We start from the raw sequence: 140,467 nt of genomic DNA, 5'->3' as shown, positions 1-140,467 counted from the left end.
TGACTATTTTTGATTTTTCCTTTTTATCTCTACTGGAAATTTGAGCTGTCCTTCAAAATATTGTGTCTCTTTTCATCCACATTAAGACAAGTTTTCTTTTCTTAATACGTTCCTTCTATACTTGTGTTTTCTTACAGTCCAAAAATAATTTACTAGGATCAACTATACTTTGTTTTCCAGATGCCTACCTTATGACCATCACTGCAGTAGGTAAGAAAGCTCAATATAAGCTGTATTCTGGTAGAGTCTAATGAGTCATTTCCTTCCAGCAAAGTCAACTAAAGAATGTTACTAGTAAATGTCAATTTTGTACCTGACCCTTTGGCAGCACTTCAGTTGGGATGTTCAATGACATATCTAGATGTAGAACATTAACATCACAAACTCAGTCATCTCCAGAATTAGGTGGTAGCATATTTATGCAATTTTTATATATTCAAGAAATATTTTACCTGGTTTTGGCTGTGGTGGAAATAATTGGCACAGTGTGACAATTTAACTAGGGATAATAGAGTCACACTCTTAAAAATGTTATTAAATACTTTATTTTTCAGTGGATACATATTTCTGTGTTTATATAAAGATTATTTACTTACCAAATCATATTTAAATAGTATGTTGTTATCCTTTTCCTATACTCATGAGTTATTTACTGTTGGATAGATTCTGAATCCTTTATTCAAGCTGACATGCTTAAACTTCAGTGAAACATCTTTTAAACCAAGACTTTATCTTAGACCTTGTTTGTACATATATAAGTGCCTATGCTTGTCAATTCTTCTGTACATACTACTGGGCATATTCAGATTATGTTCAAATGTGGCAATGTCCTACAAGTGTCTTTAACTCTGTAACTATATTTTAAACAATCAGTGTTCCTTCTTATGTATATTTAATATTCACTTATTTTATGCATAAAGGTGAAAGCTACATTACATAAGGCTCTTTTTTCCCAGTAAACTCCTATTTGACATACAAAAGATGTACTGTAAGTTGTAAATGAGTGATTGCATATTATAGTGGTTTAAGCAGTATTTTCTGTTTCATGCACCAGATGTGCATTTAATTTTGCTGATAAACACTGGTACAGGCACCTTCTTTTGAATTGGATTGGAACCTACGTGAAGGTGCCAACTTCAGCTACATTTCACTTTTTCCCACAGCAAACTTTGCATTTGCAAGTACTTTCTTACAAAAAAAACTAGACTAATCCTATTTAAATGTAAACTTGTAAACTAAGCATATATTTAAGGCTATATTGGCAATCACTTTTTTACATAGACCTATTGATTTCCTCTTTTCACAACAGTGAAACTACCATATCAATGATCAATCTTTATTATTCTTTTAATGACTTGGATTTTTAATTATGCATTTTTTAAAAAGACTTATTAACCAAATTTCTCTCCCTTCAATACCTAATCTGGATTTTTTTTATTGCTAAAAGTTTTCAGGGTATTAATCCATAAGTTGGAACAAAATTTTCAAGGTATTCATAGGGGAGTGGCAGGGGAAGAGAGAAAGGATTTATGTTTAAGTGCATAATAAATAACTTTCTGGTTTTACTGGCATGTTCTGAAGACTGGCCTTTAGAAAGATGGAAAAGATGAAAAAAAATGAAAAAATTTAGTTTAAGGTTACCTTATCAAAATTAACCTTGAAATAGCTCTACTATAAACAAATGATTTGTATATATAAAGATGTTTCAAAAGAAAATTGAGGGTTAAGACATCCAGGCATGATAAAGATAGTCTTCTATTTAAAACAGTATTAATAACCTTTCAGAAGTATCAAGCAAAATATTTATACAGCATGATTTTAAGAGAAAAGCAGAATGCAAATGCATTATTCAGATTAGCAGAGATACAATCAATCTGGCAAATCAGTAGGAGACCTAAGAAAAATTCTGTTCTATTTATAGCAAGGGCTCCAGAGCAAGCTCTTCTCTTTTATATGAAGCAGCAAAATTACAACTGCAGAACAAGCACTTTGTGGACCTACAGCACTTGGCAGGAGATAGAAACTGGTTCAAGGCCAAAGAAATAACACCAAAGGTGCTGCTGTTGGGAAAAAAGCAAAAGGCAGTAATTTACAAGTGGAAAAGCATGGGTAGCCTCTGAAAACTAATTTTACCCAAAGCATAAGAGAAGGAGCTGTGATGGAAATTAAGTTAGAATGGGCAGGCATGGGACTAGTTTGTGGAAAAAGCAACAGAAAACCAAACAGACATGCAGCATGTTTTCAGTAGCAAGTAAATAAAATTCTCATGGGCAAGTAGTCACAGTATTTTCCATCATCAGTGAATTGCTGATATTCTGTATAGAGATGAGGGATGCTAATCTATAAAATTCTGGTTTCCAGGTGCTGTTTTGCCTGAAAGAATGTGTTAATGAAATGGGAGGCTGTTGGCTGAGCTGAAAGCAGGTCTGAAACTGTAGAGGTCACAGCCTACATGCACACAGAAAAGATTGCTCCTGATTCCACTAGACCTCACAGCTTAAGAATGGGACAGAAATAGCTCAAAATAATTACATCTGCATGGTACCATTCCAGCTTCTGATAATAAATGTTTCCAGTGCAGAAGGAACCATATAAACCTGTCTTCTATCCTTCCCAAATGGGGTTAAGACATACATTAAAATTTTATTTCTTTCTGGGAATCCAGAAATGCAGCTTAGATATGAGTGCTCATATTCTTGTTGTCGCTGCCTCTTTGAGATGGGTCCCAAATATAGAGTGCATAGGCTGAAACTGCAAGGGAATAGATGTTCTGTTAGGATATCAAATTCAGCATTGTGGAATACTAGTGGTATCAATGCATTAGGTGGTATTACTCTGAATATTTAAGAGAGCTACTGTCCAACAACTGTTACTGAAGTGAGGCTCTCTGAGACAGACCAAAAATATCACTGGTGACACCTCTAGGTTAAAAAAAAATTTCACTTTTGACCAGAAAGTTTCTTTTGCAACTAGACACAATTTCTTTTTATGGATTTCTTTCTCATTTATTGAAAAACAAGTAGAATTCTTGGGAACGTGGTTTTATATTGGGACTTCCTAAGATGAAAAAATAGAATTTCTAAATTCCAGAGAACTACACCCAGAAAGAGTTATTTTTTATCTGTCAGCTCAGAAAAACACGCGGCTGATCATATGATGTCTTCTCCCAACAGCCAGCTGAAATATGCACAGAATTTTGCAAACCTAGCTATCTCAAGTTATTTCAGCAGATCTGGTTTTATTCCATCCTTGGACAGGGAATTTGTGTGGCTCTGGTGCTAGAGACAGTCAGTACTATGGCTCCACTAGGAAATTCTAATCCTGACAAATCAGTTTCCATTATCCATTTTTTCTATGAAAGCTTAATCAGACAAGTAAAAAATGTGGAGACAAATTTACTTGTACTAACATCAAAAAGGTAAATTACTTTGAAGTTTTATCATCAATATTAGTACAGAAAATAGATCTCTGACTTTTTCCTAAGAGTATCCTTGGTTCTCCAGGTCACAGTTTAAAACTCTGGATCAGATGAAAAGTTTTACTTGTTTTACCTAAACCTCAAAAGGGAGATAACACATGTTATTCCTTAGGTTTCAAGGAGGAATTGAATGTCTCCAGCATGTACATCCCTTTTAAAATAACACAGATCTTTACCTTCATTGCAGAAAATTGAATATTTTTCTCTTCTTTTCCCCTTCCTTTTTTTTTTTTTTTTTTTTCCTGAAGTAATGAATGTTTTTATTTCTTGTGTATTTCCTGCAGTTGAACAGAAAGGAAGTAAGCTTTCTGACCTAAGAAACTGACTGCTCTTTTGTTTACACAAACATTTCTAGTGTATAACTGACGTGTGCATGCTAGGCAATTCTGCCAGCTGAGTGTGCACTATGCAGCTTAGACATATATTAGTCTGGTCCAGTTTGAAACACAATGGAACAAAGTCTGCATGCAAGACATGGATTCGTGACAGGATTTGTATCTCTGGTTCAAAAATACCCCTTAGGATATGAGCTTCATTTGAAGATCTCTTTGAAGTATTGATTTAATAGAGCTAAATAAATGTCTAAAAATTATGAATTTGCTTTAAAAGCTTGCTGAATTTATGCCTTTAATGAATAAAAGACTTGAACATCTGGGGAGAAGTTACAAATTTCAAGTGCATGGTGCGCAAGGAATGATCAAAAATACTGCGAAGAAGACACGAATCTGCGTGTGCGCTGGTGCAAGAAAATACTTAAGTGATCAATGAGAGGTGTAATTTTGCAAGTCATTGATAGTAAATATTGAATTTGATATGGCACTACATGAAGAACCACAAATCCAGATTCAGAGTGAGTCATGTAGTCAGATATCCTGATGATCATGTGACTTGTTTCATGCCAAGTGTGATTTGTTTCTGTGTCATCGGCTGAGACGGAACACAAAGCGGGCTCCACTGCTGTTGTCTGTCCTAGGAAAACCTTTGTCATTCTTCTACCCCAAACTCTGTGTGCCCACTTTTGTGTGTTCCTCCATGTACAGCACAGGTGTGTCCTAGAGATTCTGTTGATTTGTTTTTAAGGTACACCAAGTTATTTCTAGCCTCCAGAAAAAATTAGAGGAAAAAATACTTAGTATTTTAACGATGATGGATGCATTTTTAAATACCCCACACTAAGTGCATAGTGTGTTCTGGTCCACCATATTTTGGCGTATTTTAAGCCTTAATTGTGTTAAAACAATTTAATTGGAGTCACATTCATAGATTTCTGTTGGGTTTTTTTAAGTTGTAGATTTTGGATGATCAACTGAAACTGCTGCCTTGGCAATTCAGGCCTTTGGCTTTTATCAGAATTCACTTTACCTATGAAGAAAATGAATGGTCCAGTGATGTGCATCTTCTTGCCTTCTACCATAATGCCTGAACTGGGAACTGGTTTGCATTATGCAATTAATTATTAAATCTATTTGTGCAATTCTGGAATAAATACTCTCTGCTGCCATGTTTTCCTGTCACTCTTTAAAAGAACAAACTCATGTAATTTGTTCTTATAGATTTAATTTTAAATTTCATTTCTTCAAAGAAGAGCTTCATTTTTGAAAATCTGACCCTATAAAATCAAGCATTGAATCAAGCATTGTCTATATGATGCATGTCTCTGCTTTTTATTATACCCAAATCAAGAGCAAGACAGGCAATTGTAAGAGAACAAATTCTCACTGACATGATTTTCTGTTACTGTAGACTTGTGCAGTTTGACCTTAATCACAATGGGAAACCTTTTTAAAGCTGTTTTTTTTTGTTTTTATTTCTGTTGGTAGACTTTAAACTTCAAGATGCTCCAGAGTGAATTGTACTATGGAATGTCAAATACTCCACTGAAATCTCAAAGTTGCATATCAAAGGTATTTTAGTGGCTTCTATAAATCTATTGTTCTTTTTGACAACTATGTTAATTTTGAAAATCTGGTGAATGTGTGACCTTTCAGGCCAAAATCCTAACTTCTTACCTGCAACCAGTCACTGTCTCTTTGCTGATTAATGTGGTGCTGTGGTAAACTGATTATCACCAAAGGAAAAAAAAAAAATCTCAGTGACTTTTGGAGTGACTTTAATCACTCTTCTTAGACACTTTGTCCATAATGGCATTTTTGAGAGCTTTTATTAGTCCCATATTTCATTAAAAAGATTAAATATTTTAGTAAGTTCATCACCACAGATTTCCCACTGGCTTAGATTTACCAACAGTTTTGCTTGATATCAGTCTCTTTCTGCATGTATAATTTCTTTGTGGTGTGAAAAATATTTATGAGATGTTTAATTTCCATTACAACTTAATGGTTTCCTTGATGATAATCTACAAACTGCTCTTGGAAACATTTTTTTTTATACTCTTTCTTCTTTTCATTATCAATGTAGAGAGGGGTTTTCTTTGTTTATTCTTCCTAGAAACCATCATTTTTGTGAATCAAGTACTTAGAAATGGGAATTGATGCAGTATTTCACTATCATTATTTTCAGCATTTTCTTCAGATTTTTTTCTGCTGTTACCCATTTCATTTTTTTGCTTCCTAGGTCCATTTTTTTTCCATTTTGGAGTGTGGTATTTTGGGATATATTTCCTCTAATTCTATGTATCACCACTACACAGTATAGTTCCCTGATAATCAGCTACTCTTATTGCAGCATCTGTGATGCTATTGTGTTGAAGAGATTGTGTCAGTTTAATATTGATCTTTTATGCTGAAACCAGCTTGCATGTATTCTTCAATTGGTGTCAAAATTATTACTGTACATTTTTACACATAAGTTTTTTTGCTATCAGTTTTTCTTTTGTGGATTTTTGATAATTGATCTTCAGTTAAACAACATACAATTTATGTTAATTCATATTTCAGGTCTTCTGTACGCTATGACATCGATATGCATGTTCTTCAAGACTGAACATAAATGGTTTTTACTTCCTTTTTTTGCTGGATATTTTGAGGATTTCCAAATTATTTGAGCTATTTGTAGGAATACTGGCCTTCTGGTTGTGTCCTGATAAGAAACAGAAATTAGTGTTTCTTTCAGTGCTGTACTGTGGGAGAAAAGGTCAGAGAAATAATGATTTCTAACCATATGTCAATCAGCAGAATACTGTTATCTGGGGTTCATAAGTAATTATTATTTTGATATTAATAAAATTTTAATTTACAAGTCTACAATACTGAAAATCTTGTTTGGAGTTTTTTGTCTGCTGTTTGATTCACAGCCTGTGATTATATCTGCATTGCTGAGAGCAACATGGGCTAAGAGACTCCTGCTAGCTCTGAACAAGGCAGGTGTTGGAAATTGTCTAGCCATAATCTGGGAGATCAGCACCGGCTTCATGAACTTGCTAAAACACAGAGCAGAGCTGCCAGTGGAGAGATGTGACATTTCAGCAGCTGAAGTAGAGTGGTATTTCTATATCAGGCTACAACTGACAACAAACAACAGCATTTATCCAGTCATAGTTTTCTTCTCTCTGAGTTCTAATACTGTCTTTCAATCATTATTATATTATTTAATCATTTTAATTTTTGGTTTTGGGATTTTTAGGGATTCTTCAAATGATGATGTTATCATCAAGCCCTTTTTACAAGGGCTTCAAAGTTGCATGCATTCATTATTTTTCTTTCTATCTTTCTATCCCCACAGGAATAATCTGCACAGACATTTCTCTGCCCCTCTCCTTCCTCTTCCCTTCCTTTCCCCTAGCAGAAATTCAAGTTCAGGAAGGGTCCCCAAGGCTTACTTTCATGAAGTAATGCAAGACTGCAGAAATAGAAAGGCTAAAAAGAAAAAGAATTTTTATTATTATTTAATATTAGCCTTCTCTCCTCAAAAACCTCTTTCTAGCTTACAAACAGTGTCATCAACATAAATGACCAAGAAGTTGCCAAGGCAACAGCTAGAATAGCCAAAGTCCTGTACAGAAGAAAAGAACAAAGGAAAAAAGCTCTTAAATTAGAAAATAACTGAGTGGTTTCTGGTAATGCTATAGCAATTCAAGATGCTCACATGTTCCTCTTGAAAGGGACCAAATTGTACCAATGCTACCAAAATTGTGATTATGATCAGGTTATTGACTGAATGAAGCACAGTAGGCAATGAATTTTCACAGTGAGATGTATGAGTGTGAGGAAATAAAAGCTACATGTATTTGTTAATTAAAGAAAAAAAAATTAGCCTGTCATGACTGTTTTGCCTAACCTAAATCATCTCTGAATAATTAGGCAATTAAAAGTAAATAATTTCAGAGGGTAGTCCTCATTCCATGCGATGCTATACGTTCGGTGTTTTCAAAATATCATTTTCCTGGGAGCTTTGAAAACCATATCATTTTGAAAAAGCTGCTGGTGCATAGGAAATATTATGGTCATTTATTCAAAATACAATGCCTTTGTTGTTGCTTCTATTACTTATATTACTGTTTCATTTAGGAGCCGTTGTCATAGGCTGCAGCTTTACTGTGTTGGAAGGAGCATCACCATGGAAGCAAGAGGATCCCAAGCTCCTGCTGTCTTTCTGACTGTTTGTTTCAGCAATGGGCATTTCTATAGCACCTACTTAAATCACAGATCTAGAGCCCTATGAGATTTATTCTGAGCAGAAACGGAAGTTGGACGTTTAATGTTAAAGTGTGTTTGAATGATAATTATTTCCCCTGGGTGCCCTACCATGCACAGCTCTCACAAGGCTGCTTGCACTCATCCCTATCAAATTCACAGGTTAACAAAACATTTAAAAAATTCAGATTATGCAGTTTTGAAATTCACAGTTTTTAGGTTATATGGGATGTCAACAGCGCTACCAGCATTACCACCACACCTTTGGGTCTTTTACTGGTAGGTTAATTTTGCAAACCTGGAAAACAATGCATTGCTATGCAACATATATCCCTGCCCTGGCTGCACATCTGAATTTGAACTGATTAGGAGCCTAAAATTTTGAGATTTCACTTCTGTAGATTATCCACCAGCAGTAAAATGATGGGATTGTTTCAAAATTAAATTCTAAATAAGCCAACAAACCAAAGGAGAATAATGTTACCTGAGCTGCTATATGACAACTTCTTCCATATAAAACTAATGTGAGAATGAGTCAGTGGGACTTTTTCCTGAATTTTGGTGATGCATAAACTCTGCTGGATTAAAATATTATTTTTCTGAAGTATATCATTAAATGAGGTATATGTACAAAATGCCTGCTAATGCAGGTAATTATGAAAGGGTTATTTGTTTCCTCTTCAAGAAGGAGAAGAAAGGTAACAGCTTTTTCCCAAATGGAGCACTCAGCAAGTTAGTGACACTAATTTTTGGTGCTTATCTGTAAAAAAAAGATTGTCACCTGGACAATGAAAGTTCCACTGTTTTAAAGTTTTTCAAGCAAAATTGCCTCAAATTTTGCAAAAGTAAAATATTTTAAATAAAGGCCTGCCTATAGTTATACTTTTTGATTTAAATCTAGTCCTTAAATCTGCTTGCTTTTGGAGTAAAGAGTTACGTTTTTTACTGTCAGAATTAGTGTACCCAAACTTATAACTGAGAGTTTCTCCAAGGCAACCTTACCATATCTTGAATAAATAATATTTTGAGGTAATCCTGTTACTTAAAATTACCTAGCTCAAGCAAAACCAGTAAAATAAAGTACAAGCTATTTTAAGCATTCAGAACATACTGTATTATCACAGTTCTATAGAAAAGGTAGAGATGAAAACAGAAAGACAAATGCATTCACATAATTATCATGATTCACTACCTTTAATTGACGTTTGGTACATATATTAAAAATATCTTTTTTTCCCCTCATTCATCCTACTTTCCTTCTTCTTCCAAAAAAGAATACCCAGGGTTTGATTTATTTTCAGTACCTGTTTCCCCTTTTGGCTGGTGACTGTAACTTACAAACAATTTCCTCTTCCAACCTTTGAAGTCCAGATCCCTCACCTTTGCCTCTGGTGCTGATTTGGAGCAGAGAGGAATGTTTCACTGACCTATATTTACCAGACAACTCAATCAGACATGATGTGAGCATTCTAATTGATAACTGTCTGCTCTTGATAGACTGGACAATAGTGAAACTCTTTGGGATAATGGACTCTTAACCTCTCACCTTTAATAAACTCCAGCACCGTTTCCATCACTTGTGAAGTTAGACCGAAACTTGAACAAAACAATGGCATTTAAATAAAAACCAGTTATTCTCAACTTTTATATGGTAATACTTATATGAAAACAGCATATTAACTGTGCAGCAAATTTTAATACTACACCAGAATTGTTCCCACTTTGTGGCTACTGGGGTGTCTTAATAAAATTAATTTTCCCTGAGGGAGAAAAAGGGTTTTAGCCAAAGGAATTAATAAAATCAAACTTGTGTATGCTTAAAAGACGCCAAATTGGGCAGTTAAAATGATTAAAATTGATTAAAATGACTTTTAATGATGTTTTCTCCCTTCAAATAAATGAGCCAACTTTTTTTCCTAATCTGAGTACTCTCTGTTTATGAAGTGATTAAAACTGTTGACTCAATCTTACCTCCTAGTAGCAAGCATAGTAATTTTGACCATGAAGGTTTGGGGTGGGCTTAATACATATTTGGTATTGCTGGAGAATAGCAAACACCTCAGAATAAATGTTTGCTCATAATGAAAGCAAACAGTGCTGTCCTGCCCCCAGTCCAGCCTTTTATGGCTTTTTCTTTGCTTATCAAAGACATACATTTTTCTTCCAATTGCTGCTTGATGATGTAAATTATTTAAGTACCTGTTCAATCATTTTTATTCAGTAGAACTGACTGATTTAAGTATGTATTCAGTTAAAACATAATTAGCACAGCAGAGACCAAAAAAAAAATGCAGTAAAGGAAACTAAATCATTGACACGAAAACCTGCAAAGTTCAACAATATATGAATGACAATACAAAGGTGCAAATTCTGAAGAAGGACCCAAAGAGCTGCAAGTTACATCTTTCCCTCATTTCTGTTTAGCCCCTTGAATATGAGCATATTTTATGCATCTCACATAGACTAATAATTGGTAAGAGCCAGCAGTTACAATTGATTTAAACTGGTAAAGGAATGTTACAGCTGAGATAGTTTACTGTTGTCCATAGAAGTTATGTTCTGCCTGGATCATATCTCTGTAAGATAAGCCCACTTTTTTCTGCTGGGTGTCTCTGGTATGGTTTCAGCTTGGTGGGGAAAGTTTGCAAAAATGGGACTGAAAGCAAGAAGTTACCAACCTGACAAAGACCTTGAATTTGGTGCTTTGTGTGATAGTTACAGTAGGAAACATTTAACATATTTGTCACATTCCCACTTGTTTAAACCCTAGTAAGTGGAAAGCATAAAGGAATGTTGAAAAAGTATCTGGGTGGCTAGCTGCTCTATGATTTTTACCTGGAGAACCAGGTAAAAAACAAAAAAAAATATGTTCAATTCTCTTTCACTGAAGGAAAAAATAAGTAGTTGCAATATGTAATGTATTAAGGAATTAATTTACATTTACTTAGTTACTTTTCCCAAGCACAGTACTACATTTAAGTGCGACATATTTTTTACAAAATTTTTTCTAAGTTGAATAATAACAACCAAAAAAATATTTGGAGATACGCTGATTTTAAAATCATCAAAGTTCACCAAAATTTAGGTTATCATCATAGCTGTCAGAAGCTGAGGCTAACATGATGACAGTGTGAAATAGGAAGTGTACAGGGTAGTGTACCATCAGAAATTACTCACCAGTAACAAAGAATTGACTCAGGGCTGCCTTTGAGCATTAACCTGAAGGGTCAGCTTAAACCACACCGGTGACAACCCACCCATCACACTGCACTGGGTGCAGAGAGGACTCTCCATCACTTCTCCAGTGATATCAGACTCACTGTACATGCTGTGCAGGGTCCTCTGCGTCTTGCCAAAATTCCGCATGATGGTCCCAGGAGTTTCCAAGAGGCTGAGATGATCCTGACCTCTATTTCTACCCATACTTCCCCTTGATTTCTCATCTTTAGTGCCAGCCTTTCCATGGTGGATTAATGCTGTTACGAGTGAAGTCATTGATCAGCAGGAATTAATCAGGAAAGGTTATTAGTCCAAGCAAAGAAGGAAGATGTGCCAATATCCTCATGTGTTGAAACTCATTATTCCCTGAATCCATTAGAACTTCCAAAAAAAAACTCTTGTGACAAGGTTGCTGTGAAATTAAATTTTAATAAAAATGTAGGAAGAATCTCAGAAGTTTATATATTTGTTTCATTCTGATAATGCACTGCAATTTCTATCTAGAAAAAATCCTGGTTTAATATTTTGAGGGGGTGTAAGCTTTACTGCCAAAATTGTTGTTTCCCGACTGTGAAATGTTATAGCAATTCGTTCTGGTTTAGAAGAAAAAAAAGGTCATAAACTGCAGTCTAGCTGCAACAAATTTGTTAAATAAAACTAATAGAAAAGAAGTACAATTAGCTAAAAGCTTTAAATCAAATTCCAGAACTTGGCAGACTTCCCATTACCCAAAAACAAGTGCTGAACTGAGAAGAATTCATTACAAAATCTGACAAGGACCTCAGACTGGTAGCTAAAACATGGCCAATAATGATTTAGTATCAATCCCACAGTTCCACAAAGGAAAAAGAATTGTTCTTATTACAAATCAATAAAATACTAGACATTGCTTTTCTGTAGTTGTTATTCTTTACACTCTCATGCTGTAATGGCTCACTGAGCAATCTCACAGGAATGGAGCGACGACTGTTTTTGATATTAATCCCTAATTTCTTTTCCAGGGTCTCCATGTGTAATGGGTGGTTACACATAACTTTTTATTTACTGTATTTTTGTCTGTGTACATATATGCATTTGAAGTGGTTTTAATTTTAAAAAAATCTTATTTTTTTTCAAAGAAGTTGATTACAGTGTCCTAGTCTAACAAAACCAAAATAAACTGACATTTCTAAAGATGGAAGAGCTAAGGATAGAGAGATTCCTTCAAGTCCCCAGTGAAATAAGTTAATGTGGCAGCTGCCATGGGCTGGGCTTGGTTAGTCAAGTCGGATACTGGAGCAGCCAAGTTAAAAAACCAGAGGAGCAGCAAGAGAGTGAACTCCCAGCTGCCAGTTGCTTGGGGCATGCTGCAGGTGCCCATGGTGGCAACAGCATGCTCCCTTGGCTGGTGGTGGACAGTGAGAAGATAGCAAGTTTTGAGGGAGTGTTACCAGGATTAGAAATTGAACAGAGAGGGAAAATCACTGAGGAGCAGACATCTTATTATGGAAATTATATTTCCATAATAAGACAAATGTACTTGAGTTACGGGTAAATATGTAGCACACAGGGTATAGATGACTTTCCTCCCAGCCATATAATGAAACACAGATGAGGTGGTTGGAGTGACAAAAGACAAATCAAGGAAATGTTGGAAAGACAGCCGGAGTTTTTTTCAGGTTAAATTTCACCTTGGTCAAAGAAATACCCATTTTTCAGTTTTGAAAATATTAGTGTTTAGCATATTGTCTCATGGGTAATCAAACACACACAGTGCAAATCAGATTGGAACTCACAAAAGGGAACCAAAGCAGCAACATCTGCTTCTGCTTCAGTGCCAGCAAACTAAGGAGTAAAGTTACAGAAATAGAATGACATCTACCCCTAAATAAGACATTATTTTACTGGGTTTTTTAAAATGTTTGGTGGGCCATTGCTATGCTAAAAAAAAAAAAGGATATGCAAGAAAGGTAGAATAAATTACACAGATCATACAGAAGGCTCACATATTAAGATCTTAAATGAAGTTAATAAACCAAGCACCTCAGTGAGTTACAGAAGCCTCTGTGAATGGCTCTCAACCCTAGAACTCAGCTGCAGATGATCCAGTGTCTAGGCTGGTGCAACACAGTTTTTGTTCTCTCCTACTCAGGAAACTCTTATGAAGGTAAAAGAAAGTATGTGAGCTAAACCATGCAAAAAACTGAAAACACAAAGGGTAATAGGAAACAGAGAATCTGTAGAAGGCAATAGGACAGAGGAGAGGTGAAGCCCAAGGAGCAACCACGGATAAACCTTTCCTTCTTTCTGGCAATAGTCTGGTGAGGAAAGGCTCTACTGCTGCTTCAGTGAAATGGGAGTGAATATATAAATGCTTAGCTTAGTAGCTCGTTAGTCTTTGTTTCCCTAGTGATAGATAATAAATAATGGCTTTCTCTTAAATTACATATAGCCAGCTTCTCCCTGTACAAGGTAAAAATCCAATGAAATTGACCCAGAGAGAAGGTTATGTCTGAATTGGTCTTCCAGTCCAAACAATAAAAACAATAAAACTATTTATTACCAATGACTCACCCAGGAGAGCAACACTGACTGGGATCTGCTGAAAGAGATACAGAAGCAAGAAACACAACTGTAATGAGAGACTTTAATTACTCTCTGACAGACTAGACAAATGTCATATCCGGATGTGAAATAGAGAATTTTTAGATAACATCAGTGGCTCCAGGAAGAAATAGAGAGCTGATTAGGGAGCCTGCAGTAAGAAATGCAGCACTGGGCTGGGTTGTGAGTAAAGGTTTATACCAAAGTGTTCCAGGTATAAGGCATCTCTGTAGTGCTGCCATTGGGAAATGGCATTTGAAAATGCATAAAATAATCATAATAAAGGACAACAGTCAACTAAATTGGAATGAATACAGAAATCAGCAGGTTTCTATTGATAGGACCTGCTAGGGACTGTTTCAACTCTCACTGTCTTCTCCACCAAAACATCCTCCACTGTGTGAAGCCAGACTTGTGAGCACACAGAGAGGCTTAGCCTGTCTCCAGACCACCAAAGGTCTTACCACAGGCTTTTCTGAAGGAGGGTCAGGTCCATAACCAGAGTGTCCTGTGCTTCAGGGAGTGTATGGACTGTGTGACTCCTTGATTTTGGAAAATACTGGCCCTGATAAAGTGCAGGAGAAAGCATTTAACCCTATATGAAACTTGTCAGATAAGAGCAAAGGGAAAAAACCTGATTATCCTTTATGTTCAATGAAGGCTTGTTGTCTGTAGAAAGCAAAACAAAAAAGACAACAAAAACAAATAAACAAACAAAAAATACAACAGAACAAAAAACCAAAACCAAACAACAACAATGTCCATAAACAAACTGGAGAGAGTAATCTCTAAAAGCAAAATTTCAAAAGGTCAAGGGTGATTGTTCTCAGGCAGGTTTCCAGTATACAATTCTGTGTTACAAAAGAGAGCTCATGTTCCATTTCAGCTCTAAGGTAGGGCCTCTGGTTTCCTCTCTTTCACTCCTTCCCAGCCCCTGTTGGGCAGGCAGTGCATTGAGCAGCATCAGGCATTGCCCTGCTGAAGTCAGGCGGCTGCGCTGCTGCTGAGCTTCTCTCTGCAGCCATCCCACATCACTCTGCACTGCCTTCCCCAGGCTTCCCACTGCTGCTTCCACACAGACCTGAGCTCCCCTTAATGGGAAGCTCCTAGTGTGGCTGTCCCCTCCCAACAACCAGGGACAGCACAAGGAAGAGATAAGAAGGAAGAACAAAATAATGAAAGATGTCTGAAGATGTTTCAAAAAACACCTAAATGTCAGCTTCCTGTATTAATCTTAATATTTGTGAATGTAGTTCTAACATCTTATGAGCTTAGGCATACATTATTTGCTTTGCTGGATGGGTCTTACTGACTACAGTTTAATTTTATATAACATCTTTCAGGTCTCTAAATTGTTTCTAGTAATAAATAATAGGGGGAAAGCAAAAAAAAAAAGTCTAGAGAAGAAAGAATTTGGGTGGGTGAGTAGGCAGGAAAATAGAAGATAAATTTTTCAGCTGAAATTTGAAAATTGAGTTGATGAGGCAGAGATACAGAGAAATACTTTCTGCAGTGTATTTGCATTACAGGAAGATATATAAAAAGATACATAATAAGATGTTTTTGCAACGTGACAGCTATCATGCTTTCCAGGCAGTCAGCTGTCTGACTGTGTTCACATGGGAATCTGCACCCTTTGGAAGCTGAAAAAAAATTTATGTGAAGTTGCATAAAGTTTTGCAATGTAATCTGTTCTGCATCATCTCTGTTTGCTTTTCTTGTATTTGTGTTTCATAATGATATCCATCATCACAAACCACAGATATTTCTACTTAGATTTTAATTTTCTCTTGATTACATAATTCCTTTTTGTTGGTTGGCCACAAGTTGTTATGTCAGATAGCCAAGTAGAAATTTTATAGAGAAATCGTGTCTAAATTGATGCTAAGGATCTGTAGTAATAACCAGATATTCAGTGCCATACTTTGGCAAAGATTATATGCTAATATTATCCGTTTCCAATCACTTCATGCACAGCCACTCATTTATTCAGGAACTACTTGACAATTTTAAGCTCCTTTATACTGTGTGTTTTACATCTGGATAGCTGCGGCTGAATCTTCTATTCAGTTGTTGGAAAATGAGGCCAAGCCTTTCCACAGATTTATGCTCACTCTAATTATTTGAAGGCCTATCAAGTACTGTTAAAAACACCCTGTCTTTAAAGCTTCATTTCTGAGCATACTATATTGAACAAGTCTCTGTTTTTTTACTGTGTAAGAACCCTGACACATTTCTGAACTCTTGATACAAAATCAATAAAATGGGGGCAAGGCAGGGTGCCAGGATGGAGCTCCATGTGCTCTCTTCTTGATCACAAACTGGTAGAAAGCCCATCCCTTCACTGCAGGGCAGTGCTACAACTGCTTTTCTCTCCAACACACCATGACAACCTGGCTACCAAGCAGGTGGCAGGTAAGGGAAGCAGCAATACCTCATGTGGAGGGAGGGAAATGAAGATGGGCACTTCTGTGCTTTGAATTTAGAAGATCTTGATGTAGAACATGTATATGAACATGCCAAAGGAGCTGATGTGGATATCTCACATGCAGGAAATGAGAACAGGAAGACTTGCATTCAAATTTGTTCTGAATATTTCAGGATTCATCTGATTTTCAGGATTTCACTCCTAAGATTCTTGAAATATTTTCCGCTGTCAACTCCTCATTAATACCTTTCTATTAAGTCTTGTGTATTTAATTTTCTGATGGAAATTTTCTTCTACATTCAGACATGGAGCTGCAGCTCAACCCAGACATGCAGAAGCACCTTTAATCCTTCTTCTTGGTATTGATGCGCTGACTTCACCTTCTGTGCAAGTTTGCCAACAGAATATTTACTCAGGTCCTGGGCTGGTTGTGCAATTTAAGCTGAGCTCTGTACTGTAGCAGCATTACTTTTTCTGTACCTGGGCTTGCTAGTTTCCATCTAGCACACATATAACTACCTTCCTAATTATATATATATTTTATTTTTTAATTTTTTTTTTTTTTTTGCAATTTACAAAGAGACATCTTTCATGATCCTTCCCCTTTTTTCTTTTCTTTTCTTTCCCCTTTTTTTTCTTTTCTTTCCTAGTTTTAAAGGCAGTTTGCAAAGGATATCTGGTGTTGTCACTTCTACTTTATCTAAGGAAACTGAGGACAGGAGCAAATGCGTGTAGTCATCTGGCAAGCCACTGGCTGAACCAGAAATAGCACCCAGAAATCTTGCTTGCAGTCCCAATCCTGATCTTCTGGTCCATGTTCCCTCCCACACAGATGAAGAGCTACACTTCCACAAAAATGAAAGGCTACATAATCCACAACAGCTCTAAAGTTGTGTCCTAAATGTTCACCTACCAACAAAATAAATGAATGACATGCCCAAGCTGTGTGTAATATGTGTAATTCACAATTTTATTCTTTTATTCAAAAGGGAAGGCAACAAATGAAAAATAAGCAAATCTTTTCCTTTATTGCAGAGAGGCTTAATAAAATCTGTAGTGTGGACACAATGTTTCCTATGTAACTGATCATAAAATTCTGTAAACAGAATCTGTATTACAGAAGAAAATACAACAATTTGTCACAGAATAAAAAAGATATATACTAAAAAATGTGCATATCTCCCAAATGACATACCTGAGCTACTATTGCTATCAATATTCACTTGCAATTCAAGAAAATAAAACTGTGTATTTGAAAAAAAGAAGCAGATCTGTCTTACAGGATTTTAGCTCAAGGTTCATTGTTTTTCCTACAGATCTCACACAGTTCAAGGCATTGTAGGAAGTTGCTTTTTCAATATTATTTTTGGGACTTCTGATTTAAAAAATAAATCACAGAACTTTGACTACAGCTTCTATTTAACATAATTTGTAAAATAGTAATTATTTGTCATCAAAACACCACATTTGCATTGAAAGGAAACATTTTAAATCAGCATTATTCACTTCTTTTTCAAAAGCATTTCTGTTGACTTTTAATGATTTTATGTGAAAAATAAATATTCTGAAATTTGTAATTTTTTAAAATTCAATATGTAATACCAGCCAGGATAAGCAGCATGCTATCCAGTTTTGGAGTAACAACTTTGAAGCTATCAATTGCCAACACACCGGATCATTTCCCATGCAGGGCTTGTTTACACCTGATCTTGTAGGGCAAGAGATGAGTAAAGTATTTCCTTCCCTTGAGGGGATATATGTCTCTTGCCAAAGAACTTTCCCTGAGCAGTATACATGTAAGTGTACCGAGAAACAGTTCCCATGATGAGCTATTATGATGGTTCAAAAGAAACTGCAGAGACAGTACAATGGCAATTGAAGGTTTTTCAGTGGTGCCTCATATATTTGCACTTCATAATAGAAACTAAAAACATGAAATGACGCACAGAAGTGCAGTAAAGTGTCTAAAATATGCACTGATGTTTTAAGAATATGCCCACAGAATATTAAATAAAGGCCAAGTTCATGTTGCTGCTGAGTAGAACCAACTTCTGTTCTGCTTTAGAAGCCATGAATGTCCTGAAGGGGTTTGGGCCCTGAAGCACACACACCAGTGAAATGATGATTACTGTAGAGAGATATGGAACCTTTTAAAACATGCCAGAAGTTCAGTTTTGAGAAATAGTGTCTGATTTTTAATAGAATGGTCTAATTTTTAATAGCAGCCTTTCTTATTACTTATTAAACTGCATGCAGCAGTGCAGACAGGACTGCTGCTGGTGGGTGAGTGTTAAAACTTCAAATTCCTCCTTTGCTAAAGCTGAGATCTTGATCTATAATCCCATCTTTCTTTACTTGCCAGTTCCTTGCCAGTTTCATTGTCATTCATCTAAAATTGCAGCAGGAATTCTGTTCTGCTGTTCGATTGTCCTTGGTCCCTTCCATCTCTCCATTAGACAATCATCCCTTAGAGCACCATCAGCTGCAATTTCTCCATGGCTGGAATTGCTTCTATGATTGAAGTGAAGCTCCACTTCTCATGCTATTTATATATTTATCTGGATTCACTTATATTCTTGTAAATTCATTTCAGCCTGGAAATCATGTTTCCCACTTGATCATGACAATTTATAATGGTAACTAGAGAACTCTGGTAGGAATTTGCCAAAACCAGTTAGTGCAATCCAAAGCTATTCCTTGCCACAGCTCAACAGTGGAAATAGGGCAGGGATCACCCTCAGCTGGCCACAGGCTGTTTGCAAACCATTCACTAGCATTGACCCTGTGCTAGTATGCAGCCACTGAGTCTAATACATGTGTAGATAACAGAATAGTCCCTCAAGCAATTATTTCCTGTTATACCATCTCATTTTTTATTTTTTTTGTCATATTGCACATCTTGATATTTCTATACAGCCTGTGTCATCTAAAAGTAACTATGAATGCAGAGAAATTAGCAACTTGGTAAGTACATTCCAATCCCCATCATCTTTACTTGTATTCTTTCCCTTCTTCCACTTCTCTCATTCATTGCTGTTTCACTTCATTCTTTCTCTGCTTTCCACAGTTTTGTGTACTAGTCAATTTTTTATATCTTTTCCATCAGTCTTTTTTGTCTCTCTTGTCTCCCCTGGCAGGACCTTTCATCCCACACTGTGGCTTTTTGGCCTGGGTTCCTGTCTAGGAGTATGTTTCATGGTAAAGACTCACTCTTCTCCCTGCTCCAAGATAATTAAGATTTTGTTCACCATCTTCCACTCCTTTTAACTGCCTTCCATCAACTTGATTACAGAGTTTCCATTTCCTTCGGATTATTTCCCTTTGCTGTTTTATTAATTTCCTTTATTTGAGCTGAAGTACTACAGTAATATAATCTCCTGTCTCAGTAAGTTACATCTAATAACTATTCTTTCTTCCCTTTCTTCTCCTGTTATTCCACAGTTGCTGTGAACTGGGTCTGCAGATGCATGGATCTGGGCATTATAAGCTGGGCTCTGCATCAGCTGGAATGGTGATTTCCACTTTGGCTATTGATCCTTCTGCTGCAGCCTGTGCCAGCTGTGGCTGGTACTTCCCACTCAAAAGCTGGCTGGTAATTGAGCTACCCTGCTCAGTTTCAGTTTCAGAAAAGACTGGATGCATATTTGTAGCTTCAAATCTGTAAGGATTTTCATACAGGTAAAAACTTTAGAGAGGCCAGAAAGGACTATTTTGTTGATACATGCAAATCTGGTCTGCGCTCGAGGCTTGTAGACCTCCCAGAAATGCCACTGAAGAATGAAAATAACATATTCTGGACTCCATAGTGCAGACCAATACACTTTCCTCATTCAAGATAAGAAGTCACCTTTCCTCCAGTATACCCTAAACCTTGTGCTGTTTCACCTGCTAGATGAGACTGCTGTTATTTATTTATTTCAATTTTTTTTTTTGCTGTATACCTGTATACATGTGACAAGTCTTTCTGTCATGATATCAAAACATATGAGATCACAGTACCCAATTTGTGAAGGCTAAATTATTTCACAACAAACAACAATGAAGAGCTGGAACAGATGAAGTACAAAGAGATGGTTAGAGAGCTGGCTCTTTTCACCCTTGGCAAGAGAAAGGTAAAGGAGACCTCACTGCTGTCTTCTGTTGCTTAATGGTAGGGTGAAAAGGAGACAGAGTGTAAATCTTCTCGAAGATAGAATAGTGGTAAGATAAGAGGTAAAACATACAAATTACAACATATGAAATTCTTTGTTGATCAAATAAATGTGTTTTGAACATTTGTCATATCATGTCTGAGCCAGATGTATTCTAAACATGCAGCTACTGAGGAATCCTGTAGACTTTTTCTTCCACTACTTATAAGATACAATTCCACACAAACGGAAGATCTCCATGATTATATATTGGTATATATATATATACATATTTATATATGTATATATCAACATTTTCACAGTAGAGACAAGACTCTTCCAGAAAATTTCTGAGCTGGGACAAAAGTTGCTTGCAAGCTCTCTGTGTTCCATGCAGAGCTTGGAGTCATAGAATCACAGAATCATTAGCATTGGAAAAGAACTCTAAGATTACCAAACATTTACACAGCACTGCCAGGTCCACACTAAATCATGTCCATAAGCACCACGGTCATACACAAAGGGAAGGTTTCTTGCAAGAATCATAAATTGTCCACAATTTATCAAAAGTTATAAAATTCTATATATTGACTAAAGACATCCTTCACTAGACATCACTCAAGAAAAATGAGTGAGACATTTGTCCTTCAGTCAGAGCTGTGTCAGTTATTTTTCAGTTCCACTCGTGAAAGGGTGATGAGCAGCCATGCACTCAGCCCAAACCCAGCAGCAAGGCCAAGGTAGGGCCCCATGTTGCCCTGTGTAGTAACACATCATGGATCTCACTGCCAAGACTGAGAAAGATTTCTATCAGATTTCAGTTATGCTCTTAGCCCCTGACTGTTTTGTTTATTGGCATGATCCCTTCCAAAGCCAAGAGCCCAGGAGTTATTATAGGACAGCACTGAGAAGCCATCCAGTGGTAGACATGTCTCTCCAACAAAGTTTTGCAGCTACTTTTGTAAGAACTTCCTAAATTATGGCATTTCCCTTAATACAGGATTTGCAAAAGGCACATTGGGAAGGAAAATTGCACTGCATATCCAGCAGAATGGAAGATGGAAGTGGAGAATGGAAGCAAAAAAGTTTCTTTCTAGTCCAGCTATTTAATCTTAGAGCCATTTTTCCTGTAATATGCTTTCTGTTAAATATATAAACTGGAAAAAGATATAGCTAATAGTTGAATGCAGAGATAAACGTATCACTAGCTCAATCTGACCTAAAAGGAAATTGCATATTTTTCCTGGTTCTCCACAGAACTATAAGTAACTAAGCGGATTCATAAAGAACATACCAGTATTTGAAGCTCAAGAAATACTCAGACGCTGAAATGACTGAAAAAAAAATTTAAACATACAGACACCAAGTTCTGTTAAAATGAAACCAAGTGCAGTAAATGAAGAGCGGCTTTTTCTAGATGTTTCACCATATTTACCGTTAGAAAGAGGTCTTTTCTTTCACCTCAGTTTGGTGAGGGAGTGGTATAAACTGTCATCATGATTTCCCAAACCAGCTTCTTCAGGTCCGTAATGGGGTAAATATGCTGCATCGCTAGGGAAACAATGCTAGGATTATGCTGCTCCTCCACAAAATTACTTAGCTGTCTGGCATTATTATAGACATCTGCAAAAGAGTACAGCTGGTCTTGCTGAAGGGAATTCAGACTATTACAAGTCTCCTTTAATAGAATAAACATCACTTAAATGAAGAAGTGCACACAAATAAGTAAAAAAATGAGCTCTGTCCCTTCCATACTGTAATCCCACTCTACAGCAAGTGAAACGCTGATTATTATGACCTGATGTGGACAGAAGAGAGGTCCATAAAGCAATGTCAGCTTAGAACCAATATTCAGCATCCAGGCAGGGCTACTGTCTTGTTAATATGTGGGCAAGACCTTACTGAAGCTGATACGTTATCTGGGCAAAATCTGCTGCATTGTTACAAATTTCCCCTGTTCAAACCTAAGGGGAGTGAGAACCAGTGGATGGATGCCAGTATGTTGAAAACGTTAAACTAACACATGTGAAATTGGAAAATTGCATTGCTCTTCAGTAAAAAGCAGACTAGTAGTGGTACAGCAGTGTGTGGCAAAATCCAAAACAGTTGTATGAGGTATAGACTGCCTTGGGAAGCTAATTTAATCTTAATATGAGCCATAGACATCTGTCAAGCCAGTAACATTGGAAACAGATGTGAGTTCTAAGAAGTCCTCTGTAGGATGAACAGCTGGCCTACGTGACATTACTCCAAACACACAAAATGGAAAGAAAAAGGTAATCAGATAAATGAAACGGATTAGGAACAAGGAGAATTCTTGTTTCCTGACAGCCGAGGAAAGCATAGGCTTGAGGCAAAGAAGATAAAATGGAAATAAAATTCAATGGGAAGTAAGGCTTTCATTAACACCAAGAGTATTTCTCCTCCAGCAGAAATGTTAAAGCAAGCCTCACATAAAAGTATGGTTTTTAAGATGTTTTTTAAAATGGATACTCTGGTGAGGCTCAGAATAGGTCTATAAAACCTACATTAAAAAAAACACATACAGTATCCTGAAGCGTTTTTTGTACAGTCAAATGAAAAAACAGACAAAATATTGAATAGAATAGGGTGGCTTGAGAACCAAATCCCAAGGGTGCATTAAAAATCCCTTATTTGGAGTTCCTTGTGTCAAATTAACTAGATTTCCATCCCATGCTGATTATGTTTACTTCCATAGATTCATATAAGCTGAGATTTTCTTATTTTAAGGTCTTTTAGAGAAAACAGAATATCAGTCTTCATGTTCTGAATGGACCATGAAATTTCTTTGATTTCTTCTACATTTTACTTCTAATTAAGTTATGAACCAGACATACAAACAAGCCAAACACCAGGACGTACTATTCAATTTCTAAAATATTCAATTTTACTAATTTGTTTCAAAAGCTAGGGCTGGAATCCAAAGCCTTTGTAACACCATCAATTCAGGAGACATGAAAGTTGCACGATATATCCTCATTTATTTTTTTCCTGACCTTAATTACACTAACCCATTTTTCTTGCACACATTCTTAGTTTATTTACTTTGAAGTTGCTTGCTAGTCTTTCAGTCACTGGTTTATGTGCATAAAACCTTGCCTGTTTATTCCACTTGTTTGTGCTAATAACAGGTATGGCTTTGCCCCTTTGAAAAACATCTCTGGCATTTCGTAACTTTTAAGTGTTTTATTCTCTACTCTTAATAACCTTCTTTTAAGATAGGGTTCCACATGTAATTGTTATAGTCATCAACAGGAATTCATGTTAGCAATTTTGGGACCACCACAGTACTACTGTACAGGAATAATTCTGCTGGGTTGCAGAAGAATGTAATATTAAAGCATTAAGTCTTTGCTTCTATAGTTGACTGTTCCTGAAGGATTTTACAATTGCATATTTGCATGGACATCTGCACTGGGATGTCACCCTATAGCATTGTTACCATGAACTCCTAAAAACCAAAGGGATTTTGGCAGAAAAACTGTCAGCTGTTTTCTACAATGCAGTGTATAAATGTTAGCTAAAATAAAAGCAAATATTTTTTTTTCATAGACCTAAAACCTTTAAACTGGAGTCTTCATGTTCTTTAGGAACATTTGTTTGGTCTGTTACTTTAAATTTTTTGAAGACAAACCAAAAAAATCATATGGCGTACCAATGGGAATACTCTCTGTTGAAACTAAATTAAGATTGAAAGCGTGTTTTTGTAATTAATAGGTTAAAGAATATGACAGATATGTTGTAACTACATGAAAGGTAGCATTAGGAATCCCCAAATCTCAGAAGTAAAATTACTCTTAAGTGCACAGTTGTTACTTACTCTGACATGGATTAACATCATCGTGGAGAGAATATTTCTAGGCTCCGCTCTTTCATTAAATTAATTTAATCTATTTCATAACTATCTACAACAGACGTGAATAATTGATTGCAGATATTATATCCTGTCATTACACAGAATATTTATGGAACTCAGATGCTTTATCAAGCATTGATATGACTTCTTCCTTGCAAAAATTCTGGGTTTAGATTTAGAAATACATTTATTAAGAACTTTTAACAGAATACAGATGATGGAGAGTGGTCCCGCGCCAGCACCAGAGGCCATGGGCACAAAACAAAACATGTGAGGTTCCCTCTAAACATTGGGAAACACCTTTTACTGTGAAGTGTGACTGAGAGCTGGCATAGGCTGCCCTGAGCAGTTGTGCAGTCTCAATCCTTGGAGATATTCAAAAGCCATCTGAACATGGTCCTGGGCAACTGGTCCTAGGTGGCCCTAACTGAGCAGGGAATTGGATCAGATGCATTCCAGAGGTTTTTTCCCAACCTCAACCAGTCAGTAAATCTGTGAAATCCCACACAAAAGAGCAATTCCATGACTGCATTAAAAAAAAAAAAAAAGGCAAAAAAAAAAGCAAAAAAAAGCAAAAAAACCCAAACCAAACAAAAATGTTATGACTTTAATGATTCAGTTCAGTTCTGGTCATTGTAACTCAGAAATAATAATAATTTAAATTCTGAAAAAGGGAAAAATAACAACAGAAAGTGGTAACGTATTTATATTTTCATATAGTACAGGAACTGAGTTTTCTGGCACCTTTTTACATGATGTAGAGGACATTTCTCCCTGAAGTATAAATTCAGGCTCAGGACATTTACTGCAACTGTTGTAGCCTTAAGTAAACTAAATAACAAGACAGCAAAAAACCCAGATGAGCTGTGTGGCTGATCCTTTCCTTCAGATAACTTTGGTCTCTTGTCCCATACTGCTGTTTATGTCAGCTCTGTCTTACAAGCAATAAAAGTAATTGTAGCTAAATGTTTGATCTAAAGTGGTGTTAGTGACATTGTATTGTTCTGGTTACCTGCCCCTGCAGTGTTAATTTAGGACACAACACAGCAAGAACTAAGGATAAACACAGTATTTTAGCTCTATGAGCTGTAACATGGCATCTTTCCAAAACCTCTATGCTCTTCCTGTGGTTACACAACAGCTGGCATACCTGAGTTGCCCATATTACCTGACTGCTGATTAATTTCAATCTTTGTTATAGTCTAAAGATGCGTACCCAAATACTCTGCTGAGAGTCAAATGCCATCTTAACATTCATCCACTTGGTTGCATTTCTTTAACAAAATATGCAAAACTCGGGTTATGTATGGGATAATCCATGGACGAGTAAAACCGATAACATTTCATCTTCAGATGAGTGAAGATTGACCTGGGCTTGACTAAACCCTGGATGAAAGAATACGTGGGAATTCTCCATTAAATCATTGTAAGAATACTTAAGAATATCCTAAAGTGTGAAAATCATTGGGGTACAGTAAGTGTGGTGTACAATGAAACATTCAGCAGCTCAAGTAAATTGACAGAAAAACACCAGTGGAGAAGGTACCACTATCCACTAGAAAATTTCTTGTCCTTCAGACAATTAGAACTAGAAAAATAATGAAATTAATATTCTCAAAATCATTCCTCCATCTTTAAAAATAAGCACCCTTTAAAGAGAGATCCTGAAAAAAAAAATAAAGGTGTATAAAATAAATATCACTATAATTCTTGTATATCATCAATCATATAGGTGATATAAATTTATTATTAAATCAGAATAAATTTAATTTACAAATTCACTGTATGGTTCATTGCATATTCTCTGTCTACATCTTACTGATATAATTATTTCACTTGCAAGTTAACAAATAAAAGAGAATTTCTTGAGAATCTACAAAATGGAAAGCTCTCTTGAGATACAACCATTTGGAACAGTTGGATAAATGTATTTTTTCATTTAAAGTGTGCCTGTATGTTTGACCTTTAACTGACTGATGCTTAAATATTGAATTAAAAACATAAAGGACAAAATTTTCTCAGCTCAGTGCAGTGGACACTGACAAGAACGATTGGGGTTTTTTCACTGGCAAAATCCTCATCTGACCTCAAAGAGAAAAATGGTGCCTTTTAATTAAAAACATATATGTAGAATAAGAAAAAATATTGGTAAGTCTGACTCATTGTTTCCTTTCACAGTTTGTTTTTTACATGAGTTTTATAGTCTGCTTTATGAAACCAGCTTTAAGCTGGTTTTATGAACCCCTGCTTCCTTTTCTTCTTCTTCTGGCTCAACAAAGATTTTTTTTTTTGATTTTTTTTTTTTTTATGTGAGACTTTGCATGAGGAGGCTCAAACAACCTTATCCTGCCTGGTTCACCTGCTGGTTATGGCACTTTATCAGAAGTGGAAAATAAGAATCCAAATTCCTGAAGTTTAGAAGTTATAAAATCTAAACTTCCTTTTAGTGCATCTTAGTGCATACTGCTGCAGCCTCAAGAGCACAGTAATTATAGACAAGAAGTAAAAAGAATGAGATGAGCCTGTTTGCTGGTCCTTCCCACAAGGCTCCTATGCTACTCATATTTGCAGAACTGCAGTTTTGCTCTGACTCCTGGGCCTTATTTACTAGATTAACAGAGCCAGAGAAAAGCTGCACAAGGGCTCTGGAGATGTAAATGGGGGGCACAATGTAACAGGGGAAGGAGGGGGGATGAAAAGGGCACATAAGACCCCTACCAGGAGAAGTGCCCACCAGCAAAAACCCAGCCTCCAGCTATGTGCCCAGTGAGAGCTGTGGAGGGAAGGACAGGGAGGAAAGCAAACTCAGCACCCTCCTCCCTCCCACTCCCATTAATATCAGGATATTTTTGTGCCCACAGCTGTGTTACTATACTTGCACTTTCTTGTGTTGCGTCTAGGGAGAGGCGCATCTCCTGGGATGTGGGAAATTTGTCATGTACAATTAGCAGAATCATCAAAAGCTAAAGCGTCCTGATTTGGAAAATGACAAAAATTAATCTACCTGGTTTTGGAAAAGAAAAGTGAATCAAATGTCACACATATAATTTTTGGTCAAATTATTTTAACTAGACCTTAGCTCTGAACCTTACTCCTTTATACAAATTTATCCTTGGACTTAAAGATGAGTCTTGTGCTTCTGTTTCAACCCAGGATTGAATGACGTCTTCCAAATTCCACCTTTATCCTTCCTTATTATTTTCCACTTAATCGGAAGGTCCACAATGTGTTTTAAGTATCACACCAGTAAAGATTTGAATACCAGTATATGCAACTTTAAGTATAAAAAGAGCAATTGTGAAAAAGTGTATTAATATATCCAGATTGTTTTACAGTACGGTGAAGCGTACACCATTACAAGTTGTGGGTTCTCTGTCTCCTGTCCTAAATATGAATTACCACCATATTGGTTACAAACCACAAGCCAGTAATTCAAGAATACAGGCTTTTTGGGAGAGAAGTAAATTGATAATTATTACACATATAATTTGTTATTTAAGGGTTCAAGCACATATGAAGGTATAAGCACAGTTTATAGACTTGTTAATGTAAGGAGCACTCATGGGTGTACTTAGTACTCATAGTCGTGCTATTAAATTTCTAAATTAAGGACCTTGGTGATTGTTTTCATTAAAAAAAGTGCTTGTGTGCAGCTGTCACCAGGCTCCCTTCATAAATCTGTCTTGGATTATTTATAGGTTTCCAGCTTTTTAATTCTGCCGTACAACTAATAGTAATTTTCATACAGTTATCAAGACTCTAGGTCTCAGGAAAATAAATAACCTTGGAGGAAAGTAACCAGAAACCTTAAACATTCAACCACTGTTTAGACGCTTTGATATAGGCAGAAAAAAGGCAGAAAATGAGAATTATGCCACATACAAATGAAGGTGAATACAAGTATACAGATTATGCTCATGCATATATATTCATAGTAAGGTTCATGTACTATTCATGCAAAAATATAAATTCTAAAACCTAAAGTACTGGATTCTGTCATTCTAAAACCTAAAGTACTGGATTCAATGATATAATGAACTGTTGTTATTGCACATTCTCGCATTTAACTATACAGAACCATTTTAATGGCAAAAAGAAAAACATTTATCTGTGGAAGAGGGTGAAAACTGTTACTACAGTGAAACAACCCCGATGTGAACAGAATGGCTCATTTTCTGTGTGATAAAATCCTTTGTCTTCCGTTGAACCAATCTTCTGTTCATGGTTGACCCATTTTTGACAGAATTTCACATCACAGAATATCTGAAATGGCTACAGCCCTGAAAGGCATTTTAACTATAAAATCTGCCTCACGAGACATTTCCACAGTACTATAAAAATATGAAAGAATGTAGGCAAGCAGCATGAAGACTAATGCTTGTCATTTAGCTACAAGACATACCTTACAGAATTCCGGATCTTGAATTCGACAAATGTTGTTTAGTTTCTGTCAGAGAGAGGAATAGGTTTTCTACCACATCTAGGACCACTTTTATATTTTACATGTAAACATGATTGGAAAAAACATTCTGAAGAGCAATTCATTGCACTGAAGTGCAGCTAACAGCATAAAAATATACCATTACATTTTTTTCAAGGACAATATTCATTGTTATCTTCCAGAAAATGCTAAATTCAATAAGAATCTTGTCAAGGCTCTGTTCTTCTGAATGTGTTCCAACATTTGCTTTACACAAATGCTGTGCCAAGTAAAAGCAACCTGTCAAACAAAGAGCATCACACAGGAATAAGCAGGCCTTTCATTTTCTGCCTAGTACTGCATCTGCATTTTGCTAACCTGTCTTTAGTTCAGCCAGGTTCCCTTTTTGACTCCTTTCTAAAGCAAATTGGCTCAACTCTAGGTTTTCTGTTAAGGATGTTTTAAGATGTTATTACTTCAAGCTGGATTTTACTTTTTTTATTATTAAAATGAGAACAAGCACTGGAGCATTTAATAATCTATCCTCTATTTACAAATCTTTCAACTTGCATTATCCCTTTCTGAAATATAGAGAAAACATGGACTCTTGATACTAATAAAAATTTTACATCACTATTAGTTTGATGTTAAAAAACCTTTCTTTACTCCGTTTCCCTTTTTAACTGGATTAGTCCTGCCTGGGTAACTAATTTAAAAATATCTTTGAAGTGTGAATATAATATTGCTTCATATTAGTTAAACATTTTCAATATCTAAAAGTGACTCAAAACATTAATCCTGTAATACGTTCACTTCTGTGATCTTTTAATGTGAGAAGCTGATGTGTTTAATCCCTGTGAACCGAAATGAGCAATTATCTAAAGCTTTGCTTGTACTTTTTCCAAACCATAAAAGTAGATTTAATGTAAACATGGGGCAACTTCTGATTTTGTTACTAATTACTCATTATGTTAATAAGAAACACTTGAGAAGTAGCCCAGCTCCTCCACCCCAACCTATACTTGAAAGCAATGAAAAAAAATTGTAATAATTTTATAAATTGTTTGAAACCATGTTTGTGATTTATGCTTCTCAAACTGAAGTGTGAATTGACAATATTCTGATTTAAATGAATGACTCATCATTTCTTATAGCTGCCAATAGTTTGAAGTATGTTTTGAGTAAACAGGGTTTAATCAAACACGTTGAAGTAAAGGCTGAAACCAGAATAGTTGTGATTAAATAAGATAAAATTCTGTAAGTTTTCAGTATGGAGGGAAAAATAATGAGATCCTTTTTGGCAAATACAGTTTTTCTATAGTGACACAAAATGTATTTCAGTTTCATGAAGATATTTAGAGATCTTAGTTCAAAATATCAGCACCACCTCTCAGAAGAGCCGCTGTTTATTCATGAAGAGCTTAGCCTAGGATTGTAAACTACAACTGTCTTTAACAAATTGCTTGTGACCAGTTTTTCTAAGTTGTGTCAGTTGTCATTTTGGAAGGAATGGTGACGGCAGCTGAGCGAAGGCTTTTGGTCAGACCCGATCTATACCTGAAGGGCAGTGACTGCAATACAATTTTCTTAGCCTATCCTGGGCTGTTGCCATTAGATATACCCCCTCATTTAGTAGCCTGGCAGCAAATCTGCCTAAAATACCAAAATCCAGCAAGTCCTGGGTGAAAAAAATCACCTGTCCCTGAGCTTTGTGGTTTGAAGTCCAAGATCTCTTCATTATTGTCTGGTGATTAAAAGAGTGAAACTAATGGTATCATCTTTTCAATTTTTAGAATTTTTAAAATGCATATCAGAGGGAAATGAAGCAAAAGCTATCCAGACACTTAAAACAAATGCTGGCAGTATTTTGTGTCAGTTCCGTACCATAATATAACTACTGCAGATGCAGAGTAAAATGCAAAATAAATATTGACTATAACTTAATATCATAACTTTCTGAGCAAACATTGAATTTTGGATGAAATTTGTTCCCATCTAACTTTATTGGACTTTTAAATTTCTTTATAAAATAGAATTAATCTTCCATAATGATAATAATCTGAAAATATAATTATTAAAAACCATGGTATGTCTAAGTTTTCCAGTCTCCTACATAGTAAATGGAGAGGAATAAGCACTTTTGAGGAAAATTCATCCTGTCCTAAGATATATAAGACGTTACTCCATGTCTTTCTGCTTCACTGCAACATTTTTTTTTCCTATTTTACAAACTACTGGAAAACTAATTGAAGCAATTTTGGCTTGGTGAAGCATGAGCATCCTACAACATGTTTTGAAATTCTGTTTTAATGGCCATATACCTATTATTTGTATTAAATGCAATGAAATTTGAAATCATCTTAAGAGATCCTTCAGTGATGTCTTTGAGACTATGACCCAGAAGAGTATTCTTGAAAATATTGCATTTTGCAGTATGTCACATGAAAAATGAAAGATTCACCATGCTAATGGAGATGGTCCAATGGAGAATGCATTTGGCTAATCATAATTCAGGAATCTAATTACTTATGGGCACATGAGTGAAAGTGGAAGAGTCAGTAATGCAAATAGTCTTCAGGTGCTGGGATGACTTGTCAAATGTTAAATGACTGGAAATTTACCTTCTTCACAGATCAGAAGCAAGTCTAAAAACATAGGAATCATGTCATTAGCAACTTTGAAATAATATTTCCAATGTAACTTCTGTCCCCGCAGTACTTTAAAAAATACAGCAAAAACCTTGCCAGTGGTGTGAATAGGTTTCTGTGTGCCTGTTAATGTATGGATATCCTTCATACTCATCTTTCAAGGCCAGCCATCTCTTTTTTTTGTTTTTTTTGGGGGGAGAGGAGAGCACAAGACTGCAATTCATGGATCCCATGAACTCTTATTTGGCTTCATTTGTCTACACACAAAGTAAAATTTCTCCATAACTTATGTCAAGATTAAAAAAAAAAAAAAAATAGAAATCTTCCTGCTGCAAACTTTTCTGATATTACAATAAAAATGACAGCAGTGATGGGGATTTATTTGAATTCTGTAGGATTACAAAAAAGCAGAAAATTTGACAAAAATGAAAATCACATCTAACAGCTTCTTATATAGCTGTTACTTAATTTCAATGAAGTCTAAGACCTATCAATGCTGAAATTTTTTTAACACGTCTGCAGAAATAGCTGAAGGGACTGCTCCAACATAGCTGAAGTAAATACTAATGGAAATTATGAAAGTTCTCTGATCTTTAAAGATCTGATGTAAGTTGCTTGTAAGTTCAATAGTCATTGACAATTTCAGGTAAAAATTTAGCTTTCATTAACATAGGTGAAATAGTCAGGACCTTATTACTATGTCTGGGAATATTCTCTGAAAGGATAATGGAGTTATCTAGAAGTCACAAGCAGATAAAGTCTTATCACAATTAACCAGTTCAATCTGTTCCAGCCATTCCTTCTTCATATTAACCCAACAACACTCCAGTAAGTTCTGACATAGAAGATAGAGTAATATGTAGCTACATTCCTGGTACAAACTCATTAATACTTTTTTATTTCACTTCTAAAACAATGTAGTCATCAATTTTTTCAATACAGCTATATGCAATTTTTGTATTATATATGATGTATGTACATACGTATGTAATATCTATACAATTTGACACTGCATTAAAATTTAATTATTAAATTCATATTAAACATGTTCAGTAAAATAAAGGAAATATTATTCTGAAATATGAATCCTGCATGAAAAAGAAATCATTAAATATTTGAGGTGTAAGGAAGTGATTGTTTTGGTTAGTGCCAAAATTCACAGAGGCATAACCTTCTCAACATTTCCAGGTAGACCCTGGGAAGCTTCATAGCAGAAGTGATAGGAAGTTTGAAGTTTCACAGTGCTACTGAGAAGTGGAAACCTCAAAAAACTGGTGGATAAAACTAACATTTTAGCACTTCAGCCTTGTTCCATGTAGAAGACTTCCAATTCAGGGAAATCAGTACGTTAAAGATAATTCCTTCCCAGAGACAGATACTAACAATACTCTTTTGAAATGGTCAAATTTTCTGATCTTGCTGTACTTAAATGAAAAATCCTTATGACAATTTTATTAAATTACAGATTTCTGTATAAAATTCATCCCCTTGTCTATTTTAAGTAAGATAGAAAAGTTCATTTCAGAAATCCTTTAAGTGCCTATTTTGATTTAGAATATTTTATTTGTGATTTGGAAAATATTCAGCTACAATGAGATGTGTTTAGGATCATTTATTCAATGTCTTTTTTTTGACATATGGAATAATCTTTTTGGTCACAGAAACCAAAGAAAATTATTGCTTATTTTTTTATAATACACATCAACACATAAACCAAGTAATATTCTATTATAAGGAATAACAGCAGATTTTTTGAAGTCATATATCTTTTGTTTCTATTTTTAGATGTAGTGTTTAGCAAAACAGTAAGCCTGTTAAGTAGACTATTGTAAGTATGTACAAGCTCAAATAACACCACAATTCATTGACAAATATACAGTGGTGCACACTGGTAAGTTATACTGCACATTTATTCTGAATTATGCCCCAGTGTATATACCTACTGATACGAAAAGAAACCTTGTATTAATAAAAGGTATAAAATAATCTTTTAACATGTTTTGGAGGCTAAATATATCATCATTAGTACCAGGAATTACAAATGTACATCTCTATATATACTTCTGAGTTTGCATCCTGCCTGTGATTTATATCATCACTCCTTCCTAATTTTGCAGTCACACATGCATAGGGTAAGTATGCACACATATGTGTGTGATACACATGTAAATGAAATTGTAGACCATGAGCTCTTAATACATACAGATAGCAAATACGTGCAATATCTTTTAAAGGAAATCTCAAATGAATCACAGCAGGATCTAAATGTTCATCATTTTGTAAACTTGTAAATGTCACCAATAGCATAAAGTTACCGAGGACTACAAAGCACCAACAGTGAAGCTGGTAGGAGGCTACCCTAAACTGTACATTGTGACAGCCAAGGGGCCTGCAGATAGGACAGGAAAGTTGTCTTTTGATACAATTAACTTAGACTGAAGACCAGAGAGCTCTTTGTCACACTATCTTTATCATCATCTGCTCTCCCTGATGAGAACCTCCTAATGGATTTTATGTCCCGTGAAAAGCCTGAGTCCACTGTTTTTCCCAGAATATGTATTTGCTCCATACACTAATAATTTCTGTAATTCTGGTACATAAGATGAATAGGAAAATATAGGTAATATTATAGTGAGAAACTATTTTCAGAGTCTATAAAAGACAGTTAGCTTAGTATTTTATAACTACAGTTTTGTTTTCGGTCAATTTCTATACAGGAAAAAGGCTTTTTCTTTTGAAAATCGCTTCCTAAATCTTTCTACATCTTAAGCTTTACAACATTTATGCAGAGAGATATACATTCAGCTAAAAATATGCCAAAGAGAAGCCTTTAGCTATATCTGAACTCAGTACAATTGCATATGAATTTTATTGATAGCACAGCAATGCTGGGTGAGCAGTAAAGCTGCTAAGGAAACAGTACATTTATTTACTATTTTCTGAGCTTCTGATGGGGTGTGAAGGATGAATATTTCCAGTTTGTTGACAAAACCACTATGTCTGATGCTGGAAAGTAAATAGAATGTAGGAGTTTCAGTTACAAATATGAAGTCAGGTAGACCAAGACTTACTGTCTATTATGGGGAGGAGGTAGCATCATCTATTTGCTAACAATTGTGTTTATATTATTCTACATCTCTTCCAATCCTTACCGTGCTGCCTACTCATCATATTTCAGTATGATCATATACACAGTGCATCTTGGATTAACTATAGCAACACACACAGGAAATACAGTCCTCCTTGCTTTCATCACAGCTACACACAAGCTTTTATAAATTGATGCAACCTAAATCTAAAGATTTAGTGAAGATTCACATTATGTTATTTTGACTATCCTGCTTGGGGGAAAATTATGTGCTTAGAATTATGCAGTGTAACTTTTTTTACAGTCTGAGCTGGGGACTGCACTGTTTTAAACTAATTCTATTTAAAAAACTAGCTCAATGATCTTGTGCATGGGTCACCTTAAAAAGCCAAATTCCTGTATAAGGTATCAATCTATTTCTTCATTCCAAGCACACACCAGTTTCCTGGCACATCAAAAGAAGAAAGATTGATTTGAATCTAACATGCTGTTGCTACACTTGCTTTCAAAAATGTGGTACAGGCTGTAGCTGAAAAAATATTCCCCTGTCCTCTCCATTGTAGACTAAGGACAAACCAGACTCATCACATGCCCACAAATTTTTCTTTTAATTTTCTTTACAGGATGGAGTTCATCTGAAATCATATCTGAGAGTCCCTCAGGGTTATTTTTCATTCTCTGTAGTGTGACATTTTACCTCTGTGTGATGCACTGCACCCAGTTATGTCCTTGCATGAACTGACCAATGTGACCCAGCAGAACTATCAGGGCAATGACTAGTGAGCCTGGGAAGTCTAAACACGAAACTAGTGCAGACATCACCCCAATTTCCTGAGGATGTAAACAGAACTGGTTGCAAGAAGCACTATAATTGTTTTAATAATTTAATCTATTGCTTTAATCAAAATTTCTCCTTCTAATAGCAAGAAAATAATTTCTGTTTAATTACCTACTTAATATCAGTGATAATAGGTTAAAAAATCATTGATTATCTCGCCTTAATGATGAGTTATTGCACGCATTCTAGATTTTGCAATGGGTTTTGGCAAATCTCATTCAGTCCTAATGTTATTAAAGTATATCTTTCCAAGCATAAATGAGAATTGTACTCACATTATTATGATTTACTGAATGACACAATGATTCACTGAAAAAAAGTGCCTTGTGTTATATTTGACATGCATCTCTCCATGTACACTGAATATCCATACTTCTCTGTATATCAGAAAATGTAGACAGCCATGCTGCCATGAAGCATTGCACTAAGAAAACCCAGCATGTAGTAAAAAAAAAAACAACAAAGAATTACCTCTACCCTGAATTAAACAACTCTGAAAGTTTCCTTACTCACTTCTAAATTTTTCTTTCCACATACACATAGAGAAATCCCCACGTCACAAGATGAATAGAGAGCTTTTACACAACAACCAGAAGAGCTTAGAGAGACATTTCTGAAAACACAAAAGTGAATAAGGCTTAAAGACAAAGGTTCATATTCTGCACCAGTTCTAAGGTATTGTTGACCCTTCCTTCCTGTCCTGTCAGTTTTAGGATGCTGCTCTCTCAAAGCTTCCAGCACAAGTGTTTCAAGAGAGAGCCCAGCCAGGCTCAACTTTAAATGCCAACCAGACGATTTATAAACTATATAGCTTGTGAAAAGAAAAATCCTGATTTCCCTTGGTTATATTTTGCCTTGGAAATGAGTTATTGGAAAGCAGGGTAAGTACTGAAATTATTTTAGACAGCATTGTCACTGAAAAATTGCTTGTAGAACTACATTACTCAGAAGTTGACACACACAGCTAAGGGCCTACCCTTAGGGACATCTGGGCAGCTAGAAGCAAAATTTTGCAAAGTGCCACTAGGTATGTAGTGACATTTTCAGGTTATTAAGTACCTTTACAAAAATCTGCCTTCTTGTAGTAATGGAAGTATGAGACACTTTAGCTCCCCACTTGAGAATTTTAGTCTTGGCGTAACCAAGAAGTAGTCAGACATCTGCCTGTTTCAGATGGTTTTAGATAAGGGTTGCATTACCTGGCAAAGCTTGACTTTGATGGCTAGCTTGAAGTTCTACCCTCATATTATGGAGTCAACCTTTTATGCATAGAAGCTGGCATATATTAGACTTATACTGAAAATTTGTATCACAGTTAAAAGTACAGCATACGTATTGAATATCCCCTATATTCATGTTCAGTTCACTGTTCCGTTACAGTGAAAATAAAAATTGTCAATATAAAAATATATATAAAAATAGAGATTTCTGCAACAAAGCCCTTCTTTCAAAATTGTATTTGCAATAAGCTCGAAATACACAGTTTCACTGTGTAGTCCTTCAAACGTGGATATATGTACTGATGTACAAAATTGATGAAATATTGCCATTTCCACTGAATATATTAAACATAATATCTGGAATTTAAAGAAAAGACACATCAGGTGGTCTCATAGTATCTTGATCAGTTTGAAATTAACTTAGGAAGTGTAGTATTTTTTAGTTTAGCAAGATCAACAGAAGAAAGAAAAATACAAGTTCTGCTGGGCTTTTCATATTAGACATAATGCTGTGAAACTGTTCTTGAACCTGATGAGGTGAGATTTTGGTTGTCATGCCCACTTTGCTGGATGCACTGGGGAAGAGTCTGATCATCTTGTACCTATAGTGCTCATTTTGGCCATTTCCTATGCAATGCAAAGGTTTCTGGGAAAGCAATTTTTAACCGCTCCACAGTTCTGTGTTACGTGTCCCCCATGCCCCACTGGCATTTACATGGTGTCCAGCTTGTCAAGACACTGCATCCTCCTCCATCAGCGGCTCTGTCATTACAGAGGATGTCAGCCCCTGGGTCACCAATTACAGAAGTGCACAACATCCTCATATCCCTGTGATGAGCAGGGACTGTCTCCAGATTCCGTGCCACCTCTCTGAGTCTTTGGTGCAGCACAGCGAGCATTGCTTGATGCGTGCCATGGGATGGGAGCGGAACAGGAGTGATCCATAGCCTCAAGAGCACACTGGAAGCAGTGAAGCCTCAATCTTCTGGTCTGCTCCTCATGCATAGGCATGGCTCCTGGAGCACTGGAGACCCCACCAGTCTTCCAGAAGGCATGGGACAGACAAGGCTTCCTGGGCCACAATGAGTTGCAAGGTGCTACAGGATTGAGAGAAAGGAGTCTGCCATCATCACAGCTATAAGACTTTGCCTGTCTTCTGTGGAGGAATATAAATCTGTGTGAAATAAAGCATGTTTTCAGATGACTGATGTAAGTAATTGAACTGTATTGAAAAGGCATTGTAGTGTTAGCTGGAAAAATTATTCTGGCTCCTATGTTTAGACAAGAATGTTTAATCATGAAATGTATTTCTGTGTGGTCGTCCATTACTGATGTCAAAAATGAATGCCTGAAGTTAAACAATTCCTTCTATTTGACAGTTTTGAACTACTTCGTTTCTCTGGTTAAGAAAACTAACATCAAATTCATCAACATCCATATGTAATACAAACTATGTTAATTATCTGCTAGTACTATATTGGAAATTATTTCTGTTCATAGTGTGACACTAAACAGAGTCAATCTTGTGTTATACTCTATCCTGTTCTATTAAAAATTATCTTCCTAATCCTCTAGTAGCCAAGTGATTTCTGCACTGGTGAAGTTTGAGTATGGATTTTTTTCAGAATTCTTAATCCACATATATATCTACATATTAATTTCAAATGTTGTGAGATACCAGATACAGGTCTAGAAGTCTTGAATTCTGGGCTATGAGATATTTAAGGAAAAATGGTTGATTCGACTGGCTAGAGAAATTCTGACTCAGCAGAATTTGAGAATATAATAGAATAAATGGAATAAAAAGATTATTTTTTAAATTAATATTTTTGAATACTTGAATGTACTTTGTGCTTCGAATATATGCTCTTTCCTCCAGTCCCACTGTTTGGTTTAGCATCTGATACAACTACTATACACATATATATAGTAGTTATATATGTCAATGTATAATATATGTACAAACTACTTTATATGTCCAGTTTAAAACATTCAGTCATGCATGGATACAGAAAATTTCCACGATTGCCCCAAATTCTATTACATCTTTTTTTGGCAAAAAATACAGAAAAGCTTTTCAATGACATTTTTCTGTGTCTCTCTACTTTTGTATTAAGATTGTTTATGCAACATTATTTTATATTTATCCTCGTTCCTATCTCATATAATTTTCAAACAAATTCCTTTGTGGTTAGGAATAGCATTGTAGTCATTATTTAAGAGACAGCATTGTAAGGTTCCATGTGATAACATTCTTGCTTAATGGGTTGCAGAAGCAATACAATACAATAAATTAATTATGAGAAGTTACTTTTGGGAGTAGAACCCAAAGTTTCCTAAATAACTCCATTAGCTGGAGCCAGCACTGTGTCTTTGTAGTATTCAATCAATGTAGACTTCCTCTCACCGTTTCCTCTTTTCAATCAGTATAATTGATAACACTAGCCTTTTAACTTGATAAGCTCTTCTTTATCTGTTGTGTATTTTGTAATCATGCAGTTCTTCTGAGGCCCAAAAGCAATTAAACCAGACATAACTTAAAGTATAGGTAGCAATTTGAATATCCAGAGTTTTATCAGCATTTCAGACAGGTTAGTCTGAAAATCTTTCTTATCTGTGGTGCTTTTCAGACTAACCTGTGATTTTTCTTTGTGGAGAAGAAAATTTGTATCCTTGGTCTCACCTGCACCTGCTCACCCAAGAGGGCTAATCTGGTTCAGGGTGTTTGTCACTGTATTTCTTTAGCTTTCATCTCTAGTTGGAATAGCATAGCATAGCATAGCAATAGACTAGACTAGACTAGACTAGACTAGACTAGACTAGACTAGAATAAAATAGTCCTGAGTTGGAAGGGACCCATCAGGAGCATTGAGTCCACTCCTGGCCCTGCACAGGACATCCTCAAGAGTCACACCATGTGCCCAAGAGCATTGTCCAAATGCTTTTTGAACTCTGTCAGGTTGGTGCTGTGAACACTTTCCTGAGAAGCCTGTGCCAGTGCTCAGCCACCCTTTTGGTGAAGAACCTTCCTCCACAGAGATGGATTTTTCCATGTTTCTTTATACCTAGGAAGACCTGAATTTTAAGTTATCAATCACTAAATATTACCTTACTCTTTTGTACTTTCAGCTTAATATATTTCAGCTACCTTTTTCCTTCTCATAGAAGAGAGAATTTTGCCTTTTCTGGTTTAGCCATAGCAATGTCTCTTACACTGGTAGAGGTTACTGTGGTTGTTTACAACATGTCTACAGGCAAGAGCATCTATCACATTTAAAGAAAAACCTCCGCCCACAAAAAAAAATAATCTTAGGCAAACCAAATTTATTCTTAAGATTCACCAAATCCTAAGACATATTCCTTAAAATATGATTTTGATAATTGATAATTGATGGTTATGAGGTGACGGTGCATGTTACTTGCAATAGAGAAAACATAGATATGCAACTTGGGTGGAAAACCCAACTTTTTAGAGGGCTGAAATTACATGTGGTCCTCTTTCCTTTCTGTTCAGAGATATAAATCCAAAGTGTACTGAAGCTAATGCACTTGCAGCTGTGAAAAGTACCTACACAGCAGGGGATTCGAAGGAAAAAAATCCCAGACACATTCACTTCATAAAGTTCAGCACAGGCTCAAGAATCCATTGCAATAGGAATTACTTCATCCAATGTAATTTAAGCCTGCAATACTTCAGAATTAAATGGCATTGGATCAAGTAAAATATTATATTTATAGGTTCAGTGGACTTGATTCAGACTTTTGATCTGTCAAAATACCTGAAACCAGAAAACGAGGGTTTGGATGCCTGTCTTGGACTTCAGTGTTGGTTTACTAGTACTGAAAACCATCTTAATTGTTAACCAGTTGCCATTTTAGGTAATCTCTTCCCTTTTGGAGATGGACCTTTAGAAATTAATAATAATTTTCTGCTAACTAACACACCAGCTTCATTAACTCAGCTGGAATTAATGCAATCACTCAGTTACTTAACCTGGACCTTCTCTTGCTAGCTCAAAAGTAAAAATTGTTTCACTAACTGGATTTGTTACATATGAAAACCAGAAGACAATGTTTCCTGCAGCCTGAAATTATGCAAGCAGAATAGAAGGGTTTTTTTAAGAGATTAATATTGAATATCTATCACACAAAAGTGCAATTCCACAAGTAGCAGAAAAGTGGAAAAGATTAGTTAATTTTCATGTGCCAGCAAGGCCTGCAAGAGAAAATTCATGAGGGCTGAAGGATAGATAAAAAATACCCATTGCAAATAATACAGTGATTAAATTAAGAAATTAGAGTTAGAAAATACAAATGTTTCAAATAAGAGTTATTAGTTTAGTTTACTTGGAAACCAGTACATAAGGAGATATAATGAGCATGGTTAAGACAAGTATTAGAGCAAATTATTTGATGACTGTGTGAAAGGAAGTTGACTCCCATGTCTTAGTCACTGTTCTGAGTGTTGGAGCCTTCATGGTACAGACCTATTCGCTGCTTGTCACATTTGCTGTTTGGTTGCTATGATATTAACCCAGAATCGACTTTTGCCTTTAAATTCCATTTTGGTTCAACTACTGTGTTTCTCATTGTATGTCTTGATATTTTTCAAAGGATTCTAATTATATCCACACATCTCTACATACTTTTTTTCCGGAGGTTGTTACATCTCATGCCAAAGTATTGTTTACATTGTACTCTATTTTGGTAGCTATTTCATGCAGGCAGTTCTGATTCTTTCAAATTGTTCTGAAGCTGAATCTTCTGATCCTGCTGTCAGCTAGTGTATAAGTCCATGTTTCCAGTGACTTTGATGTGTAATAGCAATTTTCAGCAGCTGACAGCAGTAACTTTTCTATACCAAAAAATACTGTTGATTTGTAAGAGAATCACAAATCCCCAGTGCTTACAGAGCTGCATTATCCCTCTGAAACTAATACACTGCTCACTAAAATAATATTTTTATCTATTCATGAACAAGTAAAGACAGAATTACTAACTATAAGGTGCAGATTTCTTCTCTTTTTAATAATGCAAAAAGCATTTTTACAGTAAGCATAAACAACCTTTTGAGTGAATTGTTCTGTTTAGCTTTTAACAACAGTATGGGGCTAGAATTATTATCCAGCCTACTTAACTGCCTGATTTTTTCCTAACCTGTTGCAATTTTAAATGATCAGCTGCACTGGTAACAGCATGTGTATGTAAAATGAAAATTAGTCATAAAAATATCAGTCCATGAATTTCTTACTCTGATGTCTTCTGTAACCCAGCATATTAAACATTACATGTCAATTCATGCTTTGAATTGGGTTGATTTACTTAAGTATAGGTGGTATTTTTTTTTTTTAAGGACAACTTCAGTACCTGTTACAAAAATAAAAATAAAATGTTTAGAAAAACATGACTGAAAAATAGCATCTAGTTTTAAAAAATGCAGAATTTAATTTGTATACCATGTCATATTTTTAAGCGTGTACTGGATTTGTGTGGCAAGGCTTTGCTAGTACAAGGGAAACAGGGGTGGCTTCTGTGAGAAGCTGCCAGAAGCCTCCCCCATGTCCCACAGAGCCAATTCCAGACAGCTCCCGGATGGACTCACTGCTGACCAAGGCTGAGCCATCAGCAATGGTGGCAGCACCTCTGGGATTACAAGGGATAAGAAGGGAAAATACTGCTGGACAACAGCTAGTAGGGAAGAGGAGTGAGAATACGTGAGAGGAACAGCCGGGCTGACACGGAGGTCAGGGCAGAAGGAGGGGCAGGAGGTGCCTGAGAAGAGATCCCCCTGCAGCCTGTGGTGCGGAGCAAGGTAAGGCAGGAATGCTCCTCCATGTGCAGTCATGGAGGCTCATGATGGAGCAGAGATCCGACTGCAGCCAATAGAGGACTGCATGCCAGATCAGGTGGATGCTCAAAGGAGGCTGTGACCCCATAGCAAGCCTGTGCTGGAGCAGGCTCCTTGCAGGACCTGTGGCCCCATAGGGAACTAAGGCCACGCTGCAGTAGGTTTGCTGTCAGGACTGGTGTGGCCCCATAGAGGACCCACACCAGAGCAGTGTGTCCCTGAAGGACTGTGCCCTGAGGGAGGGTGCTACACTGGAGCAGTTCAGTAAGAACTGCAGCCTGTGGGAAGGACTCACACTGGAGAAGTTTGTGGAGGACAGTCTCCCATGGCAGGGACCCCACACTGGAGCAGCAGGGAGAGAATGAGGAGTCCTGCCCCCAAGGAGAAAGGCATGGAAAAGACAACAGGTGATGAATTAAACACAGTCTACAGTGACAGAGGGAAAGTAAGGAAAACCAGGAGTGAAGTTGAGTCTGAGAAGAAGAGAGGGGTGGGTGGAAGGTGTTTTTAAAAATTTATTTAATTTCTCATTATCCTACTATGAATTGATCAGCAATAAATTACACAAATTTCCCCAAGCCAAGTTGGTTTTGCCTATAATAGTGGTGGGTGAGTGTTCTCACCCTGTCCTTATCTTGAACCATGCAACCCTACTCATGCTTTTTCCCACTATCCAGCTGAGGTGTAAAGTGAGTGTAAAGAGAGTAGCTTGGTGGGCACCTGGTGTCCAGCCAGGATAAATTCACCACAATTTCTGTATTTAAAGTATGCAGGTTTTTATTTCCAGTTTGGCTTTCAAAAGTTAAAATTATTTAACTGAAATATTTTTAAATTTCAAAATCTCGAATAAAAGTATATGTAAGAAATTTTAATATTTTTTGTCTTTTTGTTTCACAGAAAATTTTGTCTTTTTTTTTTTAGGCTGTAAATCCTTATTCTCACCCATCTCTATATCCAAATACTGATTACCTATCTGAACTATACTTATCTGTATAAATTGTGCTGTGTATGTGCAAATACTTGGAAGAATTGTTCTCTGAGCTACCGCCAGTAAAATAAGTTTTTATGAACAACTGAGTTGACAATTCTTGCAAGAGCATTTTGACAATAGCTGGCGTCCTCTCTTGAGTAGATCAGTACTGAACACTTTTTATAATGTTACTGCTTTACCTTTCCAGGTCTGTGAGTCAGTCAACAATAAGTAATTCTGAAGCAGATAAATCCCATTTTCCAACCAGCATTTGCTCCCTCTAATAGTACCAGTGACTTCCCAAAAGCTTCCTTGGGCGTTAGAGGTCTGTCCCCTGTAAAAGTTCATTAAATAACTTTGGCCAAAGCACTCAGTAGCAAAGAAGCCAAATTAAGGAGCTAAAATACTACAGCTGAGAAATGCTTAAGGAAGCTGCAGGTGTCTGCTTACCATTTTCCTGATTATCTTCCACTTCTTCATTATCCAGACCCATTTTTGCTCACAGGCAACTTGATGGCAAAACTCCATGGCAGAACAGAGTCCACAGGGTTTTTTGCTAAAATTAGACATAATCTATTTTTAGACGGTCCCATGAATAAGAGTCAGCATGAAGTACTTTTAGCATATATGTGAAGTTCTAGGGTATAAAATCTGAGCTGTAGTTTGCAGGCAGAGCTTCAGTGTGAAATCACAGTGATCACAGTGAAATCTTATTTAAGAACATGGCTATTTTTTGTGACTGCCTACCACCCAGAAAGACTTTTATTGAGGTTCTGATCGATTGGAAGCTAAAGATGAGCCAGCAGTGCCCTGGCAGCCAGGAGGGCCAACCCTGTCCTGGGGGGCATCAGGTACAGCATGGCCAGCTGGGCAAGGGAGGGGATTGTCCTGCTCTGCTCTGCACTGCACTGGAGCAGCCTCACCTCGAGTGCTGGGGCAGTTTTGGGCACCACAATGTAAGAAAGACATTAAACCCTTAGGAAGCACCCAAAGAAATGCCACAAGGGTGGTGAAGGGTCTGGAGGGGAAGCTGTATGAGGAGCAGCTGAGGTCACCTGGTCTTTTCAGCCTGAAGGAAATTGAGGGGAGACCTCTCTGCAGTCTTCAAGATCCTCATGAGGTGAACCAGAGGGGCAAACACTGATCTCTCTCAGTGACAAGGCTTGAGGAAATGGCATGAAGCTGAGTCAGGGGAGGTTTAGGTTGGATATCAGGAAGAGGTTTTTCAACCAAAGGGTAATGGATCACCGGAACAGGCTCCCCAGGCAGGTGTTAATAGCATCAAGCCTGACAGAGTTCAAGAAACATTTGGACAAGGCTCTCAGGCACATGGTGTGATTGTGCACCTGGTGCACAGGGTATCCTGTGCACAGCCAGGAGTTGAACTCAGTTATTCTGATGGATCCCTTCCAACCTGGCATCTTCTATGATTTTATGATTGTACTACATAGAATAACCTAAGTATGTTCATCTTTTTATTGCAGGGATAGCACTCTTAAAAGTAGATAAGCAGAGTTATAACTCCTGAAAGACAGCTATGTAAAAACTTATGCTCTTCTTCCCCTGGGAAAGCAACAGCTGCTGGTTTCTCTAGTTAAATAATCATTAAGTATTGCAGGGAGGCATGGCCTGGTTGGAATCAAAGGGATAAAGTGAGGGGAGATAAGGTGCAGGGTTCTGCAGAGTTCCTTGTTTGGCTGGCTGCCTTTGCACAGCTATCTCTTCTAGTACTGGGCTTCACACCTTCTTGTGCTCTCTCTGCCTGCTGTGGTGCCTAACCACCATTCTTGGCTGCCTTTTGCATTGCTCCTCTTACTCTCTTTTTTAATCACTGGTAGGGGTAGACTCTCAGGCCATTCTGGGCTTCCGAGTTGTTCCAAAGATGTGGGTACCTTCTCCACTGTCTGCTGGCACAAGCCCTGTTTGTGTCTGCTTATGATCTTGCTGAATATCTCAGGATTATTGGTATGCTTGTGCTTTGCCAGCTATGGATTACACCCTCCCTTGTCCTGCCAACCATTCCTCCCTTCCCTCCCTGCCATTACTTGCTGAAACAGAAATTATTTCAATCTCAGAAGATGTAGAAAAATTCTTTTTAACCTTTAAGAAGCATCCTGGTTTGAAAAACCAGGTGCAACTTTTCCTGGCAAAAGCAGTCAAGTAATCATGAGTTTGCTGGGTTTTAACCTTTTTAATTTTTCTGTGCAAGTTCATTACCAGTGAATGTAACCCAGACAGAGCAGTAGCTTCTGCTTAGCTTTCATTAATTTTCTGTTGGTTAAGCAGCTTAGTTGTTGAGCAGTAAGCTGTACAACTACACTAGTGCCTTCAGGCTGAAAAGCATGCTCATTCTTTGCCAAGTTTCCATCTTGTATATATGATGCCATGCCTTGGTGGCACAAGCGTGGCTACCATCAGGTTTGTGGTAGAATCAAACTCTCACTGAGCATGATCTAATTACTCAATTCCTAGAAGCAGTGCATGTTGAGTGGTGTCTCTACCATGTACAAGACCTGTGTAAGTTCAGCCTCCCAACAAACCATTCAGTTCTCAAGATATGGTGCTGATGCTTTCCTGTGTCTCAAACAGCAATAATATGACAGTGCCTCAAAGACAGACAGCAATCAGCTCATTCATAATTCCACTTGCTCTGCTCAGATATGGGTAAGTATGTGTTTAGAGCTCTATGGGTCCCAAATCTTCTCCACCTTTCAGTCTTCTTTCCCTGAGCACGTCCTTAATCAGCAGAATGTAAGCCAAGTTATGGCATTAATTTAAACAGAAAAAATTCAAAAGGAAGTTGAGAAACTGTTAATGTTTACAAGCAATAGTTAAAATAGCACCTATAATATATATAGCTCATATATCATCCAGAGGCAAAGGGTTATTTTAAGCAAAATCCCTAGTTAAATTAGTATTGAGCTTTATTACGACAGGTATTATATTAAGGAATTTAACAAACCTATCATGAAAGATTTGTTTAAGCCTGGGCAACTAGGATTTAATGATGAGATAAACAGGCTATGCTCTGTCTAGCTATGAAAGATTTGACAAAGTGGAAAAGTAATCTAAATGTTCCTCCTTTTATTCTGATTGGAGCACTGTAAAGCAAACTACATAAGAAAAATCCAACTTGCTGCATATTAAGAGAAAAATGTTTGTGGTTAATGAACTAAACCAAAATAAATTAAAAATATTTCACTGAATTTTTAGTATAAAAACATCTCACTATAGACATTTGGTTTTCACAGCCTATTTTAACTATGTAATTTGTTATTATTAACAAGATACAAAAGTTATATATGGCCATCAGACAAATGTTTTCCCTTTCAGCTATTAAATAAATAGGTCTGTCTTTCCTTTGTGTCTCATTAAAATGGTAGAAGGCATTTATCTGGCTTTAACGTGCATGGTTATATGCATTATTGCTAATTAATAGCATTAAGTGTCTGGGCAGCAGAGAGTGAAAAGTAAACAGAACTCTAAAAACATTAAATCAGGGAATTGAACATCCAAGCAGAATGAAAATAACAAATTGAAGCTGTTGTTCCTGAGCTGTAATTTTATTTTTTTTTTTTTTTTGGGTCCTGGGGGTATAAATTTGTAGGACTGTGTTCCAATGCAATGGTTTTAGTGGCTTACTTAGCATGCTACATTAGAAAGAAGAGAGCAATGTGACCTCTGGCTAGAAACTGGCTAGAATGAATGATCCCAGGTGGATCTGGTGATAAGGAGCTACCAAAATCAGGTTCCAAAGGCTAAATTGGATGTCAAGACATAAGGCATCAGTTGAGATCTGTGCTCTGAACTCAAAACCAGAAGGAGCCACACCTATTAGCTTACTTACTTACTTACTCAGTACTTAATGTTCATAGCAAAAGACATTTTAGAGCAATAATAAAGAGAAAAAAATAATATTAAGTGCTGTAGAAAAACAACCCCTTCAATAGAATATATACAATTATTGAGAAGCCAATTTTCATTTCAGTTTTTGCTTGAGATTAAGAATTATAAAAAACATTAATCTTCAACCTCAAACTTATGATTTTGAATATTTAATTTATACAAATGTATCTTTGCAATTTCTTCAGCTTACATATATCTAAGTGCAGAGTTAATTTTGTGTCTTCTGAGTTTAGAAAAATAAAAACCAAGGCTCTCAAGACAATTAGGTCTCTTCTTCCTTCAAGACACTTCCACATGAAGTTCTATATTAAATGTAGCTACTGTCTACAAGAGAGTGCTCAACAAAAGGCCCCAGGAATTTCTGGTTCTTTCACTATTAAACTAAAGATATTACCTCAAATAAATTGATTGTGACTGCTGTGGCAAATTATGGATATCAAGGAACCAGTGATAAAAAATCACAATGCAGCAAATATTAAAACATGTTTAATGCACTTGCTTTGTGAAGTTTCAATGAGAGCATTACTTTCAAAATTAATTGTGAATTCTGAGATGTTGCAGCTTGGAGGCAAAGACAAAAATTGCCTATTTGGAAACAACTAAAATCATCTAAGCCCTTTCTTTCCCTTTTACAACTTTCACTAAATTATTTTAGTATCTCTACTTCAAGTTCTCCAGGATGTTTTAGCAAATATTATCAGAGATGAGTACTTCAAGAGGTTCATTAGTTTCTATCTTTGTAAGTATAAGTTTTAAGAGCCATTGTGTGTACCTTAAGAACCAGATAATTCAAAAAGCATGAAAGGCTTTAAACCAAATGCCAGATGCAATCATTAGAACAGCCAGCTCCTTCTAGAGAACGTATGCTTAGCAGCAATGTAACTAAGGCTTTGTGTCTTTGACAGCATGTTGATTTTTGATTTCTGAAGTAATATATTCTCAAGTTAAGTCATCAGTACAACCTTTTATTTCTTGTTAATGATATATTTATCTGTGAGAACCAGGTTTCCACATAAACGATATAATTTGGATTGTAACTACTGCTCAGCAGGAACATTTCTGTCTCTCATAAAGCATTGTTTAGGTGCACAAATTTCTGTGGATTTCCCTGTGGACCAATGTCTATCACATAACAACATCTGCCGAGGAATATGCTGCAAAGCTGTCTTCATACTGTTCCTCTCTTCCTCAAGATATATTTGTTCACTTCTGGAAAATGAATCAAACATCTTCACAATCAGTGTTACACTCAAAATAAACAGTTGAAAATCTTATGCTGCAAACAGGCAACTGACAGGCATTTTGTACCATGCTCTGACTCATATAATAGAAATGAAGGCAGTGCTGAATATAAATTCTCTATTATTTGCAAGTACATATTTTAGCAGATTTTTTCAGCTACAGGTAAGCATGTTTCTTAGAAGTTCTAGTACTGTTAAACACTACAACATCGAATGTCCAAGTATTAACAACTTTGTGGTATGTCTTTAGTGGCTAGAAAATGTCTTTAACTTGTAAAATATGGAAAATCAGATTTAAAACCAAACCACCAAAAATATATCCCCCAACAGTGGAATCAATTTATCTACTTTATGGACTTGTTTGTTTTTTTTCATATTGAGCAGCCCTCAACACAGTTACGATAGCGGAAGTTATCCTTTTAACTTCCTTAAATATAGCTGGTGTCTCATTTCTTGAACATTCAGTATAGATTTACTCCTCAGAACTCAGTCCCTGTCTCCTGTGCATCAGTTGCTTAAATCCAGTTTCCTCAAGGGAGTTTTTTGTGGTATACACATATTTATTGGAGCAAAAGGAGTTCTGATTTCAGAGTGCTTGCTATTAAAAGACAGATTTGTTTGTAATTGTTTTTGAAATCCAATAAACACTCCTGTCCATGTGCTGAAAACTCATTGTAAACAGGAAAATCATTAGTTTGGGTTTGGCATTTACAACAACCATTTTAGAATTTTAAACCTTTCAGTTATCTACAGATATTAAAGTGGTTACATAAGCTTGCATGTGACACTGGGAGCTAATTGTTTTTCTGTGATATCTGCTGCTTGAATTATTACAGTAATGAATGTATATATAGGCTTTTAACTATCAAAACAGAATTAAGCTTAAAGTGAAGTCTTTCTACCAATGAGTCCATTTTGTCTGTGGCCACATTCAAGAGTCAGCTTAGTGCACAAGAATATGACTTTGTATTCTTGCATAAAGAAACACTTAACCCACTATTAAACAGGTTGAAATTCAGGTAGCCCATGGAAAGTATTCTGCCTCTGGCTGTTACCTGTTCAAGAATGACTGTAATCTACCCCTGCCTGTACGGCATGTACATTACATGCTCAGCATGTCCCATTATCCTGTTTGAGGAAGTTATAGAGCTAACACATATACACATGATAAAATGTGTACTAAAAGTGTACAGAGCTGTGAGCAAGTTTTAAAGCAAGAGAAACACAACAGCCCCCCTCACCCTCCCTCCCTCAAAAAAAAAAAAAAAAAAAAAAAGGTTTTCCTATTTCATCAGTCATTTATTTATTATTTTCCTGGAGTTTCATTAATTAAAAAAAAAAAAAAAAAGTTTGTGTAAAAGCTAATAATCAAGAATCAGTCACTAAAATCATAAAAATTCTTCACTGGAGAACATTAAACACTGAATTATTTTAGTAAATTGCTAACCTTTTTATTGTGAAGAACAAATATACAAATATTAAACATTTCTAATAACTGTAACACAGCCACCAGCAGCAACAGCCAAGAAAGAAAATCAAAGAAGAAGAATCCTTTTGAGAGCTAAATATTTTCAAGGAAACACTCAAAATATAAATGGAAAGAAAACAGCATGTTTTCTACCAAGGTAAATGGAATTAAAATCATATGAGATGATCATCCAGAAACTGAAAGGACTACTTCCAATGAAAAGACTGCAATGTGATCCTTCAGCTGTTAAAGAATGCTTTGATTACAACTTTATGTAGAAGCTATTACATTTCATTATACCATATGGCAGTAAGATGGAGTACAGCATATGGAAATCCAGTCAGGCAAAGAGAAACACTAAAGAAGAAGTAGTAAGTGAATTGTGAATATCTGTATGTAAGGAATCATTTTGGATCCCTTGCTGTCCATGCCAATTAGTACACAGGTATTTCAGCACTGCTCTTATATTTAATGGAATTTTTTTTGGTACATCTGTCAAGTCCCAGTTTCTTGTGGCACTCACTTCAGGCCATCAATATCACTGCTCTGGAAACACTGATGGAATGTTGTTTGATGGGGATATTTTGTCTTCCTTTTCTCCTATCCTATTTTTTCCCTTTACTCTCTCCCTTTCCACTGGTAGCAGCTACCTTTCCTGCAATACTCTTTATCTAGTCCCTACCCCCACAATCACTAAAGCACTAAATGCACTAAAGATTTTGAGCAAACACATTGAAATGAATGTATTGCATGAGGAGACTCGAGGAGACTCGAGGAGACTCGAGAGGAGAGGAGACTCGAGGAGACTCGAGGAGACTCGAGGAGACTCGAGGAGACTCGAGGAGAGGAGAGGAGACTCGAGGAGACTCGAGGAGAGGAGAGGAGACTCGAGGAGACTCGAGGAGAGGAGAGGAGAGGAGAGGAGACTCGAGGAGAGGAGACTCGAGGAGACTCGAGGAGACTCGAGGAGAGGAGAGGAGAGGAGAGGAGAGGAGAGGAGAGGAGAGGAGAGGAGAGGAGAGGAGAGGAGAGGAGAGGAGAGGAGAGGAGAGGAGAGGAGAGGAGAGGAGAGGAGAGGAGAGGAGAGGAGAGGAGAGGAGAGGAGAGGAGAGGAGAGGAGAGGAGAGGAGAGGAGAGGAGAGGAGAGGAGAGGAGAGGAGAGGAGAGGAGAGGAGAGGAGAGGAGAGGAGAGGAGAGGAGAGGAGAGGAGAGGAGAGGAGAGGAGAGGAGAGGAGAGGAGAGGAGAGGAGAGGAGAGGAGAGGAGAGGAGAGGAGATGGGCAGGAACTGACAGCAGGGGAGGATGGAAACAGCCAATTATGGATCATTTGTGTTGATAAATATTGCTTTTTGGTTTGTCTTCTTTAAAAGCAAATAATGTAGATGGGGAAATTCCTGCCCAGATTTTTAATCTTAAAACTATCCATAGGTGGCATAGTTCATATTTTTCCTGTATTAGATTTACAGGAACAAGATTTCAAAGCCTATTTCAGCAGCCCAACCTAGTCATTTTTACAGTTTGGAGATTAGCCAGTTCTTAAGATTGAGCACTATATGTAGGGATTACCTCACCCATGTTGACATGCAGCCAGCACTGTTGGTAAGAAGCCACTTCATGACTGCAAAATATTTTGAACATGGAGAAGAAGAATAAATCTAAAAGAAGCAATTTCTCTCCTGTATTGGCAGAACATAGGTACCTTAGTTTGAATTTTATCCACAACATTTGTGGCTTGAAAGAAGAAACGTAACTGCTTTTGCCAGCTCCATATTGAAGCAATGAGAGGGGGAAATACCCAGGATTTATCAATAATTTTAACACTTAAGGTTTTCCACAAGCATTCGGAGAGCTCTTTTTCAGGATGAGGGGAAAATGTGTACACACAGCAACCATCAGTATGACTGCCACACAGGTATATATAGGAAAATTTCTTTTGAATAGAGGAAGCAAGAACACTGATTGCAAGGACTTTACCATATCTCAAATCCATGATGGCTTTTTATTGTTCTGTCTTCAGACTCGTCATCTTTCATTTCTTTTACTGTACAAATTAATGAGATCAAAAGCAGTCCAGTTATGTCAACTCAGGCTACAATTAAAATTCCCATGTCTATAAAAAGATTTGAGCTTCTTACTGAAAATTATTTTTAAAAGGCAATTAGTTCATGGAGTATTAGTAATTGGGGAATGGAAAGAAGTGACACAGCTACAGCCTAAGAGAATGTTTATCTGCTCTCAGATCTCTGATGTGCAGCATTAGAGTCTGGAGGTAACCTCTAAAGAGTGATTGCTCCTGGCTTTCCAAAGCTGGTGTGTTAGCTTCGCCTGGCTGGGTTCTGGCCAACCATCTGTCAACAGAGCTTGCCTTGTTTAGCCTAGCAAAACAAAAGCTGAGAGAGATATAGTCACTCTCTATAAACACTTTGGGGATAAACAAGGGAGAGGAATAAGAACTATTTAATGTAAGGGATAATGTTGGCATAAAAACAAGTAGAAACAAACTGGCAATGAATAAATTTTGGGGTTGGAATTTAGATAGCCTTTCAGCAGAAGTACAGTTGCAAAATAGACTTCCTACAGCTGTAATTGGAGTTATACAGCTTCAGGATTTTCAAACTTGGAGTCTTCTCTGTTTATGAAGAGATTTTTATTATGTTGTCTCCAAAACCTAAGTAAAATTATGCCTGCTCTGTACCAAAATATTCAGCACTGATCATTACTCTCATTTATACTGCCACAAAACAGTTGGCTTTGCAAAGACATCTGAATATTTGTTTCATAAGACCATTAAATGGATGCCTTTCTAAATATAGAGCTTAAAACATCTCATACTCTATTTTTTTTAACACAAATTCTGGGGAACAGCTGAGGCAAACTAAAATGACTTTGGTTCCAAGTGTGGACTGTGTCAGGTAAGTGGCACTGCAGCCCTCCTTGAATAATTGGTGATGCCCTCACGAGTTAAAATACCACCTTTAATGCAGATCCTGTGGTGCTTTAGAGGAAATTCTAGGCCATATGAACAGGACATATATGCAATTTAATAAAAAAAAAATGACTATGAGGGACTGGAGGAAAGATGTACATCCCATTAATTTTTTTTGGTAAATCCAAATTCAACTCTTTGAAACCCTTATCTAACACAATAGGTAAATTCATGATTGAATACATCATCAAATAAGATAAAAAACAAAGCTTAATTTCCTGATCTGTTTTACAACATTCTTAGAATCTCAACCTTCAATTACCATGCTTATTGAGAAGATACTCTGGTTGTGCTTTCTTCGTCTCAGAGAAAATGATGAGATGCAGAGATAAATCTTGGCTAATCTTGGCTCTGGGCTAGAAGAGGGGAAAGGAAGTTTTACAATAACCATGAAAGTCTGAAATAGTTCAAATATTTGGGGTGCTCTGATATATCCAAATAAAATATATTTGTGTCGAGAGAGGCTGAACAATTCAGATGCATAAAATGAATAATTATTTGTTTTAAGTTTCTGTGACCTTTTATATAGAAATAATTTTCAGGCATATGAAAAACTCCTTCATATCTTTTTTCATTTACTCAGTGAGGCAGTATGGAAGAACAGAAGACTTGCAGGTTTCCTGAAATTAAAAAGCAAGTATTCTTCAGTTGTTTAAACATGGGTTTTCACATATCCTTTGCAATTTCTTGTTCTGATCCTGAAAAGGCATTTTCATAGAAAACTTTGCAGCTCGCTAAACTTTTCTTACTTAACTTATTGTGACGGTCATCCTGTAACATTACATCTCCTGTACACATTACACTGTTCTTGAAGGAGACAGCAAACTCCAGTTTGGTACTGATATAGACAGCCCTGAATGTAGAGAGAAAGTGATGGCCAGCACTTACCTCTGAGTGGAAATCTGTAATAGCTCTTCAGAACTTCAGTTTGAGCCAATGTTTCCCTCTAGTTATCAAATCAGATAACCTCTAGAAAAATCTCCACCTACTCTACTACTGGTTACTTTTCCAGCTGGCAGGCAAAAGTTGCATTGCTGACAGGAGTTAAAGCTCCAGTTAGAACTGCTAGAAAAAAGGTAAGAGTTAGAGTTGGACCAAGGCACCTTCAGATATGAGTAACTCAATCTTGTGTTACTGTTTCTTACCACACTTAACATTTGCTATCAGTCTTTATCATTGGGTCCAAAAAAGGGTCTAATTGAGTACCATTGACCTCATAGGAGCTTACACATTTGGAAATTGAGTTCAGTGATGACTTCATACTTTAAAAGAAATTAATTTGAACTTACCTATACATTTTGTATTTGGAAATGCAATGGAAGTCACTTTTATTTGTGCTAATTAACATGCAGCTATTTGAACTCATTATTAAAATTTAAAATATCAGATAGAAAACAGGTGTTTAATGGAGCTAAAGGTGTTCTGTGGAGTCAGTTGAAAATATCTGACATTTCAAAGTGACTGATGAAAAGGTCAAAATAATCTTTAGCACTGTTATGTGAATCCCACTTTTACCTATCTTTGGATCTCACAAAGATGCTCTCATTTTCCATGATGGTGAGATGCTGCTGACAGTCCAAGCTTTGGAGAAAATTCTCTTTGCTAATGTATACTCTTTTATTTTTTTGTTTGCACAATTATAATGAAATTTTTTAAAAAATAGACATTGCATAAAATGTAGTGAAAGGTCTTTAGTTTTTTTCCAGAAATTATGTATGATAAAATAATCTAGACACAGCACTGGGAATGTGTGACACTGACTAGAGATATTAGCCAACCCTGGGAGGCCCAGGGCTTCCCTAAGCTGCCCATGGTGAAGGGCCTCATGTCAGGCCCCAGGGCCTCATGACTCCTGGGGCTCCAGGAGTCTGACATGTCCATGGCCTGAGACCCCATATTAGCTTCCCCATGCTGCCATAGTCCCAGGACCCCACGCCAGCCTCCACAGGGCCATCATTCCATCCCGCAGTGATTCCATACCCCCTCCAGCCCGGCCCAGCCCCGTGGGCCCAGCTCCAGCCTGGCTCAGCCTGCTGTCACCCCCGTGGCCTTGCCTGTGTGGGCCTGATGCTGTGGCTGACCCTTGGACCCTTCTGCCAGGGCTCAGCCCCATGCCCATCACCACAGCTCGTGCCCACAGCCGTGCCTGGCGGAGCCCCTTGGCCTGTCCCGCTCCTTCCCGGGCGTGGGGCTGAGCCCTGGCCCTGAACCTGGCCATCCGCCACAGGGTCCCCCGGCTCCCACTCCCTGGAGCTGCTCTGGCTGCTCCCTGGGGCCTCTCTCTAACCCAAACTGCGCAGGAAAACCACGACAATTTACTGCTTGGCAGGTCTTTTTAAACGGGGGACATATTTTATAAAGTCACTAAATAGTTAAGATAGTTTTTGTTCCACATTCCATTTAATCCATATGTACAAGCTGTATACAGGCAAGAAACTGGAAGGGACAAATGCTGTTGCCCAGCAACAAGAAACTGGCAGAAACTCAAATACTCCATGTTTCCAGGAGACAATGGCTCTCTGAGCTCACAATCAATAGCGTTTGATGCAAAGGAAATGCCCAGTTTATCACACTTGCCATCTAATAACACCTCAAGTGTTTTTGTGGCTGGCATACATAAAAACATATCTGAACTCCAGCTGTTTGAATAATGTATTGAAAAATTCACACTTTTTTTGCTTGAAAGCCAGCTACAACAAATGAGTTTGTTATTTGTAGGTATTCAGTGAATAATTTATGGAAACAAATGTCACTCTATAGGTTATTCAAGATATTAAATTTAACTATTCATGAGCCACGATGTTCAAAGATGACTCAAGTCTATCATCAAATCTGAATTATACTTCTTCATTTGCTCAACAGTCTCTTCCTTTGTGGTTCTTTATATATCACCTTGGTTTTATGCATACACAAATAAGTCTCACATTTTGTTTCTTCTGCTACACCTGTCCTTTTCCTGTTTCTTTACTCCCCTTCAGCCTTTTTGTCCTTCAGGATTTCTCTTGGCCTTTCCACAATTTCTCCTCTCCTCTTCAGGGTTACAATTATCTGCTTAGAAGATGAATTTTTGCTATCCCACTGCCTCTAGTGAGTTTCTGTCTTGCCACCAGGCAGAGGCAGGTGTGGCCCCACACACCACCACAGAGGTGGAGCTGGGAGCAGCACCAGTGGACAGGGGCTATGGAGCTCAGTAAAGTACTGATTCTAATGCTGGGGTACAGAACAGAAAGAGACTGTCAAGAATCTGAATTTCATGGTGTTGAAAAACTATGGTGATGAGCACTTCATCACAAAATTAGTTTTATTGTCCTTCATTTTACTAATAGAAAATTAGGCATCATCTGCTTATTTTTTCTTATCGAGCTATGACCACACTGTCTCTCCTGCCTTAGACACCTGTCTTAAAGCAGGATGACTCCATCTCTAGCACTGCTGATTTTCTTTACAGGATATAGATGATTCCTAAACAATTAACTTAAACAAGGTGCCTAAAATTAAGAAATTCAAAGTTGAATGAGATTAATGCCCTCCAATTTTCAGAATGGCACCAAGAGTCCACAGGATCTAATTATTTATTCCTTCAGATCTCATACTACTACCAGGGGGAGAGCATATATTTTAGAAAAAACTCAACCTTGATTTCAAAATGTTAATTAGCAATTAATCAGAATCACAAGTATTGAAAAATAGATATATATAAGATGGATATACAAAAAGAGCTAAGAATTCTGTGAGAATTCCTCCTGGAAACTTACAGTGTTGGAGAAAAAGCTTTTGTAAAATGTTCCAGTGGTTAAATGTAGCTTCCTTATCATATCTGAGATGTGCTGAGATTGACAAAATATTTTTATGCATATATGTTTAATTTAATTTCATTCTAGAATAGTGGAAACAGTTATGTCAATGAAAGAAGACACACAGGAGAGTAGAGGCAGCCTAGATTTTTGGGAATTATATTTTAATGTTGTGCATAAAATTGTCCTAACAAACATGTTAGTGTTTAAAAAAACCCTTGCTCCTGTTATCTCTAAAAAATATATGATTTCCATGCCATCCAACTTTTGATCAGTATTGGCGGTATTACTATCCTGTAAAAAAGAGCTATAACTGGTCATATATCAAACACATTTTGGTTTGTGGATAAACAGATTGACCAGTATGAAAGAATATCTTTTAAAATTTGCTGCCTTCATAAATAGTCTGAGAAATGCAAGTTGCATAAAGATTATAAACTAAGTCTTAAACTTCTCAGTCTTCATTCTTCATAAGGTTAAAACGAAACCTTGTTTCTTTGCCTTCCTAATGAAAAAACCCACATTAATATGCAAGACTAGAGGATTTTTTTGTTTCCTTTCAATGAAACAAAATGATATGTCTTGGAAAATGTCATTGTTTGCTACATGTGTCTTGGAATTTTGATGCTATATAATTGAAGATATAACCTCAAGGTTATATCTAGATTACAAAAACAGCTAGAAAAAGAACCTGTGAGGTTATTTTTATTTGTTTTCTGGAATGCCCTTATGGGCTTTTGAAATCTGATCTCCTGGGTTTTATCTATTTCAATAAAGACAGAATGCTTAATAGAGAAGACAAACAGAAACCTTGCATCTGAAGCTCTTACCCATAAAAATCCAGGAGATGGTTCTGGAAAAGCAATGTGATTAAATGAGGAGACTTTAAAAGGTAAGATTTAGGGGAAGCAGATCTGGGATGCTCAGTATTTGTTTATGAAGTTTCCTGTAGCCAACAAAACACAATAATTGCTTGAAAAATCAATAAGAAAAGATAAACCAGAGTTAGGATTTAAGCTGATGCTCAGCATTTCAGGTGCAAAGTAGCTCTGATCTGGCTGCTTCCCTGATGATGTAAGATATTAACTTAATAGAAGTTGATCTAGTTGATTACTGAAGTAACATGCCCATATTAATGAACTTTGAGGGCTCAGGATTTTTCTCAGAAGCCAATAATAAATATAATGAAGACCATAAATATAAACTGGCTAGATCAATTGACCCAGAGGCTTTTACAGGACTGATCCCACAAGATAGTTCTTTTAAACAAAGTACTTGCTTGATTTTGTTCAGGTAATTGTTGTTGTAGGAGACAGTGCCTTTTTTTGTTTTGTTTTGTTTTGGGGTTTTGGTTTTTTTTTAATTTTTGTTTTTGTGGTTTATTTTAAGATTCTTGTATACACTAACCTTGTAGAAATAACAGTTGAAGAGTATCATAGTCCTAGAATACCCATCATTAACTTTTAGAAAGACATTAATTTCCAAAGGTGGAAATTCCCAAGAATGTAGAACAGTAATTCCTGATCACTTGGATCAAATTATGTTCCTACTGCTTTTACTGGTAAAGTTGGCCTAACTTTACTGGGCTTATGACTTTTTAATATTCATCCATAGGCTATTAACAAGCATTAGAATGCTGCAGCTATGCCCATAAATATTCAGATATTCTTCAGTAAAACTCCATATTGTTCCATCATTTGTTTCAAGGTATTTACAAATAATTACCTCTGTTAAGGAATGTTAACAACTCCAGGAGTTACAGAAAAATTACAGGAGGCATCATCAGCTTCTTCCATTCAATTTTTTTATAACTTTGGTTTCCATGACAACAAAGGAGACAATTCTACAAATCCAGCAGCTCATTATTTGAGACAGTTTGCTTTTTTCTCTGGAGAGGAGAGACACTTTTTTTTAAAGTCTCTTGTATGAAATTCATAATTCGGTGGATGAAATCTGAAAGAAAAAGTAATTGAAGTGAAGCCTCTCTTTGGGTACATGGTATATCTTGTGAAGAACACTTACTGAGACTTAGATTGGTTCCTTCTCCACTCCCAACTCACTGACTTGTGTTACCAGTATTTCTTCTCTTGGTTTTCTGTGAGAAACTCTGACATAATTTGAACCCTTACTAAGAAAAAAATACCTGTACGGTGAAGGAGTGATTGTTTTCCTTTTTATTTTCACCCTAAAGCACAGCATCTAGAACTCTGCAGTTCCCCAGTAAGTGGATGAAAGTACTGTTGATCTCAACCATGTACAAACTCTCATCATTAGGAAATACCTCTTGAAAATACATCTAAGCAAGATCCCAAGTTCTGCTAATAATTAAAGACTTGGTTATTTTTATGTGTTACATTTGAGAAATCCACATATAGAAAAGTAATTTTCTGAAGAAGGTACAAACCAGGCTTCTTATAAATTACAGACAGTATGAAAAGTTTTTTTACCAATGACCAGCCTCTATAACTAGAAAAATATCCTTTTAGAAAGGGTATTGGTGTAGGGAAGAATATGGTGTGCATATTTTTCACTAGTTCTCTTATGTTCCACATGCAGGCAAGGCAAGAGGAAATATAAACCAACATGAACATTAGAATCATGAAATGTAAGCAGAAAATCCTTTAAGAAGAAGCATTTCTTGCTACTTTCCCCATTTAAAATACAATACTATAATAGATGAATATCCAGTTTCAGGATTTGATTCCAAATTATTCCATGAGTTTTAAAAGGTCACATGAGCAGTGGTCCTGATGGAATCAGATCTTTTCTTCACAGTCTTATTATATCATTACTGAGCAGTTTTTTATGGCATGAAGTTAGGTTTATTATAACAACTTCTGAAATGCTGAAAGCCAGACACTGTTGTTAACAGTAAACGTGTTTCTTGCAATGTTGTCTGCATTTTCTAGTTTAGCATAAAACCAGATTAGCTGTTCAGGTCAGTTGAATCTGTATTCATCCACAACTTGTGTTTCCTGACACTATATGAGGTTCTTGGAAGCCAGAAGTTTTAACTAGACAAGAGAAAAAAGAAATCAAGAGCTTCACCACAGAGAAAGTGTCTCAAATATGATATAGTGACACAGCAAAGTCTTTCAACAACGACCAAATCACCAGAACCAAACCAAACCAACAAAACAAACAAAAAACCTCCAAAAATTTAGTAAAGAGAAGTGGTGCATGCAAATGGCAGAAGAGTGATAAGTAAAGAAGCAGAAAATGAATGCATGAGGGAACTGACCCTTACCCTTCACCAAAAAAAAAAACCAAAACCCAAAACTATGTTTACTTGCAAGCAATCCCTAATTTCCTGACTTATTTTCTGATGTGGTAAAGGACTCCAGTTCTGCTTTTATGGAATCACTACATTAAGAAAAGGCTGATTTAAAAGGGATCCATCTGGCAGAAAGGCTTCTGGTCAACTGATGTAAAAAAAATCTGATACACTTCTCTAACTTTATTTTCCCTTGTTTCTGAATGTGATTTGTAGCTGCTGTTTTTCAATGCTCAGCTGTTTCTGGCTTGACTTCAGCATCCATGCCTCAGTCATAAATAGGATTTTCCAACATTTAAGAAGGCTTTATAGCTTGTGACTCACACATTCATAAGGTTCTATGAACTACATGTAGTGAGCTAACAAAACACTTCTCAAGAAACCCGAAGGCCATATATTGTCATGCAGCAATTTGTTTGCCAGTTTGGGGGACTTTGCCATCCCTGGAAAATTTCTTGCGGTCCACAGCTAGGCACAGTGACATACACCTCATACTCCAGTACAATTCAACTGTATGCTGTAGTAAGATTATGGGCAGTAAAAACAGATTAATTACATAGTATAAATAGCCTAGACATATTATTATTTTTGACTGAACTTACACTTCATTCTACACTAGCATGAAATCCACTGGTTTTAAATCCATGAAGTAGTAAAATTAGTAACTACATGAGGTCTGAGCTTCCTTTGTAGAAGTGTGCAGTTTGTTTTTAGAACTGACTTTTGTAAATGTTTTATTGACCTAGTGGTTGTATGGAGAAACAGATATTTATTCAGACTTCACATTTGTTAACAGTGCTTTGAAATGACAGTTTGGCTTTCTCTCAAGAAAATGTTGATTGGGATACACAAAGGAAATCTGGAATTATATGATTTCTATTAAGATTGTTAATTTTCTTTTGTAAAGGATACAAGAAAGTTTCATTCATCTGCCTTTAAAGTGAAGTGAGGGCATCAAAGCTAGGAGTTATTGGAATATACATTCTTTCTGAAATGCCCTGAAATGCCCTCTCTGTGCTTCATGAAAGCTGCAGGTTCTACAGAATGTTTTCCTGAGCCACTGTCACATAACCAAACAGTTTTGCCTTTCAAAGACATGACCCTGGGTGCACATCTGAGGTGATGCATTTGTTTCTTGACACCAGAGGGAAGTTGACTTATGCTTGTTACAGGATGAAATACTCACTGTGCATTGTTACATGGCATTTTCAAGGAGAAGAAGTCTCTAGATGTAGCTATTTTAAAAGCAGGCGTGTCATGAAAAATCAGCAGTTCAACATGAAGTAACTGCATTTTACCTTGAGTTTGTAAAAATCTGTGTGCTTCCTATTACAGAGACCGACAGGTCTTGAGGCACTGTTTGTGTTACCATCTTCATACACTGGCAAAAATAAATAAAAAATGTTCATTGGAGGTCTAGCAAGCTTGCTTTTACAGCTTAAAAATTACTGACACATCAAATATAGGGCTTTGGTCCACAAGATTTGTCAAGTGTTACAATCAGATCTTTGAACTCCATCATTTCAAGAAATGAAAGACTAGAATGGAAGCAGAAAAGGTTAACAAAAGAAAGAGAGGTTGAAAATGCAAGGTGAAAATCTGATTGCCTTCAAAAGATCAAAATTGTACTTCAAGAGTCAAATAAAATGAACTTAATACAAGTTGCTTTATTTATGACTAGTCATCACACTTAAATACATGCCTCCTTTTTAAATATTAGAGTATCTGGATAATTTTACTAATACTGTTACTACTACTATGGTTTTATGGCAGAAATTTAATTTTCTTTCAGTGAAACAAACTTGAAAAATATCTGATGTTTTCTCATTAGAATAGCTCTAGTGAGTTTAAAAACAATGGAATTATTTCTTATTACTTTATTTTCTGGGAAATATACTTGCTATGGTATGTTAACATACAATGTGATAAACAAAATGCTAACTCCACAGGGCATTGCTACCCAGTATGACTTTTACTTTTTTGAGATTTACCTGTTATGAGTAATGGCCTCATCCTACATCGAAATTTGCCTTACAGGCTCTTCCTTTGATTCATGTAACAGCAAGGAGGAACTCTGGCAGAAGATGCAGCAGTGGAGATTGGATCCAGGGAGCTGGGGTATTTCTGTGTTTTGTTTTTTGATTTGTTTTTGGTTGGTGAGTTTTGGGTTTTTTTAGGGCTCAGGCTGCACAGCAGTGAATTGCGAAGCTAAAATTGTAATAGAGATCAGCTTCAAATGTGTCTGCTTCATTAATTTTTTCCACATTGAAAAAAGACAAAGGCCAAAAAAGCAAGCTTTGCTGACTTGAAGAGTAACCAGAAAGATAGCTGTTCAGTCTGGAAGAGATGCTTTGTTTTAAGGCTCTCTGGAGGAAATACTGTTGTGAAGCTCTGTGACAAAGAGCTATTAATAAGAAAAGTGGCAGAAAAATGTTCACGTTCATTCTTTTTTATTTTGGAAGTCAGTAAAACCCCAAAACAAGAAGCATAATCAAGGTATGGACTTGGAATATACACTCTATTCTCTCCAGAGAGCTACCAGAAATGTCCCATAAGATTATTAATTTTCTGTTCCCTGGGGATAGACTTCATTTGACAGTTACTTTTGCTCTGAGACAGGCTAAGTTCCTCATATGATGGTGAGTGTAAAAAAGTAGCATCTTCAGACTTGAACATCAGTTTTCCTGACTTCCAGCAGAATGGTTGCAGGCTCTGACAAATCCAAATGAAGAAATCTTACTCCAATTTTCAGGTACTGAAATAATACAACCATTGTAGAGGAAAAGTATCTAGATATTACTAGCATCTAGTACTGTAAGAAAAAATAACAACAGCCTTCAAAATAGATGGCAAGGAAGGATATAATTTACTTCAGTGGTATGGCTCCAGCTGTACCATGGTTTCTTAATATCTGTTTTAAATCTGTATTTTATGCCCTTGTGTAAAGAATGTGATTACTTCCCTGGAACTGATCACTCTTAAAACAAACTGTTTTACAGATCCAGGGTGAAAACCAGACAGTGGAAAGTATGCAGCAATGCTGAGTATGTTAAATCTTGACATTTTAATCACATACACACATCTGTATGTACGTACACATACATGAGTGTGGGGATGGACACATAAAACCAGTATTTTTATTAGTCTCACTCTGCAGGTCAAACCTGGAGAGGTGTTGAAGACTGGAACAGATAATGTTACATATAATACTAAAATATTCATATTCTTTTTATGAAGGTACAGAATGAAGAATAAAAGAATCATTACTACCTACTACTTATCAATCATTCTACTATTTAAAATGTTTTGATAGAACGATCAGAATGTAAACATATTGTATCAGATCGTATTGCGCCATAGTTGCAAGAAGATGTGAAAATGTGCAGGCTAAATTGTGTTTCCATGAAGCACTGTGTAAACAGTGGTGAATAAATTATATGAAACAGCAGAGTCACTTATCTGCCCCACTATCTCCTGATGCCCACTAGTGCACTGGTTCTGCTGGATACTGTTCAAAGAGAAAAGGATTCTCTGCACCACGTAGGAGAGAGTGGTGCCAAGCCAGCATCATTCCTGTTACATTCACACCTTAATATTAGCAGATGTTTAGCAGGGAGCTATTTACAGAAAGGAGCTGAGATGTCAACTACCTGTCCCCTGTTCTAACTGACATGACTCTTGAAGCTTCACATGACAGACACTACACTGACTGGCTGGGTGTGCCCTTCTCACCCTGGTTTGCTCCAGCTCAGCATGAATTGCTGCTTTACTTCCTCAGGTGTGGCTCTAGCCTACAGATTCCAACCACAACTATTACCCAGCACAATTATCCTGAGCAGGTATCAAAAAAATCTCCATCTGCAGAATTCAAATTCAATGGTCTATCAGGACAGTGTTTCCAAAAGCCGTCTAGAACAAAACCTAACATTTAACAAACACTTATCATTACATAAAACATTCCTTGTTGTACATACACTGTTGTTGTTAGAATACTGCTAGAGCTCCAGCAAAGTAATCCCTTCAGTTATGCTTTTCCCCAGGAATTTTTTCACTGTATGTGAATTGTACTGAGGTATTTGTCAATCATATTATGTAAACAAGCTCTTGGTGATTATTCCACTTTGAAAACATCCATTTACCCATAAAACTCCTGAGAAAAATCAAATTTGTAAGTTGCCACAACTTGTATATACTACACGTTTAGTCTCAAGAGAATAACTGAGGATAAAAGGATAAAATCTGCATAAATGCACAAGTGTACTTTCTCTTGTAGATTTTTGGATTGGCTTACTTCATCATAAATCTACAAGACAGAAGTATCCAAAGTCATAAAGAAGTTGTCTAGATATTTTTACCACCTTATATAGTAATAACATTTTATTATTTGCTAGAATGAAGAGATGCCTGCATTGAAGTGTAGGCTAGGGTCAGTAGTTTTTCCAAGTATTATTGCCCTGTATGTAATTTCCACATAACAAGGATAATTGAAATATAATCTAGACATGGTCAGTGGAACTGAGCTACAGAAGTTTAGAATTCTGTGAGATAACTCATCATCTGTCAGGGTGAACGATAAGTCCAAATATTACTGAGCTGAATGAAGTTATTTTCAAAACAATTATATAAGGCTTTTGTAATACTCTTGGTACAGCTGATAACATTGGGTTTAAAATCTTCAGTGGAAAGGCTTCTCTTTTTCCCTTTAGAAGCTATACATGCAATAGAGATTTTAGAAAACAGGATAAAATACTTGTGAAAATATTCTTGTACTACAGGATTGTTAAGCATTACAAATGTAACACCTATTGCTATTTTTATGTGGAGTATCACTGCCTCTTTTATGATGCCCATTTTTTGAATAATACTAAATGAGCTGAATTTATGCTCATAAATTAGTACTTCTACATTTTCATTTTTATTACATATATACATCACAGACTTGCACAGATTAATATAAAAAATCTGTTATTAAAATTTTTATTTTCAAGACAGCAGAAACAAAAGACAGCAAAATGAATATCAATAAATTGTAGAAAATCGATAGAGAAAATTAAAGGATAACAAGGGAACTCTATAGCTGACAGTAAGGAAAATAAAACTAATTTAAACTCTATTTAGGACAAAAGGAATCCTATCAATTCTTTTTCAATAAAAAACTGATTAAAAAATCATAAATTGCCTAAATTTTCAATCAATATTTCTACTTGCTACTTGGGGAAAAAGGACACTTAGATACACATTGTGTATTTACTGTTTTAAAAAAATACTATTTAACCGGTTACAAGATGGGTAAGAACTTACTCAATGACTGCTCTCGGAGGGTCACAGGTTGCTACTTGGAGCCAGTGACAAGTGGAATAACACAAGGGTCTGTCCTGTCTTGTCTCACATATTTATTAGTGACCTGGGCACAAAACCAGGGATACCAATGGCCATGCTCAAAGGCAGAGGCAGGACTTAGATTCAGACCTAGGCAGGCCAGAGGAACAGGAAAATAGGGGCAAGGACAAATGGAAGTCCTGGATCTGGGGTAGAAGAACCTGGCACCATGTCATATGATCCACCCCTGAACTGGATCAAGTTTTTTTTGTAATTTACAGTGCATTGTGAAAAGCAACAGAACCAGTAATACTGGAATGCGTTCAATTCTCCAGAGAAAGAAACTCCTGCTCACCTATCCTTGGGCCACGGCATAGGCTGAAACATTCCTTCTGTAACCCCACCTGAAGGCTGCCCTCACTCTGCCCAGCGGACTGGTCATCCAAGACTCGGGTCTCATGTCACACTAGTAAGACTAACCTGGGCTCCAGCTGCCATTAAAGGGCTGTGAGACAGTCTGTAAAGTGACAGAAGAAACAAAAGTCTGGGAGGGAGAGAAAATACCAGCATGCAAATGTGAGAAGGCCTGATGGGAAGACAGCAGAGAGGTTAGTTGGGATGGTCTGTTTGGTTTGGAAGGAGTTGTGAAGCACTGGGTCAAACTGGCAGTATTGTCAGTGTTGACGCTGCTGGGGACACACTGAAGCAGTGAGGATACTTGGTGGTGCCCAACCCTTCCTCCTCTTAATGATTCCAGACTGTCTGCCAAGGTTTTTCACACCAGAGGTGGGGGGGCACACTGTTGTTTAGACTAACAGCTTATTGTAGTTATCTCTTTTATGTTAAATAATAAATTTTTTGTTTTTTTTTCTTTAAAGGTGCATCTATCCTGACTTCAGGATGTCTTTATGCCTGGCTGAAGATGCCTCAGTGAACCAGCCCAACAGGGAGTATAACAGCATTGGAGCAGCACATCAGTTACATGGCTTGACCTTGGGGCACTGACTTGCCTCACAGATGGGTCAATATTTGCCAAGACTCCACTTAGTAATTGCAATTCCTCTGGGAACTCTCTACAAGCATTTCCTAGGAACAAGGAGCACAGAATAGGCATCTATAGACAAAATTACAAATCCTGACCTTGTGGTACTTGTGCCTCCACTAACTAGAACTGACTATGTGGATATCTGTCAAAACTCTAACTAGGTCTCATTTCACTTTGTTTTTACTTCCTACACAGTTCTGCAGAAAAGACTTCATACAAAGTTGCTTTGATACATCAACAGAAGAACAGTCCATGACAGATGTCACCACCATTACAGAGAGCTGACAGATAGAGGTCCTGGGCTGAAACTGTGTCCAAGGCCTGGAAAAACAGATTAGGATAAGATTATCAAATCCCAGCACCTCACATAGTTCCATTAATAATCCCTATGTAAGTATGTAATGGATGTCAATAATCTGCTTTTGGCCCTTTACTTTCAGTTGCGCCTGCAAGGTCACTGACCCTCCTGAAGCAACTCCTCCAGCAGAATCACTGCAGGAGGATGCAGGCACATCCCCTGTGGCATTTTGGATTGGCCCCCTAAAGCAGGGGTTCACATGGCTGAAAGTATTTCAGCTGACTGTGGTACTGGGGCCACCACAATGCTCAGCCACAGCTGTCAGCACCTGCAGGAGAAAGCTGAGCCCAGGGAAGCTGTGGAAATGTGATTGCTTGCTGTTATAAGTAGGGTTGTTCACTGATACTATTACCAGGCAGCAAGTGAGAAATGAGGAATTGTGGCCAAGACTCTTACTTAGCATTGGATGAGAGTATAATGTGTAGAAAACAAGGTGTTGTGTAATGCACAATTGCTTGTAGAACAGTTAGCCCTGCTCAGCTTTCGTGCCCCTATTAAGAGAAAAGTGTTGATAAACTGGCAATTAGCTCTCAGAAGAGTCAAAAAATTACTGAAGCAGATTCTATACTGCAAGACTTCAGGGTTCCTTCTAAGCAGCTCAGGAAGGATAAATACATACGCAACTGTTACAATATTGTTTATGTAACTGGCAGGGTACAGCCAAAATTTTAAGAGAACTTCATAAAATTAAAAGTAAGGGGTACATCTGAGCAATTCAGAAAAGGTTTCCATTGATTCTTTAATGCAGACATAATTCTAAATTATAATCAGGAGGTTTTAAGGAAGATGTGCACAACTTCAAATAGCTAGCAAGCCTTCATTAAACAGGGCTGTTGGGCTTTGTTCCTAATGACCCTTCCTTTTTTTACATTTATTAATCTACAGTTGCTGCCTCCTGACGAAATTTAGCTCCATGCCTCCACCCAGTGGGCTTTTCTTAACCAAGAACAAAAAGTGACCCTAAAAAGTGCATTCATGCACACAGGACCAGCAGAAGCATTGGAATTTCTTTCCATCTTTTTTGTAGAGTTGCTCAGCTGAAATGTAGACAGGTATTTGATATTACCTTCTGCAGCTAGACAACCACAAATGTGATATCTTCAAAAATGTTTTAATATTATTTCCATAATATGTTTGCCATTGCTATAAAAAATGGTAATTGGGAAGCATCCAAATCCAGCTGGCACCAGACAAAAGCTTAAATTTCAGAGTAGTTTTTTTTTAAATCTAAAAATCTGAAATTAGTTTTAATTTTTAAAATAAATGCAAAACAGATTACAACACTGGCTTGTGATTATAAATAACCCTTACTTCATAGTACTTATTTTTCATATTTAAACTAAGGAAAAGTATTTTTTACCTTTTTTTCTTTCCAATTGAGATTATTTATTGACTTGCAATGGCACTCCTGCATTAAACTGGAAGAATTATTCTGGACATATATCCTAAAGAGCTTATAACAAAATGAGTTCTGTAGATGTCAACTTCTCTCTTAAACTACATAGGGTATTTCAGATATATGCTCTGGTTTTGTAGAACAGTGGTTCATATATGCTGAATATTGTTTACATTAAGAAACACATGGTTGTTACCAGTTCTCCAACTGTCTTTGTTTTCCATTCCTTTCCTTTCTGTCAGGCCTCCATATCCACTAAACTGTGGTGTGTCACTATACATTAAAAAATATAATACATGGATGTGCACATTTAATCTATCAAAGAAGAAAACACAGTTTAGGTAAACACTTTTATGCCAAGCCAGGAAGAAGAACAAGACCCCTTCCTCTATTCCAGTCTGAGAAATAAAAAATACACTTTTCTGATCCCCCACCACTTTAGTGACATCTTTGTTACATCTAATACCAAAACCACACCAGAAGAAACCTGTATCCCATACAATAGCTCTCCTACTCTCTGCAAAGATCTGCTTACAATTTATTAATACTACCATAGAACTGAAGCTAAAAGACAATGAAATTAAAGAATAATGAAAAGCTTTTCAGCTTTCATGCAGCAACTTTCAGTTGCAGTAATTAATCTGCAACTATTTACAGATGAGAAAATCTGAAATCTTCAGTACAAATTAGATTTTGGTAGAGTAGGAATAACAGCCCAAATATATTAGATAATAATTCAAACTGCAAAGAAGTCATACACTCATCTTCTGTTCTTAACATTTCTTATACTACAGGTCAAAAAACCATTTCTGTATCAAGTTCATAATTTTCTAGGGGACTGCACTGTTTGGAGAGATACCTAATATAAACTGACAGATAGAGATGCTTGTAGCTATTCCTGCTTTTTGGAGGGGGGTGCGTTGCTTTTCTTTTTTTCATAATGTTGTGTATGTTTTTCAGTTGCTAAAGGTCTGAGATAGCTTAATTTCACATTTGCCAAATGACATTCTAGGGAAATGGAAAGAGTCTTACCTACACATTACAGTTTCAGGTTAAGCTCACTTCTGATCTGGTCTTTTCCCTTGTTTTGGTTTTCAGTTAGAAGCTTTTCCTCAAAGAGCAAATATCCAACCAAACTTCACCATAGCAGTGTTTTTGGTTTGTGAATCCAAGGAAGGTAATTACCTATTTTAAAAGAGCTTACAATACAACCCAAGAATCCTCAGAAAGTTAAAATATTTTAAAATTGTCTTAGTGTCAAAGTTATGACTATATAGTATTTCTGTAGAATACCTGTAAGGAATTTAGCAAACAATATTAATTTGCATTATATACAGAGTATTAAATGTAGGTCCATCTTCTAATCAAAATCCTTAGGTTTATTTCAGTTGTGAATGCTGAAGGTATGAACAATATTCAGAATTTACTTGGAATTTAAAACTTTTGTGAAAAATTTCTTCCGATGTAGAAATGTTTCCTAATATCCAGTCTAAACCTTACCTGGTGCAACTTGAGACATGATTTCCTCTTGTCCTGTCACTTGTTACCTGGGAGAAGAGGCAGACTCCCATCTGATTTCAGCCTCCTTTCAGGCACTCTTAGAGAGGGGTAAGGTCTCCCCTGAAAGAAGCATCACAGGCTTTGCTTTTGAAGGCTTTGCTAAAGCTGAGGTAGTTAACATCCACACTTTTTCCCTTATCCACTAAGCATATCAACTTAACACAGAGTGAGATTAGATTGTTCAAGCAGCCCCTGCTTCTCGTACTCCCATGCTGGCTGGGCCTTATCTCCCGGTTGTCCCGCACTTGATGTGTGATGGCAGGCAGGATGATCTGCTCCATGGCCTTCCCCGGCATCAAGGTCAAACTGTGAGACCTGTAGTCCCCCAGATCCTCTTCTGGCTCTTCTTGCGAAAAAACAAAAAACCAAAACACAGAAAACAAAAAACCACAACTACTCTGCCAGATATTATTAAGACTTAAGATGTAACTTAAGGGAAAAAAGCCAAATGAACAAGATAATAGGTCAGAGGAACAACAAGGTAGCTTTTTATTTTTCCTTTTTTGCTTTCTTTTCTCTTACTTTATATGATCAACATCAAGAATGTGCTTAAGCCCTTTTGATTGAAGGTGCAGCCCATTCCTAGGTGTGCTTTTTCTGACCAGATACAGGAAGTGAGGACATGGGCTGGAAGAGCTGCCTTGTCCCCACTCACGGAGCTGAAAATTGGATAACTTGCTGTAATACAAAGTATGATGCAGAAGTGGAAAGTGTTCCTGTGTATGTTGTAACTGCGTTTTGTACCCTTTCTGCGCTCCCAAAGAAAATATTTGTAAAATACAAAACATCTGTAAGTTTTGGCATGATTTATTGCTCCTAGTGCAAAGGCAATTTATCATCATACCTCCACTGCCTTCGGAGCAGAGTACTGTAAAGATCGAGGAGCAGCAGCTCCTACACTTTAATGGTCAGCAACTGAAATTACCACAAAATTATATATATGGATATATACATATATATGTAAGATTTGTTTTAAAATAACATTGACAACAGTAATCACTACCACCTGGACAAGACATTGTTTTAAAATAAAAAGTGATTATCTTAAGATATTGCCTGAAAATCAGACCAGCATTTACAGGTAAGTATGTGAAGGTATGGATGTGTAAATTATATCCTCTTTGCTTTAATCTTGAGCACAGTGCATATGAACTAGTTCTGTGTTTTCAGACCCACAGTGCAATTCAACATATTGACAGCTAGACAACAATTGCAAAAAATATACCTCAAATACATTGATATTTTAATGTCTTTTGGTTTATCGACCACTAAAAGCATTTTAATGCATATCAGATTACTTTCAAAGGAACACTGTCTACCTCATTAAGCTCAAACAGCATTTTCCACTGAAGATAACAGCTTCATTTAGATTATCTAGAAGGAACAAAATATAAAACCCCATCAAAATTAAATAAGTAGGAGAAAAAAACCCATGAATATCAGTAAAAATGTTGACACAGAAGGAATTAATGCTTTTTATATCTGTAATTTCTAAAGAATGGACCAATTTGAAAAATCAAAAAGCATTAAAAAAGCTTTACCAGCAATGTCTTTGGAGAATTAAACACATGTGATGCCATTTTTTTTCCTGAACGCTTTCACGCGGCAAAGTGGCGTGCTTTTTTATGAACTACATTCATAAAAAATAAGGTTGGCTTTGATTTATTAACAAATAGGGTTATTAAATATTTGGTGTTAGTGGATTTTTTTGTGTCCAAGAACATTGCCTGATGAAGTTTGATGTCCAAATGTTTTCACGTAACTGTTGAATATGCATTAGTGTGGATGCAGGCTGGAATGTTGTGTTGCAAACACTCAGGGATGCTGAGAAAGCTAATTCTGTGCCATGTATATAAACATGTTGTAAAATTTCTAGGAGATTCAAATGCTCAGTATCTGTGCAGATCAGCTGCAAAGCTTCCTGCCATAAAGCTGATAACTCTTGGCTGGATCAGATATACTGTGTGCACACTGAAAGAAGAGTTCATATGTGCACAGCAAATCCTACATGCTGAGACCAGATGAATTTCCTGCCAATGAGATGGCCATCTGTGAAGGGCAGCTTCTTCCATTTCTCCCTGGAAAATTCTCAACTGAAATACATCAGTCCTGTCACCAGTGAGCAACCCAAAACTGGTGTAGGTAGGAAGCATGAAATAGATCTGCCTGAAGACTGATTAATATAAACACTCATTTAGCACATGTAAGTCTTGGGGAAACAAGCGCTTACCAGCAGCAGCCTGACTATGCTGGTGGATACTTTTATAAACAATCTACAAGTGGTCCTTGAAACTGAGAACAAATTAAAAAATTGTTAAGTATGTAATTTAGGATTCTACTTTAAAAATAAGTGTATTTATTTATTCCTACATTGTATCTGATCTAACTTAACTGGACAATAAAATAAATTGAATGTAAATATTAACAACTGAATGATAAAGAACGAAGTTTTTTCCATAATCTAGCATTATCTTTCTCCCATAAGTTTCACCACCTGAGTCTTCTTAAAGCAATCTAAGCAATGCCTAACTGGTTTGTGTTCAACACTGACTGAAAACATACAGTTGTATTACAATAGTTTTACTTTTTAAAGCACTGGATAGAATTATTTCTAGTTTTACGCCAGCATTTGACTTTTAGATTCAAGTGACACGTAAGCAACTGTAGATCATGTACTTTCCATCTGCCATTGGCAGTTCAAGTCCTTGTACTGCATTCCATCACAGAAGGAAAAAAAAATAAAGAGAAAAAAGGAAAAAGCAAGAGAGAAAAAGAGCAAAAAAAGGAAAAAATGGGGAAAAAAATCTACCTTGTAGTAAATCATCACTGTTCAGTTAAAAAAAAAAACCAACATTCTGGTGAAAGAGAGAAATCATTGCCATATTTACTCACTGCTTTGTGGTCTCAGAATAGCTTTCCCTGCATGGCAATACCCCTTTGGTCAGCTTGGGTCACCTGTCCTGGCTGTCTCCTCCCAGCCTCCCTGGCACCCCCAATCTCTGTGCCAGTGTGGCAGCATGGAATAAAGGCCTTGGCTCTGTGCAAGCCCTACTCAGCAATAATGAAAACTTCCACTATCAACCCTGTGTTCAGCACAAATCAAAACACAGCCCTGTACCAGCCACTGTGAAGACAATTCTACCCCAGCCAAAACCAGCACACACAGTTTCTAGTGAGCAAATGTGGATTGAAGAAATTTCTAAAACATTGTTAGCTTAGTTGATAATTTCTTTTTTCCTTTAATCCACAAAGTGGGATCCTCAACTATAACTTCTCAACTGACAAATGTTGTGTTTCCTTAACTGGGTTGTTAGAAAGATATTAAAAAAAACCACAAATGTTAGGAAAACCTCTCTTTTTGGGAAAATACATAAATCCAGACTTGAAAATATTGGTCCAAACTGCTATTATGTAAAAGCTACATAGAAGAAAACAAATTTCATGACAAAGCTATACACAAAAGGTAGAGCAATTCACATGTTACAAGTTACAAAACAGCTTTATGAATGGGCCAACATTTATTTTACCAAGATCCTTTCCAAACACTTCTGGGCCTTTGGCAAGTTTTCTTCTTTGTGGAAAACGACAAATAGTAGCCATCCAAGTATAGTATATGTACTTTGTTTTCACGTGCCAAACCTATCCAAGAGCACACAAAACACGCTCCTAGAACTGGCAGTTGTTGAGATATCAAATACATCACATGCATCATTTTAGTCCTCCCAAGTGTGTGCAACTGTAGTAATCACAATTGCAGGAAGTATTAGATTCATGGTCAGATGGTGCTACAGCCTATTACTTTTAATTCAAGATGACATACAGCTTATAGAATTTAAGTTTAGAAATACAGACCATTTATTTTCAAGGTACCACATCCCTTTCACTCTCAGCATAGAGATATTTTTAGGATGAATATATCATTCGACTAATGAGATAAATCAAGGCAATAACAAAAGTAATGCAGAAACAAAAAGACAGTATTTATTATTAGAAATTTAATAAAATGTCCACAGCTAACTTAAATATATGCAGAGGTTATGTATTTTGCTGTATTTTCTGAAGAAGAAATTCTACTTGTAAATTTAGATTTGGCTGTCCTTTCTTTGTCTTCTTACTCAGTATTTTATAAGCTTCCATTTTCTTTTTCTTGTACAAACGTTGAGCTTCTTCTCTTTGTTGTTTTCTTTTTTCTGCTTCCTGAAATTAAGTAAAAATATAAGATTATGAAACAATTACAAACCTGTGACTGCAAAGCTATCCATAAGCAATAAAGTTCATTTTTATATAGGTACTGGCAATTAGGTATTGTACTGCCAATAGAAACATCATTTCTCTAAAGCTGAATCACGATGTTCTTTCAGCACATGCTGACAATCAAAACAAATTATACAACCCCAAGCTTCAAGAGAAGAGCCAAGTTTTCTTCAGCAGAACATCCTACAATAAGGTTTGCTGCTGCAATGCATACTACTTCCTTTCTGTGAAATGTGCTCCTTGACTACTCTCCTTAAATGACAAACTGGCAAAATTTTCCCCACTTTCTCGAGTGCAAGAAAGGAAAAAGGTGATGCAGCAGCTCCCATGTGAATGAATATCTTGCCAATCCAGATGTGCTAGGATATTGGACACCTCTGCATGGGATAGGCTGATAGGATATGAGATATATCTGCACCATAAATTGGGCAGGTTTCTGTTATTAGGACAGCATTATCTAGGGAAAATTAATCCAGACCAAACTACTAGTGACCTGTCCTCTTTGAGCAACACAGGTTGCAGTCTGTTCCTTTAAGAGAGATGGAACAAAACCATAAACCTTAATCAAATTTTCACCTGTAAAACCTTCCATGAAGCAGACACGCAACCAAACTATTAATGGAGTGTCAACTGTATATGGATGGATGATCAACACTGTAGATATCTCCACAGTGTTATGTTCAGATTCTACCCAACATCTCACACCCCCTTTTCCAGTGCTGTAATTTTTGTTTTCCACAGCCTAGATGGCTTCAGTGAGGTACCAAGACATAAGGAAAGATTTCTAAACAGAAATCTAAGAGGAAAAAATCCCAACAATCACATAAACATGCATAAGCAAAATATGCACAGATAACCTCTTTCCACTCAGAACCCTTGACTTATTTTACCATAATGACTAATACAATTTATTCCCCCCTTTTAAAAAAAACAGAGCAGCATCAACTCTAACTTACCAGTAATTCACATCCTATCTAATAATTTTTCTGCTGTTCAGCATATTCTTGTATACAATACCTAGTTAAGCTACCAACCTAATGCCTACTTCCAAGCAAGAACATTCACCGTACTTACACAGTTGCTAGTTGTATTAATTTTTTCTGATCTTTACTAAGCCTTAGCTTTCTTCAGGCCAAAAAAGGCCTTTGAGGAGGCTAAAATTGTGTCTTTAGGCTTGTTTCTCTTCCCAAGATAAACACAGCAAATCCAGTGTTTGCGAATATACACGATGGTGAAGTACGTACTTTACTTTTTCATCACGCGCCACTTAAGAACTCCACGTAAATGATTACTGTTATTGGGCACTTAGCTCCTGTTTTGCCCAATTATCTTTAGCAAAACTAAAAATGCCAACACCTGCACTCAGGCAACTCCTATGTGCTGCCCAGAGAATACTCCCTGCTGTCTTGCTGGGGTTTGGCTTGTTCTCACCTTCTCTAAATAAGCTGGTCATAACATTAATTTCTTTTGATACAATCTATAGCTAATATGCAAAAAAGCAGCCATTAGCTGCATAACCATGTAACTCACCCAGAATCACAGATCAGCTTGCATAAAACTAAACATAGCTGAACTGAAGAAATAGTATACAGTTATAGTTACACAGCTATACATTTAATACTTAATATATATATTTACATTTATTAAAGTATTTTTAATACTTTATATATATATATTTAATTTATATTTAATAGAGATATTTAATATTTATTCAGTAGCTACTGAAATTTAGTATGTGACCAGGAAGCTACACGACTTCTACAATGTTACACTGTGTGCCCTTTTACAGTGCAACAAACAATGTCCTGGGAAAGAACAGTAGTTAAATAAAGACCTCTCAAATTAATAATTCAAGTGCGCTATTTCACAATGATGATATTACAGTATGTCCCATAAAAATAATTCAAAATAAATACGAATGAAGAGAATTACTAAAATTTCTGACTGCAGATACTATTACATTTAATTGTTTCACTGTTGGTCGAAGTACATAAAAAGGTAAAATGAAGACCGCATGATGATAATGCCATGAAAGACAGGATGGGTATTTAATTTTCCATCACATGATGATGGTATTGTTATTACTTCCCCTTCTACAAAATTTAAGAGGTCTAATATAATCCACTGGGGTATGCAGATCAAGCTCTAAGCTTTTCTTGATGTACCAACTGACGTGATAAAATTCTGCTATCGGCAACTGCAGGACAAAAATAGTAAGAACAAAGAGAAGGATCCTTTGAACGCCTGTGTGCTTTGAATACCACTGTCAAGTTGAAAAAGACTGAAGGAGTTCCAATACCTCCTACAATCTTCTCTGGGTTCAGATGGAAGACTGAGAGGCAGAAATGGCATTAATCTAGACTTTGTTTAAAATCAAGAAAGAATTCTGTTTAAATGTACCTCTTTCTTTCTAGCATGCTCAGCCTTTATTTTCTCATACTCTTCTTTTGCCTTCTGATTGGACGTCTTATTTTTAAACTTCTCTTGAGTCACAACTGACCTGGAAGAAAAAGTACATGTTCTTCAGACACTGATTATCACCAAGCAGACATAACCATAGACACCACAGCCACTGCACAATCACAGCACAGTCTTCCACTGCTTTTTACAAATTCAGGGAAGTTAACTACAAATACAGGTTTCAGAAGACTCATCCTCCTACACTGAATGGATTGTTTGCACCATTCTTACCTGATACCCGACACCATTCCAGGCCATGCATAAGCAGCCAGCAAGAAAGCACAACAAACTAAACTTCTTCAATGCCAAATGCACCAAAGACCAGAGCGCACACAACTTTTAGTCATACACCTTATCTGCTGTATCTCCACATGGATGATGTTTCCTGAAGCTTAAAGACTACCTAAAAGAGTTTCCCCCATAATTTAAGCTCCTCAGAGCTAAAAACCTGGACATACTAGCTTAGAGCTGCATTCTCTCTTTCTAGTTCAAACATATGGAAGCAATTGCAGAGAGATGAGAACATTCATTTAGAAATACTGCTCTCTTATGGAAAAAACAACAAAAAAAAAAATTTGCTTTATTCTCATCTCCATCTGGTGGTAATACTGTGCAACGACGCCTCGTCGTCTCAAGTACACAAAACTAGTTACGCTGTCATTTATTTTTCTAACCACCAGGGAAAAATATTTAAGACACAATGGCATTTTTAGTAAAGCAAATCACCACACTGAAGTCCATGTGAACTGTTAAGACCTAAAATATTTATTTAGCGATGGAAAAAATTACTTTTTTAAAAGACTTTGGAATCTTACTCTGCTGCTTTATTAAGCTTTTCTTCTGATGACACTGAATTGTCTGGAGTCTTGCGCCGCTGCTTCTTAAGCTTTTCTTCCTCTGCAAGGTAAAGATGTTTCAAGTGCTCTGGATAAGTATCAGTAAACTGATCACCCTGTTGTGCAGGCACTTGTCTTCTCTTTTTCAGCAATTTCCTGTACTGTCGTTCAATCTTTTGTTTCCTCCGAAATGCAAATCCTCGTCCTGAAAGAATAAGAAAAGGGGAGTTAAATACACCTGCACTAAAATAGTACCAAACCATTCAATTGTTGCCTGAACTCTTTCATTTTGTTTTCTTTCCAAATTGAAAAAGCCACTATGTGTGGCAATTTTAATAAGGCCCAGTCGTAAGTTCAAGGTAAGAAACATTATTATTAGGTTGTTCCCCACTGCAGCATCGCTGATTTACCCAAAATTACTCCCTAAATCCCCGGGAGAGCACTGCAAACATCACTACTTATTGCCCACTCACCACTATGCACCTTTGCCAATGCTTTTTGAAGCCAAGGAAAAGATGTATTAACATTTCACTTCAGTCCTGCTTTTGACAGCTTCTAAAGCAATATCAAAATAGATTCCGGAATCAGCTCCTAAAGGCAGTCTCAAGAAAAGACAGATAATAACACTGCTGCAGCAGCAGAAGTGTGCTGTGACACAGGGAAAAATGTCACTAAAGCCTCATATCTCTCTACATTAATAATCCACTACATCTTTTCATTTAAACAGTGTTTTATTGCTACTACCTTCTTTCTACACATGTCCAGGAAGAACTTTTCTACAGCTACATCATAGAATCATTCCTGCTTAAAGGAAAGCTCAGACTTTGGCTGTTTCAGTCTCGACCATTAAAGAAAAATGAAACTTTAAGTTAAACTTGTTTTTTTTTTTCCTAATACCCTATTTTTTATTACATTACTCTTAAGATCTACTGACTTTCGTAGTATTTACTAACAAAGCAGATTCTAAAGGGAAGCCAAATCAGTTCCAACTTTTCCTTTTATTCTTTCTCCAAAGTTGCCACTTCAGCACAGTGCTGCTGAAGCCCGTGCTCTTCTTCCTATTCATCTTTACATCTGCATAACTACCTATCAACTATCTGAACCTTTTCTCAAACACGCTTCCTTTTTAAACGTTCACCTTTCTACGGAGAAAATTCAAAGCGAGTCCTGAACCCGAAACCCATCGCCACGCGGCCCAAGGGCTGCAATCCCGGACCCGGGGAGCTCCGGCTCACACAGGCCGCGCACAGCCAGCCCTGCAACCCCCAGCCCCGAGCCCACGGCCACGAACACCCGGGGGCGAGAGGGGCTGCGGGCTCCGCCAGCCCAACCCTCCGCTAGGCCTGGCAGGGCCGGCCCCAGCCGGGACTCCCGGGTCGAGCCGGCTCGCAGCTGAGCCAAGGAGTGGGGCCTCCCGCGGCGCCCCCTCAGGCTCACCGGCGGCCCCGACTCACCCTCCTGGACGCTGCCGACAACGCTGCGCAGTAGGGCGGGCCTCCACCGCCTCTTTCGGCCGGGCCCGCGGGCCGCCGCGCCCCCCTTGGCCGCCGCCGGCCCCGGCCCCCCGCGCCGCGCCGCCGCCATCGCGCTCCGTGCGCCGCGCACCGAGACGACGTCACCGAGCTGCGCCGCGCCGCCGGCGGGCCGCGCGCGGGGCCATGTCGCGGCCGCCGAGCGCGCTCCCGGCCCAGCCGCCCCCGGCGGCGGCGGCGCGGGCGCTGCGGCGCGCGGCGCGGTTCGTGCGGCGCGCGCTGCCGCTGTGCCGCGCGCACGCCGTGGAGTTCTTCACGCGCGGGCTCTGGGAGCGGCTCGTGGCGCCGCGCCCCGACGCCGTGCTCGAGGCGCTGCGCGCGGCCGGGCCGCTGGCGCGCCCCCTGGCGGCGGGCGCGGGAGCCGCGGCGGCTCCGTGCGGTGAGTGGGGCCGGGGGCGCGGGGGGCGCGGGGCGGCCCCGCTCGGCCGTGCCGCGGGAACCGGAGCCGCTCGGAGCCGTCCCGCTGCAGAGGGAGCGCAGCCGGCCTGTCGCACTGTCGGGTCTCGCGGAAGTGGCGCTTGTGGCCGTGTTCCTTTGGAAACGAAATGGAACTCCAAGCTGTCAGATTCCTTCACTCTGACCGACTCCTGAAGAGCGCAATTAAAATGGAAAAAAACCCCAAACTAAATCAAACAAAACACACACAAAACAAACAAACAAAAACAAACAAACCCCCCGCCTCCACGGGTGGAAAGATATAACAGTTGAAAGTCCTCCGGTGTTGAAACTGGAGATGCGGAGGACAGCTGGGAAAGGCCTAACACCGCTTTCCTGTGTATCTGTAATAGTCAGTGCGTCTGGCACAGGCAAGCAGCTGCTTTATTTCTGACGAGATCTATTTAAGAAGCATTTAATGTTTTTAGTAATTTTCACATAACTGGAGAGGAAGCCAGCTAGGCTGCTGTGTTGCTGAATGCAACACACTCCAAGTAGGAGAGAAACGTAGCAGTAATGAATGCTCCTTGAGGCAGGGCACAGAAATGAAGATACAGTGTCTGAAAGCTGTGGTATTTGGGGGGACTGATCCCGAGCAAAGAGATAATTTTCAAATCCAAGGTGAAATCTCTGACAAAGCACTTAGCTGAGAAAAGCCAAAGCATATGGAGTGTAGATAGCTGTCACATTGCGTTAGCTCTGAAATCTCACGTTAAATGGCACGCGAGGCAGGAAAGCGTGTGCAGTGTAAGAGAAGGCTCTGCAGAATGTAGCATGTGCTTTTTGGCATAGAAGACAAACTAAAATAATGATTTGGACTCAGAAAGAGATTGAAGAACTGTGAATTGCTACGTCACTAGCAACATGTGCTCTGTTGGATCTAAAGACCTCTCAACATATTAACTGTAAGACTCATTTTTAAAGGGTTGAGTTATTTGGGAGAAATCCCACAGAGTTTATTTGTGCATGGAAAAGACACTGGATTATGAATTACCTTCAAGAGCCAGATGGAAACGAGACAGTGGTCTGGTCAGCAAGCAAAAGTGTTGGGAAGCAGCAAGGACAGGCTTAATGTTCTTGACAGGTAATATCAGAGTCAGAACTGGTTCAGAGCAACAGGACATAAAATTGAATGTAAATAGAGGCTGAAACAAAACTAATTATTAAATGAAATCATCATAAAGAAAACAGTAAAGGAAAATTACTCTGCTCTAACCTGTTTCTATGGGAAAGTGCATGGAATGATTCAGACACCAAAGTGGTGGCCTGTAGAGTAGAATGAGAATGAGGAGTATTGTTTTGTAGATTTCAAAACTGGAAAATAATTTAATAATTTGAATTCCAAATGTGTGCTACGGATTCTGATGCAGAAATTACTGGAACAAAAAGAAAATTTATGTCTAAGCACGCCTTTTGAAGAGTATGAAACTTTCATGCTGTAGCTAAAACATGGCATTTCTTCTTTTGTTTCTGCAGGGATTGTTTCTGCTAATTAAAAGAAAAAATGGAAAAATTTCCCCTTTTTTCCTGACTTTATGATATGCTACTTAACACAATGCACTGTAGTGGAGTGGGTATATGCATGCTGATATGCTTGGAGGTTCGTGCCTTCCTCATTTGACTGCATGGTATCTGTCCATCCAGTCGTATGATGAAAATACTTCATAGTAGAGTATAAGTTTTTCAGTGAAGACACCTGCAAACATCTACTTGCATTTGCAAATTAGTGCACTGCTAGCCTGTATTAAAATTAGGAGAGAGAGAGGAATGTAGTATCATAGCTTATTTGAGTGCATTAGTGCAACTCAATAACGTTAGGGAATCAGAAACTGACCATCAGAGATCTTGAAACCCAACATAAACAGAAATTACTCTTCCCTGTTCAAAGTTATTTCATTATAATGACCATGTGAAGGATGGAACCTTTGTTTTCACTTGTATGCTGCAGAAAAATGTAAGATCCCTTTTTAGTTTCAGAAACTGGTTTGAATACATCAAAAAGCTGACACTTGCCATATTGCATTTTGTTTATCACATCATTGCAGTAAATTGGACACAGGCACAGACAAATCTGTGTTTAAGTATTTTCATATCTTACTGTAAATTACTGTTTGTACTGTGATTCCAACTTTGGGGCATATGTTTCTTTCCTCTGAAGATTTGTTTGCAAATGTAGAGACTGACTGGTTAAAAGACATGCTAGATTTCCTCTTGTGAGCATCCAGAGTAGAAACGTGTCAAAAAAAACCCTAACATTTTTAATATTCATAAATAATACAAAGTTCACCCCAACTGCCGTTCTGTACCTTGAAGTTAGGCTTCAGAAGCCTTAATGTAGTTGGTTCTTTTTTTTCAGCTGTCAAGCTGGGCCAACAATTTTAAGTTTGGTGGGAGTGTTGTCATGAGTGATGCATTAGCAATCTTGTATGAGATCCTGCTAGGTCTGTCATGTTCTTCCACTAAGTAACCAGGTTAAGGAGCGTTCTGGAACTCGGGTATTGCTGCATTGTATTTCAGTTCAGTGAGATTTGTGAGAACAGTAATTATATTTTATGTCAGCTGCTGAAAAAGTGAAAGCACATCTATTTCCTTATCTTTCTGTAATAAATCTTACAGAAGAGACATTGGAAAGCAAAGTTGCCCCTTTTCCCTAAAAGCTGCAGTCTTTATTTCTTGTCTCTAGTATCCTGTTACAGTCTTACCCTTCATGAAGACTACACTAACTAAAATTTGTTCAGACAAAGGAGTTGTTTATGGAGAAAAGTGCCTTTCTTTTAAGATTTTGTAGCAGAAGTAGAGTAAGAAGTGCTGTGCAGGCAATAAAACCATGTTAATTCTGGTCATAACTTAGACAATATTTATGCTTTCTTCGATACAAAATTTGTTTGCTGCGCTTGTCACTTTGTAGTGTCGTATCATGAAAATTAACGTGGTTTGGGACTGTTTTCAGTGGATTGCAATGTATGCATGACCCTTAATTGTGGTCATGCAGGAAATTAAGAGCATTAGAGCTGAGGTCAATCAAAACAGCTGTATCCATTGTCATGCCAGATTCAGGAAAGCTACTGTGCTAGGTACGTACTTCCTCAAAATCTACCTATGACACAAAAGACAAATTAGAAGACTTTTTCCAAATCTTTGTAACAGTTGGATTGCTGGACTGGTTGCCTTTTAAATATTGAAAAGAATTACAAATGTATAAAAATAATTAGCAAAACTATGTAGAATTCACAAATAGATGAAATAGAGAGGAATTAGACAATACCAAACAATCTTAGAAATAATAAATTATTCGTACTAATACGTTTCACTTAAAAATAAATGTACATTTTTGAAACTCAGTACCAAGTAATACCAAAATGAAGTATTGCATCATGAATCTAATGAGATACACATTGGAATTTAACTTTGGCCCACACCTGATTGTAAATAAAATTTAATTTAATTTTCCCAGTATTCATCAGTGACAAACAGTTTGGAAAGTACATGAATTGAGTGATTGTGAATCTAAACATTTCATATACTGAACAGCTGCATTCCTTAAAAAAAAAAATCCAGCAGCATGTATTGGCAGATAGGGCTGACTAGGACGTGCATAATGAGCAAGTTTGTAAACAGAAGTGATAATGTTGACTGGATTAACTTGTCAATTATACTAAAGTAGGTTTGCTGAAACAACAGATTTTGCCACATTTACACTTGCTTAGCTAAGAGCTGAATTTGACCTCAGTTCTGAAGGGGGAATACAGCTGAAGAAAAATAATGAGTTTTCCCACTTAGGGAAGCAAGATAAATGGCTGGTTGTGTTTGATACTAAGTATTTATTGCCTGTAGTTCTCTGTCAGCAGTACTAGAGAGCTGTTAAGCACTGTTTACAAAATTTTTTTCCTTTTCTTTTATGTGCAGACGATGACATCTTTTCCAGTGCATTTTGTGAAAACTCTGAGAAGCTTATCAATGTACATTTGTTTGCCCTGGCTGCTAAGTATTATTCTTTGCCCAACCTTGGAGTGTGTACCCCACTAGAAGATATGCTTGAAGCACTGAAAGGAGACAGTGAAGGAGCAACAGGTATATTTACATCTGTATTTTAATGTTTGCTTATTCACTATAGGACTGTAAGAGAGTTTTGGTTTTGGAGGGTAGTTTCTTGTTTGAGGGTTTTTTCCTACATGATCCTCACTTCTATTTTCATTTGTTCCTGGATATTTTTTTTATTGTCTTTGTTTACAAAATGGATTCTCTTGCTAAAATTTGAGCATCTGGTATCTATAGACCCGTCATGGGATTCAGTTCCAAAGGGGATGGGACAAAGAAAAATGCACATCACTATTTGAGATACCTTGTTAATTCTCTTTGTTTTGTTCCTGATTGGCAAGAATAATAGTTGCTACTCAAGCTTTTCTTAGAAGTATCACCCTAAAATATGGCAAATGTTTGATGTCTTAGAAAAAAAAGCTTTTATTAATTCTGTATTTTTGGGACTAATACCATTTATATGTGATAAAACAAGAGTAATTTCATTTTCTGTAGTTAAAGAAATTGAATTGGCAGCAAGTTGGACCCTGGCAATCTTATCCTGATTATAATTTTTAGATCAGATTGTAAACTGACATTTATCCTTATTTGGACTGCTGTCATTTTCACTTCAAATGAAATGGCTATTCATGGAGTCCTCAGCCTCTCTAGATTTACCACTGTCCGTGAGATTTCTCATTAGTTTTTAAGAGATAGACTGAGCAGCTCTCTGCCTTAGCCTTCTAGTGCCTTTTATCTCTGTGATGCATTAAAACTCCTGATGTTTCTTATCCTAAGTGATAGCACCGTTATACAGATGTTGTGCATCTCTCCCATTTTCTACAGCAATCTCTTTTCAATTTTGCCATTTTTCATAGTTGGCTCCCCAGGTTTTTTTTAGAGGTACTAGAATGCCATTGCTGAGATACTCCTAATGATTTGTAGTGCATTCCTCTTACTTTCTGGCTTCTTTCCTTATGCTCTTAGTTCATCAGAAACCCTTTTTTCTTCCTTGATAGCTGTATGCTGTTTTTCTTTCCCACTAGCTTTTTAGCTATTTTCATTTTTACTTTATCTCATTCCCCATGTTCCTCTTAATGTTCTGTAATTCTCTAGTTCTACCTTCTTCTACTTGAGTTAACTTTCTTAGCCAAAACTTTGAGGAGTCTTTCACCTTCTTGTCATGCAGAATGGAGCATCAGGAATAATGCAATTGCTGAATATTTTGTTCTGTGTAACAGGAGTGATACTTGGTTGAGTAGCTGGGGCCTGGGTTTGTTTTTTTTTGCAGTACTTCTTGGGAAAAATAAAATGCATTCCAAATGTGTACAATAGAACTATAATTCAAAACCTTTGTGCTGGATTGGCAGTAAATATCAGTTAAATTAACTTAATTGAAGTTCCTGGTAGTCATTTGGCATACTCAAAATACCAGCTTAGGCATTCATAATGTGCAAGTTGCCAAATGAAAGTTGTGATCTTGTAACTTTGAGCTATTTTAGATATTTTGGAATTATTTCTGTATTTCAGAAGATATCTTTGTTCCCTGACATGCTAAAGCGTGCTTGCAGGTTGAGAGAAATGTAAGTCTGAGAAAACTGGCAACTTTTTGATGGTGTTGCCTATATTCTGAAAAATACGCGTCAGGGTAATTCCATATATGTTTCAGATGTTTTAAATACGTTTTCTTCTTCTAAGACAAACAGAGCCTTTTCCCACAGTTTGCATACTTACATAGTTCTCTAGCTTCTTTGCAATCTTAATGTAGATATATTCCCATCCTTCGTGGGAATAATTGGGAAGCATAAACATTTTAAGGATGTTGTGGACATAGATACTCAGAATGGAGTTCTGAGTCTGAAGGGTGTTCTGCTTTGCTTCGTAACCACCCAGAAGTGATGGCTGGATTGAGAGTATTCCACCTTTGCAGTGTGTTTATGGCCAAGGTAATAATCATGCCATGCAGTGGCTCCTAATGAATCCATCTTTAAATTCCATGTGCTGGAATATCACTCTGCCTCAGAAGGGTTATTTTGAGTATATGGTTAGTCCAGCTCCTCACTCTGGATCATGGAGTTAAATCACCGTAGTAAAGTTCTGTATAGATGGTTGTATGGTGTGGACTATGGATTTATACTTTTTTTTCTGGTATATAAGTGAGTTTCCACAGGTAGCTGGGGTATAAAACCCTTGCACCCTGCCATAGGAGATCTTAAAAATGTCTGTGTTAGCCCTGTATAAAAAGTCTCTCCTCAATTTGCTTAGCTTCACAACTAAAGATGTAGCTGTAAATGGCACTTCAGTGTTAAAGCAGTTCTTCAAATGGAATACAGGTACTCATGCTAGGGATTCCCAATGGAAATGAGCAGCATTTCATTACATGGTAATATAAAGCTTTCTGTTACTCTGTCATATCTCTATTTGAAACAACACTTTATCTTTTTTTCATCACAATGGAAGATGGTTCTCTAAGTTTCTGATGTTTTTTGAAATTAGTATTTGTTCTGTCTGCATCAGTTGCACAAATAGTAAGGAAATATACATGTATAATTATCTGTTTCAAGAAAGTAATTTTGTGGTAGCAGAAAGAATTTACACAGTTTCAGTCAAACTGGTATATTTTTTTAATTCAAATTTTCAGCTGTCCAGGCAATATAAAACAGTCCCCAGATACATTTATTTGCATTAGTTTGTAATATCAGCTTTTTTTTCCAGAATAATGTAAAAACCTATCAGAATTTTGCATAAAAAGCAGGAAAAATAAAATTTATTTTAAAAACCATAATTTTCTCCAAAAAGTATCCTTTTCCATGAGCTGAAATATGAGCAGTGTATTATCCTGCAGAAAGAAGGGAAAGAAGTCAAAAAATGCTTAAGAAAGTTTCATAGCTAAGGTGATAAATAAACTATAGATGTAGATATAAACAAATTATGCTTTTTCTATATGGAACCTCAGCTTTTGTAAGTTAGGTAATTGTTCTGGATCTCTACCATGTTTGAAATACTTAATTTGGATTAAGTACTCTCTGACATAGTACTTCACCTAGCATTACTCCATTCAGTGTTTTGAGTTCATAATAAAGAGCAAAGGTGCAGTATGTGGTCATTGTCCAAAGGGACAGTGCTGCTTTGGAGAAAAAAATAACTTTTATTTGTCAAGAAGTTAAATGTCTGTTTCTTCTTGTTCCATTTCTGCTTCTTTTTCTGATGAGCCTATCCAGACACAAAAATGTTCTAACATAAACAAAAAGAGAGACCTTTTTTCTTTTAAATTTTCTTTCCTGTCTGTTTTTCTTTAACCTGATGTGCTTACAAATTAAGAGCTTTTTAGGATGCTGTATAGATCTTTGCAATTTTAAAGTTAAGGAGATTCTTCAATGAGATGACAAACAACTTGTTTCTGCTATTTGTATTGTTTAAGTCTTTCAGTCTATTTTTCCTTTTGTCATTTCATAGAGTCTATATTAGATTTTAAGTATTGTCATAACAGTTTATTATAAAAACCCCAGATGTTTAAGAAATAGACAGATCCCTTGGGGTTTGGGAAAAATAGAGAAAACTCTGGGTTTCTTATGAGCTCAGTTCAATTCCCCACTCTCTTTTAAAGAAGTAACACACTTGGCTCTGCTCCCAGCATGGTTTGATCAAGAAATGAACATGGTTTTTACCTAATGATCAGTTTCTGGACAGATGAAGACATACGGTGCATAAAGCAGAAAATGGGAAAATATATTAATCTGCCTAGTCATGTAGAAAAGTCCTCTTTTCTAGGAGCATGCTCATTAGTAATGATCCATTTTCTTCTACCATCACTCAGACTTACCATCAGTTTAACTAGATCAAGTGTACTGCAGCACTGGACCCCTAAGAGAAGTAAGTAGGTTGCTCCCAAGGGAATGAGAGACTTCTGAGCTCCTGCTTTGGCTGGGTGGCGCAGAGGTTTGCAAGTGAGTGCGCTTGATGTTCTGCACAAGCAGGTAACCCATGATGGAGGTTGACTCCATCTCATTAACACATTCTCCAGCAACACTGAAATGAGGGCTTTTCTGCCATTAAGGTGCAACAGTTTTATAACTAATCCATAGGGTAAATAAAGAAAAGTTCATCTTCCTCTGAATTTTCCCAGTACTGCTCATAACTTTTTAGTAGAAATAGTGCATCTCCCTCTTGATATTGACAGCAAATCCGCAGCATTAACAAGCTGTACAGTGTGATTGTTTATTGTCCCAGCCTTTTAATTTCATTTATGAAAAGGTGAGACTAAATAAATATTTTCCAATGTAAAGGAAGAAATAGTACAGTTTTATAGTTGTATCTATTGTCTAATATATGGTCAGGTATTAAATATGCTACATCTTAAAAAACCTGAGTTTTGTAGAGTGTTGAATGTTGCTAATCCATCCATAATCCAGAAGTTTACTCCTGTAATAATTCAGTGAGTTTTTAATTAAAAATTATTATCCTGGAAATATATGAACAGTGAAGTATATGTTAGCTTTTTTTTTTTCCTGATTGATCACAAATCCTTATTATTTCAAGTTGTGTTAATGTGTATTTATTTTCCTAATCTGATACAGGTATCAAACCAGATGAGTTTATGAATAATAAGAAATCACATGAAGTGAAGGTGATGTCAGATCTGGTAGACAGCATAGCAAATTATTGTGGGATAAAGCAGGTAAGAAAGCATTTCTTGCTGTGTGTTACCAGGTACTTTCTGAGTTATTCTCCTTGATTTGTGCGAATGCATCACTTTGATATTCTGTCACTGCTGTTCTTATTTTTCCTGTCCATAACTGAAGCTAAAGAAGAGCTCTTGGGGCCAAACTGAAGGACAATTTTGTTTACTAATGTATTGTTCCAAAGGAGCTGCCTTTCAGTGACTCATAATCACTCATGAGTAATTTTAAAAAGTTATGATCATCCTCTGTGTGTTGAGCAGCTAAAAACTGTTCTGCTTTTTGGACTGGTACTGCCTTGTTTGTCAGTATTCTATTGCTGGCAGTTTTGCACATGTCAGTAGGAGGGAGAGCTGCCTTGTGTGGACAGCTGCCTTGTGTCATGCACACAGGGGTGTCACATAGAGACCAAGGCAGAATATCATGGGAAGGTTTGAAAGATCCTCTTATTCTGACACAAGATTTAAATTACTTCCTATTGTTTAATACTGTTCACCTTTATTAAACATGGATTGAGATCTGTAAATTAGAAATTTAGTTATGATGTTTTTAGTTTGAAGAGAGAGCAAATTAGGCAGAAATTTATGTAAGAGTGTGTATGAAATACACTTGGTAGAACATGTATGAGGCCTGGACACCCAACACCATTATCACCTAGCAATTACTGCATGAGTTGGGTGTTTCATACATCAGATAACAGGTCTGTCTTTGGGTAGTGAAGAATTGCAGGGTTCCTTTCTCAAATTTGATTGCAACTTAAAACTTTTTTTTAGATACATGTAATTGTGGTTGTGCAGTGCACTACTAGATCACCGTTTCAGTAAAACCTTGTAGAGGTTTATTTATGGATCTGTTGACAAAACACAAGCAATACTTGACTTTTTCGAGTAGTGTGTTTCACATTCTATTAGACAAAATGCACCAATACCATGCCATAGCAATACCATTTCCTCAGTTTACATACATACGCTTTTTTTGTAAGCTTTTTCAGTGATAAACCTTATGTTAGATTCCATACCTTAGGCCTGTGTTGTGGTAAGGCTAAATTTCTCAGTATCTGGGTGAGCTGAGTTCATTTATTCATTTTAATCTCTCTAATGCTGGTAGCTGCTGGCCAATGTAGCTTCATCCTTGGTTTGAACTAGAGGTGACATGGGGCTCTCGATGCGCATTTGATTCCCTTCTACATCTGAGCTGCACTTGCTTTCCATGCAAGGGGCTGTAACTGTGAATGGAGACTTCCTCCAGGCTAATATTTATTCCCACAAAGATTTTGTGGAGAACAAACTATATTTGTTTAAAACCAAACGTTAATAAGGTACCTGTCCAGATTTTATGGTGAGGGTATTTTCTCTGAGTATTCTTTTTTGTAAGTAAATATGTATGAGTATAGTTTAAAATTAATGTACCTGCAGCATCCCAAGTTGCTGTTGCTCCCACCACAGGGAAAGCCCTAAAACTTGGATTCAGCTCCAAACTGCTGAAGCTGAACTTTGGTTGGGAGGTTATTTGGCTCAGACTGAGTTTAATTTAGATAAGTAAATGATGCCATACTCTTGCTAGATTTGGGTCAGGCCTTTGGCACCTTGGACACAAGAGATCAAAATCCTCAGTCCTGACCATCTGTTTTGTGAGGAACAGCTGATGAAGACAAAGTTTTAGGTAGTGTTCTTACAACTGGGATTGTCATGTAAATAGAGAGCTTTCATTAAGGCCAAACATCCCAGGGTGAGACACATTCAGTTTGTGAGCATCTGTGATCACTTACAGCAGTGGAAGGTGTGTCTCCAGCAGCCCTGTAAGAGCCAGCCACAGTGACAGAGACCTCCACAGCCCTAAAGTGGGTGCGCTCTGCAGGGAACAGAAATACACTAGCAGCACATTTGTGAAAGTCTGCTATTCTGTCATGAGCATGACTTTTTGCCTTGTTTAGCTTTTGTTTCAGGCAAATATTAGTTAAGTATTAAAGACTTTCATGTACTGAAAAAGCTGTAGAAGCGTATAGTTTGCTTACATTGCAATAGTAAGTGGTCTCTGCATTTGCTGGAAAGTGGTGTTTCATATAGCATTTTTGTTTAGATATAAATAGTTCCTGTGAGATTCAGGAATGAAAGGAAAGCAAAAACCCTGTTCAGAAAGTAAAAAAGTAATTCTATCTTGATAACTGAAGTTTCAGTGTAGCTGGTTACTAATAAAATCTCAAACCAGTCTTTATTAAGTGTCTGTCAATATGCTGCATATATACAATATATATATTCATCTCATTACAATTTCATCTAGTAATTGCACACTTTTATCAGGTAACTTGGATTATGTTTATACATGGGATTATTATCTGTTTACTTTTTAAAAAAGTTCTAACATTTAATGAAAAATATTAATGCAGTATATTATTATATATTTCAGAATATGAAATGCTGAATGCTCTATATTAACTTTTTTCCATTTTAGTCATACACTATAGCAATATTTATTTGTGCAAAGTTACAAATCCCTAATATATGAAAAGAGCTTTCCTTTTACTTTGGAAAATAAAAAAAGGAAAGCCTCCTTCTTAGTCTTTAAAAAGCAACTCCTTTTATTTTTGTTTTCTTTCAACTGAAAAAAAAAGTAGCAATTATAAATTTTAGGAGTTTTTCCCTAATTGATTTTTTTTCCATTCTTCTTGCAAAACAAAATATATGTATCATTTAATTAAAAAATCTAGAGTTATGAAAATGAAACACATGTTTTACAGCAACACATGTCCTCAGGGTGTTTGTTTCAGATATTACAGATCACTGGCAGCTTGAGAAATGCCCTCCATTTCACCTCCATACCCACGCTGTATATAATGGGTAGTAGAAGATATTGCTCTCTGTTGGTATTTTTTAATGTACAATAGTAAATAGTAAAATAAGAATAAAAAGCAAAAATTTTATTACCACTATAATCACTTTTGGCTTAATGATTTGAATTTAAGCAGTAATTCAAAATAACTAGAGGGCTTTTTTTTTTTCAGTAGTTTGCTGACCCTTTTAAGCACCGTTTCTATCATACAAGTGGAACTTGTATTTTAAAGAAGTTCTTTATTAAACTCTGAAAAGAAGCCAGTGTTGATTCCTCTTTGCTTAAGTGCACATTTGTTTTATTTAATGTATTGGTCAAAGTATTCCTTGAAAATTGCAGCATGTGCAGCAAAACTTGGAGTGTGTAATGTAAAGATGATATAATTCTGCATACAGCATCCATTACGTTTGTGACTTGATGCTGGGAAATGTTGGAATGCTTGATTGTGCCAGAAACTGTGTTTAAACATAGGACCCAACTCTCTATGGACAAGACCTTTGGAGTTTATTATATCATGGAAATTTCATTTTAAAAGTTCATGCTTGACAGATAGGCTATGGATTGCTTATTACCTTTCCCTATGCAATCAATGGAAGGTAAAGCAGGGAATAATTGAATGCAGTTTATTTGTTTCGTGCAAGAGCATTGCTTGCTATTTTTAGTCAATTTTCCTTTTGCTTTTAAACTGTTCTCCCCCTGCTAATTTAACAATGTATCACTGTTTTCTATTTACTTGAGAAACTTTCCACAAACTGCAGCTGGTCTCCATAACCACCAGGGGTCATAGGAATAATTCACTACCCCTCTCTTGTGTCCAAGTGCTGCTTTTTACTGAAAAAATTTAGAACTTGAACAAGTGGAGGAGTGCATATTCTCCATAACTGTAATGTCTGCTAAATAAAAGAATGGGTAAAATTATTCCTTCAGCACTTCTCTTGCCTTTCCAATGACAGAATCACAGAAAAGGTCGGGTTGGAAGGGATCACAGTGGGATCACGGTGGGTCCAACCTCCCTGCTCATCAGGGTCATCCCAAAACACAAGGCACAGGATTGCATCCAGATTATTCCTTAATATCTCCAGTGAGGGAGACTCCATAACCTCTCTGGGCAACCTGTTCCAGTGCACAATAAAGAAGTTCTTCCTCATACTTAGATGGAACTGCCAATGCATCAGTTTCCACCTGTTGCCTCTTGTCCTGCTGCTTGGCAGCACCAAGAGCCTGGAGAAATCCTCTTTTAACACCTTCCCTTCAGCTACTTTTACTCTCAGTTGTCTCCTATTAAGGCTGAACAGACCCAGCTCCCTCAGCCTTTCCTAATAAGAGAGGTGCTCCAGTCCCTTCATGGTCTTTGTTGCCCTGTGCTTGACCCGCTCCAGGAGCTCCATGTCACTCCTGTGCTGAGCTGCCCAGAACTAGACCTAGCATTTCACTTGTGGCCTCACTAGGGCTGAGTAGAGCAGAATATTAGTGATAAATGTGGCAAATAAATGGCATTTTAAAAAGTTTGCTTAGGTTATATAAATTTAATTTCCCTAAATTCATTCCTGTACAGATTTATTTCAAAAAAATTTATGATGGTAGATTGTCTAGATTGCAAATAGTCATCAATATCACATGATGACTACGATGATAAAGCCATATGCTACTTGAGTAAACAGTTTTTACCTAATATTATGTATTCTCCTGTGTTTTTTTTATAGTCCTTACTGACATTGGCTCAAATTTTTATTTCTAATTCCATGGCTGTCCAGATCTTTTTATTAAGATAATGAATAAATCTTTCTCATTGAGTAAGAATATTGCTGCATTGAATATTTTTACCTGGTAAAATACTGTGCAGTTGAGTTGGAGATGCATCAATGTAGTGTATGCTGCAATTTGGGTTTAGCAGTATCAGTGTAAGCTTTCTTATGAACATGTGACAGACCAAGAATAAAACATAGATGTTCTTAAATCAAACACTTCCAGGAGCTTCTGTAAAGAAGTCATTATATCTAATCAATATCATTTTTGGTCAGTACCTGGACAGAAGTGAACATAATTTTCTTTCCTTAGAGAAGTGTCACTCTGCCAATTCTCAAAACTGTTGTGTTATGTATTTATTATATATGTATTTATTACATATTAAAACATGTGTTATATAAAGCTGTGATTATGTACTGAAAGATCTCAGGTTACTCTTGTTTCTGCTAACACTTTGTATGGGGTTTTCTTTCCTGGGGTACATCAGTCACTGAACTAGCACATGGTATCAGCTGTGAGACAAACTGTCACCTATCACTCCTTCCTCCAGAACGGGCAGTGCAAAGCACATGTGGCTTATGAGCCCCTTAATTTTGTTAGAAAAGCATCCTCATGTTAAATAAAGCTGTATGAATTGTTTTCACAGAAGGGGAAAGCATTCTGACATAAAAGAGTATCAATATCAACCTTTTTTAGGTCAAATCTAAAGGGATTAAATTAGGCATTCAACCTAAGGATGCTTTTTGCTCTGCACCCATTGACAGTAGGCTCCTCAGTATGGGAATTATGTGCCTAAAGCTGAATACTGCGTGTGGTTTGTTTGCTAACTCTGACCCAGTTTAGTAAGGGCAGGTGGAATTGCTGTTGGTTTATGGTTATTTTTTTTAGCAGAAGAAAGGTCTGTGTCAAGAAAATATACTGGAAGTCTTTACAAGAAGCAGGACTTGTATTGCATAAACATTGTAGTCTCTGTTTTCTGGAGTACATCAGTTAAGACTTAATTCTGTGTTTTAAAGTCAGAAGATGGACCAACAAAGCTAAAGAGCTAAGTGCATTGAGAAGTATGGTACTAATAAGGTAGCTCTTCAATCCACGCTTAAATATTTAGGGAATAACTTTGCATTTGAAGTGTGCCTTGTTTCTCATTAATGCAGCAAACTTTATTTTCCTTTATTTTTTCTCCATTATCTAGGTGATTGATATAGGTTCTGGAAAAGGCTACCTGAGTTCATTTTTGTCCATGCAATATAACTTAAAAGTTTATGGAATTGACTCCTCAAGCTCCAACACAAATGGTGCTCATGAAAGAAATAAAAAATTGAAGAAACACTGGAGAGCATATCAGAGTCGAGGAAGGGAAAACCTCAAAAGCCAGAGTTTGGAAAAGTCAAACAACAGGCCAATGGAAAGTGGAATTAACTGTAAAACAATCAATGAAGAGCTTTTAAGTAATGCAAACAGTCTTCAAAATCAGGACCGAGTGATTATCCAAGATTTAGTTCCTTCTTTTGGTTGCACAGAAACGGCTACACCTGAAACCAACACAGAAACTGAAGCTGATTTAGTGACTGGGGCACAATTTCATGAGACCAAACTTTCTGAAGAGGTTCTTGCTGTTCTAAATATTCTTCCTGCTGATGCTGTAGAAGATTTTTCTTCATCTCGTTATAGCTTTGGGGAGCTCTGTGAAGAGGAAAAAGTACAAAGGAAAATGACATCTCTCAAGAGTAAAGCAAGAAAGTCAAGTGAATCGAACCTGTATTTTCCATTGACCTCTTGCATCACTGCAGAAACAGAACTCAGTGACATCATAACAGATCTGGAGGTTATTTTACTCTAAATATTTACTTGTTTTAGTTTGTCCATTGTCTTTAGATTGCCATTTTCATGTGTACGTTTGCTGAGTGTACACAGAGTGCTATCTCTGGTGTAAATGAATATCCTGGCCCAATAATGGTTTTTAACCAGGTAGCAGAAGTATGATATTTCAGTTGATGAAAGAGATGACTTTATTGTTGCTTTTTTTTTTCTTTTTCTTCTCAGGACTGTATGATGGTGGGTCTACATACATGTGGAGATCTTGCTGCAAATACACTACGAATTTTTACTGCCAAGCCTGAAATCAAAGCCGTTTGCAGTGTGGGCTGCTGCTACCATCTGTTGTCAGAACAGTTTGAAAACCAAGAAGGTAATTCTTCTGAGCTTAGCTTGTGGCTGCCAGTTTGCATGTTGAGAGTATTATATCTTTTATGTAATAACTTCCTTGTGTTTGTTCCTTTCCAGTGGCTTATTTAGTACTGGTTTTAATTACTTTATGAGGATCATTCACTCCCAGATGCACTGTTGCTTTTCTGTTATGCCAATAATCCTAACATTTTTACTGAGATTAGGGACGTTAGTGCATAATGTTTTATGTGGTTTATAGCTGGTTTTATTCCATTAATTCACTCATAAATGTATAGGCTCTTTTATTCCAGTATGTTTCCATCCTTTTGAAATATTTTGTACCAGATTTTGTCCTCATCTGTCTGCGTGCAACATCCTTTTTTGTTAAGTTGTACGTATACAATGATGAGCGGAATTAAGTTTTTGTAATGTCAGGTAATACTCAAAAAACCACTCATCTGGGTGCTGTGCTGGTCTTTGCCTGTTTGGCCCATCATGAAACAATACATATGTAAGAGATTTTCTTGGAGAGATAACCTGAAAATTATTTGTGGATTCAGAATATAGGCAAATTTTGCTACAAATGGAGGGGCGGTTTCATTTACCAGGTATTGCTCTTTATGAGTTAGCTGCTTAGGCAGTTAAGGCACAGCTCCACACTGACCATGACACATGCTAGCTCTTGCTTGCTTTAAGAATCTTTTCATGTTGTTTTTAATTTGCTCTGCAACTATTTTAAGACTTTTTTCAGTGTATTAGTCTTAGTAATTTCAAAATACTTCAGCTCACTCCAAAAGCAAAGGAAAACAATATATAATTGAAATTTCAGTGCTACAGAAATGCAGTTAGAGAAAAGACACACAATTACTTTTACATCAGAGTTTTAAGAAATTAAGAACTTTTCAGGTACTTGTCATTAAATCTGTGTGTCTGAAATATTTGGTTCTTTCTTGTTATTGCAGAGGACACAGCTTCCTGCCCTAGCTATATAGGATTACTTTTTGCAGACCAGTGCATGAACTCAGACACCACCGAAGGATCAGGTGTGATAACCTTTTCAAAGCTTAAACAAAGAGATATATGTGCATGGTTAGAAGAGACACTGCAGTTTCATAGCAGTATGGAAATGAAGTCAGACTACATGTTGGAATTTCTAGATGTTTGATTTTACTCTGCATGAAGGACAAAATTATTCTCAAAGGAGAGCATCTGGACAGAACAAAAGGAAATTGCAGTATTCTTTTTTTGGGAAAGAATACATATATTGTCCTATGTAATCAAAAAAATATCAAAATGATTTTTTTTTTTTTACTATTACTATGAGAGTGCATATTCTAAAATGTATAATGCTGTTGTATTCTCCTACTAAGTCATCTACCAAATGGCTTGTTCTTAAAGGTGCAGAGGAAGGATAAGGGAACAAGGACTGACTATCTAAGAGCTTAGATCTCTTCAAATGGGAAAGAATTCAGACTGTATCTTGTATTTGCATTTCCTATACATGGACTTCAAACTGACAGAGCATTCTAGAGGATTCTAGGAGACTCTGTAACTAATCAGATAGTATTGATCCAACAATTCACTTCTACAAGCAGTAAACAAACTCCTCTTGCAGCTGTTGGAAGGAAGTGGATTTTGATATTGCTTCCGGAATGGGCCAAATTATAGCATATAAGTAGCAAGTAACTTCTGGAGGTCATCTGGACCAGATCATGGCACAAGGCAGGGCCAACTTAGATAATTTCATTCAGGGCCTTGCCCATTCATGTTTTGAATTTCTCCAAGGGCAGTGATTCAGCCCATTTCAATGTTTGCTGTCACCATGAAGTTCTTTCCCTCATATCTATTCAGAATTTGCAGCTATTGTGCATTATCTATTGTCTTTTTCATTTTGCATTGCCAAGAACAGTCTAGCTTAATCTTTTTTTGTTCTCTTTCCTTTGTTGAAAATAGCAGTTAGATCCCTTCTTGACCTTCTCTGCAGCCCTTTAGTGCTCTTGCCACCAATAAATTAATTTCAGTCATTATGGTGGGCTAAAGAGCCCAAAGAAGCACTTCAGATACTCTCATAAGTGCTAAAAATGGAGAATAATCACATCCCTTAATCTGCAGGGTTCACTGTCTAACTTCAGATTGCTATCAATTTTCTGCCTATTTTAGAGTCCACCCATCTGAGTCATATCTTTCCATTTTGTCTATAAAGATGCTAAGGAAAGCTTGCTGCATTACTTCATATAATTAAGATAAACTATGACTCTGCTGTCCCTTGTTCATGGAACCAGTCACTGCATCACAGAGGGTAATAGTTTGTCAGTGCCTGATGAATTCCTGCCCGCTAGTGTCGACCTTCTTCTCATTCTTCATGGGCCTGGGCATGGTTTCCAGGAAAATGTGCTCCATAAACTTGTTGTGACTGAGCTTATTCAGGTGAAGATGAGTGTGATTTTCACCTGTTTCCTATAATCAGGATGGACATGACCTGTCAAAGATGATAGTGTATGGTCTTCATGGGACACCAGTGAGTTATGTGATCCTGAAATGCATCCCATCTGGCCACGTGCAGTTGTGTATTTCCAGTTGGCTTGTGTGGTATTTCAGCCAATATAATCTCTACTGTAGATAGTCCTTCATTTGCCCAGGCTCTGACACTGAACTCAGGAAAGCTACTGGCTACTCTAGGCATCAATCAGAGATTGCAGAGACATGTGCATGCTTTAGATGGAGAGACCAATTTGAATATTAGGAAGCAAGTTTAGAGCTACATCTCTGCAGTGATGGATAGCTCTTCCTAAGAAGCAAAGAGAATTGGGCAGAATTTGCTCCAACACAGGAAATTACTTACTCATTTGAAATCAGTCTAGTAAGCAAGGACTTGCCTGTGAGGACATGGTGGGAAGTTCTGTTCTAAAGCATTCTACAGTCATTTTATCTTGACTAAATAGCTTCGAAGTTTTTTGAAGTCTGTTTTAAAAATGTTATTTGTCCTCTATAAAAGCTTTTTTATTTTCCTGAGGTATGCATCCTTAAAGTCAAGGTTGTGGCAAGTCCACCTCAAAGCTCTTGCCCCCAAAGTAGCACATTTTCCATCTTTGGTGTTTCTTTAATGTAAACTCAGAGGGTTGTTATAATAAGCTCAGTTGAAGCAGAGGAGCCACCTCAAACAGGAGCTGCGATGGACTTCTGGTTTCAGAACTTGGTATAGCTGGAGAGCATGTTCTTTGGCACTTAAGATTTAATACCAAGTCAAGTGAAAATTACTCTTTCACTTCATATTAACTGGAATTAACTGATATTCATAGGAATAAAATTTACTAGTATCAACAGAATGTTACTATTTGGTGTTTGTTGGGCTACTGAATTACTTTGGTTATCACAAGTTTGGGCTTGGTTTTTTTTTGTTTCTGAGATGACTTCAGAAATGCATTACATTTCTCACATACTCTAAAAATAGTACAGATATTGCAAGATTGGCTGAATGAATTTGCTGTTGGACCTGCTGTGAATTCTTTGGAAGCATTTCTGATGAAAGTAGGTGCCAACAGTCAGAATCTTGAATAATAATGCAATCAGTATACAGTATCCTTCTATGTGTCTATAAATAAACAATTAATTTTGAAATTTTGGTAATGGGACCACATTTCCAATTGTGCTGGGAATAATTTTGAACTGTTAAGATCATGAAAGCCTTTGCTTTGATTTATTAGTAACTAAAACAACCAGGAGGTGCTGTGTAATATTAAATTTCAACTCAATTTTAAAAAGTTGAAGTCAATGTCTTTTAACACCTGTCTTTAAATTTCACTGCTCATAAGCAGTATGAAATTCTAAGTATCAGTTAATAAGGAATAATATGACAGCTCTTGAAAAATTCTAAGTAGTGTTGCTTTGGGTCTCCCTAAGGAGAATTGTCTGTTTATGTAGAGATTCTTGTATGGATAAAATATATGCAGCCATTAATATAATTGATTCCTTTGGGGGTTTTCTTCTCTGTTACTGCATTGGGTAGTCAATTACATCAGAGTAGAAAGGATTTTACTATTTATTAGAGACATTTTACATAAACCTATTTACATAGTGCACCATTATGTCAGTTTTTCTGGGGAAAAAATCAGTTTGCTAATGATTTTTAGGTTAAAACAGACTCTGTGCCTCTGTTCAGGAGATATTCTTAGGATTCTTGGGAGCTGTTTTATCTTACATTCAGCTAACACATTTTTGGGGCAGTGTACCAGCTGGTCTGTGGTTATCCATTAACAGAGAAGAACTGAAAACTTAACATATTTTTAAAAAATATTTTACTTTCCTTGAAAAGGAATTGGAGTTTCTGTGTTCTAATTCTCTGCTTTCCATCTTCTTTACCACCAAATATTTCAGTACCAGTCTAGAAACCAGTGAAATTCTTCAGTATTATATCCTCCATTTTGAGGAAAAAACACACAAATGTTTCTTTTGCTCTGGAGCTGCTGTTAAGACTCACCAGAGACAGGGTTACTGAGGTTCTTTTTTAATATATCCTATGGGGCAGATTAGAGTGAAAAGAATGATAGGTGCATGTGTGTATATATATATATATATATATATATATATATATATATATATATATGTATGTATAAATATGTGTTTGTGTGTGGTGGTATGTATATTTTAGAGCAATTTGGTTGCAATGGAAATGTAGCCATTTTGGTTATTATCTATAATAATATGACATTATAAAAGCATGAAAATATCACTGAAGAAAATTGATAAGGAAAAGAAAGAAATTAGAAGAGTAGCTAGTGGAGAGGAAAGGTATCACTACACATTATTTTTGCACTTCAGGAGCACTTTGCATTTCAGATGTCCCATGGTTAAAGTGATGGTCGCAGTCTTGATCCGTCAGGGGTGGGGGAAGCCGTGAAACAAACGCTTCAAGGGTTAATACATGCTCAGGATCAGGTGGGAAAGCCCAGGTACCTCCCCTGAAGGGGGGAAGTTTTAACCCTTTGGACCATGTGCAGTCCTCAGCACATGTGGTCACAGCACTAAGCCTGACAGAGTTCAAGAAGTGTTTGGGCAGTGCTCTCAGGAACATGGTGTGATCCTTGAGGATGGTGCTCTGAAGGGCTACGAGGTGATCTTGATGATCCATTGGATCCCTTCCAATTCAGCATAATCTTTGATTCTGTAATTTGAAATAAGAGATGGGTGTAGTTTTATAGATACTTTCAGTGATAGCTATCTGATAGAAGCTCTTTTTGAGGTTGGCTTTAGCAATACAAAACATAAACTCCAGGTTGTGTAAGCATTGCCAAAGTCAGGTCACTGGTGGGTAGAGGAGTTCTAGAGCTCTACAGGAAGCTGTGGAAAGTAGCTTCTCAATAAGGCACTCTGGAAGAAGTCAGCAAAGCTTTTGCAAAATGAACTTTGACTATTAAAAGCTGTTGAACATAACAAAGGGAACCAGAAGAGTTGCAAAGGGTAGTCAAAATTCACAGACAGAATTTTATCAGACTTGTGAAACTTGGCAAAGCCTTGAGTAAGGTGAATTCGGAGGACAAATACTCTGAAACTGAATTTTCTGAAGGATTACTTACACAAGCATAATGGCTTTGTATCACTCCATCCCAGTCAAATATGAAAGATTACTCACTGTTTCAGGGTATTAGAGTACAGATGATTTATGTGTAGCCTAGTTATATTTTCAAAAATATTCCACAGCCAATATCTTAAAATAGCTACCACTGATACCATGGCAACACAGGAAAACACTTCCAAGCAACAGATCAAAAAGCTTAATTTCCTTCCCAAGGCATCTTTAGATATTGCTGCATAGGGAAGCTTACTATGTATTTGTGACACAGCTAACTAGTCACTAAAGCCCAGATGTTTTTTATAAAAATTGATTCTGAAGAAAATATGAAACTTGAAAAAATACTAACAAGGTAAGCTTTACAGATGTTAAATGAAAGTATTACCTATTGAAGTTATTATGGTACTTTTCATTAATAAATGTAGCAAGAATATATTGAAACCTGAAACCATCTTACATTTGTATTTTTCTCATGTGTACAAAGTATAAGGTTAGAATTGAGAATGCCAAAGTTTTAATGCACATACTTAAAACATACTCTAGGTTTGGGTTTTGGAAATTATTTTGGTGGCAGCTGATTCTGTTTTCTGGAATTAGAAGGCATTTTTCTTCCCCAGTGCCCCTTGCTTTCCCCAGCAAAATCCTGCTTAGTCAGGGGACTTTTTTTGAAAAATACAAATTCAAGGAACAGTGAATTACATGGCCAAGGAAGATTTAGTCTACCCCATGAAGGAAAAAGGCAGTTTAGTAGTTATCTATTTCATTTTGAATAACAGAAGTAGACTAAAAATCTACAGTGTTGTGGAAGATAGAGGCTATGGAGGACCTGAAAAAACTTATTTGTGTTTTAGTACTACTTTGATGAAGTTCACAATATATACAAAGAGACAAAGTAGGGTGTATGTGAAAAAAAATGACTAGGGTAATAGATTAATTCCCACTGAAAAATCTCAGAAGGAAAAATGCCATTTCAATCCATTGAATTACATAATCAGCCAAAAGCAGCCATTAGGTTTAGGGTTGGGGTTCAGAGATTCCCACAAAGCCTGCAGCTCCAGGGACACCAGGGCTGGAAAAGGCATGCCAAGGGGAATACGACGCGACACCAGCTTTGCCGCCTCCACACCTTTCTGATCTGGCTTATCCCATGGAACTCAAGTCAGTTAATATAATAACTTAAGTCAGTTATTTTCCCAGTAATGTTAAAGGTTGTTGGTCCCATTGTTTTGTAATGACAATATTTTACTGTAAAGCTTTGTGAAGTAAAATTTGAATATTAGCACACTAAAAATTGTAGTATTCTTAAAGATGAGAATCTATGAACAGCCTAATACTAAAGGTATTGGAGAAGTTCATCCCATTCTCTTGAACTTCCTTGTCATCATTTGTGCAGAGTTAGCAACTGTGAAAAGGACTTTACCTTTATCTTACTTTTATTGCCTTATATTTTTTTTTATAAATACTATATCGATTTAAAAAATGCTGATGTTTTGTTGCGATATTTGCAGCATTTCATTTAATGTGTGATTCAGTCTTTCTTAGAAGTTAGCTTAGAGGTAAAGTCCTTGCTATTTAACTAATATCTTCTGATATTAAACACCAGCTTAGCTTCAGTTCTGCTCATTGAATGATTACCTAAAATTCCCTATTTTGTTAACTGCTCATAGAAGGAATTCTGTCTGATTGGCTACTCTACTGAATTATAACGTGATTGCTTCATGTGCTGTTGAACACTTGAGCTGTTTCCTGTGAAATGTTCCATGGAGTACTTAAAATGTACTTAAAATGTTTCTTGAATGTTTTTTGAGATTTATACAGTTTAGAACAGCTGTTGTGTTGTTATAGAGGCACAATAAGGTAGTGAGCTATATAATATTAAGTGTATCTGAAGTAGTTGGAGGCATTAAAATAATTTCTAGTTTTTTAAAATGTAGCTTGTAAATATATGAACTTTGTAGCAATATATTAATCCTAAAATTTTTAAAAGTGTACTTGAGAGCAGACTGAATGTGAAATAATAAATAGAATTTAAAGCAATATTGTAGATGTGTGGTCAACTTTTGATATATACAAAAAATTCTTTCCAACTTAAAGTATTAATTTCCCTTTTTCTCCTACTTTACAGTTTCAATAATTTAAATGAAGATGGTGCTTTGAGTGATAATCTTTTTCAAAGATTGTGAGAATTATGCATGAGTACTGTGCACTGATATTGAGATTGTAGCTGACAGGGTAGTAACTTCAACTTGAATGAATGATTAGTTTGCCTGGAGGACAGGGCATAAATTAGAAGGGATTTGCTTGAAAAGATCAAGTATTTCATCTTTCTAAATCAGTTTGCAAATTTTCATTTTGAAATATTTTAACATACGTATTAGAAAGACATATTAGTGAGAATCATACAATAGGAACCATGTCAGTTGTCGCTGTTGGACACAAAATAAGTCACACAGACACAGCTCAAGGTGTGCTGAAAGGAAAGAGAAACTTTATTTCTTCTCTCAGAATTTATAGGTTTCTGACCACGGCCAGGGATTGGATAGTCAGGATAACAGCTTCCCAAATACACTGGCCCTGAGAGATGTCCATCAGAAGATGTGTATCAGAAAGAATGTATACAAATCTATGTTTACAGTTACTGTCCTGGGAAAGTCTTTAGAAGCTATGTCAACAAGATCAAAAAGCTGAGTTTTCAGGGCGACAGTCAGTCTTTGTTTTCTTTGCAAAATAAACATATTTAATAACTTCTTACTGCCATCCCTGCAGTAGAAATATTCATGTATTCCATGTACTCCATAATTAGACTTGAAGTTAATTAATATTTTAGATCTTGTCATGAGGCACTTACAAATTCTTGGTACATTCCTAGTGCTGAAACCAATTGCAGTCTGTTTGATCAAATTTCATCTTTATTTCTAAATAATTTTCTTCCTCTTTCTGCTTGCAATCCATAATTAAAATCCTATTCTTAAATCACAGTTCTCAAACCAGTATTCAACCCCTAAGAGCCTCTGGTGTTCCTCAGGGCTAAAAGGAGAGCAAAGGGTGAGGTTGCCTGCACAGGATTCTTGCCTGCTTGCTGTAATTTTCTAGTGGTCATCTGAGACTGGGCACTTCTTCCAAAAAGGCAAAGGCTGTCACAAGTTTTGTGGTTGGTTCTTTATAGTTTTTTTCTTTTTCTTTGCTTAACTTTTATAGAATGAATTCAACTTACATGTATGTAACTCCAATTGTTGGTAAATTTTCTGCTGTCCCCTCTTTTTAACCCCATTACATGATTTATTCTGAAATATGCCCCAGTCACCTTCCTGTGCTAAAAAGCCAGGATCTCAGCCAAATTGTGTTTTTTTTTAAAGAAAGCAGTAATTCTTATTCACCATTCTAAAAAATCAGCTGACAATGTGTTAATGAGGACTCTAAACATTTAGTTTGTGTACATTTAGAACTGAGTATTAAGAACATCTATAAAGTACTTTCTGTGCTTCAGTTTTCCCATATTTGCATTAGTGTTAAACATGAATAATTTTCTTGTTATTCAAAATACAAATGATACTGAAACTGAGCACAGATTGTGATGCAAATGCTTCTTGGTGTTTTGAAGAAATAGCAAGAGCCTTTGCAGCTGCTCTTTTCTGGAAAACAGACATTCTGCCTCACAGCAGAATGGTCTTTAAAAACTAGAATAAACAAATACACATTGTTCTGTGTGATGTCTGAAAGACATTTGGGATAGAATAAGGAGACAATGAGAAGTGGTAATGAAGCTCTTCTGCATGGAATGACTGCTTGGCCTACATCTTGTGATTCGTGGAGTAGTGTAGGTTACCATGAGTATTTGCAGACTTTTCTCTTGTCCCTTTGACTGTTTTTTCAGTGGATTTATGCAAAGGACACTCACTTAAAATTGTTTCTGTAAATGTGAAATTATCAGAAATTCAGCATAAACCAAAAACATCTGTTAAAGAGAAAGCATGTTTTTTGTAGGACTACCATGAGTTTTGGTACTGGGTGAGAACAGTTAAGTGTTTCTGCTACATTACCTACTGTTCATCTTGCTCCATCCATTGAGTACTCTGTAAGTGGAAAAGCTGTGCCTTTTTTTTTTTCCCTCCTTGTTGCAGAATGCCAGGACCAAGTCTGGGGATTTCCCATGTGCCAGTACTTGAAGGACAAAGGCTGGTGCTGTGGTCGCAATGCTAGGATGTCAGCATGCTTGGTATGATTCCCCTCCCTTTCTTTTTCCTACAGAGAGCTTTGTCCAGATGTTACAGGATTCATTGTTTTTGGCTTCTGATCCTGAAGCCATGACTTTAATCCAAGAATCTACAGAATAACATCATTAATGTTGTAAGCATGATGAATTATATCTAAAAAAAACAGTATTGACCTTCCAGCTTTATATATTTTATGCTTACCGAAGGCATGAAAAAATGCGTATTGACAGAAATGTACTTTAAGAGTGGACAGAAAGGCCAAAACTTTGCTGAAACCTAAACAAGGTAGCCCCTCAGGATAATAGTTCTTGGCCTAGGACTTTGGTAGAAACAAGGTAATTGTAGAAGGATTGCAATCAGTAACTCCCCCAATGCCTTCATGATTCATAATATTGAATGTTCTAGCTGTTTAAAACCTGAACAACCCTGCCTATTCAAAAAACTAAAGGAGCTCTAAAATCCACGTGGCTTAAGAATCTGGAAGCATCTTTTTAACATTGCACTAAGAGATGAAGTACTTTTAAAGACAGCCTCATCAAGATAGGATGATGAGCTGTTGTCTAATTTGAAAAAACAGGTACTGAAAATTCTGACCACTGTTTCAGTTAGAAGACTACTATTCCTTCCCTCTATTAATTTTAAATTTATGGTATCCAAATAAATCACATCAGGTTCTGGCTATGCTCTGCTGCTAGCTCTGTACCTCCATTACAGAGAAGACAGACTAAAGATTCAGTGTGGACTAATGTATTGAGGTTATGTAAACTTGAACTACCATGATAATTAATTGCTATCAGGAGAAAATGTAAGAGGACAGTTGTTAGGATCCATAAGGCTTAAATGTGTTACCCTCGGCAAAGTAAAAGAAAAGAATTGTTCATTTTAGAGATGTAGCTGTAAACTTAGCAGAAGAAAAGTGCTTTCTAAAGGGATTTGCCTTTTCTCTTGTTCTTGTCAGTGTCATACAATACCCGTCCTTCCTCAGCTGACACATTAGCTGTTTCCTATTCCATTTCTTTTGGACAGAAAAAGGTTGGGCTGTTTTTCAGCAATGGTAGGAAGATAAATTTTGTAAGCAAATGACCCCCAAGAGAATACTGATCATGCTATATATATCTATTTTAGATGTCTCAGAAATCACAGAAATTTGGCAATTAAAAAACCTTTTGTTTGAATATTCACAAAAGGCAGAGTTCTCCTGTGTAACTAGATACTTCTCCTGTTTATAATCATCTATGTGCATTTTTCATGACTAGGATTTTCCTTGCCATGTAGGATGTACAAGGGAGCCAGCACAGAGCCACTAAGCACCCTCATTTCTTGGGCTAATGGCTGGTTAGCAGGAGGTCTGCTGAGCATGGACACTGAGTTCAAATTGGTTGAATTGCCAAGAGCCAGAGGTGTTGGACAGGAGTTACAGTTCCAGAGCCTTACAATATGTCCTGGAACCCATACCATCTCCTCAGCAGCAGCAGATAGCTGCTGTTATGAGAGCTTGTGCAGCAAAAGGCAAACCTGATAGCTGGCCAAAGCCATGAGTGGAGGAACTGCAGCTATGTGGACTGTGTTTGAAGAACAGTGTGAAATACAAGATTAGTTCTATAATAAGGAGAAAGAAGAGTGGGTGATTGTGTAACATGCAGTCTTATTTACTACAGTGAAGTTTGGGACTAAGGGTGATAATAATCTGTAAATGGCAAGGGATTTTTTGTTTGCTACCTGATTTGGTGTAGTATCAGATAATCAGATACTGAGGTTTTGTCTTCATTTCTACTACAATCTTCAAAACTCTTGAAATTTTTGTAGGCACATTATTGTTTTAACTGTGAAAGAATATTGCATGTTTCTAATTATTTGTCATACTTTGTCGCTATGCATCATAAAAATCAAGTAGTCTCATATCTACATCAGCATTTATAGTATGAAGACTCTAGTGAAAAATAACGCACAGTATTTTAAACTGCAATCTCTCTTAAGGTACTTTATTTGCCTGCAGCAGTTCTGTTTATCTGAGTACTAGTGATTAAAACTAATATTGTCCATTGAACTAGTATTTACTTTTAAATGATTAAATATGCAAAGTGAATCATTTGTATTTCAGTAGAAACAGATTCAAGAAAAATTCATTTGTTTTTAGCACTTTCACAAAAAGTAATCCTCTGAAATTCTTGTGCAATAGACAGAAAAACAAGCAAATTTTTCATGGATCTGTTTCCACACAGTTGGATGTCATTGCTTCTCCCATGAAGAAACCAAAATAACAGGAGTAGCTGCTTATGAGTGCCTAAAGGTATTAACACTTTAAAGTGTGCAAGCTCATGTTATTTCACACCATTAATCTTTTAAAATGTCATCTCCTCTGACTTTTATACCATGTGTTTATAAAATGTTATGATAAAGAATAAACATATCAGCAATTTAATTTCTTGACTCTTAAAGGCTTTGGAGCGAGTTGCAGTTGGCCAAATGGTAAGTAATACTGTTTATTTTAGCCATTCTACGATAAAATGCGTTTTCCCCCCCTTGAATGTTCTTAATCCATGGCCTTTTACTGAACTTCTGCATATCTGGAATCTGAAATACTGGTCTACACTATGTCAAATCCGGATAGATAGCATGTGTCATCATGAAATCACATATTTATTGCTGTGGTTGTACTTAGTCAATCTGTTTTCTTTGACAATTAAGAGTCTGAGAAAAAAAAGCACAACTTAAAATCTAAGTCATTAAACTACCCATCCTAACTTCCTTTGCTATCTTTCAGCTAATACATAAATTCAGTGCAAATGTCCTTCTGATATCCCTGGTTTGGATCACTCTATCGCAATGTTTTATCCAACTAGTGTAAAAATAGGCATTGTTATGACAAAAGCTTGAACCTGTTAGAAACATCGTCATTCTCCTTTTTGATCCCTGTAGATTTTTTCCCTGTGAATATTTTGAATTATTGTTATGCAAGTTATCCTTAAGGGATGGTGGGCACCAACTGTGCAAGTATTTAAAGGGCCAGGCTGAGAGACTTTCCATATTCAGTAAGCCCACTGACCCCAGCAGTCTTTTTCTGTGAATTTTTAATTGGCAGTCATTAGCTGGTTTTATGCAAACATATTTTCCATAGACAAATATGTGAAATTTTTAGTACTTTTTTTTTGAGCACAGTACTTTCTGCGTGATTCAGACTACAGTCTGACCATAGATGATTCAGCTAGGTAATTTCTCCTTTTGTCTTCAAAACAACTTAGATAATTGTTATTTATTTTGCATATTAGAATTTGGATCATGAACAGTGCTTTTTTCTCTGTTGTCTTTCTTTCCATCAAGAGAGTCTGGGTTTGTTTTTCTTTTCTTGCATTTATGGTTGTGTTAGAATCTGACTTAAAAACGTAATTTTAACTGGATGCAAGAACATTAGTAAATTGTCTTCTTAAATCTGGTATGACTGATTGTAAAGTATAGAACTCAATAAATAGTTAAGGAAGCCAGTACTGGTTTTGTTGCTCTGATCTTAATTTCAGTGCCAACTTTAAATCCTTGCTGTTGTAAAATTTTTTGCAGCTGCCTACAGAATCACTGTTTTATCGAGCTGTTCTTCAGGTTATTATAGAAGAAATTTATGGTGTCACCAAAAGGTAGGAAGCTCTGCATTCACATAATAACAACCAGAGATTGATCTGATTCTCTTCCACCTCTGTGTTGTAGAGAATGTTTTGGAAAGCAGAAGGATGTAGGAATCGGTCTCATCAGGTTGTATATACACATTGGTATTAAAATGCAAGATAGATTTGCTCATCCTAAATCCATGTCACAAATGTATTGTCCTTCCTTTACCTGTAGCTGAAACAGGCCCTCTTTGGTACTGGGTAAAGCGCATCTTCACCTGAGAATTCTCAGCAAATGCACTGAAAAGTCAGTGGCAGTCCTGGCAGTCCCTGTCATGCAGAGATCCTGGGAGCTTTGATACTGCAGAAGGAAGAAGGCTTTTCTGTTTGTCCTGAGAAAAACTTCTGACAGCTTGATGGCCGTCATGGCTCCAAAGAGCTTACTCACTGCCTGTGCCTACACTAGCAAGTGCTGCTTTCTTGTAGGAATGGGATTTGAAGAGCTGCTGTTGAGGACCTGACATCTACATTATTCTCTTCTGTGGTTGCAGTTGGATTACATTTTATCTTAGTCTGTGGGATGTATGCCTGTTAGAACTTGGAGCACATCCAGAAGCACACCTACCAGTTTAATTTAGTTTGAAAATAACCCATTTTTTGAGCTCTGATACTATTTCATGGTGTGAGCCAAGGCATGAGAGGTAGGGAAAACCAGAAAATTCACTTCAGAAGTCTACTCTGATCTAAAATAAGTACTTAATGCAAATACCCTTAAAACTTACTAGATGTAGAGTCTGACAGATTACCTACCCTTCAGAAGGTCAAATTCCTGAAAGAAGAAACGGTTCTGTATTTTAAAATTGCATAAAATATTACACAAAAAGTCATGGCTGCTAAATTGTAAAGAAAAGAAAAACTGTGAGGTAGATTTTTCATGTTTTGAAGGAAGTATAATTTGGAGGAAATAATTAAGATTATATGTCCGTAATGAGCACAATGGCTCCCTTGGCAAGACCTTTCTCACCCCCATTTTTTTTTCTGAGCATGACATTAAATGCCCATATTCCTAGGAATGACATAACAACATAATCATTAACTGATTTTCAGACTGTATCAGCCTAAATGTTTAGGCGCATCTGAATATTAAATATGAAAACAAAAATGATTCTCAATGAGTGAGGGTCCTTGACACCTAAACAGCATTAGAACTGCATTGAAATCCTTTGAACTCTGTTGACCTCAGATATTAGTTCTGGGTTTTAGATAAGGAGATACATTTTGCTAAGAATAAAGAGGGAGAAAAGTTCGAAACTAATACACTTCTATTCAATTTTTCACTGGGAGGGTAAGGGGAGAGTGTATTTCTTATTATATAATTCAGTACCTGAATATTTAACTCCTACCCTGCACATCTAGAGGAGAAATAATGTTAGACTCAGTCAAGAAAGTGAATTCAGACTAAAAAGAAAATTTGTGTGTTGTTTCTCCAAGATATTTTAAGCACAGACAAGTGGTCTGCTAGGATTCATTCTTCCTTTGTGCATTATTTTAACATATGTTTTGAAACAACAAAACACATTTTTGTCTGGCTTAAAATGCAAGCTATTGAATTTTGAACGGGACAGAATTCTGGCATCATTTAATGAAATAAAAATTGAAAGGATAAGAACACCAGGTGACAAGCAAAAGTGACATTTGCTCAGTCCAGTGGTTGGTGTTAAATAAATTACAGCAGAATTATGTTAGATTATGGAAATAATATAGAAGTATGGAAGGAAATATCTGTCTATGGAAATAATAGTTTCATCATTCATAAAAGGAAAAAAAAAAATTACTTAAGAAATTAAAAAGAAACTTCAACTATCTCTCAAAATTTTAGGTAAAGTAATAACCGTATTATAACCATAATACAGTTACACAGTTGCTGTGTCTAGAAGTTGCTTCAAGTGGTAGCTAGTTTTACGTGGAAGGGGGAAAAAAGAAAGTTCTTGCCAACTTGGCAGTAGTAGCCATCCAACTGATTTATTTCTTTTGTTAAAAACACATGAATTTCTGTTATTGGATATGTAAAAGCTACACCTGAGTACTGTATTTGCAGTGATCGACATGTTGGAAAAACCTTCTCCAAATCATCCTCCTTCGTAGATTATGTCAGACGATCTCTGAAAAAGCTGGAACTGGATGATTCAAAGGTGAGTCACTAATTAGTGACTATATGAAATTGTTATATCCATATAAGTTCTTAAGTCAGCACCACAATGCAATGTTTGAGCCATTGACTTGATTTATGTCATATATTGCTGTATGAATATTATATTTGAAGACTTCATACCTTTAAATTAGTAAATGTTAAGGAAATATATTAAGATATTAAATCACTTTGTTAGACAGAGAAAAAGAAGTAAATATAAAGTAGAGATTTAAAATCTTTTGGAGATTTTATTTATGTTCTTGAGTCTTGTCTTATTCGTAGTCCTACAACTGCTCAATTGGTCAACAGATGGCAACATAGCATTAGGCATGGAATATGACTGTGTGAAGATCACAACCTTGTTGTGAGAACAAGTTGAGCAGAGGAGACACTAGAGAGTACTAGACAGATTGTTAACAAATTAAGTACAATCAAAGGAAAAGTGGGAGTGTAAGCATGTAAAATATTTAAGCTAAATGTTGTTGCAGCCCTTGGTAAAGTAATGTTTAAAACCTGTAGTCAAAATGTCAAATGACTTAAAATTTGCCAGGCGCATCAAAGCATAAACTAGGAGAAACAGGCAAAATCAAATAAGCAAGTAAATTCAAATGACATTGGAATCATCTTGACAGCATTAGGAAAAGGACTTATGCCTGAAGTCTGCTTCATTTTAAAAGGATTGTATTTAATTCCGTAGTTAGCAGATCACATCTAGCAAATGTAGTTACCTGTTTGCTTTTCTGTATGAATAGGCACTAACAAGATGCATTCACCTCAGCTAGAAATAAAATTACATCTTTCTTCATGTGTGTACAATCACCCAAAAGTAATAGTGGATTGTTTGTGTAATAATCAATTCACAAGATGTTTTCTTTAAAACCAGTAAGAATAGAAAGTTTGTTTCAATAGGTCTGATTTTAGATATGTTGTCTTTTGCTAAGAAGGGTCTGGACAAATGCAAGTTGCCCTGAGACAAAGATGTCTGTCAACACTACTTCAAGCTGCACATTTATGTGGCTGCTGAAGACCTGATTCAAGTAAATGCTCACTTTTGCTCATGTTTCTCCTCATTTTATGTGCAGCTGGCTGCATACTGAAGACTGGATTTTATGCTGATGTAAACAATATTATTTTTTATTTCCCAGCTATATTGAAATCTGCAGCAGCACAAAACCAGTGCTATTTTCATACTACTGAGAGGAAAGTTGTTACTGCTCCCTTAACAGTGGTTCTGACCCTGCAGTTTTCATGGTGGAGTCAGCACTGTATCTACACAATATTGAAGAATGTGTTAAATGCCTTACTTCAGGAAAAAAAAAATACTTATGTAGCTAGAAATGTGATAAAGCCTAAACATTTGCTCTGAAAGATAACAAAAATCAAGGAGAAATTTATGTGGAATTTGTTTTTTTAGTTCTATTTAGAAATGAACAAAAGAGCAGCTGTACTGCATAGACCAAATGTCTGCTTTGTCTCTGGCAGTGGACAAAAACTGATGCGATGAATATAAGGTGGGAGTAAGCATATATGAAACATACTTCTAGAATAATCCAAAATGTTCTTGTCATTCACAAAAAAAAAGGGAGGCAATCATTGTCTTAATGCATAAATATATTTAGGTTATATTAAAAAGCAGCTAAAACTTAGTGACACAGTATAATACAACCAGAGAACTATGAGAAACAATTGTTTCCATATGGGTCTCTGTTTTACATGTGCAAAGATATTTTCTAAAATACAGAAGTCAAGAAATTGCGAGTCTCCAGTCTTTTACTAGGCTTATCAGAATATTAAAAAGAATTTCATCTCTGTATGATAATAAAAGTACTGGAAAGGAAAATAGAGGGGTAGAGGCGCTGTTTTTAGGAGTCCCTGCCAGAGTTTGGTAGCTTGTTCATGTATGGTAAAATCTTGAATGGTTTTTATCACTGGAGCTGAATCTGTACTGTGGGATGTAAACACTCCTCCAAACTTAATGGTTTATGATAAGCATCACAGCTGCTTCCTTTATACACACCAATACCTCTGTTTCTGATCAAAAGGTAGCTCTGGGGCAATCTGGTCATTTTCCAGTCTGGACAATTGTGGAGGCAGGATAAAGAGTGCAAGTATATAAAACACCTAACCTGCCTTGATACTCATTTTTGTAAGTGTGTGCCTTTTGCTAACTATTACCCTAATGAAGACTCATCAGGTGTAATTATCCAAATAGTAAGGTTGTTTTGGCTGTTGATTTTAATTAAAGATAAGTTCTTGAATCTTGCCAATAATTCATGTGAAGAAACCCCTCTGCTTCTTTCCTTTGTGAAATAGATGTGAAGTTTTTGCTTATGTGAAGCAAGAATTGACTCTTTATGAAAAGAGTCTCAATCAAAAATGAGTTAGAGTGAAACAGCATAGTAAAATAGTTTTTCTACGAAAAATAAAAGGCATTTATCAATAACCTAGCATCACTCATTGTTAAGAATTGCTGTTCAAGCACTGAAGTTTCCTATTAAGTGAGCCAAAATAATTTCCTCCATTCATGGTGTTTCTTTTTAGTGTGGAAGAGCCTGTCAATTAAACACTTAGATGCAAATGAAATAATTTTTTCTGCCTTTTGGTACAGGACCATTCCCTTCACACATCTTTTCATCTCAGTAGTAAAAATGAGGTATAAACCACAACTGAATTTCTGACAAAACATTCTCATTCTGTGAGGGCAGAGAAAGGTCTTTTAGTGTAAGCATGCTGCTTCACAAGTGGGGTTATATTGCTTCTAGCTTCAGAATTAATGGAATTGTTCTGTGGGCTGTGGATCATAAAATGATAGAAGGGATGTTAATGATCATCTAGTTCAAACCCCCCTGCTGTGGGCAGGGATACCTTTCACCAGGTTGCTGAAAGCCTCATCCAGTCTTGCTTTGAACATTACCAGGGATGGGGCATTCACAGCTTCTCTGAACAACCTGTGCCAGTGTCTCATACCCCCATAGTGAAGAATTTCTTCCTTATGTAATCTGAACCTGTCCTCAGTCATTTTGTCCTGTCACTATATGCCCTTGTGAAAAGTACTTCTCCAGTTCTCTTGCAGGTGCCCTTTAGGTACTGGGAGGTCCTTTAAGGTCTCCTCAGAGTCTTCGTTTCTCCAGGCTGTGCAGCCCCAGCACTCTTAGCCTGCTGGCCACAACTCTTTTAATGTGGCCATTCAGCGAATTCCTTATCCACCGAGTGGTCTCCAGTTTAGAGACGAGGATGTCACGTGGGATAATGTGAAATGTTTTGCACAAGTCCAGGTAACAATGTCAGTTGCTCTTTCCTTATCTACCAATTCTGTAACCCCTTCATAGAAGGCCACCTGATTTGAAGGCACAGTTAGCCATTAATGAAGCTGTGTTGGCTGCCAACAGTCAACTCTTTATTTTCTGTGTGCCTTAGCATAGTTTTCAGGAGGATCTGATGCATGATCTTAGGCATCAAGGAACCTGTAGTTCCCCAGGCCTTCAGTTTTTTTTCCTTTTTGAAAATGAGTTACGGATTGTGTTCCTTTTTTCCATGGGAACTTCGCTAGGCTGACATGACTTCTCAAATATGCTGGATAGTGGCTTAGCAACTTCATCTGCCAGTTCCTTCAGGACCTACAGATGCATCTCATCAGTTCCTATGAACTTGTGCATCTTCAGGCTCCTAAGATGTTCTTGAGCCTGATCTTCTCCTACAAGGAGCAGTTCTTCATTTAGTCAGTCCCTGCCTTTGCCTTCTGCACTGGTGTGGCTGAAACATTTGCTGGTGAAGACTCAGTCAAAAAAGTTGTTGAGTATCTTAGCATTCTCCGTAAGCTGTGTAACCAGTCTCTGGTTCTGGAGAGCACACACATACCTATAGAAGCTTCTTGCTCTTGATGTCAGTCAAGTTTAATTCTCTGAGAGCTTTATCTTTCCTAACCTGATTCCTGGCTGCTCGGACAATATCTCTGTATTCCTCCCAGGCTACCTTGCTTCCACTCTTGGTAGGCTTCCTTTTTATTGTTTAGTTTGGCCAGAAGATCATTGTTCATCCATACTGACCTCATGGTATTTTTTACTTCCTCTTTAAACTTGGAGAAGGTAGCCCTTGAGTATTAACCAGCTTTTACTGGCCTTTTCCCTCCAGGGCTTTATGCCATGGTACTCTGTCAAGCTAATCGCAGAAGTCTGGTCTCCTGAAGTCCAGGATAATGAGTTTGCTGTGTGCTCTCCTTGCTGCCCCAAGGACCATGAATTCCACCACTCCATGGTCACTGCAGCCCAGGATTCCCCTTGAGCTTCACATTCCCCACCAGGCACTCTTTATTGCTGAGAACTGAGAGCATTGGCTTCCCTGTCTCAAGGGAAGAAGTTCTCATTGATGCATTCCAGGAACCTCCTGGGTTGCTTATGCCCTGCTGTGTTGTCCCTCCAGCAGATACTGGTGTGGTTGAAGTGCCCCATGAGGACAAGGGCTTGTGAAAAGCTGCTCCTTTGTGCTTGTAGAAGGCCATATCTAGAGATCCCTGCACAGGGCTGCAGTAATTGCTCTGGATACATACCAAAGCAGTATTTTGTTCCTGATTGTTTTCTTTGTCGTAGTTCACTCTCTTTCTATAGATTCTGCGTTGTACAGACAGAGCGTTAAGGTTCACATAGATTTTGGAGAAATTCTTTTTATCGCAAGATTTCTTTTCCCTTTTATTCATGTTTTACCTAATTGACGTGGACAGGGGACCCTCTTTTGGGAGAATGGAGCATTCATCCCTGCCATCTCTCCTGGAGTAGCTGGCCCCTCTGATACTTGTTAGCCTTTTTTGCTTTCAAGCAGCGAGAGCAATTCCTTCCTCTTCAGCTCAGAACATGTTCCAGCTGTTTGTAGCTGCTTTGCAAATGCATTTAAAATGAAGCCTCTTTATTAACACATCTGATTGCTGCTTAAGGCAGTAAGTGCTACAAATAGCATTGCCATGGTAAAATCTCCTTATATAAGTATTTATGTATTTCTAGAGTTTTTAAGAAAGAAAACTCAAAACTCTTTTTGTTTTCTGGTGTCCTGTTCTTCCTGGGGTAGATTAGCAAAAGATCTTTCACTGGGGCTAGCTTAAGGTGATTAAATGAAGAAAGTGCTTACAAAGCTAAGGCCTGGATGTGTGTCTGACAGCCTTTGGGATCTATTGACTTGGTGCTTTTGAAAAATCCAGACTATTTAATTTTAGTGTTAAAGCTGGTAGACAATACTGAAATCAGAATTTGAGCAAAAATACTTTTTTTTTCCACTAATTGCTTATTTTTTATCAGACAAGTTCAGGGGTTTTTTACATTTGATAAAGGAGATGGGTTACTCTTAGCTTAGTATAGACTGTCCTTGACTTTTAAATCCTCCTCAGCAGTCACTAGTGGAATATCATAAAATGCAGTTTGCAAATGAAGAGAGACAACACGAAGCTTACTGTGTGTCTTAATTTTCTCTTGCTTTAAAAAGTGTTGAAAAGCCACTCACTTAAGACTGGGAAACTGTCAGTAGTGGAATTGTGTAATACATTAAGACATTAACTAACCTGAATATATGCAGCTGTACTGAGAACTAAAATGAATTTTTGCAGAAATTGGAAAAGAGGGACTTCTAGCCTGAGATTTTTCATTATCTTAATGTCTACCCCACAGCCAGCGTCAGGGATATCCTGAAATGACAGTGAATATCTGAAACTGGTTGGTCTTTGCTAAGAATATTTGTAATTTGATATGTTTTATTGTGTTCAGCCACTGGGCAAACATGGAGCCAAAGCCAAAACAATACTCTTCACTTTCCCGTGAATCCTGAAACAGCAATTAACTGAGACTAAGCAGTTAAAAAATGAAGGTAGTACATGGATTTACACACTTAATGCATTTTACGATTGTTGAAGAGTTGACTTCCTTCACTGTTTTCTTGGACAGAAGGAATTTAATCTCACAGACTTCCTGTTTCCTTTGTTAGTTAGGGAAGTACTAAATGATGGCTCGGGTAACACTTGCATAGCACTCTATAAAGTATAAGCACATAATGCTGTCTTTAAGCATAACTGTTTTTCACATAGACAAAATACTATCCCAGTTACAGTACTGTAGCATTTTACTCTGATGAAGAGTCCTAAGAGATGTGACTTGTATATCAATTAAGCATAATTATAAATAATATAGATTGCATTCATTTGAAATGCATTTTAAACAAAGTTCTAAATAAACTTAATCCACTCAGTAGTTTCATTATCTGTTTTACATTATTTTACAATATGTAACATTGCATTATTTTTAACTACCTTAGTCATGGAAAAGTTGTAAAATTTCCTCTTCAGTATGTTCTCCCCAATGTTTTGAACTGATCTAAGACTCTGCTCTGCTAGAAGGATTGCCTCACAGTTTTCTTGTAGTTTCATCAGTGTTCATGATCACGCTGGTACAAGGAGAGAGAGGAAACATGGAATTGTGCAGTCAGTGCAGGAAGAAGCAGTCCCTTTGAGATAGCAAAGAGGAATCGCATCTAACAGACTGTAGAATAGCATCCTTAGACTGTCTCTTCTGTCGAGGGCATGTGTAGCATTGGACAGTAAGAGTGACTTTCGTTCAGTGAAAGTACTCTTAGTCTAGGAAAGGATACAGCTCTGAAAAAATGCTCTCTGAAGAAACATGAAGTGTGGCATCAGGAATTGCCTCACACCTTGTGCCTGAGTGTTTGCTTTTCAGCCTGTGCTGTATCAGTGTGCCTTGGACTACAGTCCAAGCTGGTTGTGCTCAGGTGTGTGGTATCTCACGTGCTCTCAGAGCTCTCACCATGTTCAAAATGGATCAGCCAGTCCTATGGCTCACGTTTAGTGCCATCTCCATCATATTATATTTATGATATATATGGTATATTATATATGGTATTGTAACAACTAAGTCACTGGAGACTTTGCTAGCTCCTCTTGCTTGTTTCAGTTGTTTGAGTGCCCACATCCATCCTCAAAGAAATCAGTTCAAAATAAAGCTTGCACCACCATCACAGTACAAAGAGATAAGGTCCTTTTGTTGGCAACCTGATAAAGACCAGGAGACATTGTAGCTGTATCAGGAAAGAAATACTGGCCAAAATGAAATGAAGGTCACTTGAATGTCAATAACATAAGTTAGATCTTTGAGTGCGGAGTCATTATTAAGACAAATGCATGTATTTGAGTTTTTTCATGTTCATAGTCTCAATGTCAAAATGTAAGCAAAAAGTTCAGTGCATATATATGATGAATTTTTTTGCATACACAAGTGACTGACAACGCAGAGTACAGTTGCTTGGATAACTTCAGTGGCCTGAATGGGGCTTGCTTTGCATGTGGAAGTACAATTCTTCTTCAGAAATGGCAAGAGTAAACTACTCCTACTTCACCCTGGAAGGAGAGCTGAAGGTTGTGTTAGGTACTGAAGGCAGGTGGAAAGCTGTTGCAGTTTCAGACAAAGCCAATGTTATTTGGGTTTTAGATGTCTTCCAGTAAATTGAACACACAGCTAACTACCATTTTTGTGCCCTTCTCTACCAATGCTTTTCAGACAGACACTTTTGCTCTTTTCCAGCTGAGCTGTTTCACTGAATTGGTTCACTCACCAAACCTTTATCTGAGGCACAGTTTGGAACAGTACCTGATCTATCCATGACAGCAGGATGTGTTCTGTCAAAATGTGTAATAAGGCAGGGAAGGAATGGAAAAGCACATACTTGTATATGGTGGAGACATTTTTGACCTACTTTTTATTTACCAAACATTTCACAGCTTGTTTTCTTTTAATTTGAATGTTTTGTCTTGGAAAATGGAGAACATAAAGGGAGCAAAAGCAGAAAGGTTTCAAGATCACATTTTTCCAAATATAGATCTTTGTATTTTAATTCCAAATAGCCTGTAATTTCAAAAATCCATTATACTAAAACCCTATTAATACTGAGTTGAAATGAAAAGCTTACAGGGCAGAGGTTAAATAAACTCTTTTGTTTATTTCATGACTGATATATTTTAATTGGTTTGACTGTTTAGAGGGGAAGAGAAAAACAAAAAGAACTCTGAAATATTTGCACAGCTTTACAGAAAATAAAATAGCAATAAGACCAAAAAAATTCTTGTTAGTCCACTTTAGTACTGCTGGATAAATTACTCAACTTTGCCTTTGCAGTAGGGAAAATGTACTTAATAAATTAAAAAAATATGACTGAAATACCACAAAAGGTTTTTTTCTGATCTCTTGTTTTAAAGCAGAGTTAGAATTATGCATCATTCCTGAAAATAATATTTGTCAGATCTTCTAAAAGCTTCCTGTGATGGAGACTGACAGCCTTGCCAGTCCTTAATTAACCTCTAAGAGAAAATGTTCAAGTTTTGACTGACTTTTTTTTTCTTTTTTTTTTTCTTTTTTTTTTCCTGCAATTCAAGCCCATTAGTTCTTGCCCTATCACACAGTGAACAAACTGTTCCCTACTTCTTAGTGATAGCCTTGTAAAAACTGTTATTATCCCCACTCTCAATTTTGTCTCATTTAGCCTGATCAGTTCCAGTTCTCTGAGTCTTTCCTCACAGGTCATGTTTTCTAGATTTCTGATCTATTTTCCCCTCTCAGGGCTTTTTCAGACAGTTCATTTCTTTCTTTGAAATCTGATGCCCAAAAATTGATACAGTATTCCAGCTAGAGCTTTTCTTCTGCCAGAGTTGAAGGATTACTTCCTGCACTTTGCAGGCTGCTCTCCCATACATGTCACAGAATGGTGATTGCTTTTTTTTGCAGTAGCACAACTGTGGCTCTCACGCAGCTTATGATCTGCTCTGTCTTCCAGACTGTCATTTGGTGCTCCCCGTCCTGAACAGCTGATTATTTCTGCCTGAGCCTAGTCCCTTCTGCTTTCCTGTACAGCATTTCAAACTTCTTCTCTAAGAAATGCTCCAGTTTCTGAAAGTTATTTTAAGTTCTGGCAATGCCTTCCTGTTGCACATTTGCAGACTTGGCTAATGTGGTTTCTGTTCTATTGTCTGAATATTTAATGAAAATACTGCATTCCATAATGGACCTCCAGTCAGCAGGTTGTTCCAGTTGCTCAAAGACTCATTAGGAGCCACTCTCTGGTTATGGTAATTCAAACAGTTCTCACTCACTTTTTAGTACTTTAATCTGAAGCTTGTTTCCTAAATTTGCTTATAAAATTATTATGGGAAATGTTATCAAAAATCTCTTTGAAATCAAAATATGTGTGAATCAGTTGTTTTTCTCTGTCGTGGATCCTTTTATCCTTACAAGTGAAGTAAACTGACTTGTGATTTATTCTTGATGACTTTGTGTTATTACTCATTTGCTTATCTTTCAGTGGTTTTAAATTCTTTATTTGTTCCACTTTTTCAGTGCATTGAACCTGAACTTTCTGGTCTATAATAAAAGACATATCTGCTATCTGTCTGACATACTCTCTTTGAGAACTTCTCAGTGACAACGAGTAATAGTTCTGAGGTCACTTCAGTCCTTTCTTGGCTGTCCCAGGATAAAGTTTATAATACTCACTTGATTGGAAAACTTATATATTTTTTAAATATTTCCTGGTTTGTTTACCTGTTTTAGACAGATTTTACTTCTTTGCAACTGTATTAGCCGCATGCTCTCAGATGATTCTTCTAATAAAATGTGCAAACATTTATTAAGCATCTTAGCTTTCCTAGTCTTTTGTCATAGAGTCATAGAAGCATTTAGGCTGAAAAAGACTTCTAAGGGCAGCAATTCCAACCATTAACTCAGCACTGCAAGTCTACCACCAAACCGTGTCCCTCAGCACGACATCAACACATCTGGCAGAACCGTTACTTTTCTGCTGAGTTTGGACCCTTTCATTCCATAGCCATGACAGAACTGCCATACTGCAAAACTCCCAGTACTGCATAAGTGCATCAGGCTGTTTCAGCTCTGCTCTTCTCAGCAGCAATAATGCTACAAACCTACTTCCCACTTCTTTGGCGTGTTCCTTACGTGACCAGTTCAAGTGTCTTGTTCAGTGTCCAGGACTGTGGTCAGCAGAGCAGACACATCATGACCTTCAAAAGCCAGGAGATGTGGTGGTCTGGCTGCCCTATAGAGAACATGTGAAGAGCAGTCATGGTCACAGCTGCAGCAGCTGCTCTGCTGCACTGTCCAGCAAGGGCTGAAAAGGCTTGGCCAAGTTCCTGAACTGCCTGTGTATCAAATTCAGCCCCAAATTGCAGCATTTGCAGTCATGGTGGCAGTGCTGGCAGACTCACATCAGGTGACTGGGAAGAGAGGGAACATGAAGTAGTTCAAAGTCAGTAGAGAAAGTTCTGTTTTAAAGATGGGTAATTTTATGCACAGGGAGACAAAGCATTATTTCCAGAATCTGATAGTAGGTTGTGAAATACCATCCATGTTAGTCTCGCACCAGAGTTTCATTCTCAACTATTTAAATAAATCTCTTGGGCATGGAAGTGAAGAAGGGATAAGGTACATGGAAAGAAAATGAGAATGTTATCTCCACTTTACTGTCTAATTCTCATTTAAGAGTGGCTGGAGCTTTCTGTATAAGGATATTTTTCAGTATTTCCTGTCAGTGGAAAATGCTGTGTGAAGAACAGTTAGTGTAAGTAAGAACTGAGAAACTACTATTGGAAAACTATTATAAATACTAGCAAAGTGCTAATTTCAAAAACAAAATACAGATTTCATTTTGTAGTGTGACAATATATTTAATTCTGAAGTTCTCTTGAAAAAGTATCTAAAATAACTTTGATATCTTTTTTTTAATCTCTTGCAGCTCCCAGACAGCTGTATAATGGACTACTATGAAAAGTACAAGCACAGAATGAATGAGCTTGAAGCATTTAATATGGTAAAAGTTATGGGAATAATACTACTACCTTGTGTATATGTGCTAGTCTAGAACAAAGCCCTGTTAAGTTTTATGTGGAGGTGGACTGTCTTATACTGTGGTATGCAATCTCAGGAAACAAAGCAGTTCCCCCTTCCACACTTTGGAGCGTATCCTATTCCAGAACTATATTAGGTGTAAGTAAAGTAATAAAGTGAACAACACATGGAAGATTCTTTCTCAAGAGGGACTGTTGCACTGGAAAATGGAATGTCAGTCTCCCTTTAAATCTAGACTGGTCTCCACGCAGTTATTTCATAAAAACTCTTTTTATTAAAATTTATTATTTCCCTCTTTAAAATTGTTCTGCTACATTTAATATTATTTTCTTGTTGGACAATGTCTGAAAACCAACTAAACAACGTAGTTCCATGACTTTATGGCATTCCATGTATTTTGGATTTTAATATAATCTGTTTTGAAGATGTCCATCCCATAGGGAAAATTAGCAAGGTGACATTTGTACAACAGAACCCCTAAAATGTGGTTGACCTTCCTGGAATTGTTCTGAGGAAATGTAGCCATGTGGAAGTGTATTGCTTGTCTTTCCCAAAAGGATTCTAGCATCTAATCTTTATTTCAGTTGAAGGTTGTTCTGGCTCCTTGCATAGAAGTTTTGATACTTCTGGATCGTCTTTGCTACCTAAAGGAGCAGGTATTTTTGCATTCTCTTTCATGATACCTAAAGGCTACATCACTGAAATGAGGCTATTTCAGTCAATTTATTACTGTGCAGATGAAAAGTCTCTGTTGCAGAATTATTATTCTCATCATATTTGCACAAGTATAAGCATTCATTCCATTTAGTATAAACATATGCCCAGCAGATGTTTTTATTTTCAACAAAGCAGCAACAGTAAAGTTTATGCTCTTTTAATTGTATTGTAATTACTAGTCAATAGATAGTAAAATATAAATTAATCAAAGATGCAGCAAATCTCATTTTATACAACATAATGAGATATTTAATAATTAAAAAAATTTAGGAAATGCTAAACAAATATTGTGCTGTTAATACTTGAACTTCCAATTAATGTGCTTTGGAACATATAATTCAAAAATGTTTGAATTCAATCCAAAACGTTTATGACTTTCTTTTACTGTTTCTTAATTAAGATCAGTTAATAATGAGAGAGGATGCACCTTTTCTAACTGTATGGGTCAGCTGAGGTACATTTGACTAACATGCAGCCTGGATATATTTTACAAGTATAGATCTGGGACATAATAAACAAATGCTGCTACATTTACTCCATGATGACTTCTTCCATTATTGCTTTTTCTTCTAACACTGATTTTGAGCTTGGCCTGGTTAGCTTGAAAGCAGTGGCAATACTTTTTCTGTGCCAATAAACATTTTTCACACAAGTAATAATTTCCTAGGAGGAAATGGTAGCATCTTCCAGCTTCTGCTCTGGGCCATGGTCAAAATAAAATTTTAAAATAAAGTTTAAACTCATTCATATGAATAGCTGTGTTTTTCCACTATAAACCTTTCATTTTAACAGCTCCATTTTATCATAAGTGAAAACTCACTTTATTCTCTGTCATGGTGCACTTGGAACAACTGCTTTGTACTAAATGTATGCCTTTGTTCTAACTGGTATTTTTACAGAGAAGCAATTTGAAATAGTTAAACAATGATGTATTTTCCCAAGTGCCAACCAGTTAAAAATTGCATAGAAATCTGTATGATTTCCAAGATGGGAGATCAGACTTGCTGCATATAATACTAATTCACCTTTTCTAAATGTAATACATGTATGGATTTAATCTTGTACTGATTGATTCACAAAATGTATTTAGGAAGAAAAATAAAAATTATAAAAGCCAAATGCAGGGTGATGACCAGATCCAGCTGGCCTGATTAATTTGAAAAGTCAGTTAATTAGCTCAGTAGTAGAATGTGCAACATAAAACAAATATGACATGATCCTTAATTTCTTTGTTCTAGTTCAACCTAAAAACAAAGCTTTATTGATGAAGCAGGTGAGAAGCTATCACTTGATAGCACCAGAAATAATTAAATGACTTTAAAATACATCCTGTTACGGATGCCCATTTTTTCACAACAAACTTTCCCCCGATTTTCTTATTAGATAAGTAGTTTTTCTGCTTTGCATTAGGATAGTTCTATTTATTTTCAATTTTGTATTTCAAAATATCTATTACCATATTTTAGCTTGTAAGTCAAAAACATTTTTATGCACTTCAATCATATATCATTTTCAGGAAAACATTGCCTGGTCTGGACTTGTGAAGTTATTTGATCCTGTGAAGTCCCCCAGATGCTATGCAGTTATTGCTCTGAAGAACCAGTCATGTTCTTAAGTGGAAGCAAATTGCAGAGAGGTTGGAAATTCTGAATTGATAGTGCTTTTTTCTCCATTTTATTCTGTTATTTTTAACTGATTCCTCAAGTACAGTGTTTGTTTTTCGATGCAAAAGAAAAAAGTGCAATGTCTCTTTGAATCTCCAGAAATAAATATCTCTTTTACAAATATGATTGCTTCCTTATGTCTGTTATTAATGTCGAACATTGACTTTATTATAAATGTTACGACCCATACTCTGTGATTATTATTTAAAATAACAATTGTTTCTTCTTTTTAAGGTTTTATGCTTGTGTATCCTTTCTCTTGATACTTCTAATCCCATAATAAGCTAAATTTTTACCAGTGGCTGGTATCAGCAGTCTCAGACTAGGTTCACTTTTTTTCTTTTCTGGATTCAGATGGTGAGGAGTATAAACAGAAAAATAACCTGCACTGTAAACAAGAGGCTCATAGACTAAGTAGAATCTTTTTAATTCCCCTTCTTCAGGTCATCAGGACCAGTTTATTTATACAGCAGCGTAGAAAAGCCTAAGCAGCAACTACCTGCAAAGGACAGTTTTGTATCAACCTCTTCTTCCTTCAGGCATTTTCCTGGCATGCACTTGTTTTCCTGTCACTCTGAAAGAAAAATATGTGTGCTCTAATCCAGTGGGAGATTTCCCAGTGCTTAAGAATCAGCTGCCCTGCTGGGGTTCACTCTGTAATCCTTGGGTTGTATTGGAAAGCTATTATCTGGCCCAAATCTGTTTGGTGTAAATACTTCAGTACTCAAATGAATTGAAACTTCCTAGGCAGTTTCTTGTTAGCTGTGCTGCATTCATGAGTGGGAAATTTATTTGTTGATGCATTTATCTCAATGGGTTGCCTAATTAAACTTGCAGATTTTCCATTAATTAAAAAAAGAGAAAAGTTTATTTTCTAAGTCCTAGTGCTTTTATTAGAATTTTCCAGCATATGTAAAATATAATTAACTACTAGTGCACAGAAAAAAAGGACAACAAATAAATAATAAAATACAGCATTGAAGAAGAAAAAGAAGACAAAGTAAAAGGAGAATGCACATGGAAGATGAGAATAACAAAAATATTTTTTATATTAATTGTATGATGACAGTAATTAGGCTGAGACTGAGATGTGAGTAGGAGTGGGTCTTACTCTGTTGCACTTTGCAAAATATAATGAGAGCTTGTGAACATGGCCACTCAAGAGAAGTAAGGTATTTTTCTAACAAGTCACATCTTTCTTGATGTATTCACTTGAAAGAAATATTTTGGTTTTATGTCTGTCTAAACTCACTGCTGTCTCAGAACTCTGGTCCTTATTAATTCCATGACTCCAGTGTTAGTTTCTGATATTTGTTTGGTCCTTAGAGCTGCTGAAAATCTTCAGTGCCCAAGGAAATTAACAGAAGTTGCAGGTCTGGAGCAATAGAGCTAAGAGAAAAATGAGGCCTTCCATAAATACCACCTTTTGTTATACAGAGAGTACTGAGGAAACTAATAAGCCACTGAATTTTTTTCCCAGGAGAGGAATCAAAAGGAAGAAAATACTTTCCTAACCTTTAAGCATCTGGAAGGAAAAAACCATAATATCCGATATAAAAAGGCAATCTAAAGTAAATGAAGCTAGAAAAAAGGTGAGCAAAATTCCTAGAAAAATGGGTTTTATTATACTATGTTCTATTTCATTATATTATGTTCATGCTAAGACATGATGACTAATTGTCACTGAAGTGTTGAGGTGTTGTCATCCCTATCTTATGTGCTGTTGAAAAAATGTACTTGGGGAAGAAATTGCCTTTTTTTCTGTTATGAATAGGTTCTTCTACTTTTGCAGACCAAATTCTAAAAACTGGGCATATATGATGTTTAAGGAAAGAAAGCAGAGTTTCCCACTGAAAACTTAAGGGCTTAAAAGTACCTTTTTATGGTCCAAAAATACTCATTTGAGCAAGCCCTGTCTGGTTTAATCTGAACACGGTCAAAATTGCAAAGAGTATACAGACTACAGTTAATTTTATGTGATATGTCTGTAATGCTAGATAAATTCAAAGTTAAATTTTTATTACTATCTTAAGAGAACATTGGCAACAGTTTAGGAAAACAAGCACATCTCTAGGATTAGCACAAGTGCTTGTCTACTGTTTTAAAAAGGTCTGAATAAATTTGCATACCCTCCCCCAGCAACATCTCAGGCTCTTTCAGTACTTTTCATGCACTTTGTAGTCTATGCAGGCAAAAACAGAGGCAATGTGCTTCTTAGAATAATAACTATCAAGAGGTTTATATGATGAGTTTGGATTCAAGTGAAGTCAGTTGCTGTCTGCTCTCAAAGCTGTTTCAAAGCTTTGGGTGCCGGAATACCTATGTGTTATTGCTTACACAATGGAAAAATCCCTGACAGTAATCAAGATGAATAAAACCACTTTTCCTCATGGTTATTGCCAGAAGTTCTCCCATAAAGTAAACGGTATCCTAAATATGATGAAGTCTTTTGATAGGAAAGGATCTCCATTTTCTTTCAGTATGACAGACTATTATCTATCTTGCTGGTCTCCCTAAGGAACAGAGGATATACCTTCTTTCCATCAGGTGTTTGCCTGATTCTATTTGTGGCACAACTATGCATTCTCTAACAGATTCAGAGTGCTTATTTATCTTTCTTAGGGTTGAAATCCGTTCTTAGTTGGAGGAATAAGGGTATATGCAGGGTATGTGGGAAAACTTAGTATTAAAGAGATCAGTGTAGCCCTAAAATCTCCAAGCCTGCTTTTGTGACAAACTTAAATTCTGCAGATCGAGTGGGGTTCCTCAGGGGTTGGTATTGGGGCTGGTGCTGTTTAACATCCTTGTTGGAGGCATGGGCAGTGGGATCGAGTGCATCTCAGCAAGTTTGCAGGTGACACCAGGTTGTGTGGTGAGGTCAGTGTGTTGGAGGGAAGGGATCTTGCCAGGCTTGAGAGATGGGCCCGTAAGAATCTCATGAAGTTCAACAAATCCAAGTGGAAGGCCCTGTATCTGATTTGGGGCAATTCCAAGCACAAACACAGGCTGGGCAGAGAATGGATTGAGATGAGCCCTGGGGAGAAGGACAAGGGGGAATGGTCTCAAATTGAAGCAGGGTAAGTTTAGATTAGGTGTTAGGAAAAAATGGTGAAGCACTGGAACAGGTTGCCAGAAAGGTTATGAACTCCTCATGCCAGGGAGGGTTCAAGCCCAAGTTGGATAGGGCTGTAAGACCTGGTCTAGTAGAGGATGTCCCTGCCTATGGCAGGGGAGTTGGAACTAGATAATCTTCAAGATCTCTTTCAAACCATGCCATTCTACGATTCTGATTCCAGGTCTGATTCCTTACTTGTAACATCACACCAAAAAAAAAATTGTGCTGTTTTAGTTTCAAAGGTTTTTTTTCTTATTAAATATTAGGTGTATTGTATGGTAAATTATCTTCTCCATTGACATTATTCATTACTGTTAAAGTGCTTAGTATCTGCTCACAGTTAGCATGCTTTTGCTATGTCTTGATGGACTTAAAATCTTGAGAGTCTGTGTTCTGTGATGGCATAAAATCTGCACAGGGGAAGCATGCTAAATGTATTTGGCTTTGTAGCAGCAATATGTCTTTTGAATTACTGGAGTACTTACTGGCTTATATTTACTTTTTTTCCTAGAGACTATTCTAAGTTGTCATTATACTGGCAGGTATCACTGGTACTAAGGGCAAGTGGTAAAATAGGAGAAGCACCAAGAAAGTCCTCCCTGCTTATGTGTGAATTAGCCAACTTAGTGTGGCACTTCAGATTTCCCTTTCCCAGGGAAGTAACTGGATACCAACCACTGTTAGCATCTTTAAAGCTCTTTATCCCATGCCTCTTAGCATTATCACTGGTATCTGTTCTCCTTCTTCCTGATATATAGTCTAGTGCACTGAAAATAGGGAAATTCATGCTAGGCTGTGGGCCATGAAGAATTGTCAGTATTTGTAAGCAAATAAGAACTGAAGTATAGTTGTCCAGACACTTAAATCAGCCACCTAACCCTTAGAACTGTGACTTTAGCTCCCTAAGTTTCTGAAGTCCATTCAAATTTTGAGTTCCAAAATCCTGCCAGATGGGAGCATGACCTAATTCTCTGGAAATCCAGCTGCAGTTCTCTCCCCATTTGAAATAACCAACTCAGATTGGTGGGTCTATATTCTGTATCTCCAGACAACTGCTGAATAAGTTGGTTTCTTTGAATTTCCTTATCCCTTCTTGTTATCTCTGTCAATGTTGTATTTTGTTGTACTTTGAGATAGAGTAAAATCCTTCTGAGATTTAGGATGCCTCAGAGAAGCTACACCACAGTTATATTTCTTGTTGCTTTCTCCCTTAAATTAATTCCTGATGATCAGAAAGATTAGTAAGCACCAGACATCCTGAGAGGCATAGGCTATTAAAAATTACTGTGCACAATATCTTCACTTCAGAAGTCTTTCTCAGTTCAAGAGCTCTAAAGCATTTTCTTCACATGAATTCCAGAGCACATTATCATTAAACTCAGACATCTAAGGAAACCCACCAGCATAATAAAGATTGGCCACAAACTGTTAAAACATTGCTGTTGTACACCAATCTTCCCAGTATAAACCTAAATTCTCTTCAAGGCTGTCTGCAATGTCTGTATCAAACTGGAAACAAATAGACACTTGTCTTACATTCATGAAATCAGCAAGAGAATGACATTCTACTCTCTGCTTTATGCTAAAATGCAACAGAATCCTTAGAATGGGTATGCCAAACATTCAAAGATTTTTCCTGATACCATTATTGAAATCCTTTGAACAGATTTTTTCAGTCAGTCCAGTCTGTTACTTCAGTCACTACTATCATCAACAGGTCTACAGTGTCCTGTGGTTTATGTTTCACAGGTGAACCTTTCTCACAATACATTTGTCCAAACAGTAAATTACTTCAACTAGTTTCTAGCAGTGCTAGCTACTCCTAAGTTTATGTATGGATTTTATAATAAATTTGTTTTATCTTAGTGGAATCCTGATATATACCATAATTTTCTCAGAAATGTGTGTTTGAAGTACACCAGAAAATAGTTTCTAGATTACCAGTTAAAAGTAAAAGAAACTGAAATTGTACTGTGTAAATGTGTTCTTGGTAGGAAAGCACAGTACATGTCAGGTTGCATCGTGAGGTACACTCTTGGCCAGAATTTGACAAATACAAAACACATAGACAGGATTGCATGGAGAAAATATCTGAGATTTGCAGTTGCCATAAAGTGTATTGCTGTTCTTTATAAGCCATAGGAAGAAATGCAATTATGTAATTTAACTGGAATACAGGAAAACTGGAACTTTCAGTAAGTAAACAAGAGAGTGACACTTTAAACTTGCCTTACAATTTAGGAAATAGCTGCAAAAGTGACAATTTTTTGGGGGCAACCATTTGATATACTATTCCCCCCAGGAAATCAAGCTACACAACATTTATTTTGTACCTGTTCTATAATCCAAGTCCATGGTTGTTTTAATAATTGATTATTAAATTATGTCTTTTCAGTGTTTTGCAATTACAGTCACAGTGGTTATGTGCAATAAGCAAGGACTTTTTATTTCTTCTTGCAGCTAACATGATACAATGGCTACATGATACAACACATGCTAACAGGATACAATTATTCAATATCTTTGTTTAAGATTAAAAAAGACTGTCCAAAAGCAAAATATCACTTCTGAATTTAGCTACAGTTTATCTGTGGATTAAAAAACTCTGCATGTGAAACCTGCTTAAGTTTTCATTACAAAATTCTCAGATTTATACAAGTCTCTTTCTTTTTGCATCTTGACCGGTATGAACTTACTGATGTAGATAAAGATGTTGTCAGGGTAGCTGGTATTGGGTTTCACGTGGAATTTATCAGGAAAATCAAGATGCACTAAATCTACTGAGCCAACAAATCAGATTGTTAGACTGAAGCTGAGATGGCCTTAACACACTGTCAGCTCTTTCATGACTCACTGATGAAAAGAGGAAAGCTGTCTGCTTACTGAATAACTCAGTAGTGTCTGGCACTGAAGGAGAAAATTCCAAAGCAGAAAGGAGCAGTGATCACCTCTCTTGATTATACAAACCTTCAGAAACAATAATTAAAATGTACAGTTGTAAATCTATGCTGTTTATTATACCTCCTATTATTAGAGTAATGAATAAAGACTGACAGCAGAAGCAACCATGCTGTTTCTCAACTATAAATCCTAAGTTCACTTGTTAGTCTTAGAAAGGCTAAAGTCATCAAGAGGACATACAGATGTTAAAAACTGCAAAAAGAGCTCTACATTGCTTGAATAAATGTGCCATTTGCTAAGCTTTTTACACTCTGAGGCGTGGGCATCCATTCAAAGAACACAACTCACAAAATACTCAATGAGCAGCATATAAAACAAGTTCTATGAATTTTAAGCTCTCCAGTGTTTATTGACAGACTGTTATTAGCTAATACAAAAATGCTTTTATTTCACAGAAATGAAAGCATTTAATTTGAGAATAAGAATAATGGTAGCCAGTCACGTAGTAAAAATGCATATCATTAAGATTACACCTAGACAAATTTCTTGATTTAAGTAAAAGTTAAAAATAATGTAGTGAAGGCCTGTATTGTCTTTTCAGTCACTGGCTAATTTCTCTTGATTTCCATGGGAGCAGGCTTGGATACAAAAGCATCTGCTGAAGACAAACAGTGTGTATGATCAAATACCTTTTGTACAAGGACAGTTCCAAATTTACATTTCTGAAGGTGGAGAGATTGTGTGCGCTTCCTTTATTCATACATATTGAATGGTATAGAAACGATTGTGAGTGCTGGTTCATCACTGAAATCTTCCTGACATATAGTAAGAGAAGGTTGAAATAGCTTTTTGTTTTGGTTTGGTTTTTTATTTCAGATAGTATGTTTGAATGCATCAAAACTCTCAGGATTTTCCCTTCTCACTAGCCCTTAACAATGAGGGCACTGACTACAGTAACAGAGTTAAATGGCACTTTTTGTTCCTGAGAACAACTGAAGTGTCTCAGCCTGTACTTTGAATCTAATGGCTTAATTTTCATGAACACCAATGTAACTGATTCTATGAATAAGGAAAGTAAGATTTAGCTTTAATTCTTAAAAAAATCAACACTTGTCACAGTACTTTAACAGAATATTGTCATAGCAAGATTTCACTTTGTATTTACTTTTCATTTTCCCCTGTATTTCCCTTCCTGTCTTTCTTCTATGCAGAAATTTTATTAAATATTGTAAAACAAAAAACTGAATTTATCTGAGTTATCTGTTTTTATGAGTTATCTGTTATGTTTCACCAGTTAGCCACCTCTGCTAGCACTTTGTAGGCAGCGCATCCCTTATTCATGAACCGTGTGTTAAAGGAATAACTCTTTCTGCACAACCCAGGAATTCAACCTATAAATGTTGATTGTCAGACAAAAATTTTGATTTATTTTTCTAATTTCATTTAGGACATATTTTAAGAATGGATTTCTATAGAAAACATTTTTAAATGTGATTTTATAAAAATATTTTACAGCAGGACTTGAAAATTATGTAACTGGAGGTAGAATCTCAGTGGAGAATTAAAATAATATTTCAGGTTGTCTGTGAGGATAATTTAATAAAAATCCTGTTTGTTATGATTTAACAACAACAGAAATTAATTAAGTGTAAAAGGTATCACAGTTATTCATTCACTTCTGGTTTATTGAAATATTACAGTCTCATATGTTGCAAATTTACTTGTCTTTGGCAAACTGCACCTAAGATTTTGGAAGAGAAAATCTGGGAACATTCATGTTTTTAAGCATTAGTTCTGTTGAATGAAATAGAAATGTATGATATAGTAAGCAATGTCATGTTTCTCCATAAAAAAGCTGCCAAAATAAATCTGAATACGTGCAAGAAAATATTACAGTTCGCAGTAAGCATTTAGTTTCTTAATCAATTTGTCATCAGAAGTTAATGTCAGCTTAATTAGCTTCTTTTTAATCAGTTAAGGTTTGAGACCAGCCTCACATTTTGATTCTCCATCTCAGGAAAGGAAAGATGGATTCACTTTACACCAGGTAAAACTGTTGTATTATTACCTCATATATACCCCAGTGGCCACATAAACCTGTTAGTCTGAGATTCCCCCAAATTAATTCTATGACTCTGCAGCATCACCAGACTGGTGCAGTGCTGCCCTGATACAGTTCTGTATAGCCCAGGGGAGGAGCATGTGTATGCTCTGAGCATTATCTGGCTTTTTGAGACAGGATCAACAAGGAAGAAGGCAGAAGTTTTATTACTCCTCCCACCCACTGCTTGTGTAACACCTTTAAGCGCTTTGGGCCAACTTTTCTCTTGCTGTCTAAGGGTAGCAGTGAACAGCTCACACAGTTCTTGAGGGTCAAGCATTGCTCCTGCATATCTCTTTTGTGTAATTGGTGCCTGGAACCTGCTGCCACCAGAGGCTGGATAATTCCCTTTGTGAAAGTCAGCCTGATTTGTACCTGTTAACATCCAGTCCTCAGAGAGTAGCCTTATTAACGCAATGGTGTGGTCAGTTAGGGAACTGTTTTCTACAGGAAACTGGTGCAGGATTTACTTTCTCTTCGAGAAGTGACGCTGTGCTTTGCAGTATGGTGGGGTGCCCTGTTCCAGGTTGTTCTGTGCATTTCTTATTGAACTGGAGTTCGTCCCTTGAACAGTAAAATCACAGGCTTGCCATCGAACATTGCAATACATCTTATCATTCCCAGGTTGCCTAGAGGATGTTATTAAAAAGAAACAAAACAAAAATAGTTTTGTGTTCAGACAGGTGAGTATTTTTATGTGTGCTAAATCATAAATATTGCCCTTTGTTGGCAGAAGAGCACATACACTACATGCATTATCACTACATTTGCATTCCGGCAACCCTCTTAACAACAAAATGCACTTCAAAGTGCTTTTCAAAAACTGACCTCTATTGAAACATTTCCTCAGGGCAACTACCTTTTGTATTATAAATGTAGTTTTTATTTCTAATTTCCATGGACTTTTCATCGTTCTTTTTGGGTTTTTTTCTTCAAGTGAGGGATAATGGAGTGTTAGAGAGAAATACCGTTTTCCAGCTGAAGTAAAAAAAGTAACAACTATTTTGGAATAATTTAAATAAGATTTCATACAGATAAGAAATCCAAACTTTGTTTTGTAGATGCTGAAAAGGTCTATTCCCATTGTAAAGTTTTAAACTTAGAAAGTTCTAATGTCAACATACACATTCAATACATGCAGTTTGTATGGCTTTCAAAAACAGTGATGTGCTGAGCAACGTGAATTCCAGTGCTCTGCTTTCCCAAAAACCTAAGCAAATTATTATAGACAGGCAGTTTTATGTAACAAAAAATCCCTAGTATTTGTTATGAAAGCCAGCTACAGACAGATTAATATTTTAAAGTTCTTTTTAGTTTCTTTTTTTGATTCTTTTTTGTGTCTAATCAATGTATCTTCTGTTGAAAGTGACCTTAGAAGTGTTTACACTCAATTTCTGAAAAATTGTGTATTTGTTTGTTGGCTTAAAATGCCAGGTTTTTTTACCTCTGCAATTTGTTGCTAAGTTGCCCTAAAAAGCAGACAGGTAATAAACTACTCCCCATACAAAACAAGGATTCTTCAGTAAACCCTATCAGAATAATACTACAAAGAATTCTCATTTTTTTTAACTCAATGTCACCTTTCCTTGTAAAAAAGAATATTTTTCATTGAGTGTCTATTTCCTACATAGAAGAACAGGAAAACATTTCAACAGACTCATTATTTAATTTTTCACTTGGTTTATGTAAATTCTGATCCTAGTTATAAAATACATTATGTACTTATATCTAATTTAAACCCTGTTTGAAGAGATAAAAAGCAGCCTGCAAGATTCCTACCTGATTCTGTCTCCTTGTTCACAGTGATTCCTCCCTGATGTGAATTGTACAAACAGATCCTATTTATCTCTCATACTTGTTGTCTTGAAGGATACATTTCTTCAGAGAATAACTTGGCCTGCAGGTGGTTCACAAATGGTATGTGATGATTATTTTCCACTGCTTTGTTTTCTGACTGGATAATTTTTTTCAGTAAAGGAAGATCTATTTGTGCAGACACTGGTTCATCTGCTTATCCTCACTGCTTTAGTCCAGTCCAGGTCATGAGGCGTTGCATTGTAGCCCAAATAAGTGGGAGATATCATCCAGGATCATAAGCTAGCAACAATAGCACATTTAATGTGGATTAATGATGGTATATGAATTATGAACTGTATTTCCTGCTACTATAAGAGCATCTGATCAAAATTAGCAGTTGTAACTACTCACTTAATGAAGAGCATTTACAAAAGTATTTATGGAACATATACACCAAATAGGCACAAACAAAGCCAAAGACATACATTTTAAAAATAAATTAGGTAGTTAAAGAAAGTAAGCATTTCTGAAACATATTTATCCCAGACTTTTTTGCAAGATTAATATGGTATGTGTAATATACACATTTAATATTTATGTTTGTATCATGATCAAATTAAGTATGCTGTGAACCAATAGCAGAGAATCTAGGAAGGAAATTCAGACATTTGGTGCGAGAAAGAACACTGCATGATAGGCAGATTGAACATTGAAAGAAAGTGCACAAAAAACAGCCAAATATGTAGCAAATCAGACATAGCACAGGATGTTTTGGAAACACAGCAACAGCAACAATGGAAACTTTTTAGACTTTGTTTAGTTAAATCAGAAAACAAAAGAAAGACTGATTGAATTAATTAATTTAAAAAAAAATGTTGACCATTTGGAACATAGCAAATGTGAACCAAAATAATTGAACAGAATATAAATTAGAAGTGTTTTCAGTTAGTGTAACTATTTTTATACACTGTATGCTGAACAGACACAAAATTTTATAAATAATTATCTCTAATGGGAATACTCGAAGACAGCTTGGTGACCATTAAAGATGTGAGGCTACATCTTTGACTCAAATATGCTTGACTGTAAGTATTTGATTTAGAAATCATCATGTGTGTACTGTCACGGTGTGTCATACCCCTTGCAGCATCGTGCTTTGAGTTACACAGAGTGATGAATTTCTCTAATTAATTTTACTGTGTCCAGATCTGTGTTTCACAGTTTTTACAAATACGTCAGGACTTCATGAAAGTTGCAAAGCAGACAAAGCCATAATAATGTTTCCATTTAAGTTTTATCTTGTTTCTCTATTTTCATTTTAAATTTAATTTTTGGTCCAATTCAGGACAAGTCACCTTACATTTTCGTATTGTTTTAGTAAATATTCTCACTGCTATCTGTTAAATAAGAAATACGGTAATGCTGCCATGAAAAGAACATCTTTCCAATTTCAATCTGTTATGTCAATCATTAATACAAATCTAAACATTACATAGTAACCCCAGGAGCTTTTGAATTCCCATTTCCCATTCCCTTATGCAAGCCTGTTGCAATGCTGTACTGCTCAGGGAAGAAGCAGTGTTGAAAATCCTTGTTGGTTTTTCTTAGAATGTATTTTCTGCCTGCTTTTATTCCTAATCACTCCTGTGACAAATCCAGTGTCTGAGCATGCTTTTTTGTATTTATTTGTCATGAGTGAGTCTTTTTGCATTGTTCTCCTGCACTAACAGTGTGAAATATGTAAGGAGGAGCACTTTCTGCTCAGTTCTGAACAAAGACTGCTTTATGCTATCGGGCATTCAGAAGCCAGTATTATTAATGGTGAGAGCAAAAAGTGTTATTTATTTATTTGCTGGTTTGTTTACTTTAATGCATTTCCTGCTTTCTTAATGGCATGGTTCACCTCCAACACTGTTTGAGAGGGATAATACTTGTTAAGTTGAAGAGATCCTTTGTAGCCACTTGACTCCAAGCATTTCAAGGAAAGCTGCCAAATGTGATTTCTTAGGGCTGTACCTTAATGCAAGAAATACTGACAAGAGGAAGAAAGGGTTAGAGTTCACAAGCAACTTCCATGTACCAGGAAAGTCAGCTTTACCTTCTGAAGATTCTATAGGAAGTGTTACATGTTAGCAAGTTGTAGACAAAGACATTTTTGGAAATATTTTATAACTACTTTTACCAAGGATACATGAAGGATACAAGATTTAACCAGTTACAAAGATTTCTATTATTTTTGGGGGAAACAGAGATAAGTGGTTTTATTCCTCAGATCATATCCTTCCTCCAGTTATGCAGCTACTGAAAGGAGATTTTTTGAACCTTATGAAATATATTTCTATTATACGTATTCATTATATGTAGTTCTTCTATACTAGTAGTAGTTCTGTGCATGCTCTTCTTCAAGAATTTATTAGTTTTCTTGAAATGTTTTTAGATTTTCTTTTATTAATATGACAGTTAATCACCAGGCAAATAATCAGCATTTCTACCTGTATTCCTACCAGTCCAGGATTTCTTGTATATCCTATGAAAAAGGAAAAAATTAATTGATGAGGACAGTTCTCTGTGTGACATACATAATCAAAACTTCCTCTACTCAGTGAAAAATACAAGGAATTTTCCTGATCTTTGTACCATTTTTATGGCATGTGGCAAGGACACCATTGCATTTTCTATTACAAACAAGTATCAACAATCCAGATAGTTCCCATACATTTTTTCCCTAGAAGTTAAGGATATTTTTTATTAATAGAAATGATCTTCTTATTGTAGCAGTAAGCAGACAAAAAAGGAGAAAATCAACCAATTTGTACAATATAATTTTCACCATATAAACCAAATTTTGAATGCCAGTATCGAGCCTTCAAGGCATGAACTTTCAAAGCCACCACCCCACATTAACTCAGGAATGTTATAGTTATCTTAAAAATAAAATCCTTACATTTGCCAATAAAATAAGCTTAAATTTTGTCTGCTAGGTTTCCCTCCTTTCAGATTTCACTTTTGGGTTATGTACACATAAACATATGTCATATGCTTCTCTATTTCTCAAGTCCTACCTGGACTTTAAAAGTCTTACTGGAAAAGAAAACTGTGAATTCAAAGTGTTGAACTATAGGTTACTCTTGTTTGACTGGAATTGGTTTATGTATGGTTTCAGGTTCCATAAGCCCTTCTGCTAACCTTTGACTTACTTCAGTTCAAAGCATTGTCTACGCTGTAGATTCCTGAAAATGGAAGTGCTTGACAGAGGTTTATTGTACAAACGCAGTATGGATTGTTTTCTCCTCAAGAAAACTTAGGTTATGTTATACCACAGTAATTGCAGAAGGATGACGATGTCACCTTGCCAGGCTTCTGGCAGCTTTCCAGTCTTCTAAGCTTGCTGCAGACCTCAGAAATCCATTTAGCTCCCCACAGAATATAAATTTTAGTATTTGCACATGGATTTAGCTCACAACTGAATGTTTCCTGTTCAAAATTCTTTTTCTTCCAAATACAGGCAGAATACCTGTGAATGTTCAGAGGAAATCTGCAGAGCTGTCTTCTGAGAGTAAGGGAGAGAGATGCTACATTTTTTTACTGATGTGTGCTGTAAATCACTGACTGTCACAGATAATCAGTTTTTCTCTGCTACCACCCCAGGCTTCCTATGTCTGCATATATGACTGGCTCCAAAGGCACAGGTTTCCACATCTCCCATCCCATGTTTTGTAAGGTTATCTTCCAGCCCTATTCACTGCAACTCACAGCATACAACAGCTTTTCAATGCACACAGTGATGAGCGCGAAGCTGGCAGGAAGATGAGCATTAATATGGGATGAATGCTCACTTCAGCCTTTCCAGTGCAGCATTGTGTCTGTATCCTGCTTGCCACTTCACATCCACTCATCTGCATCCTCATCTCTCACTGAGTCCATTGCTTATGCATCCAAGGGCACTCAGGCTTCACTGCATTAGGATGTTTTTCTGTAAAAATGATGACACAGGAGATGTTTAGTTGTCACAGAGCCAAGTCAGCTCTGGCAAAGCTTGATACCCAATCTAATTCATAGGTGACCTCCACTCACTAGAATCAAAAGGGCTACATGATCCCTAGAGAGCCCTTCCCGAGCCATATCTTTATGTCTTTATCCCACTGCATCCTCTTCCACGTTTTACTTCCCTTATCAAAGCTGGAAATAGCAATTTACACAATGTCAGATTTCAAACCTTCCCAGTCCTCTAGTCAACCACTGAAGCCTTTTGTGAATTATGAAATGGAGTTAGTACTGGCACTCATAGCAACATAAAGAATATATTCATAGGTGCTTCTTCCAAGTTTTGACACTAAGAATTTTGAAATATATTTCCATGCCTATTTTACAAATGAGAGAATGAAGACAAATATAATAAACTGTGTTCTGCAGAAGAGACAAAATTGGAATAGATGCTCTCCTTCTGTATGCCAGCTTGCTCACTTTTAGGGACAATTACATTCACCTTTTCATGACAGGGCTTCTGAAATACTCTTTGGTTAACCCGCAACTTTCTCCCTGTCTCCCTGTCTACTTTAGCAACTTCATAGACTAAAACTACAATACAAGTTAAAGGCATATTTCACAGGAACAAAAAAAAAAAAGGTCAGTAGAATTTAAAGAGCACTTTAATACTTGAGTTTGAAAATGAATTTAAATATATACTGACATTCAACAAATGTATATTTAAATTTGCATTCAGACCCAAAGCTATTGTGATGATGCGATTCTGGATTCTGAAATATGTAGGGAGGAAAAATTACAGACTAATGGCAAACTTACTAGAAAATGAATAAAAAATAAAAAGCTCATATTAAATATCAAGAAGTCCTATATCACTGTGTATCAAGAAAAATACATTGTTACACATCTTCAGCTTTGACTGAGGTTCCTTTGTGTAAGTTGCTAAACCAGCAGGGATCTACAGATTTCGCAAACCCTTCAAAAGCTGCAGGGAATGCATTGTGCTCTGCTGAGGCTTGCTTTCTGTGTCTGCTGCCAGCTTGCAGCTCAGGCACTGAGGTCATGCTCTGACTGCACACTGGAGCCAGGTTTAGAGTCTATAGTGCAAGATCAAAAATCACACAGTGTAAAGGAAGCATTAACACCCTGTTGAGTGCTCTTAATTTTACCAAACAGTATTTGTATGACTACACCTGATCTTGATCAAGAATATATTATGGGTGATCTGGAAATGCATCTGACCCAGTGCTAATGACTGGGAGATTACAACCTAAAGCAGACATTTGTTAAGCACTTTGATACTTGCGTTTCTTAATGGATGTAGGATGCCAGAAAGGAAACTAAAAAACACAAACACCAGGAGAGACAGAAAAGGCACACTCTGAAACTCACAGAAGTGGAGGAATGCTTTACTTCATGTTACATGAAATGGGACAGAGGTACCCATTCATGATGTTCTTCATGATGAAGAACACAGAATCACAGAATGAAAAGAGAGGATACAAAATTTTTCGACTTACAGAGGGTTGAAACATCTCAAATTTTGGAGGCTAAGTTTCTATATAGCAAATCACATTGGAAATCTGAAACAGAAGATACTAATTAATAGGGGATCCAGTTTCAAATTTTTATAAATTTACTGTGAAGAAGTGAAAGCAATTTTGACCCAGACAATGCAAAAAGAAGATTAACTACTGAAATAAGGAAGAAATAAAGCATGTGGAGATGAAAATCAGCATACATGGAACAGTTCTGTGTATTGCAATAAACAACACAATTCCTGGCCTTTAGAAGAGAATGCAGACATTGTAAGTAATTACACCATGTCGTAAGAGTTTACTGGTGCCAGGAGAGAATGAAGAAACAGGAATTTTTGGACATCATTGCATCAGAAGATGAATTAGCCACCAGTGCAAAGCAAATGAAACTTTTATCCATTTTAAGTTGGACACAGGTGCACAAGCCTGTGCAGCCAGAAACCATAATATTATCACTGAAGAAAAAGCCAGCATTAGTAGAAGGTAACAGTTAGCGTCAAGGTTAAATAGGCATTTAGGATGGCACAGGCATAGGCTATTTCACCTATTAAGAAAGGAAAAAAATTATGTGGGTAAAAATTATTTGGAAACTTCTCAATTTCTGAAGGCCCCACCTTCCCCAAATAAGTGTTCATTTTTGTAAATTATCTCCTCGAGAAGAATCATTGCTGAAAGAAACAAAATACTGAGGAAGAGTTTAAGGATGCTTTCCAGTAGATAACATATTTCCCAAAGGAGTACTTGCCAGGTCTGACAGAACTGACAGTTCACACTTCCAGCAAAGTTCTGCTTACTGTTAGGGATCAACACAAGATCTCTTAGCTGGCAGAAATAAGCCTGTGAGCAAGACCAGAAGCTTTGTGTTGTGCCAGACATTACCAAAGACACAGATCTAAAACCTCACAATTCAATTTGAGCATAAGGAACAGAAGCAAGGGATGAACATGCTAAATCACACGGGCAGCCAGCCCCTTGCAAGGGAATGTCAGTCTCCTGTAATTCACAGAAGCATGTGTAGATTGGAGGAGTCCATCAGAGGATGAGTGTATGCCTGCTCAGCCACAGCCAGAGGGTTCCCCTTTGCCCCAACACCCAAGAGCTTAAAAACCTGGTGTTTGAGGTGGCTCTGCAGGAGGCTCATCTGAGAAATGAGTTATAAATACACAAAGACCCAGGCCTAAGGTGTCAGGATCCTGAGGGCAAAACCTTTTGGATTGCCCATAGATACTGAAGAGAAGGTCATTCATATGTTTGAGAGCAGAGACTTAGAACAGCTGTTGTCACAGGATGTTTCCAGGGTATCTCAAACTGTGTCTGTTTATTGCCCATTCTTGTGAAAAGGGAGAGCTCAGGCCTGGGGAGAAGGTCTGCAGAGCTTGTAGCCATATATCTGCTTACTTCTCTTCAAAAAAGACGACCTCATCCATCCTTGCCTGTTTGGAATTTTCCATGGCCCTTTCTCAGAGTCCTGACAGCACCACAGTCCTCAGGACCCTGATCCCCTTCCCAGTGCTTCCACCACCCTGCGCATGGCCA

General features: G+C 36.8%; 2 protein-coding genes across 5 annotated transcripts; one reads left to right on the top strand and one right to left on the bottom strand.

The window, feature by feature from the left end:
• Positions 1 to 73,645: 73,645 nt before the first annotated feature.
• CCDC59 (coiled-coil domain containing 59) lies at positions 73,646 to 78,820 on the bottom strand. The gene is made up of 4 exons (XM_005519398.2): positions 78,691 to 78,820; positions 77,216 to 77,441; positions 76,341 to 76,440; positions 73,646 to 73,883 (listed from the first exon to the last, which is right to left on the bottom strand). The coding sequence occupies exons 1-4, from the start codon at positions 78,818 to 78,820 to the stop codon at positions 73,722 to 73,724; spliced, it is 618 nt and encodes a 205-aa protein (XP_005519455.2). The 3' UTR covers positions 73,646 to 73,721.
• A 74-nt stretch (positions 78,821 to 78,894) lies between these two features.
• On the top strand, positions 78,895 to 123,618 carry METTL25 (methyltransferase like 25). 4 transcript variants are annotated; one of them, XM_088055330.1, is made up of 13 exons: positions 78,895 to 79,147; positions 83,110 to 83,274; positions 87,798 to 87,898; positions 93,667 to 94,299; positions 94,518 to 94,662; positions 95,603 to 95,683; positions 104,331 to 104,425; positions 106,863 to 106,892; positions 107,979 to 108,052; positions 110,121 to 110,214; positions 121,002 to 121,076; positions 121,699 to 121,770; positions 123,348 to 123,618. In XM_088055330.1, exons 1-13 carry the CDS (start codon positions 78,895 to 78,897, stop codon positions 123,444 to 123,446), a joined length of 1,917 nt encoding a protein of 638 aa, XP_087911456.1. In that variant the 3' UTR covers positions 123,447 to 123,618. The 4 variants fall into 4 exon arrangements, with proteins under 4 accessions (XP_087911456.1, XP_014104302.2, XP_087911457.1 ...); XM_088055331.1 differs by lacking the exon at positions 78,895 to 79,147 and adding an exon at positions 79,880 to 80,287; XM_088055332.1 differs by lacking the exon at positions 78,895 to 79,147 and adding an exon at positions 80,763 to 80,803.
• The last annotated feature ends 16,849 nt before the right edge of the window (positions 123,619 to 140,467 follow it).

The sequence above is a fragment of the Pseudopodoces humilis genome, chromosome 5 (assembly GCF_049639895.1).
Source record: "Pseudopodoces humilis isolate 2021_Gansu_Grassland_sample_001 chromosome 5, ASM4963989v1, whole genome shotgun sequence".
Classification (NCBI taxonomy): Eukaryota; Metazoa; Chordata; class Aves; order Passeriformes; family Paridae; genus Pseudopodoces; species Pseudopodoces humilis.
Note: the sequence above shows the minus strand (reverse complement) of the source record. Positions and strands in the feature narration are given on the sequence as shown.

Coding starts and splice junctions, on each gene's coding strand:
- METTL25 (XM_088055330.1), top strand. CDS start 78,895: ATGTCGCGGCCGCCGAGCGCGCTCCCGGCCCAGCCGCCCCCGGCGGCG. Junction 87,899..93,666: donor ATTATTGTGGGATAAAGCAG/GTAAGAAAGCAT, acceptor TCCATTATCTAG/GTGATTGATATAGGTTCTGG. Junction 121,077..121,698: donor AGCTTGAAGCATTTAATATG/GTAAAAGTTATG, acceptor TCTTTATTTCAG/TTGAAGGTTGTTCTGGCTCC.
- CCDC59 (XM_005519398.2), bottom strand. CDS start 78,820: ATGGCGGCGGCGCGGCGCGGGGGGCCGGGGCCGGCGGCGGCCAAGGGG. Junction 77,442..78,690: donor TGTCGGCAGCGTCCAGGAGG/GTGAGTCGGGGC, acceptor TTATTCTTTCAG/GACGAGGATTTGCATTTCGG. Junction 76,441..77,215: donor AAGCTTAATAAAGCAGCAGA/GTAAGATTCCAA, acceptor TTTTTCTTCCAG/GTCAGTTGTGACTCAAGAGA.